Source organism: Marmota monax, unplaced genomic scaffold (genome assembly GCF_021218885.2).
Source record: "Marmota monax isolate L192 unplaced genomic scaffold, Marmota_monax_Labrador192_F-V1.1 WCK01_AAM20220418_F8-fsc00043, whole genome shotgun sequence".
Lineage (NCBI taxonomy): Eukaryota > Metazoa > Chordata > Mammalia > Rodentia > Sciuridae > Marmota > Marmota monax.
The window spans coordinates 1,842,411-1,986,589 of NW_026691982.1; the positions used below are offsets into that span (position 1 = coordinate 1,842,411).

Sequence of the window (144,179 nt, forward strand, 5' to 3'; positions counted from 1 at the left end):
TTCTGAAAATTCTTTCTTAAATACCCTTCTCCCCAGGGGCCTACTTGTTATGTTACCACACATCCCACAACTGCGTGGAACTTCTCCAAGTTATTAGACTTCATAGACATGTTTCTTTGTAATCCTTTTAATTGTGGATTTCTATTCCTTACTAAAATTCAGTTCACAATTGTCCTTGAGAGAAAACATGAAAAGAGGGGAAAATAAAAAAAAAAAAGAAAAAGAAAAGAGGGGAAATTAGGAGTAGCCTTTCTTTGTGTCGTTGGCATATCACTGGCTGTCACTTTGAACCCATCCTGTCAGGCTCACGTTTGTGCATGCATTTAGCACTTATTAAGAAAATGTTTGTAATATTTCCTCCTTGTTTAGACTTGATATTCTCATGCCTGACTGCCATACTTCCTGGTGCTTTTCCTTACTTCCTATTTATGGCTTGTTCTTTGCCTCTTGGCTCTAATAATTGATATTCCTTCTCTGATACTAACCAGAGGATCATATCGGCTTATATGTAGTCACTCTGAGTAAGCCCTATTTCTGGGTCCATAATCTAGGGTGATGAATTAATCTTATAGAAATTTGGCTTTGAAGAATATCAAAGTGAGTACTCTGACATACATTTTTACACTTTTGTTGGGTAACAGTGACACATGTTCAGCAGGAACAAGATATGAAACTAAACCAGTCTTTCTCAATAGTTCCATGAGAAAACTAGACTTTATTTGCACCAAGGCATCCATTGTATGCAATGAATTAATGTTTCTCTTCCATACATCTGGAGTGGTATTAGTTATATAACCACCTTGGGAGAATTGAGAAAATTGTCACACAAATCGTTTTTCCATGTTTTGCAATTTAGATGACCAGATACTATGCTTTCTTGGTTATCCCAGAGAATGTGTGTTTGGGTGATGCCATGGTCTGAACATCTCTGACACCCTTCAAATTTATATATTGACTCCTAATCACCAAAGTGATGGTATTAGATGATAGGGGTTTTGATAAATGCATAGAGAGACCCTCATGATTAAGATTAACCCTCATGGTTAATCTTTGAGGGACTGTGGTGGTAGCTCAGTGGTAGAGTGCTTGCTTAGCATGTGTGAGGCACTGGGGTTGAGCCTTAGCACCATATAAAAATAAATAAATAAAATAAGGATATTATGTTTATCTACAACTAAGAAAAATTTTTAAAAATTAATGCCTTAATAAAAGAGACCTCAGAGAGACACCCTGCTCTCTCTCCCATGTGCAGATACAGAGGGAAGGAACTATCTATGACCCAGAAAGTGGGGCCTTATCTGATACTGAATCTTCCAGTACATAAATATTGGGCTTCCTGGCCTTGAGAACTATGAGAAACACATTTTTGTTGTTTGTAAGTGAAGGTATTTGTTTTTATAGTAGCCTGAATGGATGAATAAAGGTGTTGAAAATAGTTTTGCAATTGTCCAGGGGAAGGCCTGTCACATCAGAGGAAGTTCCTCACCAGAGTAAAGGCATATTATACTTAACGCTTCAGGATTTCTCATTTGCATGGGTCATTCGCAAGGCCTTAGAAGAGATCACAGAAATTTGAAGTTTGTTAGTTTTTATTTCTTCTTAATTAGTGCCCTCCTCCCGAACTGAATATGTCTCAGGCCCCACAAAACCTGGATCCACCGCTGTGCTTCTCACTTAAACCATGCCTGCCTGAAGTTCCAGAATAATTAGATTACATGGATTTTAAAAACTATTTTAAGCAAACTAGATCATTCGGATCATCATCCAACTTCTAGGCACATATGTTTTTTTGCCATGTCATAGAAAACATCTGGCAACCTGATCCATAAAAATTATTGTTTTTTCTACCTACGCTGGCATCCCACTCACTGGCACCATGCAATAAAAACCAGTTAGCAAACATGCCGGAGACATGGCAGGCCTGCCTGGGACTGATCACATGCAGGAGATAGATTCAGGAGATAGAACTTGATCTTCCTCCTTCTCTCTCTTCTCCTTTTCTTCTTCATTTCTTTCTCCACACCCTCCCCAAAATAACAAAAAAGAACAAAGGAGGATAGGAAAGAGGCAGTCAGGGAAGCAGGAAAGAAACAACTTGCTATGCATAGTATTTAGTTAGTTCACTTGTTAAGCATATTGTTGCCCTGGGACTACTAGAATAGCCCCTGTGTGCAATCTTATGTGTTTTTTGTTTCCTTTCTATGTACACATAAAGTCATTCCTCAGTGTCTATGGAGGGTTGGTTCAGGTTCCCTGCAGATACAAAAATGGGTGAATAATCAAGTCCCTCATATAAAATGGCGCAGTATTTGCTTATAATCTACATGCATACCTTCCTATATATTTCAAATCATATCTATATTGCTTGTATTACTTAATACAAGGTAGATGCTATGCAAATAGTTGTTACACTATATTGTTTAGGGAATAAACAGAATAAAGTCTGTACATGTTCAATACAGGTATAGTATTTTTCTTTTTCAACTATTTTTGATCCTTGCTTGGCTGAATCCAGAGTTGGTTGACTCTGCAGTGCAAATCCCACAGAAACAGAGGACAAATGGTATGGGTGTGTGTGTGTGTGTGTGTAGCTAATAAGACTACATAGTTTTAAATATGAGGTTACATTCACTCACATCCTCACACATACAATAAAACTCTAGTATATGGTATGCTAATAACACTCTAAAGTCTAGCAGTGTAGCTATTTAGTATTAATGTGCTTGCTAATATAATTATATAATGATAATTATGCTTCTGCAATTTTCTACTCTGTTGAATTATATAGGAGTCATATTTTTTTTCCTCTGAACTTTTTGAAATATAGCTTCTTAAATCTAGGAAATTACATTTAACTTAAATTTCAGATTTCTTAAAATTAAATAATGACCAGTCTTTCTCTCTAGACCTATTGCTGATTATAAAATGACAAAAATTGAAGTCTTTAATGCAGTCTCTCCTACATCAACTTCTGCCATTACCACTTTCACACCTTATGTTCCAGCAAATCTATGCTACTTATAATTCTCTAATCCAGTTAGCTCCAGGGCTAGTGACAGAAGTTAAGTGCATACACAAAGATATATCTTCTATAGGCCATCTACATGGGTTTTCCATATTATGAGAGGTAAAATTGCTAATAAGCATACCAAAGATTCTAACTTATAAATTACTGGAAAGGGAGTTTTCACATTTAGGAGGTGGAGGATATATAATTATGATAAGAGCTTGAAATTGTAACAATAAAATTAAAAAGAAACAAATATACTAGAATTAGGGTTTTTAAAGAACCACTTACCATTGCAGAATTGTGAAAAGATTAGATGCTTCAACCTTGCTTGCACTGGCAATCCTTCTTATTCCAGGAAATGTATTGTATGTAAAGCTATGAATAAATAGATCCTAAGTAAGACTCCTAGGACTGCAGCTCTGTACCTTATTTTAGACAATTATTGGGAAATATAATACTGACTATCTCATAGTCAGGAAATAAGATCCTCTTACACGTTTTTTTCCTAAATGGAAAGGAAATGTTTTATCTGGGAAGTAGACAAAGAGCCAGCCTTGTATACATAGTATGCAAAATGAATTTTTAAATTTGATTATAGAATATGTTCAAATAAATAAAAAGTCCAACAAGAGAAATTAACTAAATTTTAAAAAAAGGAATCAAAATAGATGTAATGACTGCCACTCTAAAAGGTCACTAAAAAAGAAAAGAGAATGAGTCATAAACCACATTAGCAGAGCTGAAAATTGGGGCAATTCCCCAGAACTCCATGTGTGGGGAGGTGGAGGCGGAGAGTGTCACCACTCAGCAAACAAGCAGCTAGCAGACCTGGGCATGAGTCAGGGAGTGACTCCCCTCCAACAGCGGAAGTGGCTCTGCCACTGTGAAAGACAGGCCTGAGCTCTGCCTGTGCTGCTGTCAAATGATGGTCCCCTGTCTTCAAAGGAGGGTCAACTATCTACTTATTCTTCTCAAACAACACTCCAGTTGCCCCGATCTTCACATTATGCAGTTCTACCTATATAAAAATGTTATTTTGCCAGCTGGAGGGTGATGAGGCTGTGATGTTTATCCTGGGGCCCAACTGTCCTAGAAATTCATAGAGTTAGATCGTTGGGGGGGGGGGGTCAAGAGAGAGAAATACTAATCTGAGGCTAATTTGATAGCTGGAAAATGTCCCAAATTTCTGGGTACTTGGCTGATCTTTTCGAAAAGATCTAAAAACCAAAACTAAACCAAACCAAACCAACAAAAACCCTGAGAGAACTACAGAATCTAAGTTTTACCCAGTTACAAGAAAGAGCCATAAATGAGAAAGGAACTGAGAGAAATCATTAAGTGTGTTGAAGGTTATGGATCTCAATTATTGTACATTTAGATGCTTCTCAGATAATTAACCTTTGTAAATACCTATCAGCTCCATGAAGCAATTTGAATTATTTCTGCACTTAAAGACTTTTCTTGTCAGACAAAGAGAACCAAAATTAAATCTGACTGGATCTTTTGGTATTGGTGAGGGCTCAATAATAGGAAAATAATCTTATTTCATTAGAAAGGATTCTCTTGTCCATTAGAGTACAATCTAATCCACATATTTCATTGTTTGAATTTTAAAAATGTTGTGTATATTTAGATAAGGGAAGTCCTGAAGTCACTTTGAGAAGTAAGAAGTACAATTCTATGTTATTCCTGGCAACCTTATTAGAACGGTATTCTCAAATATTGTTATTTATAATCTAACTATATTAATTTCCCTTTATGAATTTCTAGGACAGTTGGGCCTTCCTCAAGATTTACATCCACAAAAAAAATAAAAATAAAAATAGAATGAAATGAAAAATAACAAAGAATAGCTCTAAGAAAAGAACAACAATAATGGATGCTCAGTGATAGCCTCTCAAATGAACGATTGCCCTAACCATTTAAAAAATCCCCCTCACCTTCTCTCACTAGGAATGTTATTCCTTTAACCTCTGAGAAATTCAGAGCCGGGGTTCTCATGATAGTTTTGGGGTTTGATTCCCAAAGCTATATTTCTGAGTTATATGGCCTTGGGCTAGTTACTTAACATTTCCAAGCCGAATGTCCTCATATGAAAAATGAACTATCTAAAACACCTACTTCCTAAGAGTTTTGTGAGGATTAAATAAAGAAATGTTTAGAAAGTATTTCAGAAGTTGGCATACAGCAAGCATTCAATAAGTTTTTGTTATTTATCCAAACAATATTTATCTTTATTTATATTCACAGTTAACAGTTGTATTGGCTAGGATACACATTTGGCAGCTAATAACAAATAGCAAACTAATCTAATCTTAAACTGTTTCTCTAACAAGTAAAAGAAGCTTGAGGTTGAGTAGTCTAATTCTCATAGGGTGGTGCCACAGTGTTCAGAGGCCCAGCTTTTTCTTATATTCCTACTATTCCATTTGTAGTTGTGGCTGCTGTCTTCAAAGTTTTCTCATGTTCCAGGATTGTTGCTGGAGCACCAGCCACCATTCTTAAGCTCCAGGTAAGAAACAAGATAAAGGTAGAAAAGTGAGAAAGGATTCATGCAAGCTGTCTGTCTTTCTCTTAAGATACCTTTCTTTTCCATATTCAGTTTTAATGCAGACTGCAAAAAGAAGTCCTTTACCTGGTCATATTGATTCTTGGAATAAAAAGTCAAAGTTTTGTGACTCAGTAGGAAGAAGAGAATCAAATTGATTTGGCTGCTTGTCTCTTCCATAACTATCAATTGGGACACTAACATTGCTATCATAATGAAGGTTTCAGTACATCAAAGCATGACTCCAAAATTATGTTGTCTTTGTTTTTGCCCTGTGGTAAAGATGTGCCTTCACCTGTGGAATGCAGGTTTCTTTGAAGTTAGTTTGTATGAGGTTAATTCACTTCAAGGTACAAAACTAAGATTTTTGAGTTCTGAAAGCAAGATAGATTGCCAGTGATTTATGTTTGGCATTTATTACACAAATATGTACAGATATATACCTATATTTTGCCATTCTGCATATTCATAGATCCTACAGTATTTCCAAATTACTGTTGAAGTCAGACTGTATGTAAGGATCAACTCTTTCTTTGACCCAATCATTTTAAAATTGTATCATTAATAACTAGCCGAGGGGCTGGAGCTGTGGCTCAGTAGTAGAGCACTTGCCCAGCAATGTGTTCGATTCTCAGTCCTGCATATAAATAAATGAGTAAGATAAAGGTCCACCAACATCTAAAAAAAATTAGCCTAGAAAAAAAATGTGATCTTATAATTGACATATTTTCCTCTGAGGATGTTCTAAAACCTAAAATGTAATTTGACCAAAAACAAATGTGCCTTTGTGAAGTCTTACCTCTTTTATTTAAGAGAGAATATAAATATTGAAGACAAAGGTTTTCTGAAGGGAAATATAATTTTCCTGGGAGAATGAAAGCTGAACAATGAACACAGGGAGTATAGGGACTCTGCTCATTTGAAGGACTGCAACACATGAAGGCAGAGCAGGACAGGAAACACTGATTTCCCTGTCAGAGGTGGAGGTGGATGTCTCCAACAATGGGACAGGCAGGAGTGGGTAGGAAAGAAGCGACTCAGTAGTGATGACCTAATTAGTTTTGCTTGTATTGTTGCCATGTTACCAGTGTGTATTCATGGCCCTGTCTGAAGCTAACAGTGAGTCATGCTTAGAATAAATACTAATAATTAGAATAAATACTAATAAAAAAAGGTGTTTTGCATAGTAAACTCTGATCTTCACTTTAGGGATTAGGTCATAATCCTCACATCTTATTTTTACAAGTTCTCATGTAGGCTTGCCAGACAAAACACATGATGCTCCAATAAATTTGAATTTTAAATAACAGACAAATAATTTCTCAGTTTATGTATGTTCCCAATATTGCATAGGATATGTTTATGCTAAAAACTATTCATTATAGGGCTAGGGTTGTGGCTCAGTGGGGGAGTGCTCGCCTCGCATGAGGGCGGCACTGGGTTTGATCCTCAGCACCACATAAAAATAAAATAAAGGTACTGTGTCCATCTACAATTAAAAAATTTTTTAAAGTTATTCATTATCTGAAATTCAAATTTAGCTAGGTTCCTGTATTTTTATTTTATTTTCTAAATTTGGCAACCTTTGATTTAAAAAAAAAAAACCACACACACACACAATTGTATTCATCAGGACCACTTTGAATATAAGTTTAAGTTATTAGGGCACGCCAAGAGGCAATAGCACTTGTATCTTTCTCTTTTAAGACCCCTCTCATTTTCTCCATAGCCTTTATCTTCTTCTCAACTTAGCTTTCTCTGAAAAGGTTACTGGCTACTCACCACCTGATTCACTGAGAAAAGAGGAGGAGGGGGAGGATAGGTAGAATTTACCGAACCTATGTCCCTATTCCCGCCTCTCCCCTTTCTTCTTTTGTTCCTATCTCAGAACTGAGATACTCTTCTGGAGAAGTCTTTCCCCTGCACTAATCCCAAGTTCTCAGCTCCTCCTAGGGAGTATAGCCCCTCTGTTCTTGTCCCTGTCTCCAGTTTTTCTTTCTTTGGCACCTTGATTGCATTGGAACAAGCAAGACTCAACCCCCACCTTGGCTTTCTAACAGCCATCTTCTCTTTCCCTTTTTCTTTGACATACAAGCTCTTTGGGAAGCATCTGTACTAGTAGGTCCCAAACCTGAGAAATTATTAGCTTTGCCTGGGAAATTTTATTTAAACTATTGGTTTCAAATCCCTCTCCAGGCAAACCAAATCCTAGTATACACCCTTACTATGTCTAACCAGTTCTGCTTCTTCAATGGCTTCTCCCTACCTGTCCCTGCCTCTGAGTGCCCACTGTCCCTGCTTTGGTCCAGACAAGCATGACTCCTGCTAGGGATATCTCTCTTTAGTTGCCCCATGTGGCTCTAATCTAATCTGTCTGACCCTTATGATGATTGTTGTAAATTCATATTTTATCTTGCCACATTCCTATTTTGAGATCTTAAATGATTTTTCCTTGCCTTCAGGATACAATTCAAATTCCTTAGCATGCCAAACAGAACTCTTAATTATGTGACCACTTCAAAATATGTAGCCAGATCACTTATCACCCTTCCTCCCAAGAATACTTATTTGCCTACAATTTCTCTATTCACTGTTCATTCTTGCTTTCCAGGTTTTACTTGAGCAACTTCAAAAATACTCCTACTCAGAGCAGCTTTAGCCTATCTCTTAACCTCACTCCTCCTTATCTTTTAAGATGTAGGAATTTCCTGTCTGCCCTTGCTATTGGTAGTGAGTTCCCTGAGGCAGACAGGTATCTGATTCATTTTTGGATTCCCCACTATATAACACAGGACATAATATATTCTTGTAGGTAGTTGTTGAAAGAATGCTGAGCCAGGAGTGGTGGTGCATGCCTATAATCCTAGCAATCCCAGTAACTTGGGAGGCTGAGGCAGGAGGATCACAAATTCAGGCCAACCTGGGAAAATCAACAAGACCCTGTCTTAAAATAAAAAATAAAAAGGTATAGGGGTATGGCTCAGTGGCAGAGTGCCCCTGAGTTCAATTCCCAGTGCCTGGATAAACCATGAATGATTTAATTAAAAATATTTAAAAGCTGGTAAATTACTCCCAAGGGAAAAAGTGTTGGAATACAAATTAAAATTTCAAAAAGCAACTAAAATGTAGCATATTAGACTTAGGGGCTAGTGATGCCTCTCAGTGGTAGAGCACTTGGCTTAGCTGTATCAGGTCCTGGGCCTTAAAAAAAAAATAGACCTAAAGATCAACAAACTTTCAGGGTCCATAGAATCCATTTTACAAATGTATGAAGATTAAAACCACTAAATATAAAATGCTATTCCGATTTACACATATACTTCAACAAAACCAACTGGGTCTGTATTTAGCTATTCTCTATTTTGTTTTGTACATTGGCTCTCTGGCCTTTCTTTTTATCTTTCTCTTCCCCATAAAATCCTACAAAGGCTACAAAATTAATGCATCTAGTAAATCCAACTAGCAAACTCAATTTGAATGATAGTAAGTCTTGCCTACTCAGTCCTGTTTCTGAAACTCAGTACTATGTAGCCCAAATGTTTCACAATCCATTGTCCATCCCTTTCTCCTGGATGGTGTGTGAGTAGAATGTTACTGAATGAAATAGATTATTTCCTCCCACTAGAACAGGTATTTGTTATCAACCTTTTATGTTTTCATAATCATTTTTACTATTAATTATTTTCTCTACATTAACTAGAAAAGATAAAATCTCCATGGGAAAATGATGTGAAAAACATTGTTATTCCTCAAGGTATGCTGGGATCACTTATGTGCATGCATGCTGGATTTGCAAACACACGTGGAAAATATTTATTAATCTATCCTGTCTCATATACATATTTCCTTTATGTACCATGCTTGTTTTATGTTGCAAAAAAGATTGTGTTAACTTTTTCCTCCTTCAATTTTTCTATTGTGGTAAAATACACATAACATAAAATTTACCATTGTAACTATTTTCAGGGTACACTTCAGTGGTGTTAAGTGCATTCATATTATTGCACAACCATCATCACTAACCATCTCTAGAACTCTTACAAAACTGAAAGTCTACACCCATTAATATAACAACTCCTTATTTCACCTTCCCTGTAACCTCTGAAAACCATCATTCTACTGTTTCTCTAGGATTTTTTTTTACTATTTTAACTACTTCCTTAAAGGGGAATTACAGAACTCGTCTTTTTGTGATTGAGTTATTTCACTCACCATCATGTCCACATGTTGTAGCATATGACAGAATTTCCTTTATTTTTAAGGCTAAGTAATATCCTGACAAATGTGTGTGTGTATGTGTGTGTGTGTGTGTGTATGTATGTATAAAACATTTTGCCTATCCATCTATTTATTATGGACAGCTGGTTTGCTTCCACATTTTAGTTATTTGAATAATGCTTCCATGAACATAAGTATACAAATATCTCTTGTAGACTCTGCTTTCAATTTGGGGGAGTTTATACTCAGAATTCAAGATGCTGGATCATGTAGTAAATCTATTTCTGGAGGCTAGAAGTCTAAGATAAGGAATCAGAGGGTTGGTGTCTGGTGAGGCCTTTCTTCCTAGCTTATAGGTAGCCATATCCTTGCTGTATTCAAACATGGCCTTTCTTCCATGCAGTATATGGAGAGAGATCTTTGTTATTTCTCTCTCTTTTTATAAAGACACCAATATCATCAAATTAGAATCTGATATAGTTTGGATCTGGAATGTCTCCCAAAGATTCATGTATTGAAGGCTATGTGGGGTATTGCCTTATATGATAAGTTAAAAAAGAACATAAATTGAATATATAGAATCATTTATTATGTTTAATAGAATCAAGAATAAATATCACATTGTGTCAACTGACATGGAAAAATATTTTAACAAAATTCAACATTCCTTCATGCTAGAAGCCCTGAGAAACTAGGTATAAAAGGATGGTGTCTCAACATAGTAAAGCCTATATATGACAAACCCAAGGCCAACATCATACTAAATGGGGAAAAACTGAAAGCATTTCCTCTAACATAAGGAACAAGACAAGGGAGTCCACTCTCACTACTCTTATTAATTATATTATTTGAAATTTTAGTCAAAGTGATCAGGTGAGAGAAAAAAATAAGAGGGACACACATAGGAAATAAAGAAGTCAGATTATTCCTATTTGAAGATTATATGATTTTGTAAATTAATAAATAAAATTGAATATGATAATTCAATTATATTCTTATAATCATTTAATTATATACTTAATGCTCCAAAAAATTCTGCTTAGAAAAAAAAAACCAGAAATAAACCCATTGTTTACCTTTGTAAGTTCAAATTCCTTTGATCAGAAAAATGTTTATTATAAAATTCTAACTATTAAAATTATAAAGGATATTGAAAAGTACTTTATGCTTTCTATTAATATTCGATATTAGGGAGGTAATCTAAATTCAGTTTTTTGTAAAAGTTTATGCAAAATTCTTCTAAAAAGTTTGGCTGTTTATTTTCCTGGATGCTCACACTGAGAATTAGATTAGGTTTAATTGAGTCTGATGATGCATATTTTTATAATGTTATGAAGTTTATATTCCTTAAGGATGTGATTTTGTCAGATAAACAAAGTGAAATATTTTTTCCCAAAAAAGAAAAATCATTGATACTCTTTAAAACTAGACTTTTTGAGTAAATATTTTAAACTCTTTGAGGTTAGCAGATAGGTTGCGGGTGGAAGAAGAAGTCCATGTTTAACAAATCATTCTTGTCTCCCTTCATTGATTTTAGTAGTTTAGAAGCCAAAAATATCTTGGAGATATGCCATATATATTCGACCTAAGATGAGATGTATGGAATGGACTCTTGAATTGTTAGTTATCAATATGAATCATTTCTAGCTACTAGTTGCTAGATACCTACTATTTGGCAAGCTCTCTGTTAGACATCTTGTTATCTTAATAGATCCTCAATTCAATCCAGGGAAGAGAGTATTTTCATTTCATTTTTAATGAGGAAATTAAGACACAAAGGGAATATTCATCTTGGCCAGGGTCAGCTGCTATGTAAGTGACCAAGTAGGCTTTAAGACTCAGTTTTTTAGGGACAGCAGTTGTGAAGATTAAATAAAATAATCAAGGTGGAAACAATCCAATGTCTATTCATGGATAATTAAATTTACTTTTTTTGGATAAAGGAAATTTATCTAGTATAATACAATAGAATATTATTTAGCTCCCCAAATAATCATGACACATATTACAACATGGATGAATCTTGAGAAATTTATACTGAATGAAATAGTCAATCACAGAAGAACAAATATTGCCTGATTCCACTTACATGAAATACCTTTAACAGCCCAAATTATAGAGACGGCAAGTAAAAAGGTGGTTGCCAGGGGCTGGGAGGAGAGGGGAATGTAGAGTTTGTGTTTCATGGGTACTAATTTTTAGTGTGCAATGTAGAAAAATTTCTGGAGATGAATGATGGTAGTGGTGACAAAACAATGTGAATATACTCAATGCCACTGAACTGTACAAAAAAATGGGTAAAATGGTAAATTTTATGCTATGTATATTTTATTACAATAAAAAAGTCACACATGAAAACTTTAGAAGCATTCTAGTTCATTATAGAACCAATACTTGGTTGAGGATAATAAGCGACTTTATCTGTAGTAATACATGAAAATGGAGCCTGGTAAGTTGGCACCATCCTGTAATCCTAACTATGCAGGAGGTTGAGGCAGGAGGGTTGCAAGCTCCAGGCAGCCTGGGAAACTTAGCAAGACCCTGCCTCAAAATAAAATATAAAAATGGCTGGGGATGTAGATTCGTGGTACAGTGCCCCTGAGATCCATCTCCAGTACTGGAAAAATAAATGGAAAGGAGAATATTAATGACAGGACATGTCACTGGTTAAATCTACTTACATTTAGAGAAAATCAGGGAAGAATTTATGGAGAATGCTTAGAGGTTTCCTAAACTTCATTTGTAAAATGTGACTCTTTTGTCACCTCCTGGAATGTTTCCTTGTTCATATTAAAATTTCTTAAGGAATGAAATAGCATTGTATTGTTATTTCTACCTAGTGATGGAGTGGGAACTTCAGTGATAGTCAACAAATTAATAACAAAGACTGCTCTATGTTGGTCTCATGTTAGGTACTTAAAGAATATCTTTTGCTACACAACTACTTTTCTGTAGCAAAAGATGGAAGGAAGGGAAAGCAAGCCCAAATTAAAAAAAAAAAAACTGTAAAAGAGCAGGCAAAATAGATAAGGCCTTCTGAAGGGAATATGGAATGGAAGAAAGAAAAAGGGGGGGGTGGGAAGAGGGAAGGAGAGGTAGAGAAAGAATATGAATCTGATGCTCACATAGACAAATATAAACAGTTTTATCCCCAAACTAAAGGTCAGATAAGAACAAAACAAAACAAAAAATCTTTAAATAGATCATCCGTTGATGCATGTTTCTGAACTGAATTATTCTCTTATTTTGTAGGATGACCCCCCTCGCCTACCTTGGGCATTTTTTTTTAACATATAAGAAGGCAGAAGAAGAGGCAAATCAAACACATTACTCCATCTGCTGATTCCAGGTTCCTACTGTCAAGAACAGTCAAAGAGATGTCAATATTTCTCTCTGTATCTGTTTATGTCTGCATCTATCTCTATCTGTCTCTATATCTGTTGCTGTATCTAACGAAGGACACATTTCCCCAAAAAGTGAGTTGTTGCAAATCCAGGAATAAAAGCAGGCTATTTTATAGAAAATAGGCAAATGAACCCAGCAGCAAAGACTATCTGTAGATATTCAAGAAGTAGAGAGTTCAACTTTACGAATCATGAAGAAAATCCAAATTAAAACCATGAGATACAATTACAGTCTCTTCAGAATGGGTAAAAGAGAAGGGTAAAAGAAGAAAATCAAATATTGGCTCAACTGGAATTATCATACATTGATGAGGGGAGAGAAAATTTGTATTATAATTTTAGAAAACCATTTGTCAGTATCTACCAAAAAACTGTGTGTGTGTGTGTATATATATATATATATATATATATATATATATATATATATATATATAGTAATCTAGCATATCCATTTGTAAGAATATAATCACCAGAAATGAACACATTCATTTACCAAAACATATACAAGAATATATTTAGCAGCATTGTACCTCTCTTATAGGTTTAATTAAGTCTCCACAAAATTCACATGTTAAAATTCTGGCCTGAGAATTTGACTTTATTAGGAAACAGGATTGTTTCATATGTTCTTAGTTAAGATGAGGACCCATACACCTGTAATTCCAGCAACTCTGGAGGCTGAGGCAGGAAGATTGCAATTTAGCAAGGCCCTAAGCAATTCAGAAAGACTCTAAACAACTTAGTAAGACTCTGTCCCAAAATAAAAAAATAAAAATGGCTGGGGATATTGCTCAGTGGTTAAGCACCCTCAGGTTAAATCCCTGGTACCAAAAAAGAAAGAAAAGATGAGGTCATACTGGAGTAGTATGGGACCCTAATCCACTGTGACTAGTGACCTTATAGAAAACCCGGGATACAGAAATGCACAGACAGGGAAAAATATATGAAGATGGAAGGCAGAAATGGGGTGATACTTCCGCAAACCAATGAGCAACAAATATAGTAAGCAAACCATCATGAACTGTAAGAAAGCAAGTTTATCTTTCTTCATATCTGTATGGTTATCTGAAGGAACCAACCCTGTTGACACCCTGATTTTGAACTCATGGTCTCCAAAACTGGGAGATAATAAATTTCTGTTTCTTACATCACTCAGTTTGTGATGCTTTGTTATAGCAGTCCCCAAAAAATGAATACAAAGCCCAAACTAGAAACAATCCAAGTGCCAACCAGACATATTATTCAGTAAAATTGGTAAAAAATATATACTTGTGTGTGGAATACTAAAAATAGTGTGACAAAAATGAATAAACTACAACTATACTCAGCAATATGAATAAATATTATCAAAGTAAAATTAAGCAAAATAACAAACGTATAAAGGCACATCTTATTATTCCAGTAAACAGAGTTATAAAACAGTTGAAACTAATTTATGATGTTATATGTCAGGATAATGGTTATCCTTTATATGGGATAAATCAGGAAGTAGGTCATGGAGGATCTTTTGGGGATTGGGAAAAATTTTATTTCTTAATGTGGATGCTGGTTGTAGTTTGTGAAACATCATTAAGTTGTACACTTTTGAATTATGTACTTTCCTGTATGTAAGTATATTGAAATAAAAAGTTGTTAAAGTGAAGAAAAAAATGTGACAGATCTTTTTTCTTTCGCTTGCTTTGTGATTTTTGGTAAATTTCTAAAGACTAAAATTTCTAATATGTGAAATGGTAATGATAATGCTTACTCCATATGTTTGTTGTGAAAATACATTGAGACAATACATATCAAGCACTTAGCAAAATTGCTAGCAACATTCAATAAATGTTAGCTATTATTACCATAATTATAATGATTAACAAATACACTATGTAATAGTTCCACTCCTGGGTAAACAAATACTGACATATTTTCTGTGGTTACACACTCTTGAGTCTGTTACTTATTAGTTTGTAGAATATAATAAGCCCAATTAGCCTAGAAAAAAAAATACGATGTGATCAAGTTGGGAGAACTAGTTTCAGGGTAGGAGCTAGTCTCCATATTCCTTAAATTACAATATTTATTCTGCATTTTAAGTGTGAAAGGTTTTAAACATCTTTTTTTCCTGGCAGTCAATATAAAATTAAAGAAATAAAAAGGGCTTCCAGAAATAAAAAGGGCTTCTTTATATTTGTATGGTTACATTTTCATTTGAGCTTTACAACAACCAGTGAGACAGGCAAGAAATAATTATTATGGTATTAAACATGTGCAACCAGCTTAGCAGGTTAAGTGACTTACCCAGGGGCCACATTGCTAAGATATGGCAGAGTTGGGATCAAGGCTATTACAAAAATTATTTGGATAATTCAGGAAGTGAAGAAAGGAGGGTAATTAAATGTGAATAATAAGAGAATGTTTGCTTGAGCAATCATGTCCAGTGGAACTTTCTGTGATGGTGCAAGAGTATTTTATCTGCAATGTCCAACATTGTAGCCACTAGACACTTGTGGCAACTAAGCACTTGAAATGCTGCCAGAGTGACTAAGAAAATAAATGTTTCAATATTATTTAATTTATATTTAAATGGTTGTGTGTGGCTATGGGCTACTGTATTGGACAGGGCATCAACTCCATTTTAAGAATTATGATAAAATCTCAGGGTTAAAAAGTAGAGACTGGTGCACACTTCTAATATCAGATATCTGGAAGACTGAGTTGGAGGATCCTAAGTTCAAGACCAGTCTGGGAAACTTAATGAGACCCTGTCTCAAAGTAAAATCAAAAAGGTATTGGGATGCAGTTCAGTGGTAGAAAGGAAGTTCTACCTTGAGGTAATGTCTTTTTTTTTAAGATCTCTTTTTGATATGGACACAATATCTTTATTTATTTTCATGTGGTGCTGAGGATCAAACCCAGTGCCTCACATTGCCTGACATACTTGAGTCTCTGGGTCAATTCCTAATACTGCAAAAGTGTGGAGGCTGGACTAAGAGAGACAGACTCCCACTTACTTTATAGGTTTAGGTTCTTTTACATTCCAATCCTATATAAATGGATATGTATGTATGGGTTGGGATTGTTTGGATTTTAAGCTTGAATGCATTCAACTAATGTTAGATATCTACTGTATTTCCAAAGACTACATTTGTGAGGCATGCATTTTATTGTACTTTAAAAAGTAGATGTTTTACTTGCTCCAAGGCAGCAAATCTTGAAAGAATTAGTAACTAAGACTCTTATCCTTTTTGGTGGCAATACATTTGCCTGTTCTAGTTCTTCCAAGAGAGTTTTTAATATGTCGAGTACAAGATGTGTTGGAATTCTATACTTTTTACTTTTATTCGTACTGCTTTCAAGGGACAATTCTAATTGGGTGAGGTGAGAAAAGTCAATAGAATATTTTGGATTGTGTTATAAATTACCTTAACTGAGTGAAACTGGAAATGGAGTGATAATTGTTTCACAGAAATAACTAGAGGGCAGGGGCTCGGGGTGTGGCTCAAGTGGTAGCACACTTGCCTGGCATGCATGGGGCACTGGGTTCGATCCTCAGCACCACATAAAAATAAAAGAAAGATATTGTGTCCACTTAAAACTAAAAAATAAACATTAAAAAACAACTTTAAAAAAAGAGAAATAATTCGAGGGCAGTATTTATCTCTTGGAACCTTAGTTTCTGTCTTCAAAATGAAGCTGTTGGCAAAGGTGGTCTTAAAGTTTTATGGTAAACAGACAAATGCTAAAGATTTTCTTTCAGGGGTGGGGGAGGTCTGGGGATTGAACCCAGGGTGCTTTACCACTTATATATATCCCCAGTCCTTTTTATTTTTTATTTTGAGACAGAGTCTTGCTAAATTGTTTAAGATGGCCTTGAATTTTCAATCCTCTTATTTCAGTTTTCCAAGTTTCTGGGATTACAGTGTGTGCCACTGCACCTAGCCCCAAATGCTAAATTTTTATGGCTCAATAAAAACACACATTTCTCTATTTTCTAGACAATTAGGTTCAAGGAAGTTTCGGTCAGCCCCATTATTGCCCCAATTCCAACAAATAAGCAAAAAGTTTGATTTTATATTCTGTGGTATACTTGTGTGTACATAAGTGTTTTTGTAACATTTATGCTTTTGTTTCTAAGAATCGGGTCTGCAGAAAGGAAGTTCTACCTTGAGGTGATGTCTTTTTTTTTAAGATCTCTTTTTGATATGGACACAATATCTTTATTTATTTTCATGTGGTGCTGAGGATCAAACCCAGTGCCTCACATGTGCAAGGCAAGTGCTCTGCCGCTGAGTTATAACTCCAGCCCCAATGTGATGTCTTTATTTGGGAAAATCATGTGAGATTTTTCAGTAATCATTCTTAACTAGCAGAATTTATAGATATTTCTTGTAAACTTTACATATGATTTGTTGACAAATGAAGATAGATGCAGTAAAATCATTTTATTTATTCTGGGATAAAAATGGTAGATTAAAAAAAAGGAGCTTCCTTTTCTTCTTAAAAAGTAAATTCAGTCATACATTGCTAGTGGGATTATAAATTGGTGCAGCCATTATGGAAAGCAGTATGGAAATTTTTTGGAAAACTGGGAATGGAACACACATTTGACCCAGCTATCTTTCTCCTCACTCTATAGCCAAAGGACTTAAAAATAGCATACTACAGGGACACAGCCACATGGATGTTTATAGCAGCACAATTCACAATAGCTAAACTGTGGAACCAACCTAGATACTTTTTAGCAGATGAATGGATAAAAAAGAAATGTGGCGCATACACACACACACACACACACACACACACACAGTGGAATATTACTCAGCAATAAAATCATGGCATTTGCAGGTAAATGGATGAAGTTGGAGAAGATAATGCTAAATGAAGTTAGACAATCCCCAAGACACAAATGCCGAATGTTTTCTCTGATATAAGGAGACTGATTCATAGTGGCATAGGGAGGGGAAGCATTGGAGGAATAGACAATTCTAGATAGAGCAGAGGGGTGGGAGAGGAAGGGAGGAAGCAGGGGGTTAGAAAGAATGGTGGAATGTGATGGACATCATTATCCCAGGTACGTGTCTGAAGACATGATTTGGTGTGATACTTTATATACAACCAGAGATATGAAAAATTGTGCTCTTACGTGTAATATGAATTGTAATGCATTCTGTTATCATATACATAAAAATCAATAAAAAGTAAGTTCACTTACTCTGCCATTAGATTTTTCCCTACCTAAGGCCAGGAAATGGGCATGAGTTTCTTCATAGTTTTGGAACAATAGCATGTGATAAGTCTTCAGTCTTATTACCACTGTCATTGTATCCTATAGATATTGAGTTTTCTTTATCCTTGATGCTAAAACCAGACAGCCTATTTTATGGTGACCTTATAGTTGATGATGTATTATGTTGTTAATGGTGAAGCAGTGAACTGACACCAGACTGTGTTTAAAAAATGAGGCCTAGTTTCTGTTGTGGAGGGAAAAAAGCAAATGCTCATTAATATGTGAAGAACATCTTAACAGAGGAGATATTTTTGTCTGCTAGTAATTTACACCCACTCCACACCCTCACAAACAGTGTTTGTCACTTTACATCAAGATCACTCATTAATCAGTCAAGGGAAACCTGTCATAATAGGCAGCACATTTAGGGTCAGTTCTGCTCTTTATGAGGACAGAGAATAGCTTGCAGAGGCAAATAACAGCATATAAATCTCTGCTTTGGTATTGTCAAAGAAGAGCCTTACACACTCAAGGTAAAACAAAGTTCACTTCATTTAATTTTGTAAAGTTCATTTTAATAATATAATCTACACAATTTCAAACATGAAATATCTAAGGCAAAGTAATTGTTGATTTATTTAATTTGTTGCCCAGGACGAACCAAAGGAAAAAAGTAATGCTAAAGATTTATATATGTATATATTAAAACTGATAGGAAATACTTAAATATTGGAAATCTATTTGAGTCTTTAAGCTAAGTTTCTGGTACTTCCTGTCTTTTTCCTGTTCATTCTCCTTTCCCTCTATCCTTTATCTTTGTTGTATAGAGACCATTTCAGTTTATAGTGTTTAAACAAACACGTGATGTCAGTTCTCTGTGTCAATCTGGCTAAGCTGTCACCTCGATTATTCATTAAGCACTGTTCTAGGCATTGCTGTGATTGAAGTTCAAAATCAGTTGACTTTAAGTAAAGAAGATTATCCTCTATAATCTTAATGGGCCTGGTTCTATCAATTAAATGTATTTAAGGGCAGAACTGAGACTTCCCTAAGAAGAAATTCTGCCTGAGCCAGTAGCTTCAGCTTCTGTCCTGGAGTTCCAGTGGCATGAGCTAATGGTTTCATACTTGCCTAGCCAGTTCCCGCTATTGTATAAGCCAATTATTTGCAATAAATTTGTTAATGTATATCTTCTGCAAAATCTGTTTTTCTAGTTAAATTCTGGCTGATGAAAAACACTGGTTATATTTTAGATTGTACTGAAAGAGAATAAAGAGAGGGCAAGGAAGTAGATATTTGATTGTCAAATTGCTCACATGAGATTTCCTCCCTAAAATTATAGAGCTGAACAGATAACAGAACTCTCAAAACCTTTTAAATAAGGAACATGTGAAGCTAAGTTGAGATTCAATACTTCAGAATTGCTTTAAAGATACTCATGGTAACAGAGATAAAACTTTAGAGTAATAAATGTGCTTATTCATTTATTAAAGGAAAAAGAAATAGTTTCTTGCATATTCTAAGATATGTTTTGGAATTTAAAGTTCAGAAAATAATGGCTAATAAATTCTAATTGAGAAGAGATAGACATTTTCAGATAGAGAATGCAATTTTACACTTTTTCATTCTCTAGATAAATATACAAAAATCTTACATATTCCCAGTGCAATTAATTATTAAGGTCTTTGGTCACACTAACCATCAGAAGCTACTTTAAGGAGTAGTTCTATGTTATGTGTTCTATATTGTAGAGGAAGTGACCAAAAAAAAAAAAAAAAGAAAGTCAAGTAAGGAAAATGTGGAGCACTAGGCTACTTGTGACTTAGGCCTATGTAGATGGCCTTCTATAGACACTGACATTTCTATTGCTCTTTGATGAAAATCTCAACACAGAATTCTGGTGCACAGGTACAGATCTCAATATACCTTGTTAGAAGTAAAAGGAGAGGATAATGATTGACAAGAAAGGAGTTTAACTCTAGAGAAAATGGTTCTGTTCTTGGAAGTTGGGAGTGTTCCCTATGGGACATCTGTCCCAGACAAAGAGGTCCCTGTGATCCGACAGCATCACTCTGTAAAACATTGAAGTTTCTTAGTGTTAAGGTGGTAGATACATTATGTCTACATGAGCAAATGCTAACAATGTGGGGTTCTGAGGGTCATTCTGGACATGAAACATCACCACATGAAATGATAGTTATAGATATTTAACATAATTTTGATGATATTAATAATCTTCTATTACTTTACTTATTGGTACTTGTCTAGGTTGGGCTCTCTAGGAAGCAGATGTTGATAAAAAACTAAGAGTGCAAGAGATTTATTGGAGAGAAACAGGTGTGAAAAGAAAAAGGATTGCGCATGATTTGACAAAGTTTTGCCAGCTTGACAGGCAAAGTATGCTCCTTAAAGAGATCTGGAGTAAGGTAAAAAAGTTTAAACTTATGCCACCACCTTATTCATTCAATGGCTGAATGTCATCATGAAAGCAGCTCCACCTAAGATTGAAAGCTAAGGGAAACCATGGCAAAGCTAACAGCTGGAAGATGTTGAATATCTGCATTCCTGGGCAGAGTGAGTTTTTTTGAAAGGGAATCTGGGTAAGTGTATCTGTCCCAGTATTTCAGCATTCACTAGTAATATGTTGGGTGATTGTGTTTAGAGATGAATATTGATTAGACCAGAAAAAGAGGGGTTAGTCAAGAGCACTAAGTCAACAATTCTACTGAGTAGCCTATAACAGTGTACCATCATCAATTTCTTAGGTAACTGGAATTATCAGCAGAAGATCAAATTTTGAAAATATTATTGGATATTACTCAAGACCTCTGAAGTGCCAAAGAATATTGTTATTCATGTTTCATTCCAAAGAAATTGCTTCCAGGGTGACAAGTCAGTGCCTCTGCTTGTGATGGTCCATTACAGATCACACAGGCTTAGTCGAAATGAAGCTCAAAATGGCTCTTTTTTGGGATGACGAGAAACATTATTTCATATAGATGAAGACATGGCTATTTGTGGTGCTGCATCACTGTAGTTTTATGTCTTCTGAAACAGTTTTACAGTAGTAGTAGCCAGAAAGGAGAAAGACAAGTCCTCTTTTTGCAAGATTGTATTATGGCATAGTGCTTAAGATAGTGGAAGCTCTGGTGTTCTTCATCACTTACTGGTAATTTGGTGTTGGAAATATACCTAATATCTCTGTGCCTTAGTTTCCTCATCTACTAAACAGGGGTTACAATAATGTCTAACTCATGGGGTTATTGTGAGGATAAAATAATTTATGTATAGTCCCTGGATTAAGAAGAGCTCATTACTTGTACATTGTTGTTCTACTACTGTCTCCTCTTCCTCATTAAAAATGTGCTTTCCTGTTGAGTCCTGTCACCTTCTCTACTAGAGTAACAAAATGTTCAAAAAACTTTGGAGGAGGGTAAAACTGAAAGATTTTGTTACTCTAACAGGATTTAGGATGCCTGCCATTGATCAGGTCTCTGGTTTTCAACATCGGGTTCTCAGTATTGTATGGGGAGTAAGAAATAGTTTCTGAGAAAAAGTCTGTTTGAGAAATGGACATTAAAATGGCCAATGAGGGGCTGGGATTGTGGCTCAGTGGTAGAGCACTCACCTAGTATGTGCAAGGCCCTGGGTTTGACTCTCAGCACCACATAAAAATAAATAAATAAAGATTTTAAAAAAAGGTCAATGAAAACACAAGCACATATAAAATTTAATTCTATATCATTTCAGCACTTACTACATCAGCCCGATCAAACATAAATGAGTAGGAATCTAATTTTATTTTGCTACCATTGGCTGTTTTGATCACTGATAGACAATTCCAATTGGGTTGATAGTGTGAGTGTGTGAGTACTTATGTCAATGATATCAATAAGATGACATACTTGTTGTCTTAGATTCTAAAATATATTACACTAGATCATTACAAAGCAAGTTTAAAGAAATTTAAGTATGATATCATTGCCTTTCATTACTGTTATCTTAGTAATGCTCTTGACTACCAGATGTATCAACATAGCTAAACCAGGTAGAGCTGATGAATGCTTTGGGGAAAAAAAGCCATCAGGAAGGTTTAAACTTTTTAGCTGATGATATTTCAGTGAATTTCCCTCTTTATTGTATCATGATATTTAAACAAGTTGGTTAGGCTCATCCATTGACCTTCCAGGAATCTCCTCTTATTCATGAGGAAAGTAAAGTGAGTGCTGTTCCAGACACTTCTCTATCCTCTCTCCTTAATAGGCTCTTCTATAATATCACTTAGGATGAAAGGGTTCAATTATCTTAAAAGATAGCTGGGCCTGATCATGTGGGATCACATGTTATTTAGTTTTCAGGGTACAAAAAGCAGGCCTTTGGATTAAAAAGTACTTTTTGCTGCTCCCTTAGACTCTTCTACTTGCTAGCGAAACATGCTTTGTGTTCTGGGTGAGAGATGCATATACCATCTGTGCTTAAACAGACACTGACAGAGTATTACAATAGTCCAGAGTCATTCCTTAAAGTTAAATTCCTAGGAATTATTGATAATTACCACAACATTTCCTACCTTATTTCATTATTTTTCTCCTTCTCATAACCCAGAACGCTAAAGGCCTGTTTCCTTGAGAGATATATTAATATGTCTGTGTATTCCTTACTACCAAGAACGAAAAAAAAAAAAAAAAAGGATTTAAACAAGTATTCCACACAGAATTTTAAGGCAGTGAAAGTATTTTCTATGATACTATAGTGGCTATTACACATTTGTTCAAACCCCTAGAATGTACACCACCAAAAATGAAAACCTTTATGGACTTTGGGTGATAATGGTGTTTCAATATGGGTTCATCAATTATAACAAATGTTTAGTGTTGATAACGTATTGCCCTAGTGGGGCAGGCTTTGCACGTGTGGGCACAAGAGGTATAAAAGATATCACTATACTTTTCTTTAAATTTTATTGTGAACCTAAGTTGCTCTAAAAATAATCTTTAAAAAAGCCTTACTTTTTTTTTTGTACTAAGGATTGAACCCAGGGATGCGTTAATACTGAGCTACTTTGCCAGTCTTTTTAATTTTTTAAAATTTTGAGACAGTGTCTTGCTAAGTTGCTGAGGTTGGCCTTGAAATTGCAATTCTCCTATCGCAGCCTCTGGAGTTGCTAGGATTACAGGCGTCGCCACCAAGTCTGACTCGGTAATGAAGCTGAACGACCGTTTTAGGAATGCGCTCGAGATGGATTGCCTTGCACTGTCCTAAGGCTGGATGAACACCAACAGGAAGCTGTTCTCAGGTGTAGTAGGAATGCGTCCCCTCTCCTCGCGATATCCGTCTCTCTGCAGTGCCCTTGCTCCTTACTGCGCAAAACCCGCGTACACAGAAAAACCCAATCAAGGACGTCGATTTTTTTTTTTCTTTCCCAGTTCCTTTTGCCACCTCCCACTCCCGACAGACTGACAACCTACACTGCTTCCCTGAACTTCCCCTATTTTCCCATCTCCTCCCACCCAGCAGTACCCTCTGAGCCACGGCGCGGATGGAACACCGGAGGAGCCAGCGAGCATGCGCGACCGTCCCGAGCATGCTCAGTAACGCACGCGACGCCCCGGAGCTTCTCCAGCGAACCGCGCGCGACGCGGAGATCTCCGCGGCTACTGCGGGAGCGACAGGAAGTGAAGCGTCCCCGCCGGACGACCGCGGCGGCAGAATCCCAGGCGGAAGCGGCGCTGCGGCAACGACGTCGACGACGGGGGAGGCCGAGGGAGCTGAGCGCGGAGGGGACTTGTCCGCTCGGAAGCCGGATCCCGAGCCGGGCAGGATGGATCATCACCAGCTGGGGACTGGCCGCTACCAGGTGGTGAGTTCCCGGCCTCCTGGGACCTCGGGACTGACGCCCACTGTGGCCCCTGAATCCCTTTCCTCAGGTTATTCTTCGGGAGAACGTTCTAGTTAATTATTATTATTTTGGACCTCTGGCTTGGGCTTTTTCCCTCACACCTCTTCAGTTGGATTTCTGCTTGTGACTCTAATCAAGACCCTTCCCTCTTGCTCCATGTCTCCCCTTGGTCCCCTCATCCGCAACATATTCCACCCTGTAAGACAGTCTTACCACCGACACCGTAGAACTCATTTATTTCTCCTTATTCCCGGTCTCAGTCTCTCCCGAGACTGCCCAGGCGATTTTCAACTGGAAACAGCTAAGTTCACATACCTGCCAGGAAGGTAGTCGCCGTCATAAATGGGGTGGGTGGGGGAGGTGTAAGTACTATGTACAAGGTAGGCTGCAGATTTGGTAAAATTGCGGGTTAGGAATTGTGGAACTGTAGAGAATAGCTTTAGTGCTGGCCTTGCCTGCTCTCGTTAACCTTGTCATTTTGTCCTTTTCCATTAAGTTAGTTATTAAAAGTGATTATATTCATTCCCCCCCCTTCATTCCCACATGCATTTTTTTTTGGAGGGGGGGGGTGCAAGGAGCAGAAATGTTTTATTTGAAAAAATTCTGATCTTGTTTGAAAAATTAATTTTCACTAAACACAAGGTTTTCCGGTTTCAACTATATAAATTTCTGTTACTTTAAATGTTGAAATGTGTTGTTTGTTACTTTTTGTCAGTTTTCCTGTATTTTTTCCTTTGTGTATTAATTCTGATGATGTCATTGGGAATTCTTATTGTAAATCTTATTTAAAAGTGTACTCTATAATAAATGACAGTTCTGTTGCAGCTTGGTAGCATGTTAGTCTATAAACTTTGAGATGATAATTTAGTTAAACCTGTTTACTGAGGAAAAGGAGAAAAATGTTAATACCTACTGGTAATGATGCAGTTTATAGATTATAAAATTTTACAAATGTAGATTAGTTAATTCCATTATTTCATTCAAACTATTTGCATATTATTGTGAATTAAGAATTTCTATTAATAAATGCATCTTGACACATGAAGAGTACTGAAAGATGACATCTCAAGGTATGTAATTTTTCATTTTTCTACGGAAGAACTCACAGTACTTCAGTTGTCAACTTGTCTACCTCCTGTAAAACCTCCAAATAAATCAAGTTAAGAAATTTCTGAAAATTTATCAGTATTTCCAAAATGATTTGGGAAATACTGGTGCTAGAATAGAGGGTGTCTTTCAATTTGTCAGTGTATACACTTTTGGTGAGTTTACTTTTTCTAAAGTAAATTACTTATTTTTGTAAACATTAGCAAAAATAAAATGCAATAGATAAATGTTGAATAATATTAGTGGTACTTTTTTCATTTTTCTTATCTTTCTGTTCTGTTTGTTTCTCTTAATGGTATGAAGTGATTTAAATTCTTTCTTTTTGGATGAATTTGCTTATTGGGATCAACAGTGTTCTCATACATAAGTCACTAATCAAAACAATTTTAACTGATGTAGCTGCACTTTAAATAATTTATTGTTACATTTGCTTTCAGTAGGTATTACCAGTTGAGACTATTTTTCAAAATTCCTGCTACTAAAATGTTGAAATCTGCTTTCAGGTTTAAAAAAATTTTTTCTTTTTTAGTTGCAGATGGACACAATACATTTATTTATTTTTATGTGGTGCTGAGGATTGAACCTAGTGCCTCATATGAGCTAGGCAAGTGATCTAGCACTGAGTTGTAACCCCAGCCCATGCTCTTTCAGGTTTCAGATACTTTCTTTTATTCTACTTCTTTCAAAAATAAGTGGATAATATCTTTTTTTCTTTTTTTTTTTTTTTTTCCCTTCTGACATTGGGATTTGAATCCAGGGACACTTTACTATCGAGCTACATCCCTTGCTCTTTTTCTTTTTTTATTTTGAGACAGACTCTGAGTTGCTCAGGCCACATTTGAACTTAGAATCCTCCTGACTTGTCCTCTCTAGTCACTGGAATTAAAAATTGAGCCACCATGCCCTGCTTACAATATCATATTTTATTGCCCCTTATTTTTTCAGTCCGAAGCTTTGACCTATATAGACTTTGAATGGGTGGAGGCGTTCCTTGATAGCAGAGGGCAAAACTCAGTTATTCTAAAGATTCTACTGCCTTTAGGTGGGATATCAGTTTGTTTCTCCTGTAAGGCAAAGCAGTAGAGAATGTTAGCACAATTTAAATTTGCATTTTAATTTTTGTTATTTTGAAATTACATAGTAATTTCATCTATTCAGAATAACTCTTGGTTTTGTGAATGGTCTCATTAATAACTCTGTCTTGGTATATGTTACAGAAACAGCTAAATTTAAGTTTTATGTAGACTTAGAAGCTAGATTTCTGTCTCTGACTTTTAGGATGACCACAGCTGTTTTGTGACTGCTTTAGCGCGCGCACGCGTGTGTCTGTGTGTGTGTGTGTGTGTGTGTGTCCGAACGAACTCTGGAATGGTTAATAAACTGGAGCAATAAACAACTTTGGTTGTTAAATGTTAAGAGATGACTAAGTCAGGAGACAGGCAGGTATCCATAGGAATGGAATGGTATGCCGTGTTATTTTATTATTTATTTAAAGGTTTAAAATTTAGCTCTCCATATTGGAAAACTGGCAGTGCTGCCCAGAACATCAGAATGACTTTCTTGCATTGATGAATAGATAACCTTTCTCTGGAAACTGCTTTTTCTATGGTTGCTTCTTCCCTTCCATTGTTAAAAGGATCTGAATTTAGTTAAGTAAAGCAATTAAGTAAAAGAGTTAAGCAGTTAAGTAAAACAGTGTAGAACTACAAAAAGTCTTGATTGTTACCCTTCTAATTTGAAAAAAAAAATCAGGCAAGATAAATAGTTTTTTTGACTTATGGGAAATTTAGTTTTGCTTGGTCAGAAAACAACAGTGTCCCAAATTATTAAATAATTAACTTGTCTTGCAGCTGTTAGACCACATTCTAACTTTGATCTTCTATGTTTTAAAGGATCATATACCTCCACCAAGGTGACTACTAAGATTTAAAAGGTATTCTGTGTAGAAGTTAAATTGGCAGTTTTCATTGTTAGCAGTAGTTTCCCAGACTGTGTTCCAGAATGATGAAATAGGTATTCTTGGAAGATTTATAACATATACTAGCATTTTAAAACTACGAGAAATTCTATAGTAAGACAGTAGTTTGGATTTGTTTATTTTTGCTCTTCCTTATCTTTGATCACAGTTATTTTTTAAAGATTTTAAGATTATGTTAACATTTCCATTCTAGAATGTTAGTTTTCAATGAAACATGATTTGAAGTATTCACATTATGAAGATTTGAATACTTTGCTCTTGGATCTGGAGAATTAAATTTGCCTTTGATAAATCAACTAGAAAGGAAGCTTTATAATTAATGGCCAAAAACAGGATTTGGAGCTAGTTATTTTATAGCTCAGTGGTAAAGTGCTTGTCTGGTTTTCACTGAGGTCTTGGGTTTGATCACCAGTACCATAAAAACAAAAAACAGGTTTTAATGTCATCTAGGCTTATATTTAAGTTGTGCTGTTTGCAATTTTTGAGATATTGCCTTAGTTACTTTGCATCTTTTCTTTTTTGGTATCAGGGATTGAACCCAGGGGTGCTTAACCACTGTGTGCCACATCCTTAACCTGTTTATATTTTATTTAGAAACAGGTTCTCCCTGAATTATTAAAGCCTCTCTAAATTGCTAAGACTGTCTTTGAACTTGTGATCCTCTACCTCAGCCTCCCAAGCTGCTAGGATTACAAGCTTGTGCCACCATGCCTGGCCGTTACTTTGCATCTTGAAGCTTCAGGGTCCTCATATAAGTGCCATCTCATTAGGATAGTGTAAGAAGTACCGAAATATATATAAAACATAGACTGGTACATGATAAATAAATGCCCTGTTTACAAGCTAATATTTTAGTCTGTTAAGGTTTTGTGGTGGTTGGCAGAAAACAGGAAAATCCCAAATCAAAGAAAAATAACATTACTCATGGCAACCTGAACATCAGCATATTTGAATAGATTTCTCTTGTTCTCAAGTTCCAAGAACCTATAATGGGTGTTCAGATGGACATAAGCAGGGGATTTGTTTCATAATTGAGGAATGCAGAGCCAAGGGTGCATTCCCCTTTAAAGCCAGCTTACAAATATTGCAGCAGACAACAAACAGGCTAGTTTACCTCTCCTTTGGACAGTTACATGCTGTGGTTGTCTTGATCTTTTTTGCCTATGTAGCTTATTACAAAAAACAATTCAGTATCAGGAAATGGAAAGCTTTGCAGATGGCATACTCAGCAAGAATGTGTGGGGACAGTCAAGCCCACGTACATGTTCTGGAAAAGATAAAATAAGGTGATCTTTCAGGTGAAGTAGCTTGCTTTCATTTTCCATCTTAAAGGAGTATTATAATCTTTTACTTTATGTTGCTCTGTAGTTATCATCCTCTCTTCTTTTTTGTGGGGAAAGGGGGTACTGGGGATTTAACTCAGGGGCACTCAATAACTAAGCCACATCCCCATCCTGATTTGGTATTTTATTTAGAGACAGGGTCTCACTGAGTTGCTTACTGCCTTGCTTTTTGCTGAGGCTGACTTTGAACTCACCATCCTGCCTCAGCCTCCTGACCCATTGGGATTATAGGCATGCCCAGCCATCCTCTCTTCTTGACCCACTCTGATTTCTTTGATCTTCATTTAGTTCCTTTGAACTTAGCAATATGCTTTAGCTGACTTATAGTTTTACTACACCCCCTTTACATAATCAAGGTTACCTAGTTGCATAATCTAATACTTTTTAGTTCTATCTTGCTTGAGTTCTCTGTTATATATTGATACTGTGAACTTTATTCTTAGGAGTTGAAAGAATTGTGCCGTTAAATTCTATATACCATATATATAAATTTTAGGCCCTGTAGTTAGCAGTTCATTTTATTGTGTTTTTGTATATTTGTCAATCAAACTTATTTTTTGATTCTTTAAAAAGTAAGTTGCATATGTCAGTGTACTTGCTGAAAAATCACATACTTGTCAAAAGCCTAGAGTTCACTATTTATTTATAGTTCTTTTTCTTTGGGTTAAAATCAACATAGACCAAAATACACAAATGTAACATCCCTGTTGAGTGAACTTTGATCCATGTAACTGTGTACTACTTTGAAAATATAGAGCAGAGGTCAGCTAACTACAGTCCAAATCCTGTTTTTATAAATAAAGTTTTATTGGAACACAACCAATTCATTTACAATGGCAGAATTGAGAATTTGAGGCAGAGCCTATAAAGTCTGAAATATTTACTATTCTGCCTGTCTTGTCTTGGGCTGCCATGAAAAGGATTAGATGAGTGGCTTAAACAACAAGAATTCATTTCTTAAAAGTTTCGGAGGCTCAGAAATTTAATATCAAGGTGCTGGAGGATTCAGTTCTTTGGTGTGGGCTCTCTTTTTAGCGTGGAGATGGCCAAAAGTTCTGGTCTCACTTTTTTTTTGAAGACAATTCCATCATGGAGACCCTTTCCTTATAACCTCATCTAAACCTTCTTATCTCCAAAAGGCCCCACCTTCAAATATCACTTTGAGGTTCAGGGCTTCAACATATGAACTTTGGGAAGATACAAATATTCAATCTGTACTCTTGCTCTTTACATGTACAGCTTATTGATTTGTTGCAGAAGATTATTTCAAAGGTCCTTTATGATCATTCCCAACAGATCAATTTCTGTTCCCTAAGTAATTATTCTGATTTTTTTTTACTTCAAATTATTTTTTCAGTTCTAGAATCATATAGCATATAGTCTACAAAGCTTCTTACATTCAGCATAATTTTTTTGAGGTTGATCCATTTTATTATTTATTTAGTAGCTCATCCCTTTTTATTACTGAATAGTTTTTCATAATATAAATTGTATGAATATACTGTAGTTTATCTAGTCCTCTATTGGTAGACATTTGGGTTGTTTTCAGTTTTTGCTATTAGAAGTTTTTGTACACATTTTTTTGAAGACATGTTTTTATTTCTGTTGGATTGAATTATGAGATAATAGGATAGGTGTATTTATACTTATATAAGAAACTACCAGATATTTTCCCAAAATAGTCTTCCCATTTTACACTCCCACCATCAGTGAATGAAAGTTGTAAAATTTTGGTGTTGTCAGTCTTTCTAAAATTTCATCCATTCCACCAGCCTTATTTTATTTTTGAAGTTTAAAATTCCTATTCTTAGCTACAGGTTCCTGGAATGGGTCTTCCATATCTGTATAATGTCATATATCAGGAATCTGTTCTCTTAATTTGTATGCACTGATTACTGTAGTCTAGAGGACCTACTTATTATTAGTTATTCAACCATAGTGTATTCTCTCCTACTTCCCTGACTTTAATCAGTCCTGGTCTAGTTTGTTTGTCTTATAAAATCTTACTCTAAAATGTAAAAACTCCTTTGAATCTATAATTAGGAGAAGGAGACAGGGAGAGTTTCTTGCATCTGTCATCTGCATTAAAGCCAAGGAAAAATTGGGAATCACAGTATTAGAGAACTTGTTATACTGAATTAGGTGTTTTTATATCTTTCTACCTTTTAGACTAGTGCTTTTCTTCAAAGATGCTTTAGGGCTCTGTGAATTTCTGATTTCTATTTCATTTTTCAAATAAGTTTTAAACTTTTAAAAATTGTAATTGAAGAAATTCACACTCAGTTATTTTGTATACTTAGTTATACAGCAACACTCAAACATATTGTTTATGAAGTTGTCATATATAGCTTGAAGACCACTATTATGTTCATTTTTGTTACCAGGGTGAATCGCTTTTAAATGGATCCAGACTAAAGTTTCTCTTGCTATTTCTGAGCATGTCATAATAATAACTGTGTGTGTCATTGATTTGATTGAATGTAGCTCATTAAAAAAAATTATACATATGAGCAAATTGCTTCAGTGCAGTCAGGTGTGTTGGCTCACACCTGTAATTCTAGCTACTCAGGAGACTGAGTCAGGAGAATTACATGTCTGAGATCAGTCTAGTCAATTTAGTGAGACCCTGTCTCAGAAATAAGAAAATTAAGAAGCTAGGGTTGTAGCTCAGTGGTAGAGCACCACTGGTTTCAATCCCCAGTACAAAAACAAACAAACAAAATCAACAACCTGAATGATGCTGAATTAAATGCTAGCCTTTGTTAGCAGTTCGTGGTCTAGTAATGGTGTAATGTATAGTAATGAGTCAATGCATTGGAGTTGCATCATGAAAAGGCTACATAATATAGGTAGTGTGTAGGCTTATTTTATGTTTGGAGACTCATCAAATTTATGCTTAAGATGGAAGCAGTTTTTAGACATCATAATTGGTTAACTATGAAACATTTCCTATAACTCATTTATTCATTTAGTCAATACATAATATCTTAGAAAATATTTCTACCTGCCAATTTTTATGTTAGGAATTGGTGAATAGGACAGTTAAATTCTTGTCTCATGGCTCTTTCTTTATTGGAGGGAGGCAGATAAATAAGTAACCATCATTTCAGGTAGTTAACAAGTAAGTATAGTTTCAGATAGATGTAGGCAGTTTGAAGAAAATAAAGCATGTTAGTGGAATAAGTAATAAATTTTATCAATAATGAAACAGCAAAAATAGAATAGTAATTACTTGCATTATGTCAAAACTGTGTTGAGAACTGTGCTAAGTACTTTATACATATCAACACATTTAATTCTCAGAACAACTCTGTGAAGTAGATAGTGCTATAATCCTCATTTTGTAAATGAATAAAATGGGATGCAAAGAAGTTAAATAATAGGCCCAGCTGTGATAAAGCTGGTATTTAGACTTTGTTGTTTTAATTTTATATTGCTTTGTGACAAAATACTCCATCACAAGCATTTTGTTATCTTTCAGGATACCAAGTGTTGAGGCTATAAGTATAGCTCAGTGGTAGAGAGCTTGCCTGGTGTGTGTGAGGCCATGGGTTCACTCTCTAGTACCACACACACACACAAATAAAAATAAACAAATTTCATGGGCTGACTGTGATCAGTAGAGCAGTTCTTTTGCTCCATATGATGTTAGTTGGGGCTACATCTATTTTGAGGCTTGACTGCTTTGGATCTTCCAAGATCCACTAACTTGACTGGCAGTTGATACTGAGACTGTTGACTATCACATCTCAGTTCTCTTTCTGCTTTGTCTGTGTGTCCTCTTTATATACCTTCTCAATGTGACTTTGGCTTCTGACTGCATAGATGTAAGAAGAAGCTGCCATCCTTCCTAAGGCCTGGAACTATAGATTCAGAATGTCATTTCTCCTTCATCCAATTGGTCAAAGCAGTTTAAGGGCAGCCCAGATTCACAGGGAGAGGGAATAAGCTTTCATATCAGTTGGGGAGAAGGTTGCATTTACATGCAGGGAAGAAATTGATGGATGCCATCTTTGAATTAGTCAGTTTGACACCTTAGTAGGTAGATATCAGGATAGTCTGTTACCTCCATGCACTTGTGACAGTCAACTGAGACTTGGTTGCTCTACCTCAGATTCAAAGATCCTGTTTTAGTTGACAAGTATTGCAGGTGTAATCATGACCTGTGGAAATTAGTTTGTTGGTTTAGGAAATAGGAAGAAAGCTATGTGGCTGTAGCAAGGTGAATGAAATGGTTTACAGTGGAATGGGACAAAACAGAAATAAGTTGTGTGCTGAATTTGATAGAATAATGGAACTCTCATTTGTAACTCCAGTTTATAATTTTTGCTTCATGAAAGTAAGTGAGTCCAGCTACATAATTTACAAGACCCAATGCCAAAAGAGAAAATATGGGACTCTGGGTTGGAGAAGTCAGTCTCTCCTTCTAGTAGTCTGCTGTCCCAACTCATAGCAGAAAGACAGTCTCGAGTGTATCACAGTCTCCCTGCTAGGTCATAACCATCACCCAAATTGGTGATAGGCTAGAGACTCCTATGATTTGTTGGCTGAATCTGCCAAGGTGATGCCACCTTGCAGTGGAGATGCACTGCCTTGCTTTGCCCCTGGTTGTAGGGTGAAGATGGGGAGGTCAAACTGAGCCAGCTGACTATGAGCCCTTCCTAGAGAGGTAAACTGACTATGAGCTGAGGTTCTAAGTCCCTGTTCCAGCATCAGACCCCTCTGGAGTTCACTTGTAAAACTCATATTCATCCAAGTGCCCTGGGCTATACCTCAGGAGGCTGAGGCAGGAGGATGGATTGCAGGTTCAAGGCTAGCTTCAGCACTGAGGCCAGTTAGATCCTTTCTCAAAATAAAAAAGGCTAGGGATGTAGCTCAGTAGTAAAGCACCTTTGGGTTCATCCCCAGTACCAAAACAAACAAAAAAAACCCCCAAACAACAACAACAACAACACAAAACAAAAGTACCCAACAACAATAACAAAACCCCTCAGATTCAAAGATAAAACTATTAAAGATTTCAGAACAATGATCACAAAACATAATACCCCAATCACAGAGCCCTCTTGAGGAAGTGGGGGACTGTGTGACTGCAGTCATCACATGATCATAAGGAAGGCCCTGAAAGTAGTTTTACTACTGGGATGGTGGTTGTGATGGTGGTGATGATGACATAAGTCAGGAGTAAGTAAACTTTTATTAATAAGGGCCAGATAGCAAATATGTTAGGCTTTTCAGGCCTGTGATTTTTGCCATAGCTATTCAGATCTGTTCTTGGAGAGCAACAGTATCTATATCAAGATATAGAAAACAAATGAATGTGGCTGTGTTCCAATAAATTTTATTTACAAAAACTGATTGGAAGATGAGTTTGCCTTGCTGGCTACAGTTTGTCTACCCAAGTGTAAATGATATGGGAATGTACCTTTTACAGGCTTAAAGCTTTGATACTTTGAAGGATGTTTCTGAGAAATTAGGTGTTGCTTTTTTTTTTTTTTGGCCTAGTTTTTAAATCCTTAGGAATATGGTGAGGTTGTTTTGTACCTTTTCTTTACCTGAAAATAAGTTGGACAGGCTCTTACTCTTGTTACTGGAAATAGGATGCAGAGAAGTGGGTAGTGGAATAAAGTATAAAACTCCTTGTGAGAATGGCAAAGACAAATTTCTAAGTCTGGTGAAGTCCTCTTCATTTTAAGTGTTCACCTCATTGAGGCCATTGTTATTCACCCTGTGTAAAAGCACCATTCATATCCCTTTCATAGTACTCTCTATCCCCATTTTGTTTTAGCTTTTGTCCATTATACTTTGAACCATCTGATATTGCAAATATTTTACTTATTTATTTCCTACCTCTCTTCTTCTCTCTGAATTTAAGCCTCATGAGCGCAGAGAAATTTTTGTTTATTTTGTTCAGTGCTGTATCTTTCCATACCTGGCTTATGTTACCACTCAATAAGTATTTGAAAAGAATGAATGACTAAATGAATGTTGCTAGCTGAAGATCTTGCCTTTGTTAATATTTATTTATTTATTTTTTTGCTATGAGTCTTGGATTCTTTAAGGTGGTAGTGGTGGTAGTTTTTTTGCATTCTTTTCCAGTTTAACATACATTGTCTCCCTCACCCCATAATGCCCCCATGAGTTGTTCAGTAAGTAATGCAGGAAGCCATAATGCAGTAGCCCTGGCTGAATAGTACTTATCTTCATTAACTATGAAGTTGTGGGTACTGCTTTGATTTTGTTCATTTGTTTTATATTGATTACTTAGTGTTTATGTTCTTTTTGGTCCTTAGTATCTGACTTACATTTTAAAACATTGTCTAATTTTATGTGTATTGATAATATATTGTTTTAGAATTTTAAAAGTATTGTATATGTAGTTCTGAAATAAGTTTAATAACTATGGAATACTTTCTGCTGACATTTATTAAATTTGAATTTATTGACAAGATCATTGTAATTAAGGCCAGTCTACTTACCATATTATTGTAAATCATCATTATGTCTGTGTTTTCAGGCTATGTTGTTATGGATTCTTTGAAAAGTTTGATCACTTAGCTGGAATTAAGGTGTGGGTAAAATTCTTGTTAAAGACATGCCAAATGCAAGTTGGGAAATGCTGCACTAGCTTTAAGATTTACTGTCAGATTATTTCAAGGTTTTGACTTACTTTTAAGATTTGTTTGAACGTGAACAGTTTAATGCTTTAAAAGTTCAGGAATGTGCTGTGTTTTAAAAGTTTGTCTATGATGTTTCTCCAGAATTACCCATAACATTATATGAAAAAATTGTGTTGTTTGGATAGAGGCTTTGAGAGTAATGAAATACAACTGGAGTTTTTTTTTTTTTTTTTTTTGTTAAGAGTCTCTTAATATGATGGGGCTAATGTCTTTACTGATTTTGGAGGGTCTTAAGAAATGTAGGCTGTAAGATATTAGAATGAAGAAATTCAGTAGTGGTAGTTTTAGTACAACATTTGTTCTCCTCACCCGGAGAGCTTTCATTTATATCAGATGACTTTTTGTGTGATTTCCCTAAAAAGAGGAGGAGTCTCAAGATAATACTTGAGACTCTTTTCAGTTTCAGTTTGTAATGTTTGAATAGCAACACAAGCCCTTGCTTATTACCTTATTTCTACTTATTTTTTTATTGCATCACACACTTCAGCCATGTTTTGAACTATAATACTCGTGTTCTCTGCTGTCTGTAACCACCGCCTCTAACCTTGCCCACTTTGTCTTGTGGTTTTTGAATGTAATATTCCCCTTTTCTCTCTCCTATCTCCCTCCTCTGGGAACTGATGTCTATTCTTTATTAACATTTATGGTGTTTTAAAAATATTATTTAGTTGTAGTTGGACATTTATTTATTTATTTTTATGTGGCGCTGAGGATCGAACCCAGTGCATTACATGTGCCAGACAGGCGCTCTACCATTGAGCCACAACCCCAGCTCCAATATTTAGGTTTTGATGTTATTTTCTCCAGGAAACCTTATCTAACCCTCTGTATTCACATTGCTATTTCCCACTTTTCACTTCCAGGTTTGTGTATGCTTTTATCATGCTGCACTTATACTTGTTATAGCCCTTCCTTCATGGTATGTATTTCCCCACTGGCTTGTAAACTTAGTAGGAAGTAGGACATAGATCTGTTGTGTTTATAATAGTATATTGCATTGTTTCTGACTTCTTTATTATAGGTGCAGAATAAACACTTATTGAAGAAATAAATGAATGCATTTTATGAATGATTGCAAATGTATGTATGGAGATATGGATATATTGTCATATTTATAAAGAGGTGTATAGTTTTAAAGATTCTGTCCTGGAAAAGTAATAATGTATTGTGTAATCTATATAGTATTGATATTCTTGATGTCTATAATTAGGTATGTAATTTGCTCTTAGAATATTGCTATTACAATTTTTAGATGAATTCTGGTGTTTTTGCCTAATTCCTCTTCTAACTAGTAGTTTGCATTTGCAAGATAGTAACCGTAGTTAGATTATTTGGACACCCATGAAAAGGAAAAGAAATGTTTTTAAATACTGTGGAAATAGAAAAATCTTTAGTTATCATTTTCTTCAGTCTTCTCATTTTATAGAAGACTATCTAAGGGAGATTCTGTTCAAGGTTATGCAACAAAGCGTGGAGGACAAATTTTATTACTTGTAAACATATCAACAGAGTTAAAATACATCAAAGATCCTGAGAAATAAAACTTTCATTACAGTTAACTTTCTTTTATTTATAGTAATGCCAGACGTGGGGAGGATGGGTGGAATAGCATTAAGAGGCTGTTAGTCACCCAGCAACCGAGTGAACTCAATGGTTGTACAGAACTAACAACCCAATACTGGAAGATTACTTCTGCTTGTAGGCAAGTTTTCTTTAACCCTCATATGTTAAATATGCCAAATGGAACATATACACCATTTAAAAAGTTCAAATAGCAAAGACAAATAATGAGAAACAGCAATCTTCTTTTGCACCATTTGTCCTTTATGTCTTTCTCCTCTAAAGAAAATGACCTTTACTCTGTTATCTACTTTATTTATTCAACTTTGTATTTTTAATATCTATATTCAGTTACTTGCTGATTTATTAATTTTACTTGGCTTTCTTAAATGTTTACTTTCTATACTAGATCATTTTCTCTATAGTCCCACCTCTTGTGTTTAACTCTTGATTCCTCACTTAAAAGCATTGTGACTTTGGGCCAGTTGCCAAATGCTACAGTTTTCTCATCTATAAATTAAGGATACCACAGGTACCTGTCTCATAGAATTATTATGAAGATGAATCACATTATTTATAAATGTGTTTAATTTGCCCTTTTCCCCTAGATTTTCCCCTCTACTTTTATTCTGTGAATGAGAATGAACTTCTAAGATTTTTTCCTTTTAAGTTTGAGTCCTTTTAATGCTTAATACATCCATCTTGGTGATATACTATATGCACATAAGAATGTATAATTTTCATTTCCTATGTTTCTATTCATACTTGAATGAATGAATTTTTTTATGATAGATTTTTTTCAGCCTAAAAAACTTCCTTTTAACATTTCATAAAGTCCAGATCATCTGATAATTCAGTCTTACAGCTTTCCTTTATATGAAAATATCTTTATTTTGCCTCTATTCCTGAAGTAAATAAATAAAAATATACTTTTGGGTATAGAATTCTTGACTCAACTCTTTTAGCTCTTAAAGGTATTCTTCCATGTCTTCTTTCTGTCATGGTTCCTGATGAGAATTCTGTAATTATTTGAATTATCATTTCTTTATATATGATATATTATTTTTCTCAGGATACTTCTAGTAAATTATCTTTATCTTGATTTTTTCTAGTAGTTTTATTATGATGTGTTTACTTGTAGTTTTTTTTGAATTATTCTGTTTTGGTCTAATCAAAATTGAATTTGTAAATTTACTACTTTTATAAGTTTGAGAAGTTATGTCTATTATTTTTTCTTGTTCAAATCTCTCATTTCCTTTAAGCATCACATTTCACATTTCTTTCTTTCTTTTTTTTTTAACATTTTAAGGGTTAATCGTTCCTGTAGCTTTTTTTTTTTTTAACTCATTTTCTTTTCTCTTACAGGAGGTAAATTCTGTCTGCTTTAATTCACTGTCTCTTTCTTATTCTTTGTGCTATTGATTCTACCTAGTGAATTTTTTTTGTTTTATTTTTCATTCTAAAGTTTTTATTTGACTTTTTAAAAAAATGTTTTCCATTTACCCAGTGAAATTTCTTGTCTTTTTATTCATTCCAAGGTAATTTTGCTTTACTTCCTAGACATAATTATAGTAGTTGCTTCATGTTTGGTAACTTAGGTTGAGTCATCTTGGGGTTGGCATTTACTGATTTCATTTTCCTTGGAGGATGACTTATATTTTCCATTATTGGTAGTAATTTTGGATTTAATCCTGGATCTTTTGATTTTTTTTTTTGTTGTACTCTGGAGAATGTTAATATTTTTGTTTTAGCAGGCAGTGAACACAGATTCAGATTGTAAATATTTTCTCACACTCTCTGTATAGTGGTTCAAATCTTAGCTCAATTCCTTAGGTCTTTATTAATGTATTTGACTCCTACATATGGCGTGGTTTGAGGGTTAATAGTTCCTAGGAGAGGCAAGGAGGGAAAGAGGGAGGGGAGGGGAGAGAGAGGTGGAGACTATCTAGTATAGAGTTTTAAGATCCCTCTATATCCAAGAATGTTTTCCTTAATGTCTGGGATGCCTAGGTAGGTGTTTATTTTTATATTTTGTCCTGAGCTTAAAGTTGCAAAAAGTAGTAAACCTCCAGTGGGGGGTTTGGCTTTGGTGGCCACTGCCATACTGGAATTAAAGTCAACTGTAGTTTTTTTTCCCTATTCTCTATATTTAATTTTCTTCCTAGTATTTTTTGTTTTGTTTTCCTTACCTGTTAGAGGTTTTCTTTCTTTTCTTACTTTATGTTTTCCTTTCCCCTTCTTCCAGAGGTTTTCTTTAAATTTGGGATTCTTTCTGTGCCTATTTATATCCTATAAACTATATTTACAACCAACCTTTTTTCTGGGAGTTTCCCAAATGTCAGTGTCTGCCATTTTGTTCAGGAAGCTATGGCAGTAGTTTAGGTGAGGTATATAATGGTAGCTTGGAGAGAAGGGTTGAAAGAGGCCGGTTAATAGGTACCAAGTTACAGTTAGATAGGAGGAGTGAATTCGGGTATTCTAATGCATACTAGGGTGGTTATAGTTAATAATGTGTATTTCAGAATTTAGCTAAAAGAGAGGATTTGAGTGTTATATACCACAATAAATAATAAAAGTTTGAACTGATGATTCTGTCAAAATAGCTCTTTAAAAAAAGGTGGCTTATATTAGCAGCATTAAAGAGAAGTATATGAATGGAATTGAATGTGTATGTGTGTTTGTGTGTGTATGTATTCAAATTATCATTATAAATAATCATAAAAGTGAGCTTTTTGGGAGAGGTAGGATAGATTGCTACCTGGGAATTTTTATTGTAGTCATTTTCAAGTAGAGCCTGATTTAGAGACAACAGAACTGAGTTTGAATCTTGATTCTGCCTCTAATTATGTGTGACAATTCAGTTCTATTATGTTTGTTTCATTATCTGCAAAAAGGAGGATATCCACTTCAGAGGACAGTTGTTAAATAGGTAAATATGTAGGGTGCCTTTGTTTTAGTGTTTAAGCTAGTGTTTACTGAACATTCAGTGTATCAGGCATTGTTGTGTTTGTGATTTGTAAGACTATTTTGTAATCCTCACAACACTAAGAAAATAGTCTCCATTTTATAGATCAGTGATAACAGTAAGGCTGGGCAACATAGCAAGAGCTTGTCACACACACACACACACACACACACACACACACACACAAAAAAGAACCTCAGACACTTTACCAACGAAGACATACAGATGGCAAACAAACATATAAACAGATGCTCTACACCATTTTGAAATGCAAGTTATAACAACAGTGAGTTACCACTATACACCTAATAGGATGGCCCAAATCCAGAACACTTGACAACAAGAAGTGCTGGTTAGGATGTGGATCAACAGGAACTTTCATTTATTGTTGACTGGAACACAAAATGATACAGCTGTTTTGGAAGATAGTTTGGTGGTTTCTTACAAAGTTAAATATATTCTTCTTCTTGTTTTTGGTTGTAGATGGACATAATGCTTTTATTTTATTCTTTTTTTTTTTTTGTATGTGGTGCTAAGGATTAAACCCAGTGCCTCACGTGTGCTACACAAGTGCTCTATTACTGAGCTATAACCCCATTCTTAACGTTCAGTCTAGCAGTCACTCTCCTTGGTATTAACATAAAGGAGTTGGGAATTATGGTCTCACAAAAACATGCACATGTATGCTTACAGTAATTGTCAAAATTGTGAAACAACCAAGATATCCTTCAGTAGGTGAATGGATAAATAAACTATGATACATCCAGATGATGGAAATGAGCTATCTAGACCTTAAAAGACATAGAGGAAATATATATATTGCTAGGTGACAGAAGCCAGTATTACAAATCTATATACTTTATAATTTCAATTATATGGCATTCTGGAAAAGCAAAACTATGGAGAGTAAAAAGATAAGTGCTTGCCAAGTGTATGATACTCTCAGATTGTATAGTTGTACAGAATGTATAGATTTAATTATATATTTGTCAGAATAGATGTAATTATATATATATGTCAGAAGCCAAGAGTGAAACGTGATGTACACTATGGACTTCAGATGTAGTGGTATGCCATTATAGGTTCCTCAGTTGTAATATGTACTACATTGGTGGGGAGTGTCTAATGGGAGAGGCTTTGCGTGTGTGGGGCAGGGGTTATACTGGATATCTCTGTACTTTAGACTCTTTTTGTGAACCTAGATCTCAAACAATAATGATATGATGAATAAGTATAGGGGAACGTGATTAACTAACAGCAGGAGAAACTGAGCAAGTAATAGTGTGTATGTATGCATGTGTGTTTGTCTTCTGATATTCTGAAGTTATTCAGTTTATATGTTTAGATTTATCAACCAACTGTTTAGAATATTTGCTTTGGCATATAATATTTTGATGGATGAACCCTTTAACTGTTTGTAGTGGTGGCCTGGCACTTACTGCTTCCTGAATGAATCATCAACAACAGCATGTTTTAGCAATTGATGTTACTGTATTTAATTTTGCTTGAGGATTTTGGTTTTAGTGTTTCTGGGTTTGTAGGAGGAAAAAAATTAAATGTTCTATGAAGGAAGTTGGTGTTTCGAGTCTGGTGCTAGCTCTCTGCTTTACCTGTGATAGAATATGCTAGCATTTATTTTTCTTCATTCTTCTTGATGTAGTCCTAGTATTATACAGAGCAGTATTATGGCCTTGCCTCAGAGCTCCTAGTTATTAGAAGCTACAAGTTTTGGGGATTGATGAGATGGGATTTGTACCTGTTTCCTGTACCCAATGTTATACCTGGAACATGTTAGACATTTAGTAAGTGTTGGTTGTGTGGTTGATTGATGACTAATTGATTGAATGAGAATGCATGAATCATGGGAAGAAAATGAGTCTCAAAGAGGTTAATAACACAGTCAAGGTTTTCCATCTAGTAGGTGGTAGACCTGTATCTTAAATTTAAATCTGACGTCAAAACATATTGTTTTCTAATTTATTGTTTTAGCACTTTCTGATCTTCTAAAAGAATACGAATTCATATAAGACAATGCATTCATTTTTAAAATGACAAATGAATACTGGTAACAGTGGTTTTGTGCTTTAAACCCCTGTGAATGTAATTAAACTAAACCAGTTACACACGATCTAGCTTCACTCTAGTCTCTTTGTATCAAACTTACTATCTATTGTTAAGGTTCAGCTAAGAATCTTAAAAAGTTGTCAGAGGAAAACAAGGACCCCTACAAAAGGAACAGATGACTGGTCAAAGGTAGGAGGAAAACCAGAAGGGAATAGTTCTCTGGAAGCTAAACAAAGAAACTCATTAAAAATATAGTCAAGTGTTTTGATTATATTGAGGATTTTAGCTAGGCGGAGGACTGAAAATGGGCTTTTGAATTGAACAATTAAAAGTTCATCATTCTTAGCAAGAGATGTTTGAGTAAAAGCCAGATGGTAATGGATTGGGGGAGGAAATGAGAATTGGAAGTATAGAGAATGAGATTGGATAGATACCTTTTTTTTCCCCTTTCAGGATGTTTGTCACCGAAAGAAGGGAGAGATAGAAATAGTTTAAAAAGCATGAGAAAAGTATTTTTAGCTAGGGGCAGGTTTTTTAAAAGTATGGTGCGAATAAAATATATGTGTGGGTAGAGAGAAGTAAGTCAGTGTTGAAAGGAGGAAGAGATATCCTTTAAAGAAAAATTCCTTTGATAAGCAGGATCTTCTCTGTATATTTGTCTGGCATTTGGGAGTGAAGAATATAAGTTAGGAGGGGTGCCATAAGGCTAAGTTTAGAGCTGTAGGAGAGAAGTTGAAGGAATTTTTGCTTGAAAGCATATTTTCGTCTCTAAAGTCAGAAGCAAAGATTTTGACTGCAGGTTCCATGATAGGAAATGGGTAAAGGAGAATGGTGGTGTTGAAATACTTCTGTTGGTGAGGGTTAATAGTGAGAACCCTGCTGGGCTTGGAAACTAAGTTCCTTGTGGCACCAAATCGTTTGTCTCATTTGTTTTTCACCCTCCACAGGCATGCTTATTCCAGATGATTGGGTCTTGGTGGGGTAACTGCAACTGAGGTACGAGGACTAGGGAATTGGTGGTACTGGTGAGTGTCATGTAAGTTTTTCATTTTATTATCCAGGTTACAACAGGATAGATGTTGTATTGGTCAGCTTTTCATTGCTGTGACCAAAATACCCAACAAGAACAACTTAGTGGAAGAAAATACTTTGTTTGGACCTTAGGTTTCATAGCTTTCAGTGCATAGTCATGAACTCCATGCTCTGGACCTGAGTTGAGGTAGAAAATCATGGGGAAGAGTATGGTGTAGGAAACCTCTCAGTTTTTGGTAGTCAGGGAACATAGAGAGGGGAAGGAGCCAGGGTGACAAAATATAATCCCCAGGGGCACACTTAGTGACCTGACTTACTGCAGCGGTACATCTGTCTATGGTTGTTACCAGTTGTCCATTCAAATTAGGATGGACTGATGAAGTTCCAGCTCTTATAATCTAATCATTTCACCTCCTATGTTAACACAGGAGCTTTGAGGGGACATCTCATATCCAAACTATAGCAGAAGGTAAAATCAGATGCTAGTGAATGAGGGTCACAAATAATAGACTTAGTAGGAGTGAGAAAACTAGATTTAAGGCTAGGAGATTGTGATCAGAAACTAAGATGTACCAATTTATTGTTTTGGAGAGGAAGCACTTCTGAATGATGACCAGGCCAGGGAATCTGCCAGGGGAGTAGAGAACTGAGGTCAACTCCAGATACCATTAATTCTTATTTTATAGGTGAAACATTAAGATGGTTTAGCTTTCTGTTACTAAAGTAGGATGTAAAGTCAAGGGAATCACATTGAAGTGGGAGCTGGCTTTAGGTCTTTTTTTCCTAAGGGTGATTTGGGCTGTTGTAAATATTACTTGTCAAGAACAGGGTGAAAAGGGTCTGGCAAACTGCATGGACACTGTGAACTTGAAGACAGGCTTTTGATCTATTATTGACAGTATCCAAGGAAAATTACTTGATTGTCTTGTTCCCATGTAAGGGGAGGTGTGGGTATGGGAAGATTCACATTCCTATTTATAAGGGCTTCCAGGGATGTAGAACTATCTAGGGAATGTTGGATTTCTATTAAATGTGGAGAGATTATTTTATGAAGTGACTGAGTGTGTAGAGGAGTTAATGATCATATAGGGTTTCTAGAGACATTGGAAATTGGTAGGGCCTCAGTTGTACAGTTTTAACTTACTGTATTTGTTTTCATGCAGCATTAAATTTTTTTTTTATCATTTAGGAAAACTTTATTTAAAAATAATTTTAGAAATAAAAAAATGAGTGGTAAAAACACTTGAGTTGCTGTGTACCATTCACCCAGTTTCCCCAAGTGATAGCATTTTACTATATTTGCTTTTTGATATTCTTTTTATTTATATGTGTATACACATATTTTTCCCTGAAATACTTGAAAATAAATGGTAGACATTAGGTCTCTTTGCATTTAAAAATTTCTTTATACATTTTCTAAAACAAAACATTCTTTTATGTAGTAGTATAGTGTAATTTTTAAAAGGTTTAACGTTAACACAGTAATCTATAAAATATAGTAAAAAAATAGTAAAAAAAAGTAAAAAAAAAAAAAAAAACTTGCCAGCAACCATGTTACATATTTTCTCTATGAACAGTCATTTTGAAACTGTTAACATTTTTTCTTATTTAAAATTGGAATAGTGTATGGTTCATACCCCTCAAAACTTTTTAACTTCCTTTACATCATATCATGAGCATTTCCTTATGTTGTTAAGTATTCTTTAAAAGCAGTATTTTAAATGCTGTATATATTCCATTATATTAGCAGTGTTTATTTTGAATGAATAGGTTTTTTTCTAGTTATCTATTATAACATTATGATGAACAGCTTTATAAAGAAATCTTGTTTTAAATTTCTGATTAGTTTCATAGGTTTGGTGTTACAATTGGAATTATTAGGCTGAAGTGTGTGAATGTTTTAATAATAACCTTTTTATTTTTATAGATGTGATATATTATTTAGTTTTTAAAATGTTGGCAGTGTAAGTACAGAGAGCAGTCTAGGCACCTAAATCTTATTAACCAGAAATAATGTATGCTAACATCTGACGAACAGCATTTCATTCACGCTTATGTATAAGTAGAAATAATTTTATAAGAATGAGATAATGTTATTTATGCTGTTTTTAAAAATAAGAAGTATGATTTTGTTTGAATTTACTACCAAAGCCAGAAACCTTAAAGAACTCCTGAACTCTAGGAAAAGTTTTTTTTTTTTAACCACTGAGCTCGTACATGATGTAAAATTTCACTAAAGTTAAGACATGAGTATAAAAATCAGCAAGAAATTGGAATTTTAAAAACCTGCATGTTTAAATTTTATATATTAGAGGTCAAATATCTGCCATGAAACATGAAGCGTTACTAATTATTTTCTCTCATTTCTTCTTTCCTCAGTTATAATTTTTATACTATTGATATTTTTATCTTTCAAGGTACATAATATTTACTTTCTTTACCAGAAGTTAGTCTTTAGCTCTATATTTAGCTTTGGTTCTGTATTTAAATGGATTTAGTGCTTACCACCATATCTTTACTCCTGGCTTTTCTGTTCTGTGCTTTTAATTTTGATTGATTTTTTTTTTTTTTTTTTTGATTGCTTGGGTTTTGTTGTCCTGGAGTAGTTTTATTTCAAGAAAACAATGTGGTGGTATATGTTCCCTGACTTCTTTAATGGTTTAATTTTTTTTTTTTTGTACCCAGTCCTAGAGTAGTTTTATTTCAAGAAAACAATGGGTGGTATGTGTTCCCTGACTTCTTTAATGGTTTAATTTTTTTTTTTTTTTTGTACCTGGGATTGAACCCAGGGGCACTCAACCACTGAGCCACATTCCCATTCCTATTTTGCATTTTTTAAATTTAGAGACAGGGTCTCATTGAGTTGCTTAGTGCCTCGCCATGGTCAGGCTGGCTTTGGACTCCTGCTTCAGCCTCCCGAGCCACTGGGGAGTGTTACAGGTGTTTGCCACTGCGTATGGGTCATGTTTGAAAATCTCTCTTTTGACTAGTCATGGAAGAAAACTTGGCTCTTTTTTTTTAAATTTAAACACAACTCTGAAACATTTCAAAATAAAGTATGGAAAATAATATAAAACTTAGTTCTATATTCACCATGGAGATAATAGATTTTATCTTTTTGCTATGTTTGCTTTAGATCTTGAACTTTCCTCAGAGTCTTCCTTTCCATGTTTTCTCGTCTTCTCATTAACATGCTGAAGTTGATATTTATCCTTGTGAATGTTTTTCTGCTTTATTTTTACTGATTATATTTGTATTTCTATGCAATCTATACTTTAGTTTTAGATTTTTATAACAATGTATTTGTTACATGTATTACAATGTATTTTGCTATTTTTTAATTTTTGAATTGGCTTTATTCACTTAGCATGTTGTTAAGATTTGATGATTAATACAGATAAAAGTCAACAGTTTCAATTGTTGAATTGTTATATAAGTTATAGAGTAAAATTTTTCATTACCTTGAGCATTCTTTATGTCGTATGTGAGAGTTTTCTAATGCCAACATCTAGAAGTAGAATTATTTGGTCTGCATTACCTGAAGTTGCCAAATTGCTCTTCAAGGAGATTGAATTAGTTTATTATATTCTTACTAACAATAGATCAAGTCCATCCTTTCCAGCATGTGTTTTACTTCTTTAATTACTAGGAACATTTTTAGTAACACTTCATCTTTCATGGCAGATATTTGATCTCTAAAATTTAAAATTTAAACATGCAGTTTTTAAAAAAATTCCAGGTTTGCTGATTTTCATATCCATGTCTTATTAAGTTTAGTAAAATTTTACATCATGTAAGAGCTCAGTGGTAAAAACAAAAAAACAACAACAAAAAACCCCCCATACTTGCATGATGTTATTGCATGTGTTTTTCCAATGAAATTAGTTTTTCTAGACTTATTTTTACTAATTTGCACTAAAAAATTGCCCCTTCTGTGACCTATTTCAAGCTCTTGCCCTTATATATTTTTTTTACTATTGTGCTTTTTTTTTTCTTGTATGAATAAAAAGTCCTACGTGTGAACATTTATAATTTTATTGTACCATATAAGTCACTGATGCTTCCATCAGTGTGTGAAGAGTTGTCAGGCAGCTTAGTTTATCTCTAATTCAGGGACCTTAACCTACTTTTTTTTTGTGATGAGAGAGTGTGAGCATCTTGTAATCTTTTTTTTGGACTGTTTACTGTTGACTGTCTTTTCTATTTGTGGAAGCATGGTCATCTCTAGTTATTCTAAAGACTTGGATGATGGTGTTGGAGTTTATATTTGTTTTGTGGGATACTTATTCAGTGATCTATGGTTTTTGGAAAACAGTTTTAATTTAGTAAATTTGGGATACTCAATTATTAAATTGTAGTGACTGCCTTACAGCAATAAAATGATTAAATATTTCAAGTTTCTACTATATGTAAGTACTATGGAATCATATGTATGAGGCATGATACTTGATCTTGATATGTTCAGTGCACATGGTGTTTGTTACTTGAGTCATCTCTCCTTTGGTAAGAGAAAAACTCCAATAAGCTTAGAAAGCTGTGCATTTAATGAGAAACCATGCCTTAAGCTCTACACCCTATTTTAGGAGTTACCAAAATGAACAAAACATACTTCCTAAGTTTTCAAAAGCTAATAATCTGATTGGAAAGACAGAAATATCCTCAACCAGGGTCCTTCAGCCCCCAGGGCTTCATAAAGTAGCACATACTTTCAACAGGGTGTTTCCTGAAAGAAAATGATTACAAAACTTCCTAGCTCTTGTTTTTTGTTGTTTTGTTCCTAGATAGTTTTGCTTTTCTTTCTTTCTTTCTTTTTTTTAAATTGTTGAAGATTCAGATTCTGATTGCTGAAAGGGTGCTTATTTTAAATTCATGGATAGCTATTTTAATATTTTTTACTATGCTTTAATGTTAGAGATCCCAGTCCTTATTATGATGCATACTCTTCAGGGCATTTTAGTTTTTTTTTTTTTTTCTTTTTAAATTTATTTTTTAGTTGTAGGTGGACACCATACCTTTATTTTATTTTTATGTGGTGCTGAGGATGGAACCCAGTGCCCCATGCATGCTAGGCGAGTGCTCCACCTCTGAGCCACAACTCCAGCCCCAGGCCATTTTAGTTTTTAAACTTTACCATCTACCACATTTGCCAATGTATTTTTGATTCGTGCAAATCAGAAACCCCTGGAAAATCTGTCAAAATGTTCTTATTTAATTTGATTAAGGGAAGAGGAAAGGATAAGACTTTATTATAAATTGCAGTTATCATTATGTTATTAATCTCTGTATTAACAGAATACCAGTATGTTGACTTGTAAAAATCAGCATTGGAATATTTTAAAAACTCAGGATTTAAGATTCAAACATGATCATTTAAAATTTCTTCTGCAGTTTCTCCTTCCGAACCAAAATTTTGTCCTCAAGCCACTTAAGGAAGGATATATTAAACATAAGAATTACCTATGTCATTTCTAATTAAACATAATTCAGTGAAAGGCAAGCTTGATTTGGAAGTTAGTTCTTTTAATTTACAGAAAATACTGAAAAGTGCCTTGGTATTCCCTTGGCTGTATTGAGGAAGGGAGGTACCTCATCACTTTTCCAGTTTTATTACTTATCCTGTTAACACAGTTTTGGGTATACTCTAATTGCATCATCCTAAAAGCCTGTCTTTGACCTATGTTCCCTTCCCGGTTGAAGGCCCATGCTGGTAGGTGGGAGTTAGTTGGTGTGAAGTAATACCCTCATTGATGTAAATAGTAAGGTCCTGGAGTGGGGTCTCATCCAAGTTTCCAGGAATTTTAGATTGTCTTAGGGCACTGCTCCCTGTTGGCCCCCTCCACATATTTCCTCAAAGTCTAGTAATCCAACAATCTACCTCACACCAATTTAGCATGGAAAGACCACAATTCATGGCATAAATATATATTTCATCATGGGAAGATGTGCAGCCACATTTTTTTTTAATTTTATGCCAACATATGTTTAAATATAAGATATTTAAAGTTTATTTTAAAGGATGGCTTTTTTCAAAATGTGTTTTGGGTTTGTCTCTCTTCACACTACAGTATTCTGTTTCATCAATGCAAACAGCTTTTTGAGAAATACTTAATTAGGTTGCAGTGTTAAGCAATTAGGGTAGATATGTGATTATATCCCTGAAATCCCTCTTTCATTTAAATTCTTGGAAGAGTGTTGACAATTGCAATTTGTAATAAAAATTCTTATTCCTTTCCTCTCTTCTTAATCAAATTAAATAAGAACATTTTGACAGATTCTCCAGGGGTTTCTGATTTGCGTGCACCAAAAATAAGGCAGCAAATGTGGTAGATGGTGAGAAAGATGAAAGAAAGGAAATGATGGGGAGGGGGCGGGGAGAGGGAGGAGGTGTTGGGAGGAAGAGGGAGAGAGAAGAGGGGAAGGGAGGAAAACAGGGGTCCCAGTTAATGCAGAAATGTTCTGAAGTGAAATGATTGGGTTGTGAGGGGTGTAACCTAATTAGTCCATCCTAGTTTGAATGGGCTAACTGGGGGTAATTACAGGCAGGCAGGGTGTATCTGAAGGAGATGGGTCATTGGGAGTGTGCCTTTCCCCCTCATTTCCTTTCTTTCCCCATTCTTTAAAGAGTAGGAGATTAGCAAGCTGTAATCTGTGTTAAGATCATATTCAGATTTGTAAATACATTTTTTCTTCGATAAGATCTTAGTAAGCTAAATAGAGTTTTGTAGTTTGTTGATATTTTGTAACATATTAAGAAGTATATGTCATTTAACTAAAGGATTGAACACAGCTAATGAGTATACCATGTAGAGCACATTATGTTCAAGAAGGGAATCTTGGGATCTTTGATAGTTAGGTTTCAGTTTTAGCGTATGAAAAGGAATTTAACCAGAGGTGCAATTCTTTTGAAAGCAGAAATTTATATAAAGTTTACCCCACCTGTTGGTTTCTTTGTTCCTTGGAGGTCTTTGAGATGTAAGTATTTTTCAGCCCCTTCCCTTTTTACTTACCTAGGAAAGTAATAATTAGCTGTGAGAATTGTCAAATGATTTGAATTAGAATGTTTATTTTCGCTCATGGCTTTCCATTTTATGATTGTTTGTGACAGGTAACCTATGTTGCATTTTCTTTTAATTTTAACCAAGGCTGAATCGGAGTATTTTTGGAGGGCTTACTTTTATTTTTAGTGTTTAACAACACAGATATAACGTCTACTTTTGTAGAGCTATTACTTTAACTGGGAAAACAATGTAAATGATTGATTACATAAATAAAATGCTATTGTGTTAAGTGCTCCAAAGAATAGAATTAAGGTTATAACTATATCAAAAGAATCCTGTTCATAAAAGTTTTCATGACAATTTGATTATAAGATGAGATCTATACAATATGTAGAATTAACTAGGCACCGAGAGAAGTAACAGAATTGAACAAAAATCCAGAGCCCTTTTTTGATATTTTTGTGAAAAATACATTAATGTATACACATCTGGAGCTCAGAAAAAGAGCTAATCTCGCAGCATAATTTTGATTTTCTACTCATTAATCAACTTAATCACTCCCATCAATATAATAATCCCATCTATTTTCTTAAGACAAATACTCTTGATTTTATTTCAATGTACTTTGTGGGGTTTTGTTTTGGTTTTTTAAATGTGGTGATGGGGATTGAATCCAGGGCCTTGTGCATGCTATGCAAATGTTTTGTCACTGAGCTACATCCTCGGGTCAAGAAGATAGCATTTCTAATTTACATGTAGATATATGTTTTGTTTGGTTATAATTCCAGACTGTATCATTTTCAACCAAAAAAAGCCTGCATAAATATAAATCTAAGGGAGCTGTTGTAAGGATACTAATGTCATATTTTATGTTGGAGAATGCACATAGTATATATCTTTCCATTTTTTTTCTGAGACATGCCAAGCCAGAAAATAGAGGTCTCATTTTATTGCATTTTGCTTTTGTTAAAAAATTAAAAGTTTCTGTTAATTTACATTTGGGACGAAAGATCTCACCACCTGTAGCTATTTTTTGTGTATCCTAGAAATTTTGATTGCTCATATATATTATATAAAATCTTTGCTTTTTAATGCAGTTTCACTGTATATTCCCTTCTACAGCTTTTTTTTAATTTGACATAACATGAACAACAGACAGCAGTTTTAAGATGAAACCAAAACCTCTATTTTTTTAAAGACAACTTAGTTGTGTCTTGCTAAAAATGACCGTTGGTTTTAATCAGACTTGTTCAAATGATGAAGCAAGCATCTGGAACTCATAGTCCTCTTTTGTAGAGCACCATGAAATACTAACATGTTTTGTTATACCAACAAGAAATGTTTTTGCTAGCAGAAAATTTCCCTATATTATGAAATATAAAATAACACAATTCTTGAGTGCATATTCAAACAAAAAGTTGAGAATTAGGCATTATTTATTAACTTGCAGTTTTTCATTGATATTCATTGGCTGTCTATACATTTGTTTACTAATTGTTCATATTTTTGTTTTGTCAAATGCTTGCTCCCACCATCTCTAAAAGAGTCTAGAGGTATTAAAGGTTTAGTGGAAAAAATATTCGGAAAACTAAATTTGAGAAAATTCTGCTTATGTGCTTAATGCTGTGTGTGTATGAGAAAAACTGCTATAATTCAGTTTTATTGGTGGAAAATCTAACTCCATTTGCTGAGCAACATGGGTATGTAGGAATCTTTCTTGTGAGCTGTTGGTTCAGAACAGCTGGGCTGTCTGTAGAGACTGCCTAGCACCTGTGCTATCTAATGCCTAGCAGCACAGATAGGTAGTTCACTGTCTCCTCAGTTAACTTAGATGAGAAACTTGACTTGAAACTACCACTGAGCCATTTGATTTTAGTTATAACTCCAGTCTTTCTTGTTTAAATAAGATGTTAAATAAGGAAATTTAGAATGATAGAAATTACTATAAGTTTTTATTAGTGACAGTATTACTAAGAGTTTGGAGGAACCTTTGGCATCTACTCTGTAATATCTTATTAAAGACTGGAATTTTATTATATGTATTGACTATCAAATTTAAACATTTTTGAGAATGAAAGTGGTGGGTAAATTGGGTGGGTCTCTGGAACAAGAGATATAAAGTGAAAGTGTCCTGGGAAAAATAGGTTACCCTAGTTATACCACAGCCTCATCTTGAAAAGATTTGATGTCTTACAAAAAGACCAGTGCTATGGGTATCTCTAATAATAAAATGTTGTTTTTTTTTTAAATTTTTTTAGATGTTGCTGGACCTTTCTTTTATTCATTTATATATATGGTATTGAGAATCGAACCCAGTGCCTCACACGTGCTAGGCAAGCACTCTACCACTGAGCCACAACCCCAGCCCTAAAAATGATTTTTAATCGAGCCAAAATTTATCTCATTGCAACTGCTAACCTTTTATGGGGGTGGTACCAGGGATTGAACTCAGGGGCACTCAACCACTGAGCCACATCCCCAGCCCTATTTTGTATTTTATTTAGAGTCAGGGTCTCAACTGAGTTACTTAGTGCCTCACTTTTGCTGACGCTGTTTTTGACCTTGTGATCCTCCTGCCTCAGCCTCCCAAGCTGCTGGGATTACAGGGATGCACGACTGCACCCAGCTGAAACTACTAACTCTTATTTTCAGTTCTGCCCTCTGATAATAAGTGTAGTCATAATATTGTAGTATACAAAATATATCAGGTATTTAGGTACCTTTTTTCAATAGTTTTTTTTGCTTTAACAGAATCCTCATTTAGTAATGGGAAGAATGTTTTCTTCCTATAGTAATGAACTGTGCTCAAATTAAAACGAAAGAAAAGAAACGAGAAGGGGTAGGGGGAGCTGTACGATGCTGGCGATCTTATGGCTATGATGCAGGGCACTCCTCATCTGGCAGCACTTCATACACATCTACACATTCTCATTTTGGTTCTTTCAGAAAACATTCAGTGAGGTCTTTTACTTCACAAAGGCAAAGCTTCCAGTTACTGTATTAGTGTTTTTTACCTTAAGATAGAATGAAAAGCTATGCTGTAGGAAACATATCAATTAGAAGAAGCAATAGTTTAAACACTGAAGGCTGACTTTCCCATTAGAGTTCATCATAATGCTTACAGTTTTCTTGACATTAAAAACCACTATTTTAGTCTCTGTAGAGACTAACTACAGTAATTTTAAGCCAGCCTTGTCATTTCTTTCCTTCAGACAAAAATCAAACCAAACCAAACCATGGTTCATTCAATATGAAACTTTTCACCACCCTAGTCACTATATTAAAAGGCAAATTTTAGTTTTCGTGTGCTACACTGTTTTGCCCATATCTTTTTCAGGAGGTCTGTAGTAGAAAGAGATGGAATGATAGCTGGTTTATGTTGGTCCTCTCCTTCTCCCTATCCCTGTTTTGTTGTTTAGGTAATTGTTAAAGAATGTAAAAATAGCATCACTGGACAGAACAATTAAGGGAAATTATTCCCAAATGGCATTGTCTAATTTGGTAGACATGTAATTTGATTGGAACACTCATGGATTTATTTAAAATGTCTCCATAGTAGATTAATTTATAGAAGCAATTTTATTACTTGCAAAGATGTCAAAGTTACAATACTGCATTTAAAGTAAATTGAAAGTAATATGCTATAGTGGGTAGAGCTTGTTGACTAAGTCATTGATTTTACTCTTGATGCACAGTAAATGTTTACTGCATATCATAATCTTATAAAATAAAACAGTTGGTGTTAGGTAGGCTATTTTAAATAAATTAGGATAGGTTTTACAGGTTCTAAAACTTTATTTCAGAGGTTATATGTAGAGGAACCTCTAATTACTCTTAAGCAGATTTTAAAATGAATTGGTCATTGTGGGGAGCACATTTACGTACTATATTTGATGTGATAAGAAGTATATCTTGTGTGGAATCCTCAGAGGAGAGCTGTTTTGTGGTAGAAGGTTTTTTTTCTTTTAGTCAAGCTCATTGTATTTCATTTGCAGTTTTAATGGCAGTGTGGAAAGTGGTTTTCTCTTTTTGACGTGACTGTACTTAGTTGTTTAATTGATACTGCCAAGTAAATATCTTTACATTTATTTGTTTTGTCTTGCTCAACTGACATATTTGCTCTTAGAAGGATAATCAGTTAAAGATGACTAGCTGAAGAGTTCTGGATAGTATGCAATGGGAAGGCACACTGCCCTCAGCCTAGAAGGTAGTCATTTTGTTTTGTAATTCACTGAGAAAGTGCTATGAGCAAATGTAAAACTCATAAAAATTCACATTATGATTATTTGGACCAATAATTCAGTTTCTGAGAATTAATTAATTTTAAATATCTTTTTTTAGTTATAGGTGGACACAACACCTTTATTTTATTTATTTTTATGTGGCGTTGAGGATCGAACCCAGTGCCTCACACATGCTAGGCAAGTGCTCTACTACTAAGAGAATTGATTTATTATCCAAACCTTGGTGCTATGTTGTTTGTGGAAGAGTTATCTTGGTTAATTTAAGAAGTTTTAGGTGTATTTATGATAGTTCCATTGAAAGTTGTATTTATTAATTTGTAAAAATGGTTTTCTAGTGTGATCCTTACTAAGACAAATGAAAGAAGCATTTTAGTAAATTGACCTTCGTGTGTGTGTGTGTGTGTGTGTGTGTGTGTGTGTGTGTGTAACTTTTTAGGCAAGTTAGTTACTACTTATTGGACTGATAGTGAAGCACCTCACAATTTCTGTTTTGTGGTATACTAAGGTATACTAAGTAAAAGGGAAGAAGGAAGAGACTAGTACATTTAATGTCTTCCCTTATTATGCCAGATGCTTTCTAAATATTATTTTATATCCCTATGAGGATTTGGCTGTATTCAGAATTTATAGTTGAATGTTGAGGTACACAGAAGACAAGTTTACCAAAGATACTGAAAGGTAGATCAAGAATTTGCTTGATGTTCTATCTAAAACCCCAAATCTATGTTTTACTACATCACAACGTTTAAATTTGTTATGTGTACTAGCTCTATGTCAAATTTCTTTGGAGCATTGTTTTTAACATTAAATTTCTTAAGTTTTAACAAATTAAGATATGGAAATTAAATAATAATGAAGACCTGTGGTTTATTTTCAAACTGAGGTTCTAGTTTAAAAGTATCTTAGTCTTGGGTTGGGGTTGTGGCTCAGTGGTAGACTGCTTGCCTTAGCACACGTGAGGTACTGTGTTCGATCCCTAGCACCACATATAAAAACTAAATAAACAAAATAAAGGTATTATGTAAAAAAGTACTTTAGTCTATTTTAATAAGGCTTCTTTTCTAGACTTATTTAAGGATCAATTATAGTTCCTCCCTAATGAATTACCTTTTATGGTATTGAAGCCTTTGCTCACATTGTATTAGTTTACCTGTATTAGGTATTATTAACTACTAAAGAATGATCTTTTCAGAGGTAATGTAAATGAAATAAAAGGTCTGTAGCCACATGCTTGGTTTTGATTTCTGACAGTGTGTTGTTTGGCAAGTTACTTTAAGTTTCTGTACTTCCAGGTTTTTGTTTCAATTGGGAATAGTAATAGTATCTAAACATGCACGTATTCAAACATACACATGTGTATAATAGATTTGTTGTGAAGAGTAAATGAGTTAAATGATTAAACATCTCTAGATTGGTTGTGAAGAGTAAATGAGTTAAATGATTAAACATGTTATTCTTACAGAGTTTTCAATTGTGATGAAAACCAGTTTTTAGAATTCTGTACTCACTGACTCATTTTGCTTTATGGTAATTTTTTTCTATTTTTAGGAAAACCAGTTTTTAATATTTCACATTTTAGAATATTTATACATCATTAATTTGTTTTATAATTCAGTTTCCATTTCCAGTTATTCTAGATTAAGTATAGTAGAGATGGTATTGTGACTACACTACTAGGATTTTTTGTTTCCTTTTCAATACATATATTGTGATTGATACATGGAAGACAATATCTACTATAGGGTTACATGAATTTAAATTTATCTTGAATCCTAAAACTTTTCTTTGTGAACTCATAACAATTTTGTGTCTCATTTTTATTGTAAAGAAACTATGAAAATTCTGAATTTCTTAAGAAGTGAGTGATTAGGTGACTGATTAGATCTTTAAATTTTTCATCTTTTAAAATGCTAAAAGGTGATCATTTGCCATAAATTATCTTTAAAAATTAAATTTAAGAAAAATAATAAACATCATTAATTTGGTTTGATTTCCCTTTTCTCTTGTTCTTTTAGCTTCATAATGAAGAGGATAATTCAGAATCATCTGCTGTAGAGCAGCCATCCACTTCAAACCCAACACCACAGACTGTGCAGACTGCTCCTCCAGCACCAGCACTTGAAACTGACTCTTCTCCTCCCCCTTATAGTAGTATAACTGTGGAAGTACCTACAACTTCAGGTATGAAACAGCTAGTAATGTTTTCACTAATTTTTTTTTTTTTAACCTCCTTATACTAGGAACTGAACCTAGGGACTCTTTACCACTGAGCTATATCTCTAGCCTGTTTACTTTTTAATTTTGAGACAATGTCTTAGTAAGTTGCTTAGGCAGGCATTGAACTTGTGGTCCTCATGTTTCAGCCACCTGAGTAGCTGGGATTATAGTTCTTTTTTTTAGTGTGGTTTTGTGTAATTAAGTGGACTTTTAAATAGGCACATATTCAAACATACACATGTGTATATGAATATACAAACGTAAACACACATGTATACACACACGTCATATACACATGCATATATAAATATGCACATGTATAGACACATGTATGTACATGCATATATAATCATAAAACAAAAGTTTTAGTGATGATAGAAGCGGGTAGGAATGTGGTGTATCTGATCAGAGGTAAAAGGTATACATAGTGTTAATTCCATATGTACGGTAATAATTCTTAAATACAAGACAGTGATTCCTGCTTACTGTTTATCTTTTCTGTTCAGGACATTCTAGAGAACAAATCAGTTAATTCTCTGGCCATAATTTACATATTTTCAGCAGTGTTAAACTAATCATTATGATGATTTGTATACTATTATGATTTTGTGTACTGATTTTATGATTGTATGATTTTTGTATACTATTGTAACTTCTGTAAATAGTCTGATAATATCTAAATAAAATCTAAATTATTGCTCTTAATACTTTATATATTCATTATGAAACATGTATTTTAAAAATCAGTTACTGGAAAATATTTTATAGATAACACCCTTCACTGGAACGTTTCATCTTTCTTATTCCATAATGCCATTTACTTTTCTTGAAGTCATGCCAACTTTCTCTGGGTACCATTTTTTCATTTGCAGTGTATAGAAAGACCCAATACTTTCTCCCCTTTTTTTAGGACCCAGTATTTCTTCCATCAAATTCATTTACTTTTTTTTTTATTTGGTTACTGAAAATAATCTTGTCCATGAAGGTGTTCTTACTAATTAAATTAGTAAATGCATATTCCTTTTATTTGTATATAATGTTTTGATCAGTATTTCCATTTCATATCCTTTATTTATTTATTTTTTTGGTGATGCTGGGGCCTTGTGCTTGTGAGGCAAGCACTCTACCACTGAGCTGTACTACCAGCTTCTTATGCATAGTTTTCATATTGATTTCCACCAACTTTATTTTTCTTTGGAATTAGCAACTGGTTTGTTACTTATTAAAATTTATGTGCTAAATTTTCTTTAATATTTTCAAAGAAATCTGCTGTACTTGATTAAATTAAAATAATATCGACAAGAATGAAAACTCAGTTTGGGGCTAGGGATATATAGCACCTTGTGAATTCCTGGGTTTGATTCCCAGCATCACAAAAATAAAATAAAAATCACTTTGATGATAATCTTGAAGAAAGAAAATTGGTTGTTTTCTTTATGATGTCCATGTCTGAATAATGGAAGATACTAATTTTAAGAACGAAATCTTGAGCCCTTTGTTGTGACTATCATTACTACACTGCTGTGTAACAAATGACACCCAACTTTATGGAATAAAATACCAATCATTCATTACTAATTTTCATGGTTCTGGAGATGTCCTGGGATCAACTATGTTATTCTTTCCCATGAGCTCATGTGATTTTCATCTAATGGTAACAGGGATTGAAGTCATCTCAAAAGCTTCCTTTTTCATGTGTGATGGCTTTAGTTAAGACCTCAGCTGAGGCTGTTGGCCAGAACATCCATATTTAGCCTCCTGTTGCATAGACTTTCTCACTGAATAATGGCTGGATTCTAAGAACAAGTGTTCTGAGAGAAAACTAGGTAGAAACGCTGTCTCCTGTTACGATATTGTCTTAAATGTTAGTATCACTTCTGCCATATTTGGTTTGTTAGAAGTGAGTCCTTGAGTTTAGTCTTTCTTCAAGGTAGAGAAATTAGTCTCTATTTCTTGATGAGAACCATTTAAAACTAGCATGGCTACACACTTCCTCTTACTTCTTTTACCAAACCTTTTCTTTTTGCAGTCTTTTTCCCTTGTAATAAATGGCTTCAGTAGGCCAGATACCCCTTAAAGCAATTTTTGAAAAATCTGATCATAAAATGATGTGGTTTTTCTTCTTTAATTTTGGTTATAATGAAATATGTTATTAGTAGATTTTTAAAAAACTAATTCATTCCTGTGTTCTTAGAATAACCTTTCATGTCATGAACTGATCCCTTCTAGATTTAGATTTGTTAGTATTTCACTTATAGTTTTTACAGTTTTATTAGTGGGATCTGTAACTTTGTAATTTTTAAGTAGCATAAAATGAATGGAGAAGCTTCCCATCTTTTTATGACTTGGAGTAGTATTAATAATACGGCATATCACTTTTAAAGGTTACATTTCAACTGTAAAAACCAGTTGAGCCTGGTGTCTAGATGTTCAGTTATTCTTTTTTTTTAAATATTTATTTTTTAGTTGTAGTTGGACATAATCCCTTTATTTATTTATTTATTTATATGTGGTGCTGAGGATCAAACCCAGGGCCTCACATGTGGTAGGCGAACACTCTACCGCTGAGCCACAACCCCAGCCCCTGTTCAGTTATTCTTACAGTGTCCTTTGTGGAGACTGGTCTTCTTCATTTTTTACAACTCTTACTAAAAAGTCACTCATGACTTTAATCCAGCATAAGAACTATGAGTAAATCTAGAATTTTGGGTTTCTTCAGTAAAAGCTGTTGCTATTTTTCTTCAACTTCTTATAATTATTATATGTTAAGCCTAGGGTGTGCTAGTTTTCTTTGGAGATTGAGGTTGTTTTATGACTTATTTTTTATAGATCTGACATCACTAATAATATGTGACATTTTTATAATGTTTCATAATATATTCCTCTTGAATACTCTTCTGTTTCCCCCATAATAGTAGTAATAGTCTTCCTGGGTTAGTTTTATGGGTGAGAAAGCAGAGCTTCAGAGTGCTTAAATGATTTGCTTGAGATGACTCACCTTCTAAGGAGAGAACTTAGAGCTGGTGCTCTCTTGATTTTAATTCTCTGAGAACCACTGCCTTTCAGGGTAGAAGAAAAATGATTAAAATTAAAAAGTGAACATTAATGCTATAGTAATTTAGTGCTCCTCAATTTCCATCTATTAGTTGTGGGGATTTTTTTCTATCTTTTTAAAAAATTATTATTTTTATTTGTTTTACTTGTCATGTTGTACATGTCGGCAGAATGCATTTCAATTTATCATACACAAATAGAGTGCAACATTTCAGTTCTCTGCACCATTTGTCAAGTCTCACATGTACCTTGGGTAACTATGTCAATCTCATCCCACCATCTTTCCTACCTCCATAACCTCTCCCCACCTTCTCCTTTGCCCAATCCAAGTTCCTCAGTTCTTCCCATCCCCCCCTCCATAGATAAGCATCCACTAATCAAGAGAAAACATTTGGCCTTTAGTTTTTTGGGATTGGCTTTCGATTAGCATGATATTCTCCAACTCCATCCATTTACCTGCAAATGCCATAATTATATTCTCTTTTAATGCTGAGTAATATTCTATTGTGTGTATATAACATAGTTTCTTTATCCATTCATCTGTTAATGGGCTTCTAGGTTGGTTTCACAGTTTAGCTATTGTGAATGTGCTGCTATAAACATTGGTGTGGCTATGTCAATATTGTATGCTGATTTTAAGTTCTTTGGGTATAGATTGGGAGTGGGTTAGCTGTTCAAATGGTGGTTTCATTCCAAGTTTTCTGAGGAATCTCCACACTGGTTTCCAAAGTGGGCCACCAATTTGCAGTCCCATTAGCAATGTATGAGCGTACCTTTTTCCCCACATTCTCTCCAATACTTATTATTGCTTGTATTCTTGATAACTGTCATTCTGACTGGGGTGAGATGAAATCTTAAGAGTAGTTTTGAGTTTTTCTATCTTGAGTGTTAAAGAATTTCAAAAATTTACATACTTCTTGATATAAAAGACTGTATCATCTTGAATAATATGTCATTGTTCTAGTTTTTAAAATTTATAGCTTTAATAATTATTGTGTTAAAATTCATAACTATTGTTTTCACTTAGATTTGCTTCAGTTAAGTCTTAGCACTGAAAGAAATCTGTTTACTTGATTGTATATGGTGTTTTTACATTATGATGACTAGTATTTTCTAAGAATTTATGCCTCTTGTGTCTTCTGGTGGATAACATTGAGTATTATACTGCTGTTAGCACTTTCTGTTGGTAGATTAAAAATTAATCAACTCTAGATTCTTAGCTCTTATTGATAGCATTAAGCATTGTTTTAAAACCTATAGACATGAAAATCTAAGAGGAAAAGTATTGCTAACTAAAATTTTGTTTTCATGTTGTAAATGGAAGGAAGTCTGATAGAGAACATTCTAAACTCATGTAGAAAATATAGAAATAGTGTAGTTATAATTGAGGAAATCATAAAACGGTTGTCAAACTTCGTGGAATATGAACTCTACCTTTTTTTCCCATATCAATGATTCTACCATAAGTCTCATAGAGTTCACTGACTTGTATAATTTGACTTATCCTACTTACATTAGAAATAAGTGATGCAATTTTATTTTTATTCTATTCTATCCTATTCTATTCTATTCTATTTAGTTTCATTTCATTTTAGTATTAGGGAGTGAACCCAAGGGCTCTTTACCATTGAGCTACATCTCTAGCTCTTTTTATTTTTATTTTTTAATTTTGGGACTTAATTGCCCAGAGTAGCCTCAAACTTGTAATCAATCTTCCTGCCTCAGCCTTCCAAGTCCCTGGGATTAGAGTCATGTGCCACCACATCCAGCAGTTTTATTTTTAAAATAAGTAGTCTGTACTTGCTACATACATACACATACCCTACCCCCCCGTCACACACACATACACACACTATACACACACACACACACACACTCTCTCTCTCTCTCTCTCTCTCTCTCTCTCTCTCTCTATATATATATATATATATATATATATATATATATACACTCTTTCTCTGTCTCTCTCCATATATATATATATATATATACACACACACCCACATCCACACCCCAATATGTATACTATTATGTATGCATATATATGACATATATGTATATCTGTTTCTGGAGCTCATTTCCAAAACAGCTTAAATATTGGGGAGGGAGAAATACTTAATAAAAAAAAATCTAAAGAACAGGTGAATATGGTAAAAATGGGTAGAAAAATGGATAAGAGTGAAAAAGAGCAAGATTTCATCAATCTTTTAGCAAAGAGAAATATTGTTTGCTGAAGAGATTCGGGTGGTTGCTGAAATAAACATATGTAAAAAATTTACTCCTTATATGTTATGAGAGCAAAGTATTTGAAGTCAGGAACTCCCTGGGTTCTCCCATTTACTGGGTGTTTAGTACTACATAAGTCACTTAAGTTTTTCTGAATCTCAGGGTAGCTAAGATTAATGTATTTAGAAGTGGTTATGAAATACTTAGTATTATGTAAACGTTTGTTATTTTATTATTTCTGATTTATAAAAACTTTTTTGGCTGTAAGATAATGAGCAAGTAATTTCTTTGTGCATACCAATAAGCACATAGAGGATGTCATATATTCTGAGTCTTAACCTTCCTTGTCTGAAACTCCTTTTCAAAATCTCATTCTTAAGGGGCTTTATTAATGTAACAACCTTTAGATTATATTTATCAGTTCTTTCTCTTTATAATAAATGACTAAAATAAGATATGATTATAATAGTTGTTGATGTGCTATATGTGGAACTACAGTAGCAGTCTCTCGTGTCCTTTTGTAAGTTATTGTGGTCATGGCTATACGATTATATTAAATAGTTTGTTAATGATTTTTCTTTTTAAATTCTTTTTCTTCAGATGTGGAAGTTTACAGTGAGTTTTATCCTGTGCCACCACCCTACAGTGTTGCTACCTCACTGCCCACATATGATGAGGCTGAGAAGGCTAAAGCTGCTGCAATGGCAGCTGCAGCGGCAGAAACATCTCAAAGAGTAAGAAAATTTATCATTTCTTTTGATAATATTTTTGTTAATTTATTTTATATGCATTTAATAATATCAGTAGTTCCTTAAGACAGTGTGTCATTTCCTGTATTTTCCCTACTACTACTTATTTGCATCATTTATGGTGAAATTGACATTTTCCAAGTTAAATTCACCTTCTCTATTTCTTGACCTCATTTCTGTTGATATTCCCCTGCCTCCTCAGCTTGTGGTCATTTTAGAACATGTCTTTACCAATACATTTATCACTTCATAAAATTTTGGTTTTAGGCATCTCAGGAGCTAACTTTTCACCCTTTTAACTCACTTGCTCTGTGTACCACCATCCTAACAGTTCTTCTCTTTCACCTAGACCTCAAGTTTACTGACCTCTTCATTGTCTATGTACTTATTTTTCTCCTTACATAAGTTTAGATTCCATATTCTGTCACTTTAGTCACGATTCATCCTAGCATAGCTAGGCTAATGACTTCATGAAAGAACTCAAGATAGGCTATATAATAGCATAGAGAGAGATAAGGCCTTTAAATACTTTTCTTTTCAGCTAAATTTTATTTTTCCTTTTAACATATTCTAGAATTTTGGAGTGATGGTGAAAGATTCCTCTTCCTTTTTTCCTTCGTATATGCCTTAGTAATGGTGTCAGTAAGATACATGTTATTTGTTCTGGTAAAAGAAGTAGCTGTCTCACTAATGGAACGACAATGAGATGCATGTATGCTATTCAACCAGTCAGGTAAAAGGTGGAAATTATTTATATTTTAGTGTTTGCTGCAAGCAGGGCTTTTTTTTTTTTTTTTTTTTTTGCCTTTTTTTCTTGCTTTGGAAGTGTCATTTCAGATTCTTAGATTCATCCCATTTTGTTCAGGAAAATGACAAAAACAAAACAAAACAAAACCTCATCCAGGAAAGGTACAATTAGGTGAGGAGTCAAGACAGAAAGAAGCCTTTCCTGTACTTGAGGCCAGAGCCCAGCAGTTAGATGGTTTGATAGATGAGCATCTTTCCAGGATGAGCTTTTTCCATCAACAATAGCTCTTCCCATCCCTGCCTCCACTCCCATCTTCTATCACACATAAATGTCATATAGCTAACAGTTACGAAGTTAGGTAAAGATAATAAACCCCTAATTAATTTTTTATAACTTACCTCTCTCAGAGAGGAAAGTTAAGTCCCTTAAGACAGTAGCATAAATACACCTTATTGACTGATGACCCTGTCAAGAAGGATTTTTAATATTTTGAGGGAGAATTATAGAGAAGGAAGGGATCTATAAAGTAGGGAGTTTCTGTCAAAGTGAACTCTAGCTTGCTTAGAACATGGAAGTTTATAAGTGCTCATGAATGACTCTCAGAGTAAATTAAACTGTATTTTAGGAGATGTTGCCTTAGTTATTAGCAGAGCCAAAGATCCTTAAATTGTATTATGGGCATTGGATACTTTACTACCCTAACTTCCTGCTTTTAAAGTAGGAAGCATTATTTGGACTTTGAGAAAAGCATAAAGGTGATTTTACCCCCTTTGGAGAGAAAACTCTGAAGTGTTACTATTCCATTCTGTCATCATTTCAAGTGCCTTGTTTTAGAAAGAAACTGTGATTCCCAACCTGAATTGGAACATGTCCACAAAGAAAAGTTCTGTTTTTACTTTCTTCTGATGCAATTGCTACATTAGCCTATGGGTCTTATAGAGAATTCCACAGAAAGCAAAGTATGGTTGTACAAAAGACATTAACTTGGATTCCTCATAAAATATCTCTTAAATATCAGGGCGTCCTAATCCAGTGCTCCAGCACCCACTTTTGGCAGAGTTTGAATGTATGATTGTTTATATGTATCTCCACACACAAATTTTAAAATGTCCATACCTTAAAATCACTCAAGAATGTAGATCTTGTGTTTTCACCACCAAAAATGATATACAAGGAAAAGCATGTCAGTTAGCTCAATTTAGCCATTCCACAATGGATTCACATCTCAAAACATAAATTGCATAAATATATATATATATATATATGTTTAAATATTATGTAGATGTAATTTTTTCTTATTTTTTTTTAAATTATAAAACAAACCTGGTCTCATTAGCATTTGAGCACATTTAGTTGTAAATGAGTCTCAGAGGATGAGCTCTGAATTTATTTCTTAAATTAACTCTCATTGGGACTATATAGGTAGATAGTCAAGAGACTTTGTAACATAATCTTTGTTTTCTGCTTTTTAAATTTTTTCCCCCTACTCTTTTCTATTTCTGATGTATGTAGCTGCATGCATATTATATACTGATTAAATGGGTTTATGTCAGTTCTACTCATTTTTAATATTTCTGAGGAAAGTAATTGAATTTCAAATCATTTTATAAACCTTTTGTAATAGGGCTTGTTCATCAGGTAGGCTCATCTAAAACCTTATAGTGGTTAACATCTTTTTTTTTTTTTTTGGTAACTTATTTGAAATGGTTTCATTAGTTTACCTTTTAATGTAAGAACTAGCTAGCACTTGATAAATTGTGAGCAACTCCAGGACAGGTAGAATTATATATATCATATTCCTAGTACCTAATTTGTTAGTAGCATATATTCGGTGTTTAATAAAATATAATTGGTTAAGTTTATGAATGCCTTCTTTGTATTAGCCACTGTAGGAAATTAGGAAGATAAAAATGCCATAACCATTCTGTTACAGGTCTTATTTTAAAAATATTTTCGTGTCTTTTACAAATTTTTGGATTTATTTATTTATTTATTTATTTTTTAATTTACAAAGCATTTTCTCTTTTATTTTATTTATTTTTATTTTTTTAAATTTTTATTGTTGGTTGTTCAAAACATTACATAGTTCTTGATATATCATATTTCACACTTTGATTCAAGTGGGTTATGAACTCCCATTTTTACCCCGTATACAGATTGCAGAATCACATCAGTTACACATCCATTGATTTACATATTGCCATACTAGTGTCTGTTGTATTAATAAATTTTAATGTAGCTGAAATTATTTCACAAATGCTGTCCTTTCTGTTTTAGAAATGTTTGTAAATATTTTCCTGTTATTTAATGGTTGAATGTCCCATGGAGTCAATATAGTAGTGTAATTAGTGCCCATTTAGTGCCCATTTTTCTCCAGTGAACAATTATATCCTTTTTATATGTTTGTGTGTGGGTTCCCTCCACCAATGTCAATATTATAAAAGATATCTTTGTATGCCTTCTATCTTTTTAAAAATGACATCCTTTGATAAGTTTCTGGATTAATGTTTTAAAATAATATCAAACATTTTTGTCATCATTGATAGTGTGTTTTTTTCTTTTGGGGGGGTTCATATTGTATTTTCATGTTATTTTTTGAATTAATTTGAAAGTTACAAAATTTTAATATGCATTTAATCATTGCCAGTCTTTAAATTTACCATATAAAGTTTGCCAGGATATATCATCACAGATTTTAAGGAATCTTTGGGTTCAAATAATAAACAATATAACATGGCTTCGAAAGTTGTTTTTTTTTTTTTTTTTTAAGAAGTATATACATAAAACTACCAAGACTGGGTGGAAAGAACATCAGTAGCCTGGATTCAAGTTCTACCTTGACGTTTCTAATTATAGGCTCTTAGGCAGGGCACTACCTTCTCTGACTGAACCTGAAAAGTTAGTACTGAACTCAGATTGTATATAAATAGCCTGAGATATTACATATTTAAATCACGTAACATTCATTTGATCAAAATTGAGTAAGACTTCTTCCTCAGTAATATCCAAGATCCTTCAGTGGACTTTCTGTACCTTTTTGACATGTTTTCTTCCTATTTTCTCTTGTGTTTACTCTAGTCCAGCCATGGAAAACTCTCTGCTTTTATTCTAACGTGTCATGTGTGATTTTATTTTAGGACCTTAGTTCTGGCTTATTATTCTGCCTAGAACTCTTTCTATGAGGTACCTGCATAGTTTACCCTCTTACCACCCCTTTAAGTTTTTTCTTAAGTCTTACTTCAGTGAGGCCTACCTGACCACCATATTTAAAATTATAGACTTTTAACTCCATAACATCCCCAAATTTCCTTAGACCCCTCGCTCTTTCCCCTTTCATTTTTCTTCTCTTCTGACATAGCATTTGCGTTTTTAAATAATTATATACATAACTTACTACTATGTTTTGTTTATTGTCTGACTCCCTTGTCTGCAATATAGACTCCAGGTCATACATATTTGTTTTGTATATATTGATATATCACAAGGACCAGGAAGCAAAGTCTTATATAGTAATTGCTGGGTCTTCCAGTAATATTTGTTGTATATTGGAAGCAATCAGTGCTTTCAGAGAAGTTCTTTGCATTTATAAGAAAATATATTCATACCTTAGTATATTAGTTTTGTATACAAATGGTATTATACAAATTATCTTCATATAATATGTTTTGGAGATTGCATTAGAATATAAGACTTGAAGACATTTTTTGTTCTTTTTTATTTATTTATTGCTTTAAAATTTTCACATTTTTTTGTTTCATTGGATAGATATAAAATAATTTATTTCCTCAATCTATCGAGTGTTGAGTTTTTACCCAACTTGCAAGCAATCTGATTGGTCTGTCGGTATCCTGGAAGCAGGTAGAAGACATAGGACTGCTTAGGACTTTATTATTCACAGTAATAGCAGTACAGAGTATTAGTATTTATTTCTGTCACTTCCATGAGCCCTGGTTCTCACAGGACAGTACAAGGAGGACTACTTCCCAACTTAATGTGGTGGAGTGTATTAATAGGAGAAGGAACCCTGAGTTTAAGGATCTCATCTTTACTAACAGTTGATAAGAATGTCCATATGTTTGCTATGAAGGGAAGCATTCTCTTTTCCAAAGCTCTTCACTATATAAACATCCAGAAAAAGGCAACCAGTATTTCTACCTGGAAGATGTGCAGAAACATGAGAGACCTATGGAGCATTATCTCCTGACACAGTTGACTTTTTTTTTTTTTTTTCCTGGTATTGGGGATTGAATTCAGGAGCACTCAAAACACTGAGTCACATCTCCAGCCCTTTTTTGTATTTATTTAGAGGCAGGATCTCACTGAGTTGCTTAGTGCCTAGCTAAGTTGCTGAGGCTGGCTTTAAACTTACCATTCTCCTGTCTCAGCCTCCCGAGCTACTGGAATTACAGACCACAGTTCACTATTGATGGGCATTTAAATTGTGTCTGATCTTTTACTCTTATTAACATTGTTGCAAAGAACTATCTTTATATTTCATTTCTTACAAGTGGGATTGTGTGTGTATATGTATTTGTACAATATATTTCAAAAACTAGAATTGCTGGATCCAGAGGTATATACTTTAATTTTGACAAAGATTGCCTAATTGCCAGCCATTGGAATTGTACTTACTGAATTCCACTACTGATTTGAAAGTGCCTGTTTTCTCATTTGACACTAATACAACAGGGTAACATCTATCTTCGTGATACCATTTTCATGAATTGATATTATTCAACTTAATCTCTTTTGTGTTTATCTGAAAATCACTCTTTTTTTGAATGCCCCTGAAAAAATTATACTTGCTAATGTTTTTTGAGTCTAACTCAGTGTACTCATTATCTCGTTTTGTCTTTGTTAACAGATTGAGAACCTTAGATTCTATTGAAATTTTTATTGTTTATTTTTACATTAAGAATATAAAATTTTTTTTTAGAGCTATTCTGATATTATGTGTTTCACAGAATCCAGAGGAAGAGTGTCCACCAAGAGATGACTTCAGTGATGCAGACCAACTTAGAGTGGGTAATGATGGCATTTTCATGCTGGCATTTTTCAGTAAGTGACCTTTCCAGACTTTTTTTTTTAATAAAAATATTTGTTAGCTGTATGTATGTATAACAGTGAAGAAAATAAATTATTATTAGCATGTATTTACCTCATTTGAAATACAAATTGTTCTAGAGAGGACTAGAGTGAATATAAGTCCTAGAATTTATTAAACATTTATTGGATAATTACGCATTGCATTCATGATGCTAGATGTTGACTGCATAAAGATATATAAGCTAATTTAAACTAAAGAAGATTTTATAAGAGAAATGCATTTAAATGTTCATTCAGTGCTGTAGGAATGTATAGAATGAAACTGTAAAATATATTTTGGGGAAGAAGACTTCATTTGAGTGGTCTAAAGCCAAAATAAGGGTTGGAAAGGGGGATATTCTGGGCAGCCAGAACAATATCACTGGAGGCACAAAGGTATGAAATTAAGTTTAAGTTTTCTTTGGGGGTAATGATGCATAATTAGAAGATTAGAAGAATAGTGTATTTTTTTTAACATCTTACAAAATTCTTAAATTAATGTTTGACTTATAGATTTAAACTCCATGAGGGATGTTTGTTATTTCAGTTCCTGAGAATAGCATGTGGTAAAATCATTGACTAATTTTAATACCTTCAATAAACTGCTTTAATAGTTAAAACGAATAGTAGAAACCCAATATTTATTTAAGCAAATTTGTTAGACAATGATAGGGTTAATTTAACTACCTATTTAAATGATCAGGTTTTCATACCTTCTTAGAGAGAATGCTGATTAAATTCATTTTAGCTCTAAGGTTTATTTGGTGGTAAAACCAAGAAATAGTTTACTTATTTAAAGAGCCATGTTCAACTTAAAAAAAAAAAAAAATCTTCATGTGTTCAGTTACTTTTGAGTCTAGAAATTCACTTTAACCTTTTCCATTTTGAAATGGTTTCTTGCTTCCCTTTCTTTATTTCATCTGCTAAGAAGAGACATTGGTGGTGGGAGAAGGGCAGGCAGCTATAACTTTTTCTTCAAATTTTCTAAATTATATTTAGTTTACTGGCTAATATATATGTGAAATTTAAATCACAAATTGATTCTAGTTGCAATTCTTAGATACAATAGAAAGAATATGAACTTTAGTTACAAATATCTGATGTTTTGTACTATTGATCTGGTGAACTTTAGGTTATTTATTTATTTAAATTTTTCTATTTTTTGTGGTGTTGGGGATTGAATCAGGGCTTTGTACATTCAAGATAAGCACTCTACCAACTGAGCTATATCCCCAGCCCTGAACTTTAGTTTTTAACTTAACTTTAGTTTTGGACTTTTAATTCACCCATACTCTTTCATATTAATAACAAACTTTGTGTATATTTTGTTTACAAAATAGTAGTTTAAACATTAATTCGAAATCTTATTAAATCATTAAGTTTATTATACTATTTGTGATATGAATACTTGTTTCTCAGGAATAAAAATATTATTATTTAACTATCTATTTTGAATCAGAGCTTGGTTCTTATTTATCTATTTCTGCATTTCTCTTAACTCTATATCATCTTCTTTTTATTTTTTTAAATTTAAAAATATTTCACTGATATAAATACTGTAAATATATGGTAACAAATACGTTGGGTGACTTTATTTTTGTTCAGCAAGAGTAATTAATATAAATACACATATATAGATTTAATATAAATAATCTGACTTTTACTAAATTTTTACTAAATCATTTTTCTATGGCTTGTTTTATTTTTTTTGTGATATTTTGGATTAAACCTGGGGCCTGGTTTAATCCCTGCCCTGGTAGGCAAGTACTTTACCACAGAGTTACAACCTCAGCCCCCCCCCCCCCCTTTTTAAATATGTATTTTTTAATTGTTGATGGACCTTTATTTTATTCATTATATATGGTTCCAAGAATTGAACCCAGTGCTTCACACATGCTAGTCAACTGCTCTACCACTGAGCCACAACCCCAGCCCCCAACCTCAGCCCTTTTTTAGTTTTGAGACATGAGTTGCCAAGACTCTATTTGAGTTTGTAATTCTTCTGCCTCAGCCTTCCTACAGCTTACATTTTTTATACTTCTTATTCTGTAAATATTTCACAAATGTTATAAGAATGATTTTTTTTTTTTTTAATCTTCATTTCCTGATAAAATTTTTTCCTGGTAGACTAGGCCTAGAGCTTGCATTGATAAAAGCATGGATTTATTTGTAATTACTACCATCTAGTGGTTATTCTTCAAATTGCAACTTGTTGTATTTTCCATGCTTAAACTAATAGCTACTGTTGGTAAAAAGATCTAGAAGTAGGTTTTTCTTTAATGGGTTTGTAATTTGAGCATTTCAGATTGTATTTGTACAAATAAAATAAGTGAAAAATCAGTAAGAATATTTTAGTTAAACCTTTTGTAGGGTACATTCTTGCCTTATTTATTTTTGACATCTGTGTTTCAGTCTCTTATCTCATATAACTAAAGAAGGTTTACACTTAAGGGCTGGGGTTGTGGCTCAGAAGTAGAACGTTTGCTTATCAGCATGTGTGAGGAACTGGGTTTGATTCTCAGTACTACATACAAATAAATATAAATAAAGGTCTGTTGACAACTAAATATAAATATATATGTATATAAAAATAAATTTTTAAAAGTAAACTTTACACTTAAACTTGGCAATGTAATTACATGTTCTTGTTCAGAAAATGTAAAGGAAAAATACATATATTCCATGATAATGTTTTTGCTTCTTCATCCTTTTAAGTATTACCACAAGTGCTTCATATACATGTCTAAACTGAATATCTCTGGTCTTATTTTTTTTTTTAATTTAGAGAGAGAGAGAGAGAGAGAGAGAGAGAGAGAGAGAATTTTTTAGTATTTATTTTTTAGTTTTCGGTGGACACCACATCTTTATTTTACTTTTATGTGGTGCTGAGGATTGAACCCAGCGCCCTGCGCATGCCAGACCAGCGCGCTACCGTTTGACCCACATCCCTACCCACTCTGGTCTTATTTTTAATAAAAATTTTTAAAGAATGAAATAAAATCCAACTGATTGTCAGTTAAACTCAAGAAATTATAATTGACAGGTCAGTGGAAATGACCTTGAACTCTGTACTTTAACATATAATAGATTCTCTTTGGCTGTATTTAGATAATTTTTCTTGCAGGGTTCAGCTGTTTGTACCATGTATGTGAGTATTAACATGATGTGCTGTAATTAATCACCTGAGTCATTCCAGTTTTAGATTTGAGGGAAACATAACTAAAGAAAAATTAAGTTATTTGTAACTTTAAAAAGAACCAAGAGTGTTTTGAAGTGTTAATTCTGACTTAAATGAAATTGTCTTCCAAAGTAGCGATATCATTTTATATTCTAACTAGGCAGTAAAAGAGAGTTCCTGTTGCTTTATATCTTCACCAGCAATTGATAGACTATTATTTTTTATTTTTAACTTTTGACACTCTAATACGTATGTAATATTATCTAATTATGGTTTTAATTTGCATTTTTCTAATGATTATGATGTTGAGTATCTTTATTCTGTAAACTCTTTTGAGGATGGACATAACACTTAGAAGTGAAAAGTTACAGTTCTCAAAGGGGTTACATGGACACCACACACATTGGAAAAACAGTACTTTGGTGACTTGCTCTGTCAATGTAATGCTATAGTTTAATTTAGCTTTTAGATGAGGTTATATATTGTAAATGAATCCAGAAAAGGAACACCTAAGAATTATAACTATACTTTAAGAAGCCCATAAAATATTTGTGAAGTACTAAGTTTTATTGTTTTACCTTTGAAAAAAGGCCAGTTTTGTTGGTTGATTGCTTATACTCAGTTTTTTGGGTTGGAACTACATGAGTACTACATTGTGGTCTGTTTTTTGGTTGGTTAAAAATGTAGTTTTACCCACTGATAATAAGCTTTAAGGAATTGATTCTTGTTGACCTGATTCTTATTGACCAGGAAACCAAATTTACCCATTTGTTCATGTATACATTTGCAAAAGGTAAATTACAGTCTACAAAGATGGTTCAGTTGGTAGAGAAATGAAAACTCTTGTTACCTTTGAGCAGTGTCATATTGTTAGTATTATATATATGTTAATTTGTTTTTAAATTATAATCTTTAAAAAACTGTTTCTGTTGCTTTTAGTGGCATTTATTTTCAACTGGCTTGGATTTTGCTTATCCTTCTGTATCACCAACACCATAGCTGGAAGGTATGGTGCTATCTGTGGATTTGGACTTTCATTGATCAAGTGGATCCTTATTGTCAGGGTGAGTGTCTTGATAGCCTAAACCTTTACTATTTCTAAAATAAAAAGATATGAAATTTTCTGTATAGTTCGTAAGTGCTCACTTTTTGCACATGAATTCAATAAATTAAAGGTTTCTACTTTTATATATAATTATTATAGTGATCTCTTTAGTGTGAACATTTTATAAGTTTATATGAGAGGCTGCTAATTGTTAGTATAGGAGAACTTTGAAATCAGAAAAATTTAAGCTCACATCTCGTGTATTCTCACATTAAGTTAATTAATTGTTCTTCTGAGTATTAGTTTCTTTGAAATAGGTCAATAATATCTGCTTCACAGAATTTTTATAAAGTATGGTAAATAGAGTAGGTTGTTCATTTACTGCACAAATGTGTGTGCTTAGTAAGAGGTGGCTACTACTACTGTGGTCCAGTGCAAGCATGCCTATGATCAGATGAAAATAAGAATTTGTGTTGTTTAGCAAATTACAATAAACTGAAATATCTTTTTTTTTTTTTTGTAACATTCAGAGCTCAGAAGTAAAGGCCTATGAAATAAATGGCTATAGGAACTCATCTTTTTTCCTTATATTCATTCTAAGTCTCTTATTTTTCTGCTGTTTCTTGAAATCACCATCTGCCTGCTTCTCATCCTTTATAAGATGGTTTTCAGAGAGAGAGTGAAACATCCTTTTTTTTTTTTCTCCATCACAACAACTTTCCTAGTCCCTGTAAAAATTAAATAGGCATTAGTACCATTAACACAATCATCCCTTGGCTCTTTACCTTTGCCTCTTGAAGTTTCCTTTTGGGCTTCTTTTTACAAATGTTTTTTTTCCTAGATTTTAAAGGATAAGGCCTAGGAGAATGATCAAAGTGCTTTAAGTATTTAAGAGATGCTGACATTTAAAACCTATGATTCTTCTGAAAACATTAGAAGAATTTAACTTATTTGATTAGAAACCGATATTGAAGTAAATGTGACTTATATAATTTATATATTTTAATTTACTAATTGTATAACAGAACTTAAAAGTATATGGGTAGCTTTTCAGAAGATTAAAATGATGAATAAATAAAGCCACTTTGATCATTCTCCTAGGCCTTATCCTTTTCTCAACTTGCCTCAAGTTGATTAATTGCTAGTATCATTTATGTGCATAAGGAAGAAGTTACCCATTATTTATAACCTATTCCTTTAGCATATTACAGCCTAATTCTCTCCTAGAATGAGAGTTGAAGAAGGGTTGGATGTTAAGAAAAGGGTTAGCCAGTAGTCAAAGCTGGTTAATGTGATAAGATGGGGAACCTAAAACCGAAGCCTGGAGTTTCTCACAGTTTTGTGAGTATAATGCCAGTTATATATCTTAATTCATAAGATGTCTACCAAATCAAGTTTAACTACCAGGACTCTTTAGTTTCCCTTTAAAATATGTTTGCTTGAGTTAAGGCTAATATTAAGCTGTTAGTGTTGAGAACTGATAGAAGAATTTTAAACAATCCTTTGTATAAAATAATAATAGCTACCATTCATTGACCATGTTCCAGGTATAATTTGATAACACCAAATTCTTGAACCCCATCTATATCACTAATGCTGGTGATGATCCAGCAATTTTGTTGACGATGAAACTAAATGCAAAAGAGTGATAATTTGCTCAAGGTCACACAGTTTATACATGGATTAGAATTTACTTTGTTCTCAATTCAATGCCTGTCTTCCTAATTCTGTGCTGCCTTTGTTACACTGTACTTATTGAAATGCGTCAAGCAATAAATTCCTTTTGGAGTTTAGTGTAGAGAGGTTTTCTCCAAAAAGTTTGGTATGTCCCTTTATTAGATGATAAGTATTTGATAAATCATATTGTTGCCTTCTTTTTCATTTCTGATCTGCCATGAATCTCAGATTTTGTATAAATATATTTAGCCCAGAATTTTATTACTTCTGCCTAAGGCTTTTGATTTTTTTTTTGTTTATTTAACCATGCATGGGTTCTATTAAAAATAAGTTCTTTTTGAAAGTGGGACATAACAAAATACTGGTGTTTTAGTATAATAGCATCAGACAAATTCTTAATGTTGATAAGTTGGTTTTTAAAATTTGATTTCTGTAGCCTGTGGTTGGCCAGTCAACATGATTGATTTATTAACTAAACAGAAAAAAAAAAAAAAACAAAAAACAAACCCAACTTGGCTCAACTCTATGATACCATCTCAGTATTCTAAAACATTTTATTTTTAAATTCAGTAATGAGTCTAAAGCTTCTTTATCCTTTTTACATAATGAGTCTTCCTCTTGACTTCAAGGTGAAGGTAATTATATTCTTAATTTTGGGGTAAATAACTCTATGCTAGATATTTTTGGATAGGAATGACTCTTTTCTTGATTTCCTGGTTGCATCTTGTTTGGGTACCATGTACAAAAAGTTAAAAATGTATTGTTTTGGTTCCTTATTTTTTTTTTATGACCTCTTAAAGTCTCTATGAGAACCTTTTATTTCTAATCATTAACACTTAATTAAAAAGCATTCTGCAGTTCTATTTTATAAGCTGCAATCTTCCAGTTTTCAAGTTCTTTATTATATATTTTTAAAATGTTTGGGAGTATGTGGGATTTGCATTTTTAATAGTACTTGAAATTTTTACTCTTTGGAATTTCTGACTCTAAGAATTAGTGTATAGTTTATTTATTAGTTGAAAATGATTCCAGAGAAAATACTTAGAAAACTTTTAAAAAGAGATAACCTTTAGTTGATCTGCTTCCCAAATAGCGATTTTATTTATTTATTTATTTATTTATTTATTTATTAGACCTTTATTTTATTTACGTATGGTGCTGAAGATTGAACCCAGGACTTCACACGTGCTACGCAAACACTCTGCTACTGAGCTACCATCTCAGCCCATGACATTATTTATAATTCGTATTTTGGTTATTACCAAAACTATTGGATTTTTAAGATTTCATGCAAATCTCTAGAAAATATTTGAGCACAAATGTGCATTTAATTCAATAATAATAATAACCTGTAGAAATAATGTAATAAAACAAGTTAATTTTTAATAGTTTTAAGGTAGGTTATATGAAACATTTAAAATACAATTATTCAGGGCATTGTTGATGCTAAAATGATAGGGAAGGAATAAGGAAGAATTATCAGAAGTAACTCTGAAGAAAATTAGATCTATATTTTTAAACCTTTTAAAAGTATTGAAATATGGTGGCTAGAGTCTAATCAAGGAAAAGATACCTGTGTTCTGTACCATCAAACCTACCTTCCATCTGCCTGTTCATATTCCCACATATAAAACTATCTGCCATGGCCACCAATAGGAACTGTTGAAATGCCCCTTCAAGGTTCATTTAGCTGTTTTCAGCTCACTGATGAGAACTGAACGCTACCCTATTTAGTTTGAAAATAAAAAGACTCCAATGAGTTGGGGGTCTTTATGTGCTTAGTATTTTGGGCAGTGATTAACAGTAGGGGGCATACAGAAGGTCAAAAGCTCTTGTTTTTAGAGGCCACCAGAACATCCCCATCTGATAATGTAGCTTTTGGTGTTAATATCTAAAGCAGTGGGTTGCTGTAGTGTGTTTGGGATGGTAGTTGTGGCTTTGAGAGATTGTAAAAAAAAGGACTGACATGTAAATGCTTTAATGAGAAAATTCTTGAGTCAGATATATAGCATTTACTTTTCTTTTTTTGTAAGTAGTTCAACTGTTTTTTGTTAATAAAGTTAGTAACAGAAGTCAGTTTGTTTTTGCATAAGAGATTTTTTTCATGTAATTATCAATAAGTGTTTTTTCATTATTTTTCTTTCTGTTTTTAAGGTAAATTATTTCAGGTAAATTATTCTGAATTTGAGTGTAATCTACAATTTTGTAATTCAAGTATGCAAATATGACTAATATATTTATGTTCACTCTCTAGTTTTCTGATTATTTTACTGGATATTTCAATGGACAGTATTGGCTTTGGTGGATATTTCTTGTGCTTGGTAAGTTTATTATTAATGCACTTCAGTTAAACTAATTTTAGTTTAACTCTGATATTCTAACATTACAAGATGGAAATAAATTTTTAACAAACTTTTCTGCTGTATAATTCTCATTCAAATACTTAGCTTTTCAATTAATTTTATATGGAGGCTATCAATATGAAGAATAAGTGGTTTGAATAACTGAATTTTACACAAAATTTGAAAATCCCAACATGATTGTCACCAGTATTTATCTTGCAAAATAAACATGCATAATTTATTTTAATGATATTAGGAAATTTGAGAGTAGGATAGTTTGGGTGTTTTATGCATTCTTTTATTTTTGGATCATGGAAACATGGTTTATACTTTTGAAATGTGCCCTGCATTAATCATGAATCAGCCAGGCATATGGAAAAGTTTCAGCCTAATGATCACAGTATTTCTGTTGGGTTTTCTTCTTATATGGCATGTCTTTTCATTAATATTGGTCAGCTTTATGGATTTCAGTTTTATATATATGGTAACTAAGTTAATCTTAAAATTACATTATGCTTTTAATCCATAGTTCAAACTGGTATGAATAAGCTTTGTTTCTACCAAAAAAATAATTTTGCTAGAATGATAATAGCATTTCAGTAGGTGGCAGTCTTCTCTTTGAGTTTTTATTTAGCCATGCTATCAAATCTGTAGGATTTTTTTTTTTTGGAAACAGACTCTTGGTGGTCAGTTTCTCTGACAATCAGTGGAATTATTTTATTGTCATGACTGTGTTGAGAAGTTAGACATGTATGAGGGTTAAGCCAATTTTACATTGTTTACTATATTCTGACTTCCTGAATTTTTTGTTCTTTATTATTTAACCATAATTGTTTATATGTACATTATTAAGATATTAAAGGAAATTTTAGGAGAATAACTGTGGGGCAGAATAGAATACAGAGAACAATTCCAGTTCCACATCAGAGCCATAATCTAGCATTTATTTAGGGAGTTTGGAAATTTAATTGAGTATTTCTTCTCCTTTTTTCCTCCACTTTATTACAGATAAGCTTTTTTGTTAATGTGTTGATTACTGTTTTTTTAGTTGGGGTACAAATTTATTTTTGGATTTTATGTTTTGAATTTACAGATAACTCTTTCTCTTGGTGAGGAAAGTTATACACACATATATTTTGTGTATTTGTTATTTTACCTACCATTTTCTGATTATAAATTTATAAAATATATCTCTAAAAATTATATGCTAAAATATTTTAAAGACTTTTAATAATACTGGCAGTGCTTTTATACTTATACTTTTCATCTGAAGCTTTGAACATTTCACAGGCATTGCTTTTTTAATTGTTAAAAATATCTTTGCTATAAATTAGTATTTATCAAAATACTGTTTTACAAAGGAGAAAAACTGAGGTAGAAATCTCATGTCTAATAATCCAAGAAATTACTAGAGTGACTGCCTCTCAACCTTTCTTTCTTGACTCTTCTTAATTTTTGTTATATATTAGTTTTTAATTATTACTTAAAGAACTTATAATTAAAAAATATACAGGGGCTGGGGATGTGGCTCAAGCAGTAGTGCACTCGCCTGGCATGCGTGCGGCCCGGGTTCGATCCTCAGCACCACATACAAATCAAAGATATTGTGTCCGCCGAAAACTAAAAAATAAATATTAAAAAAAAAATTCTCTCCCTCCTTCCCCCCCTCTCTTTTAAAAAAAATATATACACATATAATAAATTTATCTTCAAATGTATATATTACAGATGATATGGGCACTTGATATTGCTTGATAGTATTGTTTTTTTCCCTACAGTTATTTACCAACTAAATGCATAGGTTCTCCTTTGAATGCTTCATATAAAAACAACATGTCTTGGTTTACACAGTCGTTATATTAATTGATAAATTTGCTATAAAATTAGATTTCTCATTGAATCAGTTTAAGTGCAACAGGAAATTTTGCTGTTTAAAGAAATCACTTAGCAGGTGTATGTTTTTTATGTAATTCTGGATTGTCATAGCTGGATTTGCATTACTTCAGTTTTGGTACATTAAAGCTTACCAAACTGAAAGAATATAGATGGCAGAAAAATTTCATTATCTTTCCTCATGGTGGAGTTATCATTAATGTAAAACATAATATAAAATAAATGGAACCCTGAAGATTAACTTCCCTGAACCAAAAGAGTCTTATTTATAATTGTCTATTTTATATTTATGAGGCCCCTTTATGCTTAATAACATAATATATATGAATTATTTCAATCTTCCCAGGCCTGCTTCTTTTCTTCAGAGGATTTGTTAATTATCTAAAAGTCAGAAACATGTCTGAAAGTATGGCAGCAGCTCATAGAACAAGATATTTCTTCCTATTATAGAGGTAAGGAATATAAATATAGTGACCTTGTTATTTCTTTTCTATACTCACATTTACTAGATACATATTAAATGCTTAACGTGTACTTATAATTTTTTACTCAAAGTTAGCATAGCTAATACATTTTATACTGTCAGCAGCTTAATGAAACTTTATAAGTTATAGATTTTTTAAGGTACCTTTGATTTTCAAAATTGAATTTCATAAATTTTAATTTTTAAATACATAATGAATAAACAAAAACTTTAAATCACATACTTTTTAAACTTCTTTTTAAAGATTGTTCATAGATTGTGTTTGAAGTGACCATCAGCACAAAACTTGCATACCTGAAAAACAAAATCTGACACACTGAAGTGTTGGGCATTTTGCATAAAACAAAAGTGAAATCTACATAAATGTCTGGTGAATAAAAAAGACTAAATCTGAGATAAAAAAGCAGTTTGTCATGCAGGCGTTTTAACAATCTGGAATGATGCAAGTAGTTCTGTTATTGTTTTCTTAACATGTATCATTTTGTATTAAAATGAAGGCTATTACGAATAAATGGGAGTATAAAACAATAAGCAGAGGCTGTCTTACTCTTACTAGTTATCCAGTGTGTTTCTGGACACTGATATGTAGCCATAGCATTTATTTGTTGTACAGCCAGGAATATGTACATATATAAATACCTTTTATCTGAATTCTCTATTTTGAAATCAAGTGCCAAAATACTTCGTATCTATAAATTCTTTAAACTTTTAAAAAAAGTATTTGAACTCATAAACAAAATATCTGCTGAAACATTTAATTTCTGATTGAAAGGACTATAAGGATAAAGTGTTTCAGGGTTGCTGTAACCAAGTAAATATTCTCTATTTGAGGGTTCTGCTTCAGTTTATTTTACCAGTCATGGATTGAAAAAGAAAAATTGCATCTATACCGAACATGTGCAGACTTTTCCCTCTTGTCATTATTCCCTAAACAACGTAGTACAACAACTATTTACATAGCATTTCAATTGTATTAGGTATTATATGTAATCTAGAGATGATTTAAAGTTTATGGGAGGATGTGTGTAGGTTATATGCAAATACTGTGCCATTTTATGTAAGGTACTTAAGCAGCTAAGAAGTTTGGTATCCAAGGGGGGGCTGGTCCTGGAACCAATCCCCTGTGGATATATAGGGAGGATTTTAGTTTTTTAATAAATGTATATTTTTAATTGTAGATGGACACAATACCTTTATTTTTAAATTTTTTATGTTGTGTTGTGGATTGAACCCAGTGCCTCCCACGTGCTGGGCAATCATGCTATCACTGAGCTACAGCCCCAGCCCTGTTTTTATTGTTTGTTTGTTTATTTATTTATTTATTTATTTATTTATGTATGTATGTATGTGTTGCTGAGGATAGAACCCAGTGCCTCACACATACTAGGCAAGTCCTCTACCACTAAGCCACAACCACAGCTCCTGTTTTTTTTTTTTTTTTTTTTTTTTAAATTTATGTGGTTTGTGATTTGGTTGCTTAACTTTTATTTATAACTTACATGGGTCATGCATAAGCATGTATACTTTCCTTATTTCTGCCAAAGACGATAATGTATTTCTGGATCATATTAAAGTATCACTTTAAGTGTTTCATTAAAGTTCCTGCATCACCTGCCCACAGAGGTATTATATTTTCTTTTTAATTAGTAAAATGTTTTTGTAAACAAGACATTGAGAATTTGTCAGTATTAAGATAAAAAGGCAAAGTTCACTAATCTGTTTTGTGAGTAGTGAAATTAGTCTTAAATATATTTTCTTGATGATGCCTATAGAAGAATTATACTTTAGAATATATTCTGAAATAGTCTGTTATCTTTATCCAAAGAACATTATATATTTGATGTAATGCTGCTGTAAAATGAGTTTTTATTGTACTGTGATTTAGATAAAGTACAACTTAATACATTTTAAGACTAATTCTTTCTTTATCTCTAGACTGCATCAGCCCAACATTCCTTTCTTATACCAATGTGAAATTTTCAGATCATCTATAAACCTACAACTTTAATAGGATAGAAGACTACTGATAATAGAAGAAAAATTAGTGAAGAAAAGATGGAGCTTCAAAATTGAATGGCAGGGTGGTTTATGCTTAAAAGCCATTTCTGTTCATTCTTTAATTATTTATATTTCATTTGTTTTGCACACTTGCATTTGTGCCCATTTAAAGATTTGCATATCCTTGAAAGAAACCATAAAGTTGTAGTGGTAAAGTCTACTCATATTTGGTTAATCAGTGTTTGATGAAATTGAAAGAGTTGAGTGATACACAGTCTTCCAGCATGTAAATGCCATTGACTTTTGACTTGACCATTAGTATAATGAAAATAAAATCATTAACCATGTCAAATGCTTTAGTTTCTGGCTCTTAGATTCATCTAGTAATTCTACACATCAAAAACTTTGTTATATATAACGTTCATTAAATCCTGAAGAGCTGATTAAGAAAGGATTTGTTAGATTTTTGAACATATTTGAACATATTATTATTTAGGAAAATTCTTTCTGTAAATAACCATTTTCATAATTACTTTTTACATTTTTTTCTTAGAAATTATGTCTAGATATGTTTTCATTAATTTTAAATTAAGCGAACTAAACATATATAGAAATTTGGGTGTTAAAGATAGAATTTGTTTTCTGGCAAGTCTTAAGAAAAGTGAGATTTACGAACTGTCCTTTATAAGAAAATAAAATGTTTAAGGTACATAAATAGTTTTAGGGATTTTCAAATGAGAAGCTTGTTTATTAGGATTACACATCTTAGAGATTCTTGCAGGAACAGAGTGTAGCAAATATATAAATTTTAAGCCAATTTTAAAAATTAATTTTTCAAATAAGATATTCTCATTTACATTTGTCTTTTTTAAAGCCAATAAAAGTATCTTTCAATATCACTGTAATAATCTTTCTTCAGATATTTAATTTGTTAAGCTTAGTAAATAAAATCTTGTTTTATTAATAGCTCCTTGCTTTAAGATTACAGGTTTAATTTGTAAAAAAAAATATATATATAACCGGAATTGAGATATGCAAAATACCTATTTTCAAATTATGGAAAATTATCTGTGGAATATAGAGTATGTATGTGTGATGAGAGTGTGTAACTATTACTGCAACTGGAATCTGCTGTACATTCACAAGCTACTACATTTTGCACCTTGCAAATCATTTTATTTCTCATCTATTTTTCTTTTAAGTTAGTTATATCTTTGCTTTTGAATGCCAACATTAAAAAGGATGGGAATTATATTATCCTTAAACATAAAAATCATTTAATATAGCTATGTAAAACATAAAATTGATCACTTATTAGACGCTACTACTAAAAGATACACCTGATTGTTCAGGGACATTTTCCATTTCTGGAAAAAAATGCTTTATTAATCTCTTTTGTATTTCTCTGTATTTTCTAATTTTTTTTATTGTCTTTGATAAATAAAACATACACTTTTGTTTGCTAATTGAGCCTCCTACATTTTTTTTCCCTCATTCATTTTATTCTGCTGCAATAGGCTTTTTATTGTTGATTAAAGTACCTGTGTTATACCTCTTAAAGTAAAACAATAGCATGGGGTAAACAAAATATTTAATTTAGTTGTCCAATTTGGAAATTAAAATTAGAATGTACCAGTAACATATACAGATTCCCATTGGATTTCTTCATATCTTCTGTTCATTTCCCACAGACCTATACTTTGTTCTTTTAATAATTTTTAAATGAAATTAAACTTTGACATATGGTAGTTTTCAATTATCAGGAAGCTCAGCTATCAAACATCAATTTATTAAAATTTCATTTTATTTTTTATGATATTTATACTTGTTTTCTGAAGTATCACTATTAATCCAGTATTAAAACTTCACTTTTTGTTTGATTTCCTCTTCTAAATTTGTTAAGGTTCATGTATGCATGTTATATCATCCTCTGTAATTGACATAATTCAGTGGTAGCCTTTAATTTCATCATCCAAGCAGAGGCATCAAAATATTCTTTTCCAAAACTTAATATTCCCTTCCAGATTTATTCAAATACTGCATACCTTCCTTCATTTCCTGTGAGCTTGAGCTTAAATAACTGTTATGTTTGGGGAACACATGACCGCCTTTGCACTCTGCCTTAAAGATTGAAAATCGGTACTCTTATTAGAGTGTCTAAACATTTTTTGAATGCATATGAAATGTGGCTTGGAAGTTAATGCAAAAATGTTTAAAATTATTTCTATCATTTGATTAAGCTAGTAATTGCTAGGATAATCCATTTTTATGTAGTTATGCTATTAACTATTTTAAGGCAAAATACATTTTTCTATATAGTGTATTCAGGATATTTTAGAAATTTAAAATTAAAACAAATCCTATTTACACTGTTAAAATGAAAATATCTGTTACTAGAAAAAAATACTAATTTGCAGCCTTTTATTTTGAGCCTATAAAGTATATGTCATTTTAGACATGCCTTTAATTTTCATACATTTTAACCTGCTAAAATGATAATCACAATATTTTTAAACTTCTCATAACAGAAAAAGTGGAGTCCAGAATATCCAATTGGAGAAAAAAATCAGGGTTTTTATTTATTTAATAGATTTTTTTCCAACTGTTTCAAAAAGCACAAAAGTATTTACAGTGAATCTAATACTGTACTTAACTATGTATTTTAAGTTTGCTCAGAACAATCCTGGTTATTCCCGTTTTCTTGGCTTAAATAGTGCCTCCTCTTCTCTCAAAAGTGTCCTAATTTGGAGAAAAAAATTATATGATCATCCTAAATATATTTGTTCACTGTACTGGGAAGTGACTACCTTAATTTACTACCCTTTGAGAGAAGGAACTGGGGTAGGAACAGGAACCAGTTGTTAGAATCTTTCTAAGCCATTTGTTTGGCCTGTAAAAAAAGCATAGTTTTTTGTTTTGTTTTTTAAATAGAAGTTATTGTATTTGAATGACTTCAACTTATGGTAAATAGTGAACAGTGGCTTTTATGTTTTTTTTTAACTGCTGTTAAATGTTATTTTAATCATTTATTATTTAATTCAAATAGTCATATGAAATATTAGTATATTATTTTTTAAAACCTCATTCTTGAAAAAGTTCAACTGTTGGTTGATAATGTGCCATTCATTATTATAGGAATGTCATTGCCCATATATAAACATGCTGGCATGTATTTTATTTGTTAATAAAGTTATAGATGTGGAAATGTGAACCTGTGATGCATCCTTTTAAAAGCAATTTAAGATTTAAAATATACTATCACCACTTTGGTCTAACGTACATGACAAAACATTAAGATTTGAGATAAAAATGACTGTGGCGTAGAATTAGGTTAGAAGGTGCAATATCATTTAACTTTACAGTCATTTGTTAGGAGAAAGATTGCAGTTTAATTTTAGTAAATGCAAAAAGAAAAATCATTTTTTTTAACCTTTGTTTATTTATTTTTATATGGCGCTGAGGATCAAACTCAGTACCTCATACGTGTGAGGCAAGCGCTCTGCCACTGAGCCACAATCCCAGCCCAAAAAATCAACTTTTTGACAATTTGTGTTCAGTTCTACATTGCAAAAGATAGCGGTCATCATAGATGAGACTTGTTTATAGGCTTGTTTTTTTTGGTACATGATCCAATGTGCAAAAATTTCAAGTTATTAAGAAAAATAGAAAAAGCCACCTTATTTCACACTTTTTAAAAATTAAAAATGTTTATTTTGAACTCCACACATTTGTTTGCGTTACTTTTTTGATGTTCTCAGCTTAGAATTCATTTTGTTTTGCTTTGAGAGGTTGAACTATTGGCTTCTAAAAGACCCACCAGATTTTAATGAAAACTTTTAAAACTTCAAATCCTATAACTAAATAACAACGAGATGGGGGTGTGACCCCATTAATAATTGAGGTTATTGCAAACCAAAATCATATGCAGTTCACAAAATCTTAGAGGTGTTTTCCTATCTCTTCATGCTTGCAAAGAACCATTTTATTACTCTTCTGCTCTTTTGGGGTGTGTTCATTTTAATTAAATCAACACTTTATTATCAGGGACACAAAAGAGATTTCTTCTCTTAGCTTAGCCAAATTCAGCAAGTAAAATAAATTTACCCAAAGCTCAGCTGAAATGTAGAGGGCAGCCACTGCTTTTAGAATATTGAAAAGAAGAAAATAACCTTATTGGAAAGTACAAATTCTTCAGAGGCATAAGAACAGTACACATGCATAAATAATACATATATTATTTCTTTTACCAAATTTAGGCTTTTAGTCATCTGAATTCCAGCACAGTGATTTGACTTGGCTATGCAGTCTATGTGATTTGGGCTGTAAAATTTTAATTCCCATCTTATTAATTCAGAGAGATTACCTAAGGATTCTTAATTGCTACCAAGCATTGGTGACCACTCATCCTAATATAATAAGTAGTGATGGGATAAGTGTGAAGTATCACTTCCTAAATTCAGAGTTTTAAAATGATGTATAGACTATGGGAAATACATATCGATTCATTGAAAATTAGAAGTGTTGAAAAATACATAGTCAAGGACATTATTATAGTTATGTTTTGTTTTTTTTTTGAAACAAATGTGTTTTCACCCATTTAAAATAATTTGTTATTGATGCATGAGAGGTACTTTTAAAGACATCTGACTCTTATAATTCCCTAATTCTGTGGGAACTACAGGAATAAATTTTTGCTTGAATAGTTCTGATAGGACCTCTCTCCAGGGCAGTAATTGTTCTCAGTATGCAAAATCATACATAATCACCTGGGAGTTTGGGGGAAGTTAACATTCCAGCCTCAATTTCCAGAAGTTCCAGTCCAATCAGTCTACTTCATGATGGCACATTTCCTTCCAGAGTTTGAGTTTCTGGGATTTAGTCTAGTGCTACTGTTAATTTTTTCTCATCATTGTGTCCACTTTATATCTAGCTCCTCAAATATATGTGATAATGTTAGGGCTTATGTAAATAAGATTTATCATAAAGAAAGAAAAAGGCATATAAAATCAGACCCTTACGTATTATTGCTTCTGAGTTCCTGCTATAAGCTTTAGAATGAGGACCCTTCTAGTTTTAGTGTTTGTACCCATGACATGGCTCTGCAGGATCAGATCACCAGGGCAATGTGGGTAGTGTGGCCGAATGGAGTCATTTGTGCTGAGGTGGTAGTTATTTTCTTGGTAATTCTGAAAAGCAAGCAGAATTGGATTTTTTTTTTTTATAATATAGTTAATTTTTCTTGCCTCAATTAGTATTTCCACTAGCAACTTCCTTTCTCCATTCTTGAGAAGCATATACATTATTGAGAGGCAGCTTTGTTTAACATAAAGAATGGGTTTGGAAGCTACATTAAGTAACCCAGTAAGTCCCAAAGTTTCAATTCTGTGAATATTTCAACAAAATTGACATAGAGGGCTGGGGTTGTGACTCAGCGGTAGAGTGCTTGCCTACCACATGCAAGGCACTGGGTTCGATCCTCAGCACCACATAAAAATAAATAAAATAAAGGTATTGTGTTCAAATACAACTAAAAAATAAATATTTAAATAGGATTAATATAGATATATTAAAATAGGTTTGAAACCATAACCTAGAGCTTATATAAATTATATAAGTTGCTGGGATAGAATTGGTTAACCCTAGACTCACGTTTCAGCTGTCAAAACAAATTCAGATGATTTGCTTAATTGAATCCTCAGTTTCCTCACCTGTTTATTACAAAGCACAACAGGTCCCTGAGGATTCGATGAAATGTATGCCCCCCCACCAAAAAAAGGTAGCCATTATTATTACATCTTTGCTCTTTGTGTTTCTTGTGAGCCCCTCTGAAAAGGGTGATAGGATAGGGTCATGTTAACCTATTATTTGCTTCTCATTTCTTCTGTCACAAGGGAAATTAAAGCAAAAGTTGCCTAGATGACATTTGATTTTAAAGGATACAATTAAACATTGAGGGGAAGAGTGCATACCAAGTAGTGAAGTATTCTAGCTTCTAGCTGATAGAGGTAGAGGGACCTCACATAGGTCTCTCCAGGCAGAAGCTTGGAGGGCCCTGAGGTCAGGCCCTTGGAATTTCACAGTGAATTATGATATTGCTTTATAACTGGTGATTCATTTCTTTTGTGTAGGGAGCCAGAGCACTGAAATTCTGGTTGGGGTAATGATCAGGAAATAACTTGCTGGTCAGGTTGTTACTGATTCTAGGATAAATAAATCCCCCAGCTTCCCCTGTTAATCATGGGTTAACCTTGGATTTATTTCCAGAGATGTCTATTATTTTAAAATGGAAACACTTCAATGAAAGTTAAGTGCCCGAGACTCTGCCCTGGTCATCATTTGGTCATTTAAAAATTTTCAAATTCCCCCCGTTTATAGTTCTTGAACGGATGATGCTTTTACTTCACAGAATCCATTTTGTAGCCTGTTCCTCTTTCCACCTTCCAAAAAAGCTTAAGTACCATCTCTTTGGTATTTCTATTTCATTCTGTTACACTGGGTTTTGTCCTATTGAATTCCCATAGCCTTACATTTCTAACAAGGCATTATTGAGACTGTGCTATGATGATTTTTGTGTTAGTGTCCTCAATGGTAGATATTATATCTGATTATTCAATTTTGTATTCCACCCCAACAACTAGCACAAAGTTCAACAAATTCAACAAGTGGTTGGAGGGTATAGACACAAGTGCCAGGCTCTGGATATACATAAAATGCTTTCTGCCTTTAACTCTGAGTCTAATGGAGGAAGATATATCAATAGGCAAATATGTTTATGTTGAGGCAGGAATATAATCATGGGGCAGAGTGATTGAACTTTGGGAACAACAGGTCATCCTTCACTAGAGTAATGACATTATAAATATATCTTAAAGAATAAGTGTGCCATATGTTTAAACATTTCATAACCATTTACAATTACAATGGTTTCAAGACCATTGGAACTGGACTATTCCAAAATCAGATATTTACAACATTTAGTAGTTCTATTTTTCATCTCTTGGATAACATTCTGCCTCCCTTGTTTTCATTCAGAATTATATTTCCAGTTCTCATAACGTTTCATCTAAGCCTCTTTATTAAATCACTTTCTACTGTGTGTCGCTGTATTTGTATTCATGCCTCATCACCGTGCTTGAAGGCAGGATTTAATGTCTGGTGTAATGTCAATGTGCATTCTATCGCATAGATATCTTTAAAAAACATGCTTAAGATTTGCCACCTCATTGTGAGCTACTCATTTTGTCCTGGTAGCAGGGATTACTGACTTCAGACATCAGCACTGGGATAGGCATCCCTCTTTTACAAAAACACCGGCACAAGAAATACATAAGTTGTGAACATCCTTTTCACCTATCTCCTAACTCCATCTCCCTGCCTAGAATTAACCACTGTTAACAATTTATTACATACTCTTACAGGCTTTTTCCACATAAATTTTTTAATAGGGTGATGCTGTGCTCTATAATGTCCATATAACTTCTGGTTTCATGTAAAGTTGAGAAGATCCCAGGTACAATGACTTGGAAAGTCCACCTTTCCTTTGTATTTCCAGGAGACAGTGATCAGGGAAGAGTACTTTTTCTTCCTGTAAACATAGTTTATTTCTACCAAAAAGCTGAGGGTTATTTACTTGATCCTTAAAGTGTTTAGATGTAGACTTGTGGTTTCAAGACCATTGGAACTGGACTATTCCAAAATCAGATATTTACAGCATTTAGTAGTTCTATTTTATGATCTTATAATTCTAATTAGTAAAAAGTTTTCTGGAACCAGGTCATTAGGTATAAAGGGCTCAGGATGGACAAGAAAATCTAGCCTTGATAGGCTTAGAGAAAACCAAAATGATCTGTCTTTAAAATTACTTTCCCATGTTTAAGGACCAAAGTTGTGTTTCAGATGTGTTAGTTACTGCTCTCTGGCTGATCCTACAGACATTTGGAACCCCCGTGTAAAAGCATTCTCCAGAGAAACAGAGCAATAGGTCTATGTGTGTGTGTGTATAAATGTTTCTAGACATTTATTACTGGAATTGTTTCATGTGATTTTGGAGGTAGAGAAATTCTGCAAACTAGAGAACCAGGAAAGACCAAGTGTAAGTATCATGGTCCAAAACCCAGGGAAGCTGATGGCATCACTTCTGATTTGAAACCAAAAAAAAAGATAGGGTTTGGGGTGCTACTGGTATAAGTCCTGAAATCCATAGGTCCAAGAATCAGGATCTCCAATGGCAGAGAGCAAGGAAAAAAAAAAAATGGAAATCTCAACTGAGAGACAATGAATTTGCTCGTCTTCTACACTGTTGTTCTGTTAGGGCCCTCAAAAGCCCACTCATATGAGTGAGGGTGGATTTTCTTAACCCAGCCTATTGATTTAAATGCCAGACTCTTCTTGAAACCCCTTCACAAACATGAAATAATATTTTACCAGCTATCTGGACATGCCTTAGCTCAGTCAAGTCATATAAAATTAGCCACCACATCCTGCTTTTGTCAATTCTCAAGTTCTTCCTGCCTAAGCTTAATCTGACATCTGAAGCTGAAGGAGGATTCAGATATGCTGTTTGAGTCTTGTGTACTGTGTACTGCTACAGTTTAGATTGCTCTTAAGATAGCTAAAGTCAGTAAAATCTGCCCTGGCAAAGTGAGTGGCTCACAGTGACATGGAAAATTTTGCACTTGATTTTTAAGAATTTCCCTAGAATTTACAGGAGAGCTGCTCAGGCCATCAGAAGTCACCAACGTGAAAAAGAAGAATCACAGTGTTAACCTTCCCACAGGGGTGACTAACCATACAGACTTCTTGCACCTGGTCTGTTGATTGTCAAGTCAGTTCACTACTTTGGCAGTAAATATTGGGTTTATATCTGCTTAACTCTCACTCTTCCTTCTCTTTCTTTTCCAAGTATGAGTCCCAACTGGTTCTAAAGATGGGCTTAGGGGAATTGTCAACAGCCACAATTCAGCCAGTTTGAAGATGATTCAATGCTATCCTCCCTGACTACCAACAAAACTTTGCAAAGAGCAGCACGTGCCATTTTCAAATCTGTTTTTGGTAAAACAAATGGAAAAGGCCAGGTGGAGTAAGCACTCCCTTTTATAGTCTTCCAGCTTCCAAATGCCTGGGTTGGGTTTTTATTTTGCAGAAATGAAACTGAATTTGGGTGAAGATCCTACTGTTCACAAAGGTCCTTCTAGTTCCCACCCATAGTCTCTGCCCCAAGTCCTGACCACTGGTTTAGTGCAGGATAAATGACCTTGAGACTCATTGGTTATCCACATTAGCACAGCCTTGCATAGTGCTTCCTTAGAATGTGTGTGCTGCTTCACCCTCCCTCTTAATATTTGTTCCCTACCCGGAACTCCATTCCCTCAGATAAAAAATAATTTTTGCTTACAGAAGAGTTAAAGGGAATGTGTGCAGTCCTACAGATGTCTACCTGTTCTTGTCTGTTAAGTTTCCAGATTTTGAAATCAATTGTTCTTTCCACTTTGTACAGATTCAAAGGACATACATTGAAAGTCTGGGACTATTTACACAAACTTGTTTACAGTGACTTACCTCTTCCTTTTCTCCCTTTCCTCTATTTTTCTGGTCTGTCCCTTACTGTTCTTCCTCCCTCTCTCACCTTTTTCTTTTTAATATAAACCTAGCTTATTATTGTCTGAAGGCAGGAGTACAACCCCAATATAAAAAAATTCTAGAAGACAATTGAAAGAGAAATCACTCATAACATGAGCATAGTACCTTCAGCCATGCATATTCATTGGTAATTTCTGGGTCCTCGAATTCTAGGATAATATTTCTCATAATGCGTCTGTTAAATAGATTTTTTTTTTTTTAGATTGAATGACTACTATAAGGGGAGGGGGAGCGCCTCCCCCACTTTTGATGTTTTCTCCATGATGAAGGAATGTAATTAGTGAAACTCCTGACCTCCCTCCACCTTTTTATTAGCTCTTTCCCAGGGGAGTCATTTATTTGATGGGTAAATTTGAAATGTAAATACCTGGGTATGCTCTGCTCAGCTTCTCATCTTTCTCTGGGGAGCTAACAGCTCACAGGAGATCCAGTTGTGCTCTGTTCTCCAGGGCAGGCTCTGGTTTGCCACTGCCTAGGGAAGCTGGTTCCAATCTGTTACCATCTGGGTAGGGGACCAGGGGACCCAGTTCTGGGGTTCATTTAACTAAACTATTTCCTCCAATCTAGTCAATATTTTGATTCTCCATGTGACATTGCTTTGTTTCATTACTTAATTTGTGCATATCTTGGGTGAGAAAGAAGGGTCCCATCTTGGGATCCTCAGAGACTTGCAATATATTTCATTAGTTCTGCTGTTGGCTAGCAGTCCCATTAGCCACCTCCCATAGAGATGACTCAGTACAAGACTCTCTGAACTCTTACATTTGAAGTCTTTTAGACCAAGATTTTTTCCTTTTATAAAATCATCAAACAGATACTACCTGGCTTGTTTTGGATGGCTCAGAAGAAATCAAGGGTTATCCTCTCCAAAGTAACCCAGTGTGTCCTCCAGTGCTTTAACCAATGGAACCGATGCAGTCAGATTCTTGGTCATATAATTTCTTCATATTCTTTTGAATTTAGGATGCATATTAGTCTGTTTCACAATGTCACTTATTATTAATCAATCTGTGTTAATTATGCCAGAAATGTACTAAGGGCTCCTTGTTGCTGGCAGTAATCCACTTCTAGCTTTAAGGAGGAGGAGATAAGAGTTAGTACCTATCTTCTCTGATCATCATACCTATCTATTGGGCCTTCGTTTATAAATGCTTTGCTTTTCTAGCATGTGTTGTGGTTCTGTTTTTAGCTTGTCTTCTTCAGAGGCTTTTGGGCAACTTTTGTCCAGTATCATGTTCTTTCAATCTTTGTATTCTTATTAACTATGTAATTCTCCAAGTTCAATAGTTATGCTGAAAAACAATAGAGAAAGTGAGCAAAGCAAGATAGAAGGAGAACTTGGAGGCAGAATGGAAGGAAAGAAGGCAAGCATGTAGAGAGGAAGGTGTGTTGTACTAATAAGTCAGGGTTTAGAGTCATACTGGCAATCATAAGGAGAAACATGCCCTACTTGGAGAGTTACAGCAGCAGGACCAAAAACCTACACTCATCTAGGCTGTATGGTGAGATCTATTATGAAAGACAGAAAACTTTGCAAAGGGTAAAAGTGTAATTGAATTATTATAAGAATTTTGCAATATCTGATTCATGAAACCCATAGGTAAGGCACATAGTTTGTATGTACAGGGACCTGGAATTAGCAAATAAATAATGAACAGGAGCTGAATCAGAAACATTCACACAAGCTTCCTCTGGAAAACTTTATAGTTTCTCGACTTTTTTGCTCTCTGAGTATCTGCTTTATTCTTTTAACAAAGACAGATTAGTTTCTTTGGTTTATTGTACTTAAACCAGTCTCATCATGAACATCTATAAATGTCTGACTCAGCCCTTAACCTGAGCTTTGGAATTTGATGGAACCTAACTTATGAAGTCTGAATCCCAATTTCAAATTCCCAGTACAATCTATCTGCCTTTCTCTCAGGTGGTTCCTGACTCCATGGTTATACTAATCCACAGTGCCACTGGCCCTGGAAAAATGGCAAGATCATATCTGATTTTATCTTGAACCCTGGTAGGGACCAATTCTTATGTAGAATTGGTCAAAAAATTATTGGGATTTTTATTATACTGCATGCCCCTGGAAACATGGTCACATTGGAGGTTCCACCTTACCCAGGATGGACTTCTGTATTTTTGCTCAGAACTGACTTGAAAGCAAAGTATCTGCATTTAATATTGATTGGGGTTTGAGAGTGAAGGGTCCTCTCACTGGTATAGTTTCCTCTGACATTGTTTTGGTAAAATCAGATTGGTTGAAATATCAAAATATTGGTAAAATCAGATTGGTTGAAAATTTGGTAAAATCAGATTGGTTGAAATATGAAATATGAAAAGTATGTGTACTTCATCTTCCTAGAGAACTTCTGCATCTAGGAAGATGAAGTAGACATACTTTTCATATTTCCTATTAAAAATAATAGGAAACTAAAAATTTTATAACTAAAAAATCCTGGACACTGTATATAAAATAAACATAGAAAGATCCCAGAAGATAGGGAGATGCCAGCAGTCTGGCCAAGGTCCTTGAGATCCAAGGAACAGCACTGGAGTGAGTTCTTTGAGTTGTCTTTTGCCTCACTTATCCCAGACCTGGTACTAAAGAAGCTAATAACCCAGAAATATCAAAGAGCAGAAACCAAAAAAAAGGCCTCAACAAAACTCTGAGCTTTCTACTCAAAGGACCAGAAAAGGGGCTGGTGAGCAAGGCAAAGCTTTTGGATAGTAGCTACTCTACTGCTGCCAAACAACACAGAAGAAAACTGGTCTCATCCCTACCTCCTCAAGCAAAGTGGGAAACCTAGAGTGCCACTCTTGTTAGGTTGTCACAACGTATCCAAATCTCCCCACTGGGGTGAGAAGCCAAGTAGAGAGCTTGAACTTGGCCACCAGAGGAGGCCTGATGGTAAGTCAGGACTTTCACCACTGCCCAGCATTCTTCAGTGTCCCTGAAGACCACTCGGGGAGCTGGAACCTCTTCCGTCCCCACCATTAAGAGGAATGCCTCTCTTCTGGCACCAGTATAAGACTAGAGGGGACCTTGGATGTCTACCTCTACTCAGCAGTAACTGAAACAGCCACTCCCTCTGCTGGAGAAGGTTAAAACAGAAGGTACAAATCAGAGTCTCATAACATAGTATGAAATGACCAGGTTTCATTCAAATATCACTCATCACTACAAGGATTTCAATTGTGCAGTTACTAAAAATCCAAACCAGAAGAAAATACCAATAAATGGTCATGTGACTATTAGTATTTAATCGTACAAGTGACTTGGATTGGAGGAAAATGCAAGTGATTACAGCCACTGTTAAGACTTAAGAATATTACTAGAGATAAATAGGTAAAACTTCATGATTATTGTGTTCTGCGCTTGACACTGTGTTCACCACATAAAAGAGCCCTTGAGATAAGAGTTTGGAAGAAGAATGAAATGAAGAGAATAAGATCATTCAGGGAACCATGAAGTAAGTAGACATCTTGAATTATGAGACTAAAGTGTTCAGCTGCAAATGGGACCTATATACTGACAATTTTTTTCTAGAAATACTTGGAAACAAAGCTACTGAGTTTTAGAAGGGAGAGTATTTTTAGCTTTTACTAGAGCAAGTTTTTGTTTTCCTGTGCATGTATATCATCTATTATTTGCCCATGTTAGTAAATATTAATGCTTTTAGAAATTTAACCATTTCCATCTCTATTGTATATCGTTGTTGATTATTCTTCAGATGTTTGAGTGAATTTTGAAAATTTTTAAAAATGAAAAAGATGATAGTCTTAAAAGAAACAAAAGTCCTGCTAAGTCCTTAAATAAGGACTCATGTCCCAGCCCCAGGGCTGATGTTCTTTAGCATTCACATATCTGTAAAAGGCTATGAGGAATGAGTGACTTGTTTAATTATATAATCAAGTTTTTCTTCTCTTGATTCCTGAGAAGAAAAAAATACTTGATATGTTTACTTAAGGGTAAGGAATAATGGAATACTTATTGAATGGCTAGATGAGTATGTGAAAGAGAATGGTTTATATATGCTTTGGGTTCTGCCTGATGCTTATGCCCACCCAGAATGGTCTATAAAACCTTCACTGCTCAGGATCAGTCTTCCTGAATTCACCATATAAACTTTTAATGAGTGACCTATTTGCAAAATTTCCTTCCAGATTAGCAAATGCAAGTTGATAGAGAACTTCAGTTGCCATTTTTTTTCCTAGCCTTTCTTTCCTTGTATTTTTCCCTTTGAATCTTACCATATTGGGAATCTGTTCCCCAACACACACACAGTAAATGCATCAGCCAAACAATTTTTTTAAGTGAAGAGAAAAATAAAAATTACAGCTCTTACAGTGACTACAGCCTTTTCCTACTTTGATCTCAGTGAAATGTATTTGTCATGTTGGTTTTTTTAAAAAAATAGCATCTAATTTAGTCTATTTGGAAGTTTTGATGTGAAATGAAAGCTTCTTATTCAACTGTGAAGATATCTAATTGTTGAAGTAAAGATAACATGGCATATAATGTCACTTGGGAAGAAAAAGAAGAAAAAATTAGGGTCTGTTATCTTTTGATTTCAAGTAAGCAACTAGAATGCATTAGTTGCTCTCTGCTATCTTTTAAGATAATGTTACTAATAAAGGCAATATCTTATTTATGCTAAGTCTTGCTCAGTCTTGAAATGAGGTCTGACATCCCCAACCCCAGGGCTGAAATTCTTTGGCACTCATATCTATAAAAGGAATAGAGGAAGGAAAGACTGGTTTAAAGCCAACCAAAGAAAAGCCACTTAATCTTTAATGTTATTTTCTTATTGTTTGTCTTTCCTCTGGAATTTACATATATGTTGTAAATTAAATTAAAACTGAATGAATGAGGAATAAATATGAAACATCATTATTCATCTGATTAATTGGTACATCAACCATTATTACAACCCCTCAAATGGCGTATTTATGAGAAAAAATAGTATAATAAAAACAGGGTACTCTTTCTTTTTATTATTGTCCTTTGGATACTTTTTCAAATATTAAAACCTCCAGTAAATAATGGTTTATGTCCTTAAAAAACTATAAGACTCTAAAGAAAATCCATTCTTTTTCCACATACTCCTTAAAGAATAAGAATAATAATTTTTACATACTGCTATAATTAGAAAATGTCAGTTGTCTTTTAAAAAATTCCATCAGAATTTAACATTATTTTATAAATTTTGAAAGAAAAAAGAACCCATTCATAATCCCATTATGTTGATACAATCTTCATTTAGGCACATTCCTTCCAAGTCTTGACCACATGAACAGTTATTGTTATTTTTCAGGCAAACTTGCATTCTTCTTTTTCTTAACAGTGTTTTATCCTAAATCTCACTTATTTACAATTGTCATAATTTTCATTTGTAATAGTTCTAATAATTTAATTTATGGGAATTTATCACGTGGAAAAAATTCAACTGAAGAAAAATACTCTAACGATGTTCATGGCAGCCTTATTCATGAAAATAAATAGTGAATGCAATCATTGTCCAGCAGTGGTAAATCATGGCCTATAAACTGGATGGAACATGACGTTAGTGCTTTCAACAGTAGCCAAAAAAATGAAGATTCTAATCATGGCTCTTTGGTCAGCTCAAGGGGCTCTAATGGTCCAGCTGAGTTTCACAGTAGGGTGAGTCGTTGTCCAGTGCTGCCTCCTGTGTTATGTCTCTTATAAAAAATCTCATTTGACAGACAGAATGTGAGGAGAAGACTAATGAGTACAGGAGGTCCAGGGATGGCCCAACTATTGTTTGACATTTAGAATGAAACACAAGTGAAGCCAACCTCCAAATTTGGCCATGCTACAAGCAGATATAAGTTAACAATTTGTAGGTATTATTCTTTCCTCTCAGGTTTTTCTATAAGGAAGGACTAAATATACTGGTATGACTTGGATTACCTGGTTCTGGTAACCAGGATAGGAGAAAGCAACTTGTTAGGTAAAGAAATAATGTAGAGGGATTGGAATAAACCACTTTGAAATGCTGACTTCTGGCAGCCTAGGTGGGACTGATCTGGTATAGATTTTCAGCTCCTTGAAATGAGCACAAACTGCAAGTATTTCTTCTTCAACAGAAAGAGCCAAGACTGTTACTAATGCCCACTGTGTCTTTGCAATCCTGATCTTTGTCTATACAGGCAGTGTTTTAGTTTGCTTTTTCACTGCTGTGACTAAATGACCCAACCAGAACAACTCTAGAGGAGGAAGAGTTTACTTACTGTTTCAAAGGTCTTAGTCCATAGAAGGCCGGCTCCATTCCTCAGGGCTCAAGGTGAGACTGAACATAATGGCGGGAGAAGGTGGCAGAGGGAAGCAGCTCACATCACAGTGATCAGAAAGCAGACAGAGAGAGATTCCACTCTCCAGATACACAATATATACCCCATAGCCACGCCCCCCAATGAACCACTTCTTCCAGCCACACCCCACCTGCCTCCAAGCACCACTCAGTTAATCCCATCAGGGATTAATTCACTGATTGGGTCAAGACTTATAATCCGGTTATTTCTCCTCTGAACTGTCTTGCATTGTCTCACATGTGCGCTTTTGGGGGACAACTCACATCCAAACCATAATAGGCAGGCAAGTTGACCAAGTCAAATTGGAGCTTTGGATTTTTGTTGGATATAACTGTCCCACTGGAAATGTGTGTAAGAAATGTTTTCACTAATAGTATTAACTTTAGTAAAGACCCTTAGAATATGTGAAAATCAATCCCCCAAAATAAAGATATGTCAGTATGTCATCAATAGGTTTACTGTTCATTTACATATCATTAATATCATTCACTTATTTGTGGTGGGTTAAAGGAAAATGTCTTAACACTTTTAATACCATACTTAACTTTGAAATAAGTATCAAAAATAATTTCAAAACTTTCTTTAGTGCAATGAGATAATAGCCTAAAATATATCCCTTCCTTGGTCTGTCCTGTGACTACCACACTTTGTCATGTTCCCACATAGGCAACAGGAAGGTGGTACCAACAGTTCTCAGTATATTATTAATATAATACTAATGCAAAGACTAACAAGCAAGGAACTTAACTAGACAAAAAGTCAATGTTCAGTTTTGAGTTCTCATTTTCATATTTGACATGCAGGGCAAGAACAATAGTTGAAGAAGAAAAGGTTTTTGAGTTTTAAGAAAACCTTTCAAAAATCAGAACTTTGGAGAATGAAGGTTTAAAACTGTGCCACAGAAAATCATCATTAGAAGAATTGAACAGATTGAGGTGGTCCACATAGATAGACAATGTGATCATTATTTGGAAGAAGAAGAGAACAGAAAAGAAGGGCCCTTGTTAGAGGATGGGATGAGGAAATGAAGGACTCTCTGTACATGCTTGAGGATAGTAAAGAACTTTGCAACTCAAATGCTTCATTTCCTGGAAGGGAGACAAGGTTCTAGATTTCTCCCACTCATGGTACAAGTCATGGTCTCTAGGTAAAGTAACGAATACCTTCCCTAAGATGGTGACAGAAACAAGAAAAGAAGGCTATTGGACCCAAAGATCCCCAAGGTTAGCAAAATGGTGACTCAAAGAAACTGTCCTGCAATTTAAATGGAAGACCAGATGGCCATTGGTAGGTGTTAGCATGGATAGATATCCCACAGTAGGGACCAGTGAGATTGAGGACTAACAAGAAGTGCCAGCAAGGACAGATGACAACAGGGCACAGATGTCCAATGCCTAGATGTTATAGATGCTTCTGCATCTTAGGTGGTATCTTGGAGAAATGGGAAGGGGTTGCAGAAAATATTCTGAATTGGCCGAGGAACTTATGCTTTTCTAGAATTAAATTTATGTCATTAACATAATGAACTCTCAAGAAATAAATTTACTGAGGTATAGAAAAATTTTTCCGCTTGAATTTGTAGCCTATGATATTCAATGTCTGTATATAGTTATTAACCTAAGAACCTGTTGAAAAATTATATCAGAACTTGCCGCAGTCTGGCTGGGCACAAATGCCGCAGTCTGGCTGGGCACACAATCACGAGCCACCACACAGCTTGTAGATTCAAACAGCAACTCTTTATTCCCGAACTCACACCAGCCGTCTACAATCACGTTCTGGGGAAATCCACGTTCTCTGCCCAAATCCACCTCCACTGGGCTTCTATCTCCCCAAAAATACTGTCTGAATCCCGTGAGAACTCAAGGGGAACTCAGGCATCAGGATACGCCCTATTCCCAGCAGGAATAATCTTAAACCTGGAACGTCCTAAACCCGATTATCCTAAACCGGGAACACCCTAATCCCGGATCCGCCCTGGTCCTTGAGCAAGGTCACCTAACTGCAGTGTCACTGCAAAATGTCCTATTTCCACGAGTCCTTCCACTAAGCAACATGGGGTACGCTGGCAAGGAAATTGTCATACCTACTTGGCTAATGGCTCCCAGCATCTCCCCCCTTCTGATTAATTAAACAACAAGCAATGTGGCTTAAGGACCGTGCCTGGTAGGTTGTCCAATTCAACATATGGTTCTTACCCGTCATCGGAAAACTGACCTTTAGGCGTCAGCCTCCTGTCTTAGGTTGATACCACTGCAATTGGATCATACCCGTCACTGACTACCGGTCCAGCATATAGCCATTGGCCCCCAAATTTTAGACCATCACTAGCAGAAGGGAGGAGGATACAGAAATGCCACGACACCAAGCCAATTGACGGCTCCTTGGGAAAAATTGCATCACTGGTGACACCATCAGCAAAGATATGCCAGCATTACCACAATTCGCTGCACCAAACGATAGTTACATAGTCCAGGCAAGTTCTGCAAGCAGTTCAAAGCGGAGGAATCTATCAATATGTCCATTTCCTCCCAAAATCCGTTTCCTCCCAAAGTAAGTTGACTCCTTGATTGAGCATTACTTGTTGAGTTATATTCATTGATGCATCAGTTTATATAGTTTACTGTGATAGCTATCATAGAAGCTGTAGTTTGGTTTTATCTTTGTCTTCACCGGCACTGGGATGAAGATAGGAATTCTGGCAATGATGCTAAAGAGACATTATCCTGAAAAGAATTATTAAATATAATGAAAAGGAAAGGTGAAAGTAAACAAACAGATCTGTTAACCTACTTTAAAAACAATCCTTAACAGCTGTTTACCTAATTTAAATTAGTAACAACAGATCTGTTAACCACTTTAAAACAATCCTTAACAGCTGTTACTAATTTAAATTAAACCATTTAAATCACGTGAATAAAAAAAATAATAATAATTCAGATCCATTTTTTCATGAGCGCTCCTCATATAAGAAATATGGACATACGCACATACAGATATACAACACAAAACACAAATGTGCACACAAACGTACAACACATAAGAAAATAGTAAAGGCCTTGTAGCTTTACCTAGGTAAAATCTCCATTGCAATGTTTAAAAACTTCACAGTTAAAAAATAAAACTGATCAGAAAAACATTAACCTAGGTTTGTATGAGCTCAAAAAATAAAAATAGAACCTTATGATGTGGAAAAATACAATAATAAAATAGCTATTGAAAAAAGCATCCTGGTTAATCACTGTCGCAGATGTAAGAATGGCCAAGCTGGAGTTCTGGATATCAGCTGTTATGGATTTGAGTCAAATCATCTTCTTTTCGATCTGTAGAAATTGTTTTAGTTAATCTCTCTGGAATCCAAATCGGCTGCTGTTCTCCCTGTGGAAAAACACAAACAGACCCCCGACTCCAGACAATCACTGGGTTAGGACCTTTCCATTGTCCTGTTAGAATATCTTTCCAAAGTACTTTAGGCTTATGTACATTTTTTGGATACATATGCCTTTCCGCAGCACTAAGTCCTGATGAATCCAAATTTAAAAAGTTTAGAGTAAAAAGCGTTATGTTAAGTTTATCTTTGGGGGATATATACCCCTTTCCAATTCCCTCTTTTTGCTTTAATAAGTATGTTTTAATAGTTTGATGAGCTCTTTCAACTATGCCTTGTCCCTGTGGATTGTATGGGATTCCTGTTATATGAGTAATACCAAATGATGAGCAAAATTGTTTAAGAGAGGTAGAGGTATAGCCAGGACCATTATCGGTTTTTAACTGTTTAGGAATGCCCACAGTGGCAAAATTTTGTAAGCAATGAGCTATAACATCTTTAGTTTTTTCTCCGGCATGAAGGGAGCCCATCAAAAATCTGGAAGAAGTATCGACTGTAACATGTAAATATTTTAATTTTCCAAATTCTGGCAAGTGTGTGACGTCCATCTGCCAAATATGGTTAGGTATCAGTCCTCTAGGATTGACTCCAAGATTAACTTGTGGTAAAAATGTCACACAATTTTGACATTGTTTTATTATATGTCTGGCTTGTTCCTTAGTTATTTTAAAACGCTTTTGTAAAGTATTAGCATTAACATGAAACCTTTTATGAAAATTTGTAGCTTCTTCAAATGTAGAGAAAATATGTATGTCATGTGTAGTTTTATCTGCTAAATCATTGCCTAAGCTAAGGGCTCCAGGCAATCCTGTATGTGCCCTAATATGTCCTATAAAGAATGGATCTTTTCTGTCCCAGATTAGACTTTGTATAGTGGAAAACAAAGAGAAAACAGTAGAAGAAGGGGAAATCCTACCAGCATCTTCAAGGGATACTATAGCATTAACTACATACTGACTATCAGAAAATAAATTAAATACAGAATCTTTAAACATCAAAAAAGCTTGTAAAACTGCATTAAGCTCTACCTTTTGAGCTGATTGTTTGGGTACTAAAAATGTAAACGTTCGATCTGGGGTAACTATTGCTGCTGTACCATTATTAGACCCATCAGTGAATATATTTGGAACATTCATGATAGGTGTTTTTCTTGTCATTTTAGGAAAAACTACAGGATGCTTAGACCAAAAAGACAACAAAGGATTAGATGGTAAATGATTATCAAATGTAACATTAGATTTACACATGATTATTGCCCAAGTATTTAACTCATTAGCTAACTCATCAATTTGATCCATAGTATATGGAGTAATAATTTTATTGGGAGAAATTCCAAACACTCCCTTCGCTGCTTTTATTCCTTTGAGTATTAATTGTCCTACAGCCTCAGGATACCTAGTAAGAATAGTGTTAGGAGAATAAGATAAATGTATCCACAATAATGGACCTTCTTGCCAAAATACTCCTGTAGGAATATTTTTTGTTGGTAGTACAATAAATAATAAAGGCAAACTTATATCAATTCTATCCAAATGTATATTTTCCATATATGTTTCAATAATTTTTAATGCCTTTCTTGCTTTAGGAGTTAACATGCGGGGTGAATTTGGATCTGATGGACCTTTTAGAATATCAAATAAAGGTCCCAACTCTCCTGTTGGTATACCTAGATTAGGCCTTATCCAATTTATGTCTCCTAATAACTTTTGAAAGTCGTTAAGTGATTTGAGTTGATCTACTCGTATTTGAATTTTTGGTGGACGGACCATGGTTGAGGATAATAGAACTCCTAAATAATTAATTGGAAAATTTAATTGTACTTTATCTATTACTATCTCTAGATTATAATTTTTTAATAAATTTGTAAGTGTGGCATAACATTCCAGCAATATGTTTTTATCTTTATGTGCCAATAATACATCATCCATATAGTGAAATATTTGTAGTTCAGGATTTTGATTTCTAAGTGGCTGGATTGCTTTGTTAACATATATTTGACACATAGTTGGACTGTTAGCCATCCCTTGAGGGAGTACTTTCCATTCATATCTCTGATCAGGACCTTCATGATTTAATGCAGGGATAGTAAATGCAAAACGTGGACTATCCTCGGGATGAATTGGAATTGAAAAAAAACAATCTTTAATATCTATAGCTAAAACATGCCAGGTTTTTGGCAAAGCAGACAATTGAGGAATCCCTGATTGAGCAGGTCCCATAATAACCATCTCATTATTAATGGCTCTTAAATCTTGCAATAATCTCCATTTACCAGATTTCTTTTTGATGACAAAAATGGGAGTATTATGGGGAGATATGGAAGGTTGTATATGTCCTTCCGCTAATTGTTGTTTGACCAGATCATGGGCTACTTGTATCTTTTCTTTAGTCAGGGGCCACTGAGGAACCCACACTGGTCTTTCTGATTTCCAAGTAATTTTGATTGTCTCAGTGGCCCTTTCTGAAAATCCAACCCATGTCTGTCTGTTCCTTGATCTATTTGTATTGGTGCTGTTATACCTTGCCCTTGTTTTCCTAATCTTTTTTCTTTCCTAAAGCCTTGTCTAGCCCTAGTAGTGGGCGCATTAGGATTGATGTTATTTGTTAACGTCAAACCTAATTGATCTAGGACATCTCGTCCCCATAAATTTATAGGAAGATGATCCAATACATATGGCTGTATAGTTCCTTCACATCCTTCAGGATCCCTCCAATCTAATATCATAGAACTTCTATGGGGATTAGTCGCCACTCCTAGGCCTCGAAGCGTTTGAGTGGCTTGTTGTAATGGCCAATGTTTTGGCCATTCTTGACGAGAGATGATGCTAAGGTCAGCTCCTGTGTCCAGTAGCCCATTAAACTCATGACCTTGAATATTTAGTTTTAGCATTGGGCGAGAATCTAAATTTAAAGACAACATAGCCCAATCTACACCTGTGGAGCCTAATCCCCTGGAACCTCTTTCTACACTATGACTAGGAAATTTATTATGTAGGCTGGGTATTATTAACAACTGTGCTATTCTATCTCCAGGTGAAATTACTGATATACCTCTTGGAGAACTAGCTATAATTTTTATTTCACCTACATAATCGGGATCAATTACCCCAGGACTTATCATAAGTCCTTTTAATGTAGATGAACTACGTCCCAATAATAAGCCTACTGTTCCTTGGGGAAGAGGTCCTTTTACTCCTGTGGGAATGATTTGAACTCCCATCTCTGGAGTTAATACTGCTCTGGCAGAGGCGCAGATGTCCAACCCTGTGCTCCCTCGGGTTTGTCTGATGAGGGATTTAATGGACAATGTGTCCTGGGCACTACCCTGATGGTGTTGCTGGGTTCCTCCACTGCCCCGTAGATTTGTGGTTGTGGGCCCCGGAGCATTGGGCCCCCCTGTCCGTTTTTTGGCAATGGAGCCTGATGCCTTTCTCCATGATATCGTGGATAAATACCTGGTCTTTGTCCGTTTTTTGATAAGGGAGTACCCTCTATGGTGGTTTGAGAACAGCATTCATTAGCCCAATGTCTCCCTCTACGGCATCGTGGGCAAATACCCGGTATTCTATTCCTTTGATACCTACTTTTGTTAAACCCTCCTCCTATGGGGCAATTCCTTTTAAAATGTCCTGTTTGTTCACAATCATAGCATGTTTTTGGCCTGGCATCTAAAGCCTGTTGTACTGCAGCTGCCAAGACTTGCCCTTGTTCATTAATATCTCTACATAATTTAATATATGTGTTTAAATCTTCATGTCTCCATGGTCTAATAACCTCTCTGCAGCAACGATTTGCTTGGTCATAAGCCATTTGTTTTATTAATGGCATTGCTTGTTCTGTATCCCCAAAAATTTTGGCAGCCGTTTGAATTAGCCTATCTACAAAGTCAGCGTAAGGTTCATTAGCTCTCTGTATTACCTTAGATAGCTGACCTTGTAAATCTCCATGTCCTTGTAAAGTCTTCCATGCCCTAACTGCGTCTGCAGCAATTTGTGCATATATAGCAGGATCATATTCAATTTGTTGCCGTTGACCCTCATAAGGTCCTTTTCCTAACAACATATCTAGATTTCTTTGAGGGTAACCGGCTGCTGCATTTTGCCTAGCTGTCTCCATGCAAAATTCCTCATTGGCAACCTTCCATAACAAATATTGTCCTCCATTTAGTACAGATTTACACATGCTAGCCCAATCTGCTGGCGTCATGTCCAAGTTAGTAATGGACTCGACCATGCTTACCGTGAAGGGAGCTTGGGGACCATAGGTTGTTATAGCCTCCTTTAACTGCTTCACTGTTTTAAAATCTAAAGCACGGTGAATTCACTGCCCTCCTGCCTGTTCAAGTACAGGGCATGCTAACCTTTGAGGTCCTGTCTCAGGATCCCATTTATCAACTACGGGGTTTGAGGGCCACTCAGCTGTCTCCATCGGTGGGGCTGTTGGTTGAATTATGCCCTCTTGTGATAAAACGGAGTTAGTAACAGCCTCCTGTTGTGGCCTTTTTCCTAACAACCCCTTTTCCTTTAAATTTTCTTCCTCTGTCTGACTAGCTCGAGAGACCTTCTTTTTTGCTTGATCTAAAATGTCTTCCTCCATGGTCTGAACCTCTAACAATTTACTTAACATCTTTTCAGTTTGTTTTTTACTAATTTCTAATCTACTATAAAGATAACGCAACCCAATAAGATAACACAAAACAAAACCGAAACTGAATGAAACAAAAACGGAATAAAAAATCGTTGTATCAATTTTCTCTTCCTCAGGGCCGACAAACTTCAAACCTTTAGTCAACCATTTTTTCCAGTTTGCCTGAGAAATTTCTAGGGACAGGCAACTTGAAATAAAAACAAAATAAATCAAAACAAGAATGCACTGTTTTTTTTTGAAATGGTAACCCATTCTTTTGCTCTTCCTCAGGGATGAGCAATTTCACTTACCCCCAAGCTTCAGAAGTTCCCCGCACGAGCCGCCAAATGCCGCAGTCTGGCTGGGCACAAATGCCGCAGTCTGGCTGGGCACACAATCACGAGCCACCACACAGCTTGTAGATTCAAACAGCAACTCTTTATTCCCGAACTCACACCAGCCGTCTACAATCACGTTCTGGGGAAATCCACGTTCTCTGCCCAAATCCACCTCCACTGGGCTTCTATCTCCCCCAAAATACTGTCTGAATCCCGTGAGAACTCAAGGGGAACTCAGGCATCAGGATACGCCCTATTCCCAGCAGGAATAATCTTAAACCTGGAACGTCCTAAACCCGATTATCCTAAACCGGGAACACCCTAATCCCGGATCCGCCCTGGTCCTTGAGCAAGGTCACCTAACTGCAATGTCACTGCAAAATGTCCTATTTCCACGAGTCCTTCCACTAAGCAACATGGGGTACGCTGGCAAGGAAATTGTCATACCTACTTGGCTAATGGCTCCCAGCAAGAACTTTACATTTCAAATAAAATATCTTAAAATACACACATATAGAGGTTTAAGTATCAACTTGGGAGGAGACAAGGATTCCACTTGATAGTTCCATCAAAATTTAATACAGGAGTTCTTATTCTTACAAAATAAATGTCAGCACTGTCACTATAGTTTCACTGGTGGAGAAAAAAATAATGTAAAACTAAGTTTAAGTGAGAATCTTGATTTAGAAGCACTAATAAATTAGAACTGTGCTTTCCCTACCTTTTGTGCAAAAGTATGGATCCTAAGTACTAAGTCCCTGCAGGGCCTATTATTTGACCTTATTTAAGAAAAAGTCTCTAGAGAAGCCTAGAGACACAAATGAAAACACTAGAGGAAATTTTAGCCTTTGATACCTACAGGTATGAAAACAGTAAGCATAGCCTAATTTCTAGATAGGCATGCCAAAGGCCTAAGAACCTTATCATGTCCATTTATCAACACAACATTGTGCACTGACTTGACTTATGATCCCACACCTCAGATAAAAATAGAAGGCCTTTCCATTCTCTCCATCATTTTTAATTCTTTCTTATTTTGGTACAGGGAATTGAACCCAGGGGAGCTTTATCCCTGAGCTACATCCCCAGGCCTTTTTATTTTTTATTTTTGAGACAGTGACTTGCTAAATTGCTGAGGCTGGCCTCAAAAAAGGGATTCTTTTGCCTCAGCCTCCTGAGACTCTGGGATTGCAGGTGGGTGCCACCACACCCAGTGTGCCTTACTCTTCTCAAAGACTGAAAGTAACTCTGCTCTCTAAATAAAAACTTTCCAATTTATTAATTACTCAACAGACTTAATTGGTCACTTCACATTATTCCTTTTTCTTTGTCAGTTTTTATTAAATATGAACACCATGGAAAAATTGGTAGCTTGCAATGTGTAAAATAATGACATCAATATGGCCAGATGAACATCTCTATCTTTCATCACTCAGCTTGAGAATAGCTGAAGACCCTATGGGTCCCTTTCACCTGCACCACAAGAGAACCTATCCTGAACTTTGTATTTGTCATCTTTTTGCTTTTCTTTATTAGGTATTAGCCTCTTAGATGGTTGGTGCTGCTATAAAAGAGTACTGCAGACTGGGTAATTTATAAATAATATACTTTTATTTTTCATAATTCTGGAAGTTAGGAAATCCAAGATCAATGTATTGGCATTTAGTCCAGTGACTTCCTTCCTTCAGTGACTTCATATGGCAGCAGACAGAAAGGCAAGCAATAACCAACTTATTATTTCAAACCTCTTTGTAAGGGCACCTAATTTAACTCACAAGGAAGGAATTGTCATGGCCTAATTAGCTCTTCAAGGTTCCATCTTTTATACTATCACATTGACAACAACTGAAATTTGAAAGGAACACATTGAATCCATAGCTTTTCATCTATAGTGCTCCCAGACAGCTGTGAAGCCTGTTCCATCAAATTATGTGCTTTCAAAATTCAGTGGTGACATAGTCCCATTCCAATATGGAAAATTAGGAAAAAAAAAAAAAGCAGTAACTAAGTAAGTCCAAAACCCAACAAGACAAACTAAATCTTGCAGCTTGCCAGTAATCTTATTTGACGTCACAGCTTTCCTTCCAGATACACTGGGGTGAGGTTTGAGCTGTCAAGGCACCTAGGGCCCCTGCTCTCATGGCTTTGCTGGGCACAGTCCATGCCTAGCTGTCACAGGTTCAAGTCAAGGACTGTGGCTCTTTCAAGCTGGTATTACACCCTCATGACTCTCCAGGCCCCAGATCTCCAGAGTAACTGCCTGCACAACTCCAATAAGCATTGCTCTGGTGGGGGCTCTCTGAGGTGTATCCACCCCAGCAGCAGGTCTCTGCCTCTAGACTCCAAGGACCTCTTGGGCATTCTGTGAAATTTAGGAGGAAGAAGTCATTTCTCCATAGCTCTTGTTCTCTTTAAGCCTGCAGAGTTGGTCAAAGGTAAATGCTGCCAAGGTTTGTGGTTTACACCCTCTAGAGTGGTGGTCTGAATCACATATGGGCCCCATTGTGCCACATCTGAGATAGCTAAGGAACACTGTGCTGAAATGCTAGGATCCTCACCACATTGGTAACATCTGGATTTTAAAGGGAATTCACAATTTTTCTTTGCAAATCTTCTATAACTGTATATCCAAGATAATTTTTTTTAATATGGTTTTGAACTTTAACGAAATGCCACTATCCTCTATTCATTCTTCAGCAAGGAGCTTTTCCACTCAACTCAGATTCATCTTTGCTGATCTGATGCCTGGTGTAGTTCATTCCTTGATTTTTTTCACTGGTTTTTCTTTTATAGAGCTGTATAGTTTGTAGTATGTAACTTTTTTTTTTTTTGGTAGTGTGCAGATTTGTAGTTTTGATTGAAGCATCAAGGGTTCATGGCAGATCAAGAAAATGTGGTACATATATACATACTATAGAGTTTTATTTAGCCATAAAGAAAAATGAAATTGTCATTTGCAGAAAATTAATGGAACTTGAGTACATTATGTTATGTGAAATAAGCCAAATGCAGAAGGTCAAGGGTCATGTTTTCTCTCATATGTGGAAGCTAGAGAGGAAAAAGGGGAAAAAGGTGGGGCAGGGGAGGGGAAATAACATGAAAGTCCAAGGGAGATCAGTAGGAAAGATGCAGTAGGAGAAAGACCAGGGGGATTGGAAGTGGGGAGGGAGTGGGAAAGGGGTGGGAAATGATATTTGCCAAATTATATTGTTATATTGTGTGCACGTACAAATATATTAAAAATAGTGACTATAATATGGCTTATGGCAGAAATGCTCTTATACACTTTTATATAGGTCTATGTATGTTTATTATATTTACATTTACATATTGTCCATTCTTTGTAAGTATTTCCCTGTTTATTCCCTCTCTTTCATTGCCATTAATGCCTGGTTTGGGGCCCATATTAACTTCCTAGGGGCTCACTGTCCTCCATTACAACAATATCCAAAAGGAGGAAACGAGAAAGCTTCCTCCCAAGTGTCCTTAAAATCCTTCTCCAGAGGGCCTCATATGTCTTTCCTAAATGAGTCACTGGTGAGGGCAATCTAAAAGATCATAATTAGACTAACAAGATGAGGAAACTGTTCAGCTTCCCCTGAAGCATATAACTTCCCCAAATGTGCACCAAGGTAAGATTCTCTGAGAGGGAAGTGGAGCCTGTGTGAGTGTGAGTGGGGGTGGGAGGGAAAGACACCTGCCACACAATCACAGGATTATGGTAGAAATGAGATGATACGAGAGATGTGGAAGAAGAAAAATATATACAACATTATTAGGTTGAGAACTGTGAAATGTTAAATATGGGATATTTTCTCACAAACTACTAGCTTGGCAGTTGTTTTATCCTTTAAAAAAAAAAAAGAGCAAACACCATGTCCTGACACGTCCCTTTCCATTCCCAAGAACCTAGCCAAGTCAAGGGAAAAATGAGAGTGGGCCCAGACCAGCATGTCCAGATAAGGATTATCTGGAAGGACACTGACTATCTCTCATGAAAACTAGGGCAAACTAGTGTTCTCTGTAGAAACGCTTTCTTGCACCTATGCCAAGTTTCTTGGAGTGTTGGTCATATAATGGGACAAAGCAAGCCAATGATGTCACAGTTTCTGCAATCTACCCTATACACTCCCCCGTGTGGTAACTGGTATGGAGTACTGTGGAGAAAGAGGCGCTTCTCCAGTTGGCCACCACTGGACAAAGTTCCACGAGGACTGGAAATGCTACTCTCTGGAGAAGCACTGTGAGGGGAAGAGGTCACCACCGGATCTTCTCCATAAGCAGTTTTGTACAAATCTTATGTAAGCTTCACATGCCATCCCTGATGTCTTCTCTGGTCTCTTGGCAACCCATCACACTGACCTAGAAGAAGCAGACTGTGCACCAGTTTTCCTGGATAACTGCAAACAATATTAAAATGATTAATATTTTATAGAGATCTTCTGGAAAAAAATCTAATATTTAAAATGTGCCTTACTTAATAATCATTGAATCCAGTGGAATCTAGGATTGATGGGAAGTCTGTGAGAAGAAAGTCCCTATAATTTCTGCTGCTTGGTAATGAAAGTTGCTGGCACTATACTAGATTTGGACACTGAGGTAATAAACTAAATGTTCTGTTCCTTTGTGTGACCTTGGAAAAATAAAACTTAGAAAGGAATTTCACAAGATACTCAGGAGGATAAAGTTTCCATAAGGGAATATCTTCCCTATAAACATTGTTAAGTTCTTCAAAAACTAGCCTTTGTTTTTTCCTTTTCAAATATGAACAAAATCATTGATGACAGGATTTGTCCATATGAAGTCTTTGAGGAAAGATTTATAGTAATAACATAGTTTGAAAAATCAAAAGAATTATACTATACATAGTAATTCTATAATTTTTAATAATCAAAAGATCAAATTATTATAAACATCCTAAATGTTTAAATTGCCTGACATCTATTGGTGACATTAGAGACAAGTTTGTTTTAGTAACCAGATATCATTTAAAGAATTAATTTATGTTACACATAAATATATGTTATATCTATTGGGAATGACTTTATATTATGGAAAGAGGAATTTTTAATACATGTGTTTTTTACCATAATCTCAGAACTGAGCTTTTAGACTGGATGGTGCTATTGTCAATATTATAAAACCAAATGTTATTTTGAATGGAAAAATATAGAAAAAAAGAGTAGTGTCTTGAAATGAGGAATGGTGGGGGGTATCAAAACAAGCAAATCTTCTTAATCACATGATGTGCCTATTTAAAATTAGACATCATAACAAAGAATAAAATTTCTCATCCTCTGATAGATACAAATATTCTGATCCTCCTCCTCCTCCTCCTTTTTCTTCTCCTCTTCTTCCTCCTTCTCCTTCTCCTTCTTCTTCTTTGTTATGGTTTGGCTATGAGTTGTCCCCCGAAAGCTCACATGTAAGACAACAAAAGAAGGTTTAGAGGAGAAATCATTGGATTGTGAGGATCTTAATACAACCAGTGAATTAATCCCTGTGATGAGATTAACTGAGTGGTAACTAGAAGCAGGTGGGGTGTGGCTAGAGGAAGAAGTTAATTGGGGGCACGGCTAGGGGATATATATTTTGTATCCGGAGGTGGAGTCTCCCTCTCCGCTTCATGATCAGCTTGATGTGAGCTGCTTACCTCTGCCACATTCTTACACGAAGATGTTCTGCCTCATCTTGAGCCCTGAGGCATGGAGCTGGCCTTCTCTGGGCTAAGACCTCTGAAACTGTGAGTCCTCAAATAAATTTTTCCTCCCCTACTGTTGTGATGGTCAGATTCTTTAGTAACAGCAACAAAAAAGCTGACTAAAACTCCTCCTCCTCCTCCCTCTTCCTCCTCCATTCTCTTCCTCCTCCTCCTCCTCCATTCTCTTCCTCCTCCTCCTCCTCCTCCTCCCTCCTCCTCCCTCCTCCTCCTTCATTCTCTTCCCCCTCCTCCTCCTCTTAATGGGGAAAGCTCGGTGTGGTGGTGCACATCTGTAATTTCAGCTACTCAGCAGGCTGAGGCAGGAAGTTCTCAAGTTCGAGGCCAGTCTCAGCAACTAGGTCTCAGCTTAATGAGACCCTTTACAAATTCAACTAAAAGTTTTTAAAAAGATGCTGCAGATGCAGCTCTATGGTAGAGTGCTTGCCTAGTTTATGCAAGGCTCTGGGTTTGGTTTCCTATACCCCCAAATGGGGAGAGAGGGAAAAAAAAAGGTATTACAGATAGAAAAAGCAGTCTGAGAAATGATAGGAAGGTGGGAAGAAGCAAGGCATGTTAGAAGCTCAAGTTTTTAACTTCAGTGTGGCTGAGAAAAAAATGTCACAGGTTGTGTAATTACGGAAGAGCCTGGAGACTTAGGTAGGGGCAGTTTTCATCTCTTGTGAGAGAGATGAGAACTGAGGAGCTCAAGATGTGGCAGGCGAAAGGAGCATCCTGATAGATCAAATCCTGATGGACAATGGCAAAAAGTGTCAAGAGTCCAGGTGTGATGCCCCTCGAGCTGGAAGGGGAACACCTGATTCGCTCCCTGCACATGGAGTGAAGGAGACAGAGATAAGTATGGATGCAGGAGACCTTGTAGCAGTTGAGCAGGCACTTGCTCAACAATTTTCCTAATTGTAATGTACTTAATGGTGGTTTGGGTATGGTTTGTTCTCTAAAATTTCATGTGCTGAATGTTTAGTCCCCAATGTGAGGGTATTGAAAGGTTGAGGAACCTATAAGTGGTGGGATCCAGTAGTACGTGATTGGATTATGGGATCCCTACACTCGGAATTAATTAATGCCTGTCTCATAGGAGTGGGAAAGATCTCAAGGGACTGCTACCAAGAGCAGGTTGCTATAAAGCAAGGCAGGCCACCCTTTACACGTTTGGCTTTTCTACACGTGCTGCTTAAGGCTGTTGTACATGCTTCCTTCCAGTATGTGATGATGGTTGCCAAGTTATGGTGAAACATGAAGCCCTTCACAAATGTCACTGCCAGAGTTTGGACTTTCCAGGCACCAGAATTGTGAACCAGACAAATCTCTTTTCCTTCTAACTACCCAGCCTCAGATATTTTGTTATAGTGACACAAATTATATTAAGATGTTGATGCAATAATTTTGGTAGTATATCAAATGTAACACAATGGAGATTTTCTGGATAAAAGGAATTAAAAATCAGTTATTTAAATAAAATTATTAATAATTCTAAAGTATATAATTAGGACAAAAATCATGAAGCTGCTATGTGAATGGTGGAAGCTGCAGGACCTTGGTGTAAGAGATTAAGTGAGGTAGTAAGAGAAGAGGGCCCAGGAAGAGTTTGGGGCTTCAGGGGTGTGTTGAAGGTTTGAAGTAACGGTTGAAAGGGTGGGTGATGGAATTCTATGACAATGGAAGAATTGACAGACTGTGCTGTGAGTCCAGCCAAGACTCCAACATGTGACTTTTGTACTACAGTCAATCTGCATGGTTGTAAGAATTGTTCCAGCAGCTCAGCTGCCTGCAGCAAGGGCTAAGAAGGCAGCATAGATCCTAGGATTAGGTTTTTCTTGGAGGTTTTAAGCAAATGTTGGAAAGGCAGGGGAATCAAGGGAACCTCTGACAAAATGATCTAAGTGATCAACCAACCATACAGGGCAATTCCACTACTGGGTATATATTCAATTGAAATTGAATTGAAAACATCAATAAGTGTTGGTGAGGATGTGGGGGAAAAGGTACACTCATACATTGCTAGTGACACTGCAAATTTGTGCAGCCAATATGGAAAGCAGTATGGAGATTTCTTGGAAAAATGGGAATGGAGCCACCATTTGACCCAGCTATCCCTCTCCTCAGTCTATACCCTAAGGACTTAAAAACAGCATACTACAGGGACACAGCCACATCAATGTTTACAGCAGCACAATTCACAATAGCTAAACTGTGGAACCAACTAGATGCCCTTCAATAGATCAATGGATAAAAAAAATGCGGCATATATACACAATGGAATATTACTCCGCAATAAAAGAGAATAAAATCATGGCATTTGCAGGTAAATGGATGGCATTGAGGAAGATAATGCTAAGTGAAGTTAGCCAATCCCAAAAAAACAAATGCTGAATGTTTTCTCTGATATTAGGAGGCTGATTCATAGTGGGGTAGGGAGGAAGAGCATGAGACGAATAGATGAATTCTAGATAGAGCAGAGGGGTGGGAGGGGAAGGGAGAGGGCATGGGGTTAGAAAGGATGGTGGAATGTGATGGACATTATTATCCAAAGTACATGTGTGAAGACACGAATTGGTGTGAATATTCTTTGTAAACAACCAGACATATGAAAAATTGTGCTCTATATGTGTAATAAGAATTGTAATGCATTCTGTGGTCATATATAAATAAAAATAATTTTTAAAAAAGAATTGAAAACAGCAACATTAAGATACTTGCACATTTTAGTGCACTATTCATAGTTGTCAAAAGGTAAAAGCAGCCCAGGTATCCATTGATGGGTGAATGAATAAACAACACAGGGTTATAGTGGAATATTATTAATTTGCCTTAAATAGTAACGAAATTCTGATATACACTACAGAATGGATGAACCTGAAAAACATGATGCTAAATTACATAATCATACATAAAAAGTATATGATTTCACTTACATGAGGTACTTAGAATAGTCAAATTTATAGAGGCAGGAAGAAGAACAGTGGTGCTATGATCTGAATGTGTCCCTTAAAATTCGTATGTTGAAAGTGGAAGGCTAACATGTCAGTTTTAAGAGGTGGAAACTTGAGCAGTGATTAAGTTATAAGGGTGAAGTCCTTACAGATGGATTAGTGGCCTTATAAATGGTCAAGGGGGCACTCTAGTCAATTTTCACCCTTCTGCCTTCTCTCATGTTAGGACACAGCAACAAGGAGGGAATCTTGCAGAGAGCAGCCCTTACCAGACACCCAAGTTGCAGCGTCTTGATCTTGATTTTCTAGGCTCCAGAACTATAAGGAATAAAATTCTTTTCTTCTAAATTATCCTATCTGTGGTATTTTGTTATGGCTGCAGGAACAAAAGGAAAAAAAGTGGCTATTATGGGCTAAAAGGAGGGGGAATATTTAGTTAGCATTTAATGCAAACAGAATTTCAGCTTGGGATATTGAAAGAGTTTTGAAGATAGTAATGATGGTTTCACAACATTGTAAATGTATTTAACTGTATATTTTAAAAGGGTTAAATTGTAAATTTTAAGTTACATTTTACCACAACAACCCCTCTAAACCAGATTTTGAATGTATCAATTCAATGAGAAATAACCATCATGGTTACCATATACTTTAAGTTTTGCAGACTGAGCTTTTACTTCTGGACTCTGAAGCAGCCCAGACTATGCTCAGAGTCTCACAAAATCTTTGAGGAGCCTGCCTCTTCCCATTTCTCAATCCACTCTCTCAGAGAGACTCAGAATCAGGCCTACTGTGCAAAACAAATTCACATTGTCATTCCGTATCTCTTCTGTTCTCTCCCTGGCCCACCAAAAATATAACCTTTGCCTCCTTCTTTAGCCACATTCCTCATTTCCACCTCTACAAGAAAAGCTAGGGGCCCACATGACAATCAATTTGGATAAACAGGTGCAGAAGAGTTGCCAATCTCACCCTAGTTCAGGATCCAAATTGAAGGCAGAAGCCACAATGTCTTGTCTGACCTCTCCTCAGAAGTCATGCAGCCAAATTTGGCAACTTTTATCAAGTGGGACAGTTATAAGGTCCAGATAGATTTTAAGGAAGGAAACAATGGACCCTTAAGGAGATATGCGGATGTCACTTTGTTAGAAGAGAGCATGTGAAATGGGATAGATATTAAATGTGGCCACCTTTGGAAGATATTACTTGCCATTTTTGTGTTAGGCCCTATTAATGCTTTTTGCTATGCTTTTTTCTTTAGAATATTTAAATATTTTTAGATGACTAAATGGAAATTAATGATAACACATTCTTTTGCTATTCTTCTTCTATATCATATTCTCATTAATCTAAAAAACATCAGAATGTATTGGTAAACTTTCCCCCACCCACACCATTTAAGATGTATTTAACTACATTACCTTTAGTCATGTTTTCTTAGGCTCCTCTTGGTTGTGATTGTTTCTCAGACTTTCCTTGTGTTTGATGACCTTGACAGTTTTGATAAATACCCAGCAGGTATTGTGAAGGAAGTTCCTCAAATTGGAATGTGTCTGATATTTTTCTCATAACCAGATTGAGATTATGGGGTTTGGGAAGGAAGATCACAGAGGTCAACTGCCATTCTTATGACATCAAATCAGGGGTACACACTATCAAGATGAGTGAACATCCTTGATGTTGATCTTGATGGCCCGCTTAAGGCGATGATTGTCAGGTTTCTCCCAGCTCATTGCACTCTTGGAAGGAAGTTCTTATGCACAGTGCCCACTCAAGGATTGGGGAGTTGTGTGCCATCTCCTCCAGGGCACAGGAGCTCCATAACTAATTTGGCAATTTTCTGCGTAGAAAATGGATTGTTTCTTTCTTGGAAAATAGCTTTGTCATTTGCCATCTGCGTGACCACTGGTAAGTCTCTTTACCTTGTTGACTTGGTTTCCTTCCTTTAGACTCGTAATTCTTCAAGATATGATAAGCCTAAATGCTCTGTGCTTTATGAACTATGCCTGTATGAAGATCTTAGTAATTGTTTCTCTTAGTATGGACTACCCTTCTCCCAGGATATCTTCTCATGGAGTCTAAGATGTTTTCTTCCTGGGTATTAGGGACAGTGGAACATCCTTGGGGAGTGAGGGCAGGGCTGGGTGGGATCTGCTTTAGGGACAGACCCTCAGACCCAAATAGGGAGTTCTGTGCTGCTTTGAATCCCTTCTCTTCCTGCCAGGAAAGCTCCTCATCTGGGGTGATGCCTGCGGTTATGATTGCCCAACCCAGCTGTTTGAAGGCTGCTGAGGAGGGCAGAGGTATAAGGAAAAGGAAGACTTTTTCCCAGGGAATGTGCATAGTCTGAGGTCCCGAGCATTTTGGCCCAAGGATTTCTGTACCTGACTCTTTTCAGTTTGCTTAAACTGTCTGAAGAGCATTGTTTGCAGTTTTGTACAAGTTCCTAACACCATTGCAGGTCATGACTAAGATGACTGTCTTTATGAAAGATACTTGAAAGTCAGGTCCGAACAAGGCACACGTACGTTCTTTGCAGAGGATGTGAAGCTTGCTGACTGGAAGCCTGCCTGCCAGAACAGGATCCTTCTGTGCACACCAGAAACAATCTGCTATTGTCTCCAGGGATAAAACGGTGCCAACAAAAAATGAAAACTCCCAGCCAAGAGAAGGAATACTGCATTAACTGCTTCACCACTAAAGGTGATTATGGGAAGGGATAGACTGGGCAAAACTTGCCTCTTTGATTTTAGCCAGGAAATACACACAAGACACAGATGTGGTGTCCTGAGCCCAAGCTGAGCCCATGGTCCAGTTAGAGTAAAGTGAATGGTTCCCTCCCCATGGAGGTACTTGTCAGGGTTAGAGCTCTTGTTTCATTCTGAGAGTTTTAATGCTGCCAGGGGAAGTAGCTGGGCACCTCCTCAGTCTCCCTTACATTGGTCTTGGTTCCAGAAGCTGTTACCTCGAGGATGGTGCCAAGCCAGGACTGGGGAGAAGATAGGAGAGTGTGCATAGCTTAAGGGAAGAGGAAGAAATGCAGTATTCGTGGAAGAAACCGAAAAGGAGAAGCAAGAGAGAAAAGACCAAAGAAAGTAAACTAAATTAGGTAATGGGGAGGCTTATCTTTATGTTATTAATTCTTTAATATGTGATTTCCCATTGTTCTCCCTTAACCTCTGGTGGTAAAAAATTAATTAAATCTATGTGGAAACCCCATTTACTTATTTCCTACAGTCTGGGTCAGCATCTGACTATAACTCACAAGAAACTTGCTCATGGTATTCTAAGCCCCTTCAACTTACTATCAGGTCTACCATGAAATTTATTTTTTAAATGCAGCTTTATTTTTTAAAATGCAAGCACTGCAGAGCAATTCAAGACTCTGAGTGTTTTGGGAAGTCCTGCTTCATATGAGCAATCCCTGAGGGTAAAGAAATGATTTTCTAGGCAATGATCACAGTCACCTCCTATTAAGAACAACTCAGCCGGGTGTAGTGGCTTAAGCTTGTAATACCAGTGGCTCCAGAGGCTGAGGCAGGAGGACCGGGAGTTCAAAGCCAGCCTCAACAATTTAGTGAGGCCCTAAGCAACTTTGGGAGACTATGTCTTAAAATAAAATATAAAAAGGGCTGGATGTGGAACCAAGATTCTGGAACCAAGACCAATGTAAGGGAGACTGAGGAAGTTTGGCTCAGTGGTAAAGGGCCCCTGGGTTTAATCCCCAGCAAACAACAACAACAACAACAACAAAAAACCCACATGGAATGACTGTCTTGAAATCTTCAGAGGAAAAGCCTGTTCCTGAGTGACCAAGATTCCTTCCTAGCCAGGCTCCCTTCTGTGTTATGTGCTATAAACTTTTCTGTGATCCTTTATGGGCTATCCTATTTTAAAATTTGGGTCCATTTATTTCAATATCTGTATCATCATTGGGTTTAGTATGTTATTTTTTAACTTTTTTTATCTTGGTCCTCTCTCTGGATGTGTCTGGTAATCTTCTATGGAAGCCTGGACATGATATATGAAAAACTGAAGATTGTCTAGGTGGGTGTTTTGCTTCAGAGAGAATGTTCTTTAGCTTCCAGAAGACGGTCAGCACTTAAGGAGCAGATCACCTTAATCCAATTAGGGAGTGAGTTGATTTGAAGCTGTATCCAAGTCTTCAAGGTTTGCACTGTTTTTAGGTCTGCCCTCACTTCAAGGGTGTAAGAAGTCTCAAGCAGAGCCCTGGTATGTTTACTTGGGCATCTCCACTTTGGCAGTTCTGAACTCTGTCTTTTTTTTTTTTTTAATCTCCATATCCCAGGGAGACTGCCAATAGCTCTGCTTAGTGTTTTAGCCTCTTGGCAAACACTTTTTGGATCAGCTTTCCTATCTCTTGAGCTGAATCAGAAACAAATGAGGACCGTCTCAAGTGGAAAAGCAGCTTGAACTTTCTCTTGAGGATCTTGGCTTCTCTCATCATGGATCCCTTGATAGTTTCGAACCCCCAGTTTTGTTTGTCCAGTCCCATGAGACTGATAGAAGCTTTGCTTGGCTTCTCTGCACCTCTCTGGCCACTTGCTGTCCATATTCTTAGTTTCTGCCTAGGCTTGATGAATTTTTCTTCTTTGAAAGATCTGGACTCCTCAAAATTTTGATTACTTTTGGGATTCTTCAAGGCCATTGAATAGGGTCTTGTGTGTGTGAATGTGCTTTTTTTTTATTAGAAGTTTTCTGGTACTAGCAGGAGAATTAATTAACCATAAGCCAGAAAGCTAAGTGCCGCAGTCCGGCTACAGCAGAATAATCAGGGGGGTGACGAAGAACTTGTGTACGTTGATACAGCAGGAGTAGGAGCCGTTTATTGCAGGACAGGAGCAGTATTTATACATTCCACACAGCTTATCTAATTAGCATAAACTAGATACATCAGTCAACCAATAAGGAATCTCCACACTTAATGGCTCGCTTTTGTTACTTCTCAAACCACTCCCTCTGGCATTTTGCCAGGCACCATCCAGACTTGTTTACGAACTCTAACATTCCCCTGGCTAAATGCCAGGTGTTATTTTGACTTGTTTACAGACTCTAACAGCTAAGCAATGCTGTTGTCCTAAGTGCCACAGATGGAAATGTTCTGAAGGTTTGCAATGAACTGAATATTTATGTCCCCTTAAAATTCATATGTTGAAATTTTAGCTTCCAAAGTAATGGTAGATGGGTCTTTTTGGAGATGATTAGGCATGAAGGCAGAATGCCCATAATTAATATGGGATCATAACTAATCCTTAGTGGGCTTAGTGCCCTTATGGAAGAGACCCAGAGAGATCCTTTGTCTCTTCTACCATGTGAGGACATGGAAAAAAACAGCCATCTATGAACCAGGAAATAGCCCTCTTAAGGTATCAAATCTGCCAGTGCCTTGATCTTTGATTCCCTAGCCTCAAGAACTGTAAGAAATAAATTTCTGTTGTTTATTAAGTCTCACAGTCTAAAGTATTTGGTATAGCAATCAGAAAAGACTGGGACAAGTTTCCTTTGTCTTCTACTCTGTTTTGAACCTTTAAGTTTAACCCAAGGAACCAAAAATGTACTTGTTTGACTTTGCCTATAGTAAAATAGAACAGGTTTGAAAGTCAGTGTTATGTATGTGTTCTACAGGACAAGAGTTCATGCCACTTGCTTCTTTCATGAGGACTTACAGAGTAGATGTTCTAGAATAACCATTGAATACACAAAATTTTTGGTTCCGATCTTACTGGTAATAAATCCCCCTTCTGGAGAATCCATTTGAATCAATCAGTGTGTCCACCAGCTGGAGACTTCCTGTCTCAGATTGGACAGATCATCTGCATCCCTTGAGGCAAATGAGAAAAAAGTAGGACAGGTCACACCCATTTCTTCAGCTGTGAAATGAATAGAATCACTAGATTCCTTCAAAGACCCTCTAACTCTGATAATGGGTCCATCTGTTAGTGAACTCAACCTCATTTGTTGATCCCTTTATTGAGAATTTAGTTAAAGATCTCTGCATCTGTGTTTCCTTGGACTCACATGCTCACCGCCCTCTGTGATAAGGGCGACTTAGGTCTGGGTGCTTATTTTCAAATGAGCCCTCTTTAACACCGTATTAGTTTCCTAGGACTGCCATAACAAGTTACCACAAACTTGGTGGCTCAAAGCAACAGAAATGTATACTCTCACCATTCTAGAGGCCAGAAAATGGGAGCCTCCTTATGGAGGCTATGAGGAAAAGCCATCCCATGACTGTCCCTTCACCTAGAGAGGCTGCCAGCAATCTTTGGTGCTCTTTGGCTTGTAGATGTTTTGCTCCACTCCCTGCTTCATCTCTGCCTCCATCTTTCCATGGCTGTCTTCAGGTGTGTCTCTCTGTGCTTGCTTCTCTTACAAGGACACCAGTCATTGGATTTAAGGCTCAACTTAAATATAGGATGACTTAAGCTGAAGAGCATTAGCTGGTTACATCTACAAGGAACAGTAATTCCAAATAAGGTCATGTTCTGAGGTTATTATGAGTGAACATGATTTTTTAAGGAACACTTCACTTTTACTATAGCCACCAACATCAATCTTAAAACAATAAGCTATTAGGAAGGCTGGGTCATGGCTGTCTTATTCACTGTAGATCCTCAATGCCTTGTACATTCAAGGCACTTAAATATTTCTTGAATAAATGAATCAATAGGATTGCAATAGGGTGTAAGTTGTAGGAACTCAGTAGAATTACCAGCTGTGTTCAAATTAAGATGTCTCTGGGTACAGTGATGCACGCCTATAATCCCAGCAGCATGGGAGGCTGAGGCAGGAGGATCATAAGTTCAAAGCTAGACTTAGTAATTTAGTGAGGCCCTAAGTTATTCAGCAAGACCCTGTGTCTAAATAAAATATAAAAAAGCCAGGGGACGTGGCTCACTGGTTGAGTGCCCCTAGGTTCAATCCCTGGTACCAAAAAAAAAAAAAAAAAATGTCATCCATGGGCCAATGTTCTAGGGTGCTTGCTCTTTATGATTTTTTCTATGTATTTATATAAGGCTCTCTGCTTTGCTAGATTGATGAGAATGCAATCTATTGTGAAAAAAGTTACTTTTCATTGACTATTAAAAAAAACGAATCTTTCTATTATTTTCTTAGTTTCACCTTCTTATTTCTTTTGTTTTCTTCCTTTTTTTTTTTTTGATTAGTCTGCTGTTGTGATTTGCCATTCTTCTGTTTTCCTTCTCGATTCTTCCTTTTCATGTCCTTTACTCTCATTATTTCTTCTTAATTCTGCTTTTAAAAGGTCTGGGCCTAGAATGTTCTTCAGATATATGTACATCTCCTAATACACATCTTAGTAGTCCATAGTTTTTAAACATTTCTCAAACATTTAGGCAAATTTGAATCTGGGAACAGAGAAGGATCCTTATTTAGTAATTTCATAATTTCCTTAAAGAAAGGAGAAGCAGCTCATTTTGTATTTTAAATTAGTGATAAGAAGAAATAAACTCCACATTTCCACATACAATCTTTTAAGGTAATACAGTCTGCATCTTTTCTGACTATTAAATAAAGGCATAGTGAGTGAGGTGACATTGGGCATAATAAGCTGCTAGCAATCCAACCAAGAAATCCTTTTTCACGCTATTTCCTCAAAGTGAGATTGTATGGATGCCTGCAAGTAGCGAAACTTGCTGCACTGTTTGAACATCCCTATTACCTTTCTGAGCCTCAGATATAGTCCTTTGATTTGTTCTCTCAAGCTCTTTAAAGCTTCTTCGATGCCAGTTTGGATGGTATTTAGGAATCTTGATGAATACGCTCTTTATCTAATACAAAGTGACATAACACACTCCGGCCATGAACTCTGCCACACAACCATACCCTGCTGAACTCCTGTGATTCATGCAGTACTAGATTAATAGCATTTATGTTATTCACATATCTCAGTTGACCTTGATCTGCTAGAAACTCCCTCCTTTTTATCTCTGTTCCATACTGGGGAGGTTTTGTCCCACATTAACAATGGTTCTTTTGTACATCAAAGCATACCCCCCCAACATCCCAAGTTTTAATTTGCCTTGCATGCATAATATGTATCTCTCTTCTGTTCACTCTCTGTTACTTTTTACCTATGTGTAATTGGTGGATAATAGAAATTTCTACTTATTTTGCAAAAAGAGAAATTCTTAAAAATCAGTCTTTTAGTATCTGAATTTAAAAAAGACTAGAGCTTTGTACATGAAAAATGTTCACAGAAATGATTCTTTCTTCTCTTTTTCAGATTTAAGAAACACAGATTATTCATTTAGGCAGAGATCTGCTCTCATATGCTTCTATTTGTCCAGAATATTTCAAGTAGCAGCATTTATTTGTCTTGAAAAATGAGAGTTTCAATCACTCTCTGATTTCTCTATTTGTGTTATTAAAAGTTTTTTTGTATGTATATATATATATATATATACACACACACACACATATAATTTTATATATAATATATGTTTATATATAATGTAATTAACAATGATACAGACATTGATATGCTGAATAAAGATTGTGGATAACAATTCAGAGTTCATTGCAGTGAATCAGTTATGTCATACCTGTTAGGAACAACATTTACCAAAAAAAGGTCAAATAAAATCAGCAACAAACCCCTCAAAGTCTAGGAATTATTTTGTAATGTGTATCTTCCTACTTCCACTTAGTTTTTTTTAAATGAATACTTACCTGGCATTTAGTAGTTACATGTAAAGTATTTGTAGCTCACTTCTCCAGCAATATAGCAGCAGCAATAGGTGGATAAAGTCTATTTTAAACATTTTTTAAATGGAAATCTCTTTGTTTTTATCTGAAGATTCAAATCTTCAGTGTGTTTGTTGTTCTGTTATGTTACTTTTCTGCGACAAGGTATTCCATACTATTTCTGATGGCAAGCTATATAATGAGGGGATTGGGGTTTTAGCAGTGGCAGAGCTCTTGCCTAGCATGTGCAAGGCCCTGAGTTAGGTCCTCAGCCCTGAAAAAAATGCACTGAAGATATATAATGAGAATTATCTCCCTTTAAAAAATTATCCAAATTTTCAAACTTTACTGTGTATAAATATTACCTGAGCAGCTGTTTAAAATGCAGATTTTTGGGCCCCTTCTTGAGAAATGCTGACTTAACTGATCTGAAGTTATCAGAATGTGTGTTTTGAGAAAAGAATCCTGTTGATATTGGTGTTTGTTTTATATTAAGGAACACTGTTCTAAAATAATGTAGAGCCAAGAGCAAGTTCTATTGCTGAGAAACTTAAAAAGAGTCTGAAAGTTTGAAGGATTTAGTGGAAATATGTCTTTGAATGCAGAATATTTTACCTAGACACATAGCAAAAAATTCATAAGTACATAAACTATAAATAAGAAGTGGTTAACAAATTTTAATTTTTATACATTTTCAAAAGCAAGATGGTAAAATCAAAGAAATTGCTAAAGGAAGTAATATGGGCCAGGAATGGAACTATCTTGTGACCCATGTATCTCACTCCTCAATATTTATCCCAAAGAACTAATATCAGCATACTATAATGATACATGCATACCAGTGTTTATAGCAACACAATCCACAGTAGTCAAGTTATGAAACCAGCCCAGGTGCCCATGAACTGACAAGAGGATAGAGAAAATGTGGTATATACACACAATGGAATTTTACTCAGTCATAAAAAAAAGAGTAAAATTATGTCATTTGCTGGTGAATGGATGGAACTGGAGAACATTGTACTAAGTGAAATAAATCAGACTCAGAAAGTCAAGGGTCAAATGTTTTCTCTCATTTGTGAAAGCTGGGGGGGGGGACAAAAAATGAGGAGGATCTCAAAAGAATAGAAGGGACATCAATGAAGTAAAGGAAGGGGATTGAGAGGGAGAGAAGGGGGAAGGCATAGGGAAGTACTAGGCAATGGATTCTACCAAATAATGCTATATCCATGTATAAATATACCACAGTGAATCCTGCTTATACATATAATAATAGAAGGAATAATGATCAGTAGAGCAAGTGGATAGGGAGGAAGGGAAGGTACTGGGGAAAGAGACTGATTAAATTATGTGAATGTACAAATAAGGCATAATGAATTCCACTATTACATATAATTATAATGCTTCAAAAATAAGTTAATTAATTTTTAAAAAGAAGGTACTATGAAATATCTTAACACTCCTATCTTCAACAACAACACTTGTTGAAGATAGGAGTGTTAAGATATTTCCTTCCTTATCCCTATTAATGGCTTATTTAAAATGTGCTGGGCCCCATGATTATCTATGCAAAAAACTAGAACAGGCTTAAACTGTTCCATGGGAATAAAATTATTTAGCAACCCACTTATACTTGTTTTGTTTTTTAAGTCTTCCCATAATTGTGATATAAGGATACTTGGAGAATGAAGTGATTCAAATCATCACTTTTTAACTCCTCCAGGATAAATTGCTCATTTCCCCAGATGAATAGGTGTGGGGTTATTCAAAGTCTGCATTAACATAATTTGTGCCGAGCCTACTTTAAAAATTAGGTCATATAGTTAATTGTTTCTATCTGTGTTTGGCTTTTGTTAATTACATAAGATAATATGTGTGAAAGTGCCTAACACAGAATCTAACAGGCGGTGAGTACTGGTATCCAATTGTTTATTTAGCATCTCACCTTGGATAACTTGCAACCACCTCAAATTCAACATTATCTGCATTGAAACATCCATCTTCTCCCTGTCTAAACTGTTCCTCAAATCACCCACTCAAGCTATACATCTTTTTTTCTTAAAAAATTTTAGTTGTTAATAGACCTTTATTTGTTATTTATTTGTATGCGGTGCTGAGAATTGAACCCACTGCCCCACACATGCTAGGCAAGCAGTCCACCACTGAGCTACTACTCCATTCTCTCAAGCTATACATCTTGGTTTCATCCTTGATGTCTCTCATCCTTCTCACTTCCAAATCCTATTGATCTGATTTCCTCAGTAGTTCATAAGTCATCACTTTGCTCATTCATTGTTCTTGGAATACAACAGTGAACCACTTAATCCTATATAAAGTTATTTAGGTAGGTTCTGTTCAGGTTCAAAGACCTTGGCACACACAAAGAACAGAAAAGGTAAGAGTGCAAAGGGAAGAGGGCAGGGGCAGACCACAAAGGACCCTCTAAGTCCTGTTAAGAATTCTGAAATTTTATCCTAAGAAAAGTAGGGAAAGTTTGAAGAGTTTTGATCATGCAAATAACACTATCAGATTTGTCTTTTACAAAGATTTCTCCCTTCTATATCTCTTCAACTTCATTTTTTGCAACGTAAGTTATGGGCACAACCACCTGTCCTCAGGAATATGTCCTTGCCCCATTCATCCTCCCCAAAAACGCATGTTCCACATTGCAATCAAACAATGGAATAGAACAAACAAAACCCTTAGACATCTAATTGGAGTTTCTCCAGTTTCAGATCTTTTAATGATGTTCCAATGATTTTAGTATAAAACCCAAATCCCTCGACAGAGGTTCCAAGGTTTTTGGCTAATGTTTATCTTTCCAGCCTCTTCTGTCACCACCACTCCTCTCTCCAGGTACACCAAACATCTTTCAGTTATTCTAGTGAATTGTGGTTTCTCTCACCCAGATCTTCCTGTTCCTCATGCCTGGGCATCAACCCTGTCCAGCTCTGTTTGGGCTAGAGAATTCTTTAAGCTTCACTTTTCTCAAGATGGATTTTTCTAACCTGGACTATGTGGACACCCTCCTGGTAATTTCCATCTTTCCCAGTTGTAACATTTATCTCATTCTCTGTTAAACTTAAGCTCCACCAGTGTCTGTCCTGGCCATTTCTTTAGCAGCAGATCCTCATGAAGCTTGCCACCTGGCAAGTTCTCAACACACATCTAACAGAATGAATGGGTGGACAGTCCTATTAACTTCCTTCAGAAGAGGCTTTTGGAGAAAAAGAATGTCAATGATAACCTACCTGGATTGAGTTTAGGTGACAAATTTTAGTCCTATTAGTAGTCTTAAGAATAAAGGTAACTGAGTTCAGACAGGGATGTGGGATCTGATAGATTAGACTAGCATTTCCATATTTAGATATCTGGCCCCTTTGGGTTCCTTTCATGTAAGTTATGAAGTAAAGAATCAAAGTTATATTTCTCCTAGGTGGCTACGCAGTTGTTTTCATACCTGGTATTGATCGTCCTTTCTTTTCTCCACTGATTTAATGTTACTTTTATCAAATATTAAACACATTACACTTATTTCTCCAATTTCTATTCTATTTTGTTGATCTATTTTCATTTTCATATGACAGTATCTTATCAATAGTGATAACTATAGCTTTATAATTTATCTAGCAGGGACAGTCTTCCAATAACCATTATTATTTCAGAAATGTTGTTTTGCTTTTATTTTTTAAATTCTCTGTGCTTTTTTTCATTTAATTCATCAAATTAAAATATTCCATGTGTATTATTGTCAGAATTAAATAAAATTTGTAGATTTAAATTTGATATTTTGCTTTTTTATCAAAGGGCACATTCTACCAATTCTTACCAGGTTTTGTTTTCAAACTAAAGAATGTTTGATTCTCTTCTTTAGGAGAAACTTGTCTTTAGGAAATATGAAAAAATATACTTTAATTTTTCCTTTCTTTCTTTTTTTGTCTTTAGGTTTGGTCAAAATGTGTCCCTGAACTCACAAAATTTGTGACTGAAATTATAGTGGGAAAAAAGCAAGTTTGCTCTCATATGATCTCATGCATAGTTGGTCCTGAAAGTTTGAGTGTGTACACTAATCAGCAATGCCAAGTGCACTTTGTAAACTAAGAGACTTGGCTGGGAAAGGAAAACTGTAAATGCTAACTAAAACAACCCTTACTATTTCACAGCAGTGTTTGGCAAGTTTGGCTGATGTATCCAGTGGCTCTCTGTTTTCCAAGGATTAACACACTTTGTTGTGGCCTTAGTTCTCCAATAGCAATGGCAAGGTCATCCAGTTCAGGTGTCACCAAGACAAGCAGCATATTCACAGTTCACAACAAGCCTCACTTGTATGCCAACATTCAAAAAGTACAACCTAAACAAATACTTGTTTTCTTGTTTAAATCTTGTCTTAAGTTCTGTAAATGAACTTTTTTGAAATCAACTCCCCAGTTAATAAAAACATCCTTATCAATGTTGGGCATGTGCTGTAATCACAGTCTTGTTTGGAGAAGTACACAGATTATGGCCAAACATCCCTCTCCGTTTGGAAGGAGCCACTGTGCAAATCTTGTGAAATAATTCTGAGTTCTCTGCATGCTCTGACTTGCTATGTAATTAAGAACTTCCTCTCACAGCTATCCAACTTGCTTGATTCCTCATGGCTTTAAGCTTTAAGAGTTTTTTCAGAGATGTAATTTGAAATTACATTGTATGTTTAATTGAAATTATTCATATTTTCAATTAAAAAAACTTAAAAAACCTCTATTCTAGGGATTGACATATTTTTCTATTTTCTTTCTATAAACACTGGTTTACTTAGGGGATGAAAGGAAAGTTAAAGTTTAGTGATAAATTAACCTTATTTCATGCAGGTATTTAATTCACAAAAGAACATCCTGAGTTGCATTTGCTGCTTTCTTATTTCTTGCTGTACATCTATCTGCACAGGGTCCCACCAGTCCCCATGGCAACTTTAGAAGTCAGGGGAATTTCAGTAACAACTGAAAGTCAGGGACACACTGGCTGCTCTGAACTTCTTTGGTGCTTCATAACTTTGGGGAACTCATTCCACCATCTTCCCATTAACCCAGCTTTTTTTTTTTTTTTTTTTTTTTTTTTTTTGCTATTGTTCGTTTTGATTCAATGTGTCTTTTTCTTTTTTTTTTGGAAACTCCAGAAAGAATCAGAAAGAAGGAGTGATTATTTGGGTGACTTGATTTCCACTTCTAAATAAAACAGGATTATGGGATAGAGGGGACTGGGGCCGGTTGTAAACTTAGCCAGAGTGTTTATAATTTATCTAGCAGGGACAGTGATGCCTGGGTGGAGACTTGGACTCATGAGAGGAGGTCAGCCATATGAAGTGCAGGGAACAAGCTTTCTGGGCAGGAAAGGCTAGAGTGAAGGCATGAGGTGAAGTCGAGCTTAGTGCATTCAGATGATAGAAGGCAAGTCAGAATATTGACAGCGTGGGGTTCAGGAGCTGGTGTGGTATGCAGCTTCTGACATGGCTCCTAGTGATTCTTACCTCCTGCTATTTGTGCCCTTGTGTAATCCCCTCCCCCTTGTGTTTGGGCTAGACTGAGAGACTCTTTTAGGAGAGAGAGAGAGAGAGAGAGAGAGAGAGAGAGAGAGAGAGAGAGAGGAGAGAGACAGCAAGAGTTAGAAATATCACTTCTGAGATTATGTTATAAAAAACTGACTTCTTCATTGAGTTCTTGTCTGTCTCTCTGGCTCTTTTCGGCTCATTCCTGGTGAGGCAAGATGTCATGTTTTGAGCTGCCATATAGTGTGATCCATAGGGCAAACAACTAGGAGTGGTTTGGGGCCAATAATGAGTGAGTAACTGACATCCTTAGATGGGCAGCTTATAATGAACCAAATGACCCCAATTATCATGTGAGTGAACTTGAAAGAGAATCTTCCCCAACCAGGCACAGAGATGACTTATCGCTCTGTTGAATACCTCAAATGAAGCTTGAAAGATACCCTGAAGTAGAGGACCCAGGTAAATTGCCCTTGAATTCCTACCTTCAGAAACCATGAAATTAAAAAAAAAAAAAAGTGCTGCTTCAAAACCAATAAGAATTGGGTTAATTTATTATATAGCAAAAGATAAGTAATACAGGAGGGGAGAACTGGATCAAATAGATTTATAGGCTGTGAAAGGAGTTTGGATTCTGATTACAGTTCAGGGAGGGATCACTCTGAACTCTGACTGCTGTATGAGGAAAGGACAGTACTGGGATAAGAGTGGGTGCAGGAATCTCAACTAGGCAACTCTGACAAAAGCATGAAGATTTACACATATGCTGATACAACCTGCAGGGGGACTGGATGTAGGGGATAAGACAAACAGATTTACATTGACCTCCACATGTTTGGCTTGATCAACTGAATACATACAGGTGCCGTCTGCCAAAATGAGGAAGGTTGGGGAAGAGTTAGCCTTGGGGGAAGATGGGGCTATTTGTGTTGGAGATGCTATTTACATGTGGACATGTAAAAGGGACGAAGTAAAGAATTCAGAGGTACCTGTGTACATCTGAGAATGAGTGGGACAGTTCTCTGGAGGAATCTATTTACGTGAATGCTCACACACCTCTTGAGGAAGGACTATCCTAATAGAAACCAAGATTCTCTCATTTCGTTGAAAGAAAAGAGGCTAACTGTGAGACAGCAGAGACAATTCTCTCTAGAGCATCTTGTATGCCAACTTCGTCCACATGTTGTAGCATAAAGGAGATACAATGACAGCCTCAAGAAAAATTAAAGCCTCTCAATAAAATCTCCACTCATCAATTCATCATTCATCAGCTCTAGTGCTGCAGAAATGGGAGATGAAAGTCTCAGCATAGACATCAACCTTAGGGTACTAGACCCTTGGTATTGTTGTCAGCCATTGGTGATGACGACTTCTGTCAGGTACCTCGATGTAGGTGCCATTATTTTGCCTCCAGTGTAATAGGAGCTATCACTAGGAAAATAAGAGAGAAATAAAATGCTAGATGCCTCCCTATAGCCAAGATAGCCTTTCTTGGGGACTTTTGTTAAGAAAATTAAAATGAATTAAATTTCTTCAACTGGGATGGAATTGGAAAATATTTTCAACTGACTCTATCTTTGCTTATCTATAATGAGCTATCTGGAAAACAGGGCACTAGGAGAATCATTTTAAAAGGACTTCTTAAGTTGTTGGAAAATGGTTTTCAAGAATGTTAGCTATTGAGCCACGCAATGTACATGTACAAAATCATACATGATATCAATATTTATTATTTTAGACAAAAAATTGGTGTGCTTTATATTTTGAACACTTATGTTCAAAGGACCAACACAGGTGACCATGTTTTCATTTTAGCTCTACTTCTTCACAGGTAATTTACTATCAATTATGTTGATGCTTATCGTTGACGTATTTTTCTCCTCAGGGGTTATTTTTTTTAACTTCATATCTTGATCATCTTAAGATGGCTTTTGCTATACATTCTTTCAAGCTTTTTCTGTTTGTTTCAAGAAAAATGAGGAACTTGAATAAAGCATTTTAAGGATGTTAACATTTTAAGGATATCAACAATATTGAGTTATTAAATATTAGATTAGTACTTTTCTACTCAGTATTTCTTATAGTCTAGTAATTTTCTACTCAGTATTTTTTATGCTCTACAATGTGACATGAGTTTTTTTTTTTTCATATGTCAATGTTTTTAAATACTTCTCATTACTCAATAGGAAAAAAGAGAAATTGAAACTATTAAATTGAGTTCTTTGTCTTTGATCTCTCTTTTCATATTTGAAAATTTGGAACATTGAACTTTTTGAGAGCTAGGTGTAGATAAGTTATTCAGCCTGGGGCTGGGGTGTAGTTCAGTGGTTGAGCACTTGCCCAGCATGATTCCATCTCCAGTACACCCATCAAAATAAATTAATAAATAACTAAGAAAAAAAGAAACGAAAGAAAAACTATACAGACCAGGAGATGTTAGAGAAAGTAGTTTTGTAATTAGAAAGTTATTAGATAAGTAGAAAAGAGTTTAAAGAGTTCTGAACTAGAAATGTTAGCACATGGGCTCAAAATGTTTCTTTAATGTGATATTGCTATCTAATTTTTCAAATCATTCTTTAGTTTAAAAATTTCCTTGCATAGCATGTGTCATTGTTTTTCCTGAATATAGTATTTATTACTTCTGTGATAATTCATGAACTAATAATTAGTAAATTTGACATAGAAAAAAATAATTTTTGTGATTTCAGATGTGATAAAATAAAATTACTAAATAAGTAATAGCATACACTGTATTAATTCCCTATTTTAAAAAACAGAGTTGTAATGCAATAAATCAAAAATCTTCTGACCCCTCCCAACTATATAAAGTCTTCTGTTCAGGTCCTTGGCCCAGTTTGAAATCTGGTATTGCTATACCTCCTGATTCACACTTCCTGCTTAGAATTGCTTTTGCTATTCTGGGTCTTTTATTTTTCCATATGAATTTCATGATTGCTTTATCTATTTCTACAAGAAATGCCATTGGGATTTTGATTGGCATTGCATTGAACCTATAGAGAACTTTTGGTAATATCAACACTTCTCAGAGGAGGACATACAATCAATCAACAAGTACATGAAAAAATGCTCACCATCTCTAGCAGTCAGAGAAATGCAAATCAAAACCACCCTAAGATACCATCTCACTCCAGTAAGATTGGCAGCCATTATGAAGTCAAACAACAATAAGTGTTGGCGAGGATGTGGGGAAAAGGGTACACTTGTACATTGCTGGTGGGACTGCAAATTGGTGAGGCCAATTTGGAAAGCAGTATGGAGATTCCTGGGAAAGCTGGGAATGGATCCACCATTTGACCCAGCTATCGCCCTTCTCGGACTATTCCCTAAGGATCTTAAAAGAGCGTACTATAGGGATACTGCCACATCAATGATCATAGCAGCACAATTCACAATAGCTAGACTGTGGAACCAACCTACATGCCCTTCAATAGATGAATGGATAAAAAAAAATGTGGCATTTATACACAATGGAGTATTACGCAGCACTAAAAAATGACAAAATCATGGAATTTGCAGGGAAATGGATGGCATTAGAGCAGATTATGCTAAGCGAAGCTAGCCAATCCTTAAAAAACAAATGTCAAATGTCTTCTTTGATATAAAGAGAGCAACTGAGAACAGAACAGGGAGGAAGAGCATGAGGAAAAGATTAACATTAAACGGAGACGAGTGGGGGGAGAGAATGGGAGAGAGAAGGGAAAGCATATGGAAATGGAAGGAGACCCTCAATGTTACACAAATTACATATAAGAGGTTGTGAGGGGAAAGGGGGGGGGAAACAAGGGAGAGAATTGAACAACAGCAGATGAGGTAGAGAGGGAAGATGGGAGGGGAGGGGAGGGGGGATAGTGGGGGATAGGAAAGGTAGCAGAATACAACAGTCACTAATATGGCATTATGTAAAAATGTGAGTGTGTAACTGATGTGATTCTGCAATTTGTATTTGGGGTAAAAATGGGAGTTCATAACCCACTTGAGTCAAATGTACGAAAGATGATATATCATGAGCTTTGTAATGTTTTGAACAACCAATAAAAAAATAAAGTCTTCTGAACCTTTGTCTACCATTTTATATTTAAATAATTAATAGTATATGTAATTCAACATTCAGAAAATCTGGTGGGAATTGAACAAATTGAAAAGAGCTTCTCTTATTAAAATTAGTTGATGCTTGAGAATCTCTTTCTGTTTGATGCGCCCAGACCTGACACCATCAAGGCTTAATTAAAGTGAATCAGTTACTAAATCTCAAATGAGTTATCCATTGCCTGAAAACCAAGAGTTCACCACCCATATTCACATTTATAGGGGTGCTAAGTCTTGAGCTTCATGTTTTCTAAAAGGATCTACTTGAATTTGCAATCTGGCCTGTTAACTCCATGCTAATTTACCTTAGAGAAAACTTGCCAGTTTACATAGCAGAATCAGACCCTTTAAAAAAAAAAAAGGTTCTTAACGTTATCATTTTTTCTTATCAAGACTAAAACCAATTTCAATTTTTAGTTAGTAAATATATATATATATATATATATATATATATTATATTATAAATATATTGTTATATACATGCATATACACTATATATATATATATATATATATATATAAAACAGTATATTAGTCTGTTTTTCATTACTATAAAGAAATACTTGAGGCAACATACTTTATATACAAAAGAATTTTTTTTTGGCTCACAATTCAGAGGTCCAAATTGGGGGCTGCATCTGATGGGACTTCTTGCTGGCAGAGTCCCAAGGTGGTACCAGGCATCACAAAGCAAGATTCAGAGAATATGCATGTATGTGTACAAGTATCCTTTGGTCCCTCTCTCTCTTCTTATAATGTCAGCAGTATTCAATCATGAAGTGCTGATCTAATTCTAATCACCTCCCAAAGTTCCCATATTTAAATATTATAATTGATCAAGTTTCCATTTTATTAATAGCTCACAATGAGGTTAGATATCAACCTACCCTTAGTGTGTGTGGCGGCAGAGACCGTATTTAAACCACAGCACATACATTGTTATTTCCAATTTGACAAAATAGATTCTGTTTACTAGTTAACTTATTTTTATGTTATTGATTTAGTACCTATGCCACTTTCTTTTGGTTTTGTCTGCTTTCGCATTAAATAATTTGAGCAGAAATTACTATAATAACCAAGAATATAGTGGAATAGAAAAGGGTTGCATCTAAAATGCAAATATTCATTAAAATCACAAGAGTTTATTTACTTTTATATTAGGTAAGTACTAATTTCATATTGCATTATAAAATGGCATTATATTATGAAAAGAGGTGTTTGCATATGTCAATCTAGCATCTAAAAGGACACCCAGAACATAGTAGAAAGTCAGTAAATTTATGGGATAATTCAATATGTATAAATTGAGATCTGACAATAAACACTATTTGTGGGCTGGGGTTGTGGCTCAGCAGTAGAATGCTCACCTAGCACAAGCGAGGCCCTGAGTTCGATCCTCAGCACCACATAAAAATAAATAAACAAAATAAAGGTATAAAAACATTTAATTTGTATTTATTCTGCAAATTTTTTGATCTATTTATCCTCAACTACTAGTGGTGCATCTGGCCTCAGGATTTCAGAAACAATGTGGTTAGGTCTGTCTCTCCCTGCTCTGCTTCCCTCAATTTTGACCACATTCTTTCCATTTCAGAAGAGCTTCCTTCTTATAATGAGAATTGAGGTTCCTGGCCATAGGCCACCTAATGTCAGTGACACAGGGGGAAAGGGAGCTGAGTCTTGAGAGCTTGCTGTGTCTCTTCATTTATTCAACAAATATTTATTGGACAACAGTAGGTGTGATGAACATAAATTAGAAATAATTTGTATCTAAAACAATGAAATTTTACTTGGTTTGTTATGATGAGGAGATGATGTGATCAGAAGTAAGTTTTAGAATGGGGATTCTGATAGCAGTGTATAAATGTACCTTCCCAAGGAAAGGTAAGGTATTCATGCATGTATTCACTCATTCATTCATTCTTTTTCTCAGTGCTAGGGATTGAACCCAGGGCCTCATACATGCTAAGCTACATACATACACACATGCTGAGCTACATCCTCGGCCCTGTTCATTCATTCTTGTGGTTCATTTATTCCACTCCAGCATGCCCATTTCTTGAGTTTTATTTTCAGTCCTTTCTTGCCATGCGCCATGATAGTTCTGCATTTCTATTTGATTTATGAGGGCTATTGTTTCCTCCAAGTGTGTCACATCCATCTTAGTTTTTCTTACTGATCATGGGTGGTGTGATAAGTTTTATCTCACTGGAGTGATGCTATAACAGAAGCTCTCACTGGTCCACTTGTGTGTTCTGTTTCCATTGGTCCATACTCTTTAGAATCCAGTCATATATGTATTTTTCTATTTTCTCCTGGGAACTCCTGGGATACCAAAGCATTCCTTTTGCTTTCTTAGCAGACCTAATACTTCTTCAGTGGGATTTTATATTGACTTAACTCTAGTTATTGGCCTGGTGGCCAGGAAGTGGGAATAGATCAAGAGTTCTGTGTATGAGAGAGAGAGAGAGAGAGAGAGAGAGAGAGAGAGAGAGAGAGAGAGAGATTGTGAGGTAGGTGTATCTTCATAGATTTTAGGAAAGGAAAAAGTCACTAGCCTTTATCTGGGAGGAGTGGATGACTCCTGAGGCTCAGAGATCTTAAAAAAATATGAGCAGTTAAGATTTCGCAATGTGTCAACCCAAATATCCCTACCCCGTATCTTGGATTCCTAATACTTTTCAATTAGAGCCTTCTCAATTGGAGTACCAAATGAGTCAAGGTTGAAAATACAACTTTCCCTGGATCTCTGCTACTCTTTATTTTTAATTTTTTTCTGCTATTCTTAAATTAAGCTGTGAGTCAAATCCCTCCCATGTTTTGTTGGCCCTCTGGTTGTAAAAGATGAGAGTCTCTTTATATGTTGCCTAAGGAAGCACTCTGGCTTAAAAATTTACACATTAATTGGTGATTAATCACTCTCAGCTATGTGTTCTTTCCCAGCATTCATTGACCTCAGAAGCATGCAACCAAATGTATGACATATTGCACTAGTACACATGTACTTCCCATGGGCCCAGCTCTCCACTGGTGAATGCTTTAGCAGTGAGCCATGTGAGCCAGCGTCTCTTTCTGTCTCCCTCAGTTCCTCGTACAGTAAGAGGGTACTTATGGCCAGCAGGACAACTATTTACACGGCTGATACAAAAGCCCACTTTGGAATGTGCTTTAATGGATCTCAAAAGGTTCCTTGGAAAGTGGCATCTAACAGATTCAGGTTCAGGAGGTTTATTTGAGAACTGAGTTCAGCATCTAGAGCAGTGAAAGAAACAAGATTGGGTTCAGAAGTTGGACTACAATGCCCTTGCCAGAAAGTTCTCAGCCAACCTTAAAGCCATATATATATATATATATATATATATATATATATATATATATAAATTAAAACTGGGGTCTCACTATGTTGTCCAGGCTGATATCAAGCTCCTGGGCTCCAGTGATCCTCATGCCTCAGCATTCCAAGTGGCTGGGACTATAGGTGTGTGCCATCGTACCTGGCTCCTACAGACTTTAACCTTCAATGGGTTAATTCCAATGATGCAAGTACTGGCACACTGAACTTTGGTGGGGGTGTCTTCAAAGTAGGGCAATTCCTGGGGTTGGACAATGCTGAGAAATGATGGCTGACTTGTGTAAGCAACGGAGGGCTCAATTGTTGAGTGAAATCTGGCCAGTATCCAGAACATTCCAGCATTCAGTTGGAGTGTGAGGTGGCTGGTCTTCTCTTGCTGAATCTGTCTGTATCCTGTGGAAGGCAGTAGAGGAATTACAAGTGGATAATAGTAAGAGTGTTAAAGGTGTTAAAGAATGTGTCAGAAAAGATGTGGGAAAGAAATTGCCTTTTCTGTTTTACAAAACTTGGGAGTGCTCTACATTTGAGTATGGTCAGTAAACTGGTCTTATTTTCTTTTAAAGTTAGCAATAGCAAACACCGTTATTTAATTTTTTTCAGGGGAAAATATGACTAATCAGTCTGATAATCTGTATACTCCTTTCCCACTGGACTCTGACTTAGAGAGTAGCTTTTAGAATGTGATTTTTGGAAACATGATGTTCTCTAGGTCCACAAATGCTGTTTCTAGGCTTAATGGAAGAGATTACACAGGGACTCTAAGGAGTGTGCTAATTTCTTTTCCTTGATAGCACGAGAACTGATTTAGTATATGTTTGAACAATAGATCATTCATGGTTGGGAAGATTTTGATGTAATAAAGCAAGAAGTCTGAGTTACGGGTGGCATTTCTTCCATGTGCAACATTAACATTTGCTAAGTCATTTTGTTATGTTTTGTTTTTTTCTAATAAACTATAATAGCATCCCCAAATCCTTACTTTATGTAATTCCTTAGATATTACACATAATTTTGGATATTTTTCTTTTTATATATATTTTCAGTTTTTGTTATGTTAAACTTGGGCACATTAAAATTTTAAAGAGCTTGCTTGAGCAGACAGTGATTCATGGAACTGGGCAGTTCCAGGGTGCATGTGGTTTGAGGCTCTGCAGAAAGGCCATGGGGGAAGGTTTTAATAGGGTGACTGTGGAAACGAAGCAAAGAAAATATTTGATTGGTTAAAATGGAGCAAGAACCTTATTTGGATCATTCTAGTGAAAAGTCCTTCGTTAGAGGTTAGTTAGCCTTTTCTGATTGGTTCAGCTTAAATTTCGTTTTATTGTTTACACTGAGTTGGGTTTTTGGTTTGCTTACATGGGAACTCCAGGCACCAGAGCCACCTCTGTCTGATGGCTCTCGATTAATTGCCTACTTTTAAAGATGAGGACACTGAAACTCTTAGGAATTAAATGAATTGCCAGATTCCACAATTCTGCTTCCTAGAGCCTGTGACTTTTCTGAATAAGAGACCTTGTATTTACTTCTGGTCTCTTGCAACCTGATAAGTTAGCAGTTTATCTATAATTCAGAAGCAAAAAGGGGAGAGGACAGAGAGTATGAGCCCTTCTGAAATGAATCCAATTACATGGCATAAAAGAAAAGTTTCATTTTGCCTTGGGCAGTGAAATACCTTGGACCCACCCTGGATATAGGAAGAGAGAAAAAGACCAAAGGGATGTGAAGAATTCAAGAGATTTACCCCAGGGTAGGAAGTGATTCTGATGAAATGGCACCTGAAAACCACATTTGTTCTGGGAACTTGAGACCAGGAAAGATGTAGACATTTTCTTGGAAAAAGTTCAGACAAGAAGTCAGAAAGATGCTTGAGGGGGGTGGAAGGCACTGACTTAGGAGGACAGGTTAAAGGAATTAAATAGGTACACTTTGGCTTAGAGAGAGCAAAGATAGGCCTTGATAACCATCTGCAATATTTGGGTGTCCAAATATCCAAGGAAGGTAAAGTGCTACTGGGGTGGAATAAAGGATTATAATTACACGAAAATCAAGGCAATGAAAAAAAAAAAACTGGAAAATGAAACAATTCACATTTGCAACAATGCTCAAAGCAGTTCTACTATAAACATGTGGCCTGAAATGACCATTTTATAATATACCAAGTGACAGAACATCACTTATTACCTCAAAACTAATCTCAAAACCCATGTTGTAAATTGTACTGAGCTTGAATGCAGATACTATCTAAAGCAAAATCCTTCAAGATTGCACGAAGCAGTTTCTAGTTACTCAGCTGGATAACATGGACACCCTTTTGTCATTTATTCCTGATCTGGAGTGACCTGATGTGATGGGAAAGGTACTGGATGTTTTCTCCAGGACAGGTCAATGACCCAGAGGACACCTGAAAAGGTCAATGGTTGGACTGTGGTTGTACAGATCTGTGGTTTAGCTACATGCTCTGAAGAAGAATTATGAACGTCAGACTCACCCAACATCCTTGATTTGATTAACCTGGAGTTTTGGATGCTGTCCTCTTTTGCTATTGTAAAGTACAGCTTTTATCTCTTTGTGCATTATATTCTGCTTTTGAAAGATGGTAAGAAGATTCTCATACTTTGTAAATATTTCCATTTCTTAACATTTCTTATAAAGTATTTTGAGATAGTGAATCAAATCCCTAGTTATATACTTATTTTCACCCATGTCTTCATAGAAAGGATGGTGATTTACCTTGGGGAATAATCTTAAAGTCTAATAGTGCCTCTTGAACTTTTTGTCATGAGGGATTAGTTTCTTTTTCTTTAATTTTCAAATTCTGCAAACTGAGACTTTTGAGAATGCAATAAAACTAACTGTGAGAAAAATTAAATGAAAATCCCTGAGACATATAAAGTACAAACCCTAGTTTACTTGGTGTTAGATTTAACAGGGAAATGTTGTATTTTAAAATTGTTACAAAATTTCTAAGCACTTTCAGTGCAAACTTTTGATTCTGCCATTTCCTGATCATGTAACATTGGGCAATACATTTACCTACCTAGAGCATGAACTTGTTTATTCCTGAAATGAACATAATGTTGTACAGTTTCAAAATGTCTCACAGGACATTCTCATTCTCAAGCCACTCAATGCTCCTTTGAGAACAATTACTCTTTATCTAGGGTTAGTTAGTTGAAAGTAAGGACACTAAGAATCTGAGATCATAGTAACTACAGTGCTAGTAGCCTGAAAAATACCAGAAGATTAATTGGAGAAATAATAAACTAGGGACAACCCAAGCAACATGGTGGCCATCTGCTTAATTTGAAATATCATTAACTGTTAAAGTAACAGAAATTCACTATCACTAAGATTTAGGTAACAGGAAGGTGTACTTAGCTTTCTTTTTATTTAATATTTATTTTTTAGTTGTAGTTGAACATAACATATTTATTTTATTTATTTATTTTTATGTGGAGCTGAGGATCAAACCCAGTGCCTTGCATGTGCTAGGCGAGCGCTCTACTGCTGAGCAACAACCCCAGCCCCTGTACTTAACTTTCAATGGGCAACAATCGGCTAAGCTATTGGACATGTGAGAAAAAGTACAGCAATTTGATTTTGGTTGGCCAATTGTCTGATTTTCAGGCCTTCAAGCATCTAGTCAATCCTAGAGTGTCTTATTTCTGGATCCTGGACATGTGTCCTGAAATGAGACTCCTTGCTGTTCTGGAATCCCATGATGGATTTATTGTTTTTTAATTTTCCATCTTATTTTCTTCATTTATTCATATCATTGCTTTCTGTTTTAGTCAGCTTTGTTGCTGCTGTGACTAAAAGAACCCAAGCAAAACTAATGTAGAGAAGGAAAAGTTTACTTGGGGGATCACGGTTTCAGAGGTCTCAATTCATAGACAGCAGATTCCATTTCTCAGGGCTCAATGTGAGGCTGAACATCATGGCAGAAGAGTATGCCAGAGGGAAGCAGCTCACATGATGATCAGGAAGCAGAGAGAGGGACTCTACTTGACAGAAACAAAATATGTGCCCAAAGCCATGCCCCCAATGTCCTACCTCCTCCAGCCACAGCCCACCTGCCTTCAGTTACTGCTTAATTAATTCCGTCAGTTGATTAATTCACAAATTGGGTTAAGGCTCTTCTAACCCAATCATTTCTTCTCTGAACTTTCTTGCATTGTCTCATGCATGAGCTTTTGGGGACACCTCATATCCAAACCACAACACCTACATTAAATCACTCACTTGTTCCATAAACTTATTAGAAGGCAATATTAACAAAATGAGATGATTGGCATGTCCCTCAATACAACATCATTTGTTTTGTGATTCTGCCATATGACAAGTGGTACATACACACAAAAGAAAACCTTAAAGAACATTCTAGAATAGTTAATAACTTAGAATCATGAAGCTGCCCAGAAAATAGTGCTTGCATAATTTAATCACACGTCTTTTCTTAAACACACAAGTACTTATTAGATTTTCATGATTCAATTGATTCAAAACTTTGTGAAGTGTCTGAGAAAAATACTCTGAATATGGCTAAAATAGTGCAGAGATCTGAAATTGAATCATCTTACACCATGTATTGGAGGAGTTTCTTCTAGAATTTCACATTAAAGGAAGCAGCATAGCTTTGAGATCCAGACAGAACTGAGCACTCATCCTGGCTTTATTACTAATTAGCACTGTAACTTTGGGTAATTATGTGATTTCTCAGCCCCAGTTTCTTCACCTATAAAATAGAGCAAACTTTCCCCCTTTTTTTGGTATCAGAGATTGAACTCAGGAGCACTTAACCATTGAGCCACATCCCTAGTCCTTTTTATTTATTATTTATTTATTTTGAGGCCAGGTCTCACTAAGTTGCTTAGGGCCTTTCTAAATTGCTGAGGCAGGCTTTGAATTTGTGATTCTCTTGCCTCAGCCTCTCGTGCTACTGGGCGAATTTTGCCTTTCTTGCAGAATTGTTCCAAAGTTTAAACAAGAAGGGATTTAAAGGCAGCAAATATGGTGCCTGGTATAGAAAAGGTGTTACTAAATGTGTTGACTTTCCTTCCCTTTAGTGGGCTTTTTGCAAACAGATTTCTTAGTATTGATGAGACAGTTATATTAAGGTGAAAATTGTGAATTCCAATCCCCCTCGAACAAATGAATATAACAGAATATAACAGATTTATACTTCAGAATATAGCCAAGACTATGTTCTGATAGGAAGTGTTTTCTTGATTTCAAATATTATCATTTGATTTATATCTTAATAGTAGCTATTTTTAAAAATCCTTATTTAAATTAATGTTCATCTTAGACTCTACAAAAATACAATGATATCCATTAAGTCTGTAGTAATTTTGAAGCTAATTTGCATGTTGTATTCAGGACCTACTATCCTGAATCCTATCTGAAAGGCCTTTACAAGGGTCTCACACAGGAAATGGTGACAGTGCCCATTCCCACAATGGTCTTCAGGACTGAATGCAATGCTAGTACTTATTTTTATAGCGATTTGCCATTTTGAAATGCTTATCCATTTAGTCTTGGAATAGCTATATGATTTAGTTTTTTTAAGTACATACTTCTCTTCTTCCTGTGTACATTATTCAAAAAGATAATTTTTCATCTACTTATGTATTGTCAATGAATTTTAGGATATAGTGGCAACTATTGTGAGATGTTTTCCTTCTTTCTGAAAAAGAGTTAATTATCTCTCTATTCATATAACAAAGGATTGTGTACTGACAAGACCAACCAACAGCTAATGAATATCACTGAGCAGAAAGTTTTTGAATGACAAATTGAAGCTTTCATTAAAATAAATAATATCAATAACAAAAAGTACAAGTCAAGAAAAGCTTCTGAGCATGGGATATACTGTTTGGAGACTCATTAACATACTTTAACAATTTAGCAAAAGAAATATGTGTTACTTGATATTGCAGTTTTTCTTTTCATGAATGTAAGTTGGAGACATATAGTTAAATAGAATAATATTCAGCCTTAAAAGAGGAATGAAATTCTGACCCAAAACAACAAGGATGAACCTTGAGGACGGTATGGTAAGAGAAATAAGCCATCATATTATGATTCCACTTAAATGAGGTACCTAGAATGATCACCTTCACAGAGAGAGAAAGTAGAGAGGTGGTTGCCAGGAGCTGGGGGAGGGAAAATTGGGGAATTGTTGCTGTATGTGTATGGAGTTTCAGCTTTGCAAGATGAAAAGAATTCTGGAGATTGGTTGCACAGCAATGGAATGTACTCTACAATCCTGACCTGTACACTTACAAATGGTTGGGATGGTAAATTTTATGTTATGTATAATTTACCATAATTTATAAAAAGACTATAGCAATTATCCCCCCAAAATGTCTCTTTCCTGGGATAATCCACATTCTCTCTTGAATATGTCTCGGCTTTCTTAAATAAATCTGCATCTTCTAAAAGAGAGAGAGAGAGAAAGAAAGACAGGCAGAGAGAGAGAGAACTATAGTAATTTAAAAACCCAGAAAGGTGAAATAAAAGAATCTCACTGTCATCTACAAATCTTTTTGCCCCTCTACTTTACGACCTTACATGGTTCGGTGTACAACTTTTAAAACTGTAATAACCTTGGTACTTACAAGTTTGTGAATTCCAATCCACCTTGAACAAATGAATATAACAGATTTCTACTTCAGAATATAACCAAGACTATGTTCTGTTAGGAAGTGTTTTCCATCAGGAATGTAATTTGTACAATTAGAAGTGTTATCTCTCCGCATGACCCTCATTGCCCTTGATCAGGATTACATAAACACTGCAGAAGGTTAAAAGAGGCTCCTGGAACTCACCAGGTTGCTGAAACATGTAATACATATATCAGTTTTTTTGTCTGACCATAGCCATGGTAGACATGACAGACCTCATTAACTTTACCATCTTTATTTCAGTATGTTCCCTTCATCAGTTTTCATTTCTGTCAGTCACTGTCACATGGCACTTCCGGCTTCATCCCTATTTGACAAGGTTAAGCCCCTTGATGCTCTGCAGTTCTGTTCAGCTTTATTTTCTATAGATTTCTCCTGATAACCATAGTGTGAACTCTGGAGTATGTGTTAGAAACTGAAAAGAATCCAGAAGGTTTTTATTAGAGTTTGTGTTCACACAGTCACTAATTTTCTGTGGCAGCGATATGTCAGTGTCCTCTATGAAAAGATTTAATTAGGATAAAGGCATTTTTTTCTACATTTAACAAAATCCTAGTCTGACAATGTCTGCCTTCTATGCATGTCTTCAAAGTCAACCTAGTGTTTTTCTTTATCCACTTTTTTTTTAGAATACAATTAAGTGTTTTACTCTGTTGCACTTTACTTTGATATTTGCTAAATTAATATAATAATCGCAATGATTAATTTAATCTTTAAGCATAAATGTTCTAAGAAAGAGTTTACCACTACTTGTTATTTTTTTCTTTATAATGTGGTCAAATGGCTAAACAGCTTGTGTTTCTTTTATCTTTGCTCAATTTTTGCTGCTGATCATTTTTTGTTGTTGTTGTTAATTTGTCTATGCTGAACATTAATGCTGCATAGGAAGGTATAATAATCATTTGAAAATCACCAGTATGTATTTAGTTTTCATTATGTAATAGGCCCTGAAAATATATTCAATGTTTACTCACTTATGTTTCTCATCCACATTTTATCAACATTTTAGGTTGATAAAACAGATGATTAAGAGAATGAGCCCATGTTGGCAGAACTGGGGAAGAAGCAAATTGTGGGCTTAACCCAGTGTTCCTGGCATCAAACCCTAGAGCTGCTAATTTCTTAATTACTTCTTTATATAAGTGTTTAGTGCACTTTTAATTTAGTGCCATCTGTCTTCTCATTTTATATTAGAAAGTTGAAGATCTGTTTACGTTCGCTTGAACTGAAGAGGTCAGAACCAGCACAAACTGGACAGAGGACTTTGTATTTCCAACTTAGTGCCAGTAGAAATGAGCTTGGAAAACTACTCTGCTGCAACCTCAGGTTACTTCTTAGGGAAAAGGACCCAGAGAGAGGAACCAAGAACAGCGAGTCAGGAAGTAGAGGGAACTGTCCTTAGGAAGGAGGCCTGTGCTGGGCTGTAATCAAAAAGTGGCCTAGGCCTGTTCAGTAAGATAGACTGGCAGACAGAGAGGAAGTGAGATGGAAGTGAAGCTAGAATCATTTATTTCAGATAATATGATTATTCATATATAGAACTCAAAATATTTTATTAATAGATTGTCAGATTTTCAAGATACATCTTCAAGGCCTGTAGGTAAATGTTGAAATAACTTTCAATGACAAAAAAAAAAAAAATTAGACTGGCATTAGACTTTTGAAAAGTAACACCAAAGCAGAAGACAAAGAAGCACATTTTTAAAAATCAGTGAAAACCATTCATTTGTCATCTAACCAAGGTATCAGTCTGATATTAAGGCTATTGTGTTAGTTACATTTTCATTGCTGTGACAAAATACCTGAGAAAAACAAGGAGAAAATATATATTTTGGCTCACAGTTTCCATCCATTGT

At 35.2% G+C, this 144,179-nt stretch overlaps 1 protein-coding gene across 1 annotated transcript; it reads left to right on the forward strand.

Annotated features, from left to right (window-relative positions):
- The first annotated feature begins 23,916 nt into the window (after positions 1–23,916).
- On the forward strand, positions 23,917–84,169 carry Ndfip2 (Nedd4 family interacting protein 2). The gene is made up of 8 exons (XM_046447319.1): positions 23,917–24,252; positions 56,278–56,443; positions 62,360–62,493; positions 68,221–68,314; positions 72,459–72,583; positions 76,496–76,562; positions 78,823–78,928; positions 80,896–84,169. Exons 1-7 carry the CDS (start codon positions 23,932–23,934, stop codon positions 78,924–78,926), a joined length of 1,011 nt encoding a protein of 336 aa, XP_046303275.1. The 5' UTR covers positions 23,917–23,931; the 3' UTR covers positions 78,927–78,928; positions 80,896–84,169.
- Positions 84,170–144,179: the final 60,010 nt, after the last annotated feature.

What these genes read in the sequence shown, in the direction of transcription:
- Ndfip2 (XM_046447319.1), top strand. Translation starts at nt 23,932, where the DNA reads ATGGAACACCGGAGGAGCCAGCGAGCATGCGCGACCGTCCCGAGCATG. An exon ending in CGGCAGAAACATCTCAAAGA is followed by an intron (nt 62,494 to 68,220) that starts GTAAGAAAATTT and finishes TGTGTTTCACAG; the next exon opens with AATCCAGAGGAAGAGTGTCC. An exon ending in AGTGGATCCTTATTGTCAGG is followed by an intron (nt 72,584 to 76,495) that starts GTGAGTGTCTTG and finishes TTCACTCTCTAG; the next exon opens with TTTTCTGATTATTTTACTGG.